This window comes from Mustela putorius, unplaced genomic scaffold (assembly GCF_011764305.1).
Source record: "Mustela putorius furo isolate JIRA1106 unplaced genomic scaffold, ASM1176430v1.1 tig00000095_pilon_pilon_pilon, whole genome shotgun sequence".
NCBI classification, from domain to species: Eukaryota; Metazoa; Chordata; class Mammalia; order Carnivora; family Mustelidae; genus Mustela; species Mustela putorius.
The window spans coordinates 24,660,120-24,768,965 of NW_025421280.1; the positions used below are offsets into that span (position 1 = coordinate 24,660,120).

The following is a 108,846-nucleotide window of genomic DNA, read 5'->3' on the forward strand; positions in this document are numbered from 1 at the left end:
CAACATCCCAATCTCGCTATGAAAAGAGGGGAGAAGGTGTAATATGGACAGAAAATTCCAATGAGAGAAGTTGGGGCTGTGAAGGTGATGAGTTTGAGAGAAGCACAGCAAGGAAAAAAGCAAGCAACCTAAGAAGCCAGGCAGGAAGCAGGAAGGAAAAAAGCCTTGAGAAGTGGCCAGAAAACATTGTCAGGTTCAGGACGTGGGGGAGAGGGCAGAGAAAGGGGATGGCATCTGCTCAGTGGTCCTAGGCTACGAGTGGGAGTTTTTCTTGCACATAGTTCCAACACACTTTGAGAAGCAGGAGAAGTCAGGGTCACCAAGGTTTTGGAGCTGGACCATCAACCAGTCTTGATTCATTGGTAAGTAAATGACTAGTCACTGATGTGCCCCAGGCCTCATGGTCAGGGAGGGACAGAGGGGACATGGACCCTTCTTCTGACTTCTCTGGGTTTCCTTCCACTTCTGTTTTCCTTGCCGGTGGGAGGCTCATCCCTGGGCATTATGGAGCCAGCTGTCTCTGCAGTGCACTGTCCTCCATCCTGACTCCGAATGCTGCATCTGGTTCCTCCTCTTACCTGTGCAATACGCCTCGTTCTTTATTGGTGAGCTCACAAATTTTACTCATGGTCTTTGCCTCTTAAAGACTGGTTTTCTAGGTGCCCGGATGGCTCAGTTGGTTAAATGACTGCCTTCTGCTCAGGTCATGATCCTAGAGTCCTGGGATGGAGGCCTGCATGGGGCTCCCTGCTCAGCAGGGAGTCTGCTTCTCCCTCTGACCCTCCCCCTTCTTGTGCTCTCTCTCTCTCTCTCAAATAAATAAAAAATAAATAAAATCTTTAAAAAAAACTAAAAAAAAAAAAAGACTGGTTTTCTGTGCAGGGTAGATAAAGGGAGGCCCACGGATTTACCAAGGACCCCGGCTCTGACAGGCACATTCCACCTGTTTCTTCTCATTCTCATGCATGTCCTGCCAGGCTGTGTCCTTTCAGCGTCCCTTTGCAATTGAAAGTGTTACAAGACTTTTGTTCCCTAAGTGCCCGTGGCTCTTGGTCACACCACCTCAAAGAATGAAGAGGTAGACCAGATGAAGAGTGGTGAGCAGCAAAGCAAAGTTTATTGAGCATTAGTATAAAGCTCCTGAAGAAGAAGAGGACCCGAGAGGGTTGCTGTTTTGGTGTTCAAATCTAGCGGGTTTCATAGACTTTTTCGAGGAACTATCTTGAGCATATCTTGAGTGTGGGTCCCTGTGGATTGGCTGCTAAACTGTGCCCATCAGGGATTTGCTCATGTACCTAACTATGGGGTCATTGTTGCGGGTCTTTGGGGCTGACATCTGGAGACGAACTGCCTCACCTTGAGATAGTGACCAATGTTTTATGGCTAATTGTTTTGTTTCAGGAAGTTTAGCAAAAGTCATACCCATAGAGGCTGCTGGACAGGATGTTAGCATGGTTTCATTTTTGCTGTAAAACAGAATTCTAGCGTGGTTTTTGTCTGAGCTGTCCTGGCCTTTTTTTTTTTTTTTTAATATTTTATTTATTTATTTGACAGAGTAGGCAGAGAGGCAGGCAGAGAGAGAGAGAAGGAAGCAGGCTGTTCACTGAGCAGAAAGCACGATGTGGGGCTCGATCCCAAGACTCTGGGATCATGACCTGAGCCAAAGGCATAGGCTTTAATCCACTGAGCCACCCAGGTACCCCTGTCCTGGCTTTTTTGCTTTCTTGTTGGGGACCTTGGTCCTGACTCCCTAAGTGTCCAGTTAACTCCTAACAAAAGCAGCAACACAGGAAGGCCCCTGAGTTGCTCAGTTCAGAAGCAGGGACAGAACTAAGTCCTCGAGGCCAGGCTCACCCTCCTCTCCAGACAGGGGACTTCCTGACTCCTTAACCTATGCCTTGGTCTGGGTCTTTCCTGGGTCTGGCGGGACTTGGCGGATGCTCTGTCCTTGCTGTGTTGGTGTAATGACAGCAGCTGCCAGAATGTAATGTGGGGACTCTGTGTGTGACCTTGGGCCACCTGCCTCCCCGCTTCCGCATGCTTAGGGCTCCGGGAGGGGGAGGGTAGGCAGTCTAACACGGTTTTATCATGTAGTGGAATAAACAATTGGAAGCCTGATTGAAAAAGTAAAGCTCTGTAAACATGGAATCTTGAAATAACAACAATCTAAGGCGGGGCTCATCCACTTACTCTTTTAACAAAGGTTTGCCCATCCCCTACTAGGTGCTAGGCATATTTCTAGAAATAGCACACAAGATATAAGACCTCAGCTCTCATGAAAAGCTGGTGGAGGGACACAGACAACCAGAATGTGATGATTTCCTATAGTTGACCCACACTAGAGAGAAGGTGAGACCCTGGGCTGGAAGGTGTCTCTGGGGAGGGTCCTTAGTGCAGTGGGGGGGGGGGTTCTGAGAAGAAAACAGCTCATTGGGCCTCCAAATGGTGAGGAAGGATCCTTGCTGAGGGGGACCCCCACCCCCACATCTGAGTGGGAAGCCTACAGCCAGGGTGCTGAGTTCAGGGGAGGAACGTCTGGAGTCAGGGAGTGCAATCCCAGACAGCAGGGGCTCCCCCTGCCTCCAGCTGCAAGGAGAAGCCCACTGCGTGTCCCTAGGACCAGCCTGGTTGACAGGAGCCAGGAGTCAGGCTCGGTGTCCACCCTCATCTTGGGGAAGAACAAACCCCCATCCCTGCCCGGGCTGCAGGCTTGGGCAGGGGCAAACATTGCTTTTCAGCAAAAGCCACAAAAAGTGAGATATCCCCCAAACTGGGAAATCATCTATCCTTTTTTAGTCCACATATCTACTGAGGTGGAAACCGGATACAGAAAAGCCCCCCGGGTCGGCCACAGCCTGGGTCAGACGGGCCACCTCCCGCCATGCCAGGTGTGGGGCTGAAGGGCACAGGACACTGGATGAGCTGCCGGGAGAGGCTGAACTCAAGTTCCTTAACGCTACTGTGTGTGAGTCCAACTCTGAAAGACTTTGACAAAACAACTGCAATAGAATAAATAAATAAAGGTGAGAAAAAAAAGAAAAGATAAGCTCTCTTAATAACTTAATCTTTATGAAACCTCAATCTCTTTCCCAAAGCCGTTGCTTTAGAACCAGGGCACGCGGTCAACACTGCCCAGTGATTGGGCTACAGGCATTCGGCGCAGGCGCGGTGGCAAGGCAGCGGGAAGATGGTTGGAAGAGGCTTACCGGAAGAGACTTAGCGGAAGAAGCTTAGCGGAAGAGGCTTACCGGAAGAGGCTTACCGGAAGAAGCTTGGGGGTTGCTGGGAAGCACAGTGGTTGGACCTTCCTTTCACTCCCTTTCCAAGCATTGACTGAGCACGGCTTTCATATCCACCCATGCCCTTGTTCCCCGTTTGAGCAACAAGCACAGGCCATTAACCGGCTTTGCTAGTACAGGGCGGGGCTGAGATTTGCTTTTAGGCAGGGAGTCCAAACCCATGGTGCTGGGAAAAAGACCAACATTTGGGCGGGCCAGTTCTTGGCAGCCTGAGAAGGTGTGCCTGCGGTTCCCTGCTCTTCCCATCTCTTTAAAGACTCTTTCTTTCTACTCCTCTTCCCAGAAGAGGCTGGACCCAAGGAGGGTTGTCTCCCAGTGTGCCAGGGAAGGGCTCCCTTGCTTTCCTTCAGGTCCAAAGGGGAAACGAACCCTTCAGCAAAAATTGCGCGAGCTGATACGGGATCTCCAAGACCACGTATGAATGAGCATATGTGTGTCTATGCACGTGTGTATATACTGACCTATTTCTAAGTGAATGGCCTATTTCTGGCCATTTCTAAGTGGGTGGTTAGGACAACTAGTAAGAAGAGTACCCACCCCAGTGATTGGTGGAAGTCAGGGGAAAAACACATCCAATTCAACGAATATCAATCAACTCTGCCCACCAGGCAGTTTCAAGGAAGGAGGCTGGGGACTGGGAACGTGGCCATTTGTGGGAGGAGGGTCACGGGTTCAAATCTGCCCACTAGGTATGGTTGAGGGCTCTGGAGACCTCGAGCAGGAGACAGCTGTAATTCCCCTCCCCAGAAGCCATTTAATGCACAGCAGAATTCAGAACTGGCTCCTAAAAGAGATGCTTCGAGTGACTTTGGCCCAGAAGAGGAGGAGCTTCCACATCTCCTAGGCTGGAGGGAAAGACAGGGGTCAGGCAGGAAGATATCACCCGGTTGCTATCACCCAGTGCTTCCTATGTGGGGCTTTTAGGGGCTCATGGAGTTGCAAAGCTATTGGTCATTATTCCCCTTTGTGGCCTTCCCTCCTCCTTCCCCAGGCCATAGAGGGAGGTGCCTTAGACTTGGGGCAATAGGGGATCTTAGGGAGGCTGTGCCTGAGCAGATGGAGTTGGCTTCTGGTCTGGGGCTAGGTACTGTTAGCTGTCAGCAATGGTGAGTGGGAAGAGAAGGAAAGGGTCTCAGGCAAACGACCTAACTGAGGCTGTCTTGTGTCCTTTGAGGCTGTTCCCACTTCTAACTGATGAATTTGTACAACTTGTGGTCCCTGGACACCCTTTGGAGGAGCAAACAGCTTTTATCCAAATACCTCCAACTACTACAGAGAAATCGACATCTTTCTTTCTGCAATACCAAAGGAGATTTGGGCTTTTTTTTTTTTTTTTTTCATAGCATTGGTTTTGTTTTGCTGGACTTGGCTCGTAAATCCAGAAAGTCGGTCTGAAAAATTCTACAATTATGATTGTCAAGTTTTCTGGTTGGCGTTGATTACATGTTGATTTTTGTAGTTTGTAGTCCTTGCCTTTTTTTCTTCCTCAATTAAAAAAGAAACGTGAATGATTTGGGATTAGGTAATCTCTCACTTTCAATTGCTAGTGTTGGTCTCTGCTATGGAGGTCTCCCTGCATGCAACAGGGGATCATTTGTACAGAGAATTTACATCATACACTCAGTGCAAGAAATAACTGTGTCACTTAGAAGTGCTATATCATTTAAGAGAAGAATGTGAGCTCCCTCTTCTGCTCTCATTTTTCTCTCTTTCCTTTTTTTTTCCCCTTCTGTCTTCAGATAGGGGTTGACCTAGAAGGCAAAGCTAGGCAAGTCTGCAAGGAAGTTCGCAGACTCCCAGAGGCAGCCAGAATTGGAAAGGGCTCTCTCCTCTGACAAAGTGCCAGGTCATACTGAGGATGCTTTTGGCCAAATGTCATTCTGCCCCTTGTTCTTTTCTTTCTTTCTTTTAAATGTCAAGAGTTTTACAGAAGGCCTGGCACATTGCTTTATTTATTTATTTGACAAGTAGGCATAGAGGCAGGCAGAGAGAGGGGGAAGCAAGCTCCCTGTTGAGCAGAGAGCCCGATGTGGGGCTCCATCCCAGGACCCTGGGATCATGACCTGAGCTGAAAGCAGAGGCTTTAACCCACTGAGCCACCCAGGTGCCCACCCCCTTGTTCTTTTCTTTATCATCTTCCCTCCAAGAGGGGATGTAGGAGATGGTCTTAAGAAGTGCTAATTGTCTTACAAAGTGTAGCTGTTAATGAGAAAGAAAAAGATAAGGAAGGGCTCCCTGCTTTCCTTCCTCCCCCCTTCTTCCCTCCCTCCCTTACTTCTGTCTTTTCTTCCTCCATGCAGAGTTCTAGGGTGCAGCTCTGGGTCCCCAGCCATTGGCACACAGGTGCTGAGGAGGCTTGTGGACCAGTGATGGGTCAGACATGAAAACAAATCAGCATGGTAGAGTGTTATGGGATTTCTGAGAGAGGCCTTTTGGGGTGAAGGTTCAGCTCATAGAGTAGTCCATCCCATGGTGGTGGGGAGGGGGTGGGAGAGATAGGAAAATGGGGGAGGGGTGGGGAAACCCCAGATCATATTTCACCTCCCAGAGGTAAGATGCTTGAATTATACAGAGCCAGCCCCTCTGCCAAGGTGGGGGGAGGGGGTGTTACATTTTTAAAGTTCAGGACCACTTCTTAAGGCCTATCAAAATCTATGCCAGCTTTTAGAATGTGGAATTTGTCCATACCATGCACCTTGACTGGTCCTGAAGTTGTCAGTCCTGGGGTGGTCAGTGGGATCTGGGATGCTTTGCTATTGTGTGTCCTGGGCTGCCTCTACTGATTAAGTCAGGGTTCACAGCAGTTCCCTCCTGACTTCTCTGTCATGCTTAGTATGCCTGGTGTCCTTCTGGAAGCTTCCTTCACCTTTAAGTCTTCTCAGGGGTTGTTCCTTCTTCCAACTGGTCCTTGGATACTCATCAGGGCTGCCCTTGGCCCTTTCCTCAGCAAAGAGTTGGTGGTGTGCCTCACCTTGTCCTTGACCTGCCCTGCTCTGACTTGGCTCTATTGGTGCTCTCCCCAGGGTCTTCCCTTTCTCTTCTGTTGGCTTCTTTAACATTCTTTAAGGGTTAGTCTTTCATGCCTTTATTAAAAAAAAGATTCACTTATTTATTTGAGAGAGAGAGAGAGAAGAGAGAGAGCATGTGCTTGGGTGGGGGCAAAGGGAGAGGGCAGGAGAAACTTAAGCAGATTCTGCATTGAGCTCAGAGCCCAACAAGGGGCTCGATCTCATGAGCCTGACATCACAACCTGAGCTGAAACCAAGAGTCTTTCACTTAACCAACTGTACCACCCAGGTGCCTCTCCTCTCTTTTTAATCTAAGGAATATGTGTCTAGTTTAAGAAATTAGTGCAGCCAAATACTCTTCTGATGGTGGCACAGGCAATGTAGCACCAAATGACTTTGTTAGTTTTGGAAATTTTTTCAAGTGAAGCTTTAAAAAAAAAGTAGCTCCAAGCCCACACAGTGAGGTCTTCCTGTACCTGTGTTCTTCCTGCCTGAAGGCACCTGGAGAGTCCCTGCTGGCCCGGAGTGGCTCTTTTCCTGCTGTTCCTTTTACCTCCCACAGAGAGGGGATGAGGACTGGCACCCTTGCTGTGGGGGGCCCTCAGGATGGGAGGTCTTCTTGCAGAACAAGTGTGGGTAGTCTGATTTCCCTTCCCGTTTTTTCTTGTTTTTGGTTGTTTAAGGAACTTGTTAGAGGGATCCAACTTGTTAGGGATCCTTGGAGGACAATGTTGGCTAATAACTGGGACTAGTTCTTGGTCCCCAATGAATGTCTAAGCTGTGAAAAGAAAGAAGCAATTAACCATCAGTTGTTGCATGATGATTTGCTGAACATTGTCAGCTAAGTTCCGAGGTGAAATGATAACCTGCAAAGTTCCCGAAAATAACGTAAGGTAGAAGGGTAAGGAATTATGGACCACAGGAATTGTAAGTAGGTTAGAACCAATTATTTACTGTTACTTAAGCAGCTAGACCCATGCAGCCTGTGTGTGTGAGCGCACATGTGCACACATGCGAGAAGGCAGTGGAGAGCAGGCACCCACCTGTGAGGCAGGACTTCCTGGGGGATAAATCAGAAAGGAATGTTGGCTCAAAGCTGCATCTTGTTGGGACTTGCCCTCAAAGGGAACCATCTAGAACAAGGAGATGCTTCCTCTCTAGAACACCTAACAGTTGGCTGTTGTGGAGGATCCAAAGCCCAGGCGATTCCTTGGGGGATATCTTGGTCCTCCCTGCCCAACTTGATGGTCAATGGGCAGATACTGCAGACGCAGCTGAGAAGGTCATGGTGGTCAGGGCATGGATCTCAAGGGTCTTGTCGCTCCACCAGGTGTGAGCCCTGTAAAGCAGCATTGGTGCCAAGCTCAGGGTGAGGGAATATAAGAATGGGCAGAGGAGGAAGAATGTGTTATCAGCTATGCCTTAAGGTCATTTGCAGTGTTGGAGACAGCAGCCTGTTCCATTACTCCTTTTCTTAAAGTTTCCCCCAGGACTGATGAGAATCCTGGAGGAAGTGGAATCCACAGCAGGAAGTGGGGCTGACTGCGATGGACACCTGGATCCCCTCCTCCAGACCCTGATATTTATTCCCCGTTGCTGGAATGGTCCTCATCACATGGGCACTTTGCTTTGAGGAGCCCATAAGCCTTTTGAAGGTAGGATCAACATCTTTGGCTTCCCCTAGAGCACCATTTCCCAAAATGTACTTGTGGTTCATGATTTTTAGATGGCACCCAGGTGACCATTATCACTATTCATTTTTTTTTTTAAGATTTTATTTATTTATTTGACAGAGATCACAAGTAGGCAGAGAGGCAGGCAGAGAGAAAGGGAAGCAGGCTCCCTGCTGAACAGAGAGCTTGACGAGGGACTCAATCCCAGGACCCTGGAATCATGACCTGAGCCAAAGGCAGAGACTCCCATCCACTGAGCCACCCAGGCACCCCATCACTATTCATTATTAATTGCTTTTAAATTTCAGGTCTTGTGTCAATTACCCAGGACTTCACAATTTGTTTTGGACAGGTTAAAAAGCATTTTAGAAAATGAGTTGATCGCTGACCAGAACATGAAAAGATGCTCAACATCGCTCATCACTAGGTCAATGAAAATCAAACTCAGTGAGACGCTACTCCACACACCCCATGAAAAATGGCTATTCTTAAAAAAGCAAAACAAAATGAAACCCAGGCTGCAACAAGGGTTGGTGAGGAGGTGGAGAAACAAAGCATTGTGCACCATGGGTGGGAATGCAGAAAGGTGAAGTTGCTGTGAAAACCAGGTTGGTGGGTCTTCACAGAATCAAAGGAGAGGGTTGTCCAATGCTCCTGCAATTCCACCTGTGAGGAGATGCATCAAAGAACTGAAAGCAGGGACTGGACACCATTGTTCACAGCACATTATTCACAGTCGCTTAAAGGGGGAAAACAACCCAGATGTCCATGGATGGACGAATGGACAACGTATTACCATGGAATATTGTTTCACCTTAAAATGGAATGAAGTTCTGACCCATGCCCTAATATGGATGAGCCTGGAAGACATGCTAAGCCAAATATGGCAGACCCAAAAGGCTGTCTGTTAGATGGCTCTACTTACAGGAGGTATCTGGAGGAGTCAAATTCAAGTCAAATTCAAATTTGACAAGTCAAGTCAAATTCATCTACACAAAAAGTAGATCCAAGCCCCAGAGGCTGGGGTTGGGGAGAGGAATAGGGAGTTACTCTTTAATGGGTAAACTTTCAATTTGGGAAGATGAGAAAGTTCTGGAGAGGGATGGTGGGGATGGTTGCCCAGCCATATGGACGTAGTGAAAGCCACAGAACTTCATAATTAAAAATGATGGCAAGGCTAACTTTTATGTGTATTTTACCACCATAAAAGAGTTGATATAAAATAAAATAAAGATGTGGCCAAATTGAGGTGGCATGTGAATGCCCGCCTCACCTGCAATGTCGTTACAGGTTATTTGCCTGCAAACGAGAAGGCTTTTTCAGTATTCTGAGTTGCTTTATCCTTTTATTCATTTCCATTTCTGGGCAAAAACCAGTCTGGTAAAACAGGTAGAAAGAGGAGAATTGTGACATTTGTGGAGAATTTTTGTATTAGTGCTCTATTTTAGGTTATGTTAGTCTAATAACACTGTGGTGTAGGGATTCACCCCAGTTTGCAGCCTGGGAAACTGCCCCCCCCCCACTGCCCTGGGGCAAGTAAGTGGCTAGACCAGCCTTCCACACTCTCTGAGCTCCTAGGGTGCACCTTTGGAACTTTTGCATCTGCAGGGCATTAATTTGGAGAAACAAGAACTGGGGACCAAGTGGTGCCTAAATGATGGAAGCAAATATCCTTCACAGCACAGACACACACCAAAGCCAGAAACACTAGGTCTGAGCCCTTGGCTCTTCCGGTTACTTCAGTTTCAAGCCTGATGTAGTCGTGGCTTTCCCCATGAAAACAGATGCAACCCACCCTCACCGTGGGAAACACAGAGCACAGAGGGGAAAACCCACCACCGTAACCTGCTTGTCACAGCACAGCCCAGAAATAACCACAGTTCACACTTTGGTCACAAGATTTTTCCCATTTTTACTGGGCATATTCACGTACGCAAGGTAGCGTTAAAATACATAGTTTTATCACCTCGTTTACAATGAAATATATAGTGAACATTTTCTCTTTTTCAAGTTAAAATACTTGAAATGTACAGAGAAAACACAATTTATTAAGCTCTCTTGTTGGAGAAATTTAGATAGAATTTTTTTCCATGGAAGACTTTATTCCTTTTACAATGCATTGAGAAAAAAGGTGGTGTTCTTGTCTTCTAGAGGATAGAAACTTGCCTTTTGGGAACCCTTCTACACTATTTAAAAAAAAAGATTTTATTTATCTATCTGACAGAGATCACAAGTAGGGGGAGAGATTGGCAGAGAGAAGGGGGAAGCAGGCTCCCCACTGAGCAGAAAGCCCGATGTGGGACTTGATCCCAGGACCCTGAGACCATGACCTCAGCCAAAGGCAGAGGCTTAACCCACTGAGCCACCCACGTGCCCCCCTCCTACACTATTGATGGAAATGCAAACGAGTGCAGCCACTCTGGAAAACAGTAGTTTCCTCAAAAAAGTCAAAAATGGAGCTACCCTATGACCCAGCAATTGTACTATTGGGTATTTACCCCAAAGATACAAATGTAGTGATCTGAAGGACCACATGCACCCCAATATTTATAGCAATAATGTCCACAATAGTCAAACTATGGAAAGATCCCAGATGTACATCAACAGATGAATAGATAAAGATGTGGAGAGTGTGTGTATGTACATACATACACACAATGGAATATTATGCAGCCATCAAAAATGAAATTGTGTCATTTACAACAATGTGGCTGGAACTAGAGGATATTATGCTAAGTGAAATAAATCAATCAGAGAAAGACAATCATCATATAGTCTGAAGAGAGGAAAAAATGAAACAAGATGAAACTAGAGAGGGAGAGAAACCATAAGACTCTTAATCATAGGAAACAAACTGAGGGTTGCTAGAGGGGAGGGGATTGGAGGGTTGGGGTAACTGGGTGATGATGGCCATTGGGGAGAGCATGTGTTGTAATGAGCACTGCATATTGTAGAAGACTGATGACTCATAGACCTGTATTCCTAACACAAATAATATATTATGTGTTAATTAATTGAATTTAAATAAAAAAAAAAGAAAATTGCCTTTCAACTTGGGTTTTTAACTTACTTCTTGGGTCTATCTCATCATTAACCAAGTAATTCATTTTATTTTTCTCAATCTCTCTTCCATTTGCTTCCTCTTTTCTACCAGTCTCCCTGGTGTGTGTACACACACACACACACACACACACACACACTTATAATACTCCGCATCCAGTCCCTCACCTCCAGAGGGACATCTGCCTTCTTGTCTGCTGTCTTTACAGATGGTCCCTTTCCTTTTACGGACAAGGTCTTAATTGATTTTGATCAACTCTAGTAAAATATTTAGCCTCAGTTCCGCATTAGGAGTAGCCTTTAATAATCTGAAGATAGAATCCAATTGTTTAAGGAAAATACTAAGAAACCCTTGGTAGAGTTAGCTGAATCAAGGAATGTAGACCTTGCTCACAGTGTAGATATGGCTTTTTTTTTTTTTTTTAAGATTTTATTTATTTGAGAGAGAGAGAGCAAGAGAGAGCACAAGGGGTGGGGAGAAGGAGATGGAGGGAGAAGCAGACTCCCCACTGTGCAGGGAGCCTGACACGGGGCTCGATTCCAGGCCTCGGTTATCATGACCTGAGCCAAAGGCAGATGCTTAACTGACTGAGCTACCCAGGCGCCCCTATGGCTGACTTTATTTTAAGAGAAATTTTTTGGAGACAGCAGGGCAGAGGAAAGTAGTTAGTACTTGAAGAAAATGTTAGGGACCTTGATGAAAATCTATTCACTATTTCAAGGCAACTAACCAATGATCATCTCTGGGGACATGGGAGTGACAGTCTTTACAGGTTATGAAACTCGCATGACAAAATACTGCTTATGCAAGTGTCGATTAACAGTAACTTTGTAGAGTGAGGCAGATGCCAGCCAGTGAGAAAGTGGTGCCCAAAGACAGTGTTAATTCTGGAGTCCTGGAGACCAGGACGTGCTCCTCCATCACATGGCCATCTGAAAGGGAGGACACTTGGTCAGTAAAGGAAATCCCTCCAGCAAACCAGCCAAAAATCAGTTGGGATTCAATATTTGATGAATAAGAGTATGTTTACAGGATCAAGAGTACTGATCACTCGAAATTCAGACTCCCCTGAAAAAAATCTCTTTCAGCAGAAGTCACCATGGGCCTACTGTTCCCTTGGGTTTCCCCTGGACACGTGCTCTCACACCTGGAAACTTACCCCAGCTGGTGACACCTTTGATGACAGGGGAGCCACAGGACTTGCTCAGTTGTCAACGAGGAGACAGCACATTTTTGGGCCCCAAGTTCCAGGAAGAAATTATGGCCTCCACCTCTGCAGTCATCCCGCTCATACTTACCAAACGCCAATCCTGGGCCTGACAGCCAGGAGGCAAGTGGAAAAGCCACAGTCCCCGTGTGGGTCAGGGCTCCCATCTTGCACTCAAGAGAATCATCTGCTTTCATTTAGTATCTGGACTCGACCCTGGGCAGTGGCTAACATCCCCAGGGTCAGAACTCCGAGAGGCCTCTGCACTTGGGGAGGACCTAGAAATCTGGCTCAGGGTGGGGGGGATCCCTGCCCTTCTTGCTACTGTTTTCCTCAAACCAGTAAGAACTCACAAGGTGACAAGGCCGAGATCCCTTGAGGATCCATGAGGAAGCTCCTGAGGAATGAGAGGGGGCGGTCGAGCCTCTGGTGGAATTTAAGGGCAGGAGTTGGGAGTTGTTCACAGGGAGCTTATCTGGGTCACCCTGCCCAAAGGAAAGGAGAGCCCAAGAACACCTCTTGGTGTTTAAGAGGCCAGCCTTTTTCTTGTTTGTTTTCCTTAGAAGTTCACACACTGTAACGTGTCAAATAGCCTTGACATAACTCTCCACCTGGAAGGTGACATTTCTGAGGCAGTAAATCGGAGGGACACCAGCGTGACCCGTGCCCCCCCACCACCAATCTGGAGCTCTCTGATGCTTTTACAAGCAGCCCTTCAGGGGCCAGGACCTAGCAAGCTGTGGGGTAAGAGGACAGAGCCCCTTCACCAAGGGGCCCCAGGCAACTAACTAACTTGAAAGGACAGAAGAGAGGACTATGGCTTACCACAGCCCGGTAGGAATGTCTGCCGGAAGCAGTGAAGCCGGCCACGCCAGCATTTACACATGGAGCATCTCCTGGGCAGCCAGGTGTCATGGGGCACTGACTCACAGTTCCTGGGAAGGAACAGAGAAGGCGATGCATTTGGGTTTTTAACTCCCTTCTCTTTTCCTCCCTGTACCCCCTTCCACCCCCGCCACCACCCCCCCCCCCCCCCTCCAGTGGCTTACTCTTTCCGGGAATCATGCTCACAGTTGCGGCCATAGAAGGACGGTGGGCAGGCACAGAAGGACCCCAGCATGCAGGTGCCCCCATTCAGACAGCAAGTTCTGTTTAACTCCTTACCTGAAATGTAATTAGAGGTGGCTGAGGGGCGGTGGGGGACTGAAAAGCTAAAGCCCCTGGGAGCAAAGGTTAATACAGGGCTAAGGGCTTGGTCTCCCCAGTGATCGGAGATGTCTGCAGTCTTGTGAACTGCACAGAAAGGCACTCTTGCTTTTTAGTGGAGCCTCTGAGCAGAGAAACTTTTTCACGCTCAGGCCAGGGGTGGTTCCCAGAACCCAGGGAATCAGGAGGGAAACTGCGTGCGTCCCAGGGAGGTCAAATACACTCTGCCAGTCTAGGCTCCAGGGCCAAGCCCCAGTCCAACCATCTGCCCAGCTCCCGAATCAGCTTGCCAACCAGGAGAAAGAGCGTCAGAGAGAGAGGAAACAGGAAGGACCAGGATGGTCACAGCACGAGGTAGACCTAAGGGAGTTGGGGCTTACTATCCTGGATGCCTAAGGTCGGCACAAACGGGGAAGACCGGTGACGAACCGCAGGCTCCTCCCGGGACCGATCGCTGGCATCTCTTAAGGGCGGCTCTCTCCTCGCAAGTTCACGGTGGCCCAACCCTTAACGACAAAAATCAACGGATGGATTCAGGATTTCAGGCCGGGTGAAAATTGCTGCTGATCAAAATAACAAAAAGTCTCTCACCAGCAACTAATTCCAGTTCAAACGCTTTGGAAATGGCCATGATCAGAATCACACTGGGAAGATGAAATCAGACACCCGTTAGCCAAACAAGGCAAAGAAAATCCTTTGCCTTAACAGAATTAACACCTTGGTCTTCCCAGCACAAGGACAAGACCGCAGACCATTAGGGAGAAATTGTAGAGCCTACTTTTCTTTCTCCTTCCTTTCTTTTCAAATGGCTAACTCAGGAAACAACATCAAGAGCAATGTTGAGACTAAAAATCATCTAAAAGCTAATTTTTTTCAATGTTTCATGACTTCTTGGGCTCTGTCCTTCTAGAGCCATACTTTTAAGTCGGCGTAAATCTTTTAGCTTCGATCTCACAGAACACGTATTCTCCTGCACTTAGATTTCCTATAAGAATTTTGAAATGACCACAGGACTGTCTCTGTAATCAGTGAATCACATTTTACAAACCATTTCAAATACACCAGTCGTTTAAAAGATTTTTCAGGTTAAAACAAATCCTCCCATGACTCTTCACACTTTTGCAAATACTGAATCTATGCCTTCAGACTTCTCAGAAGCAGATTTTTAAATCTGGTGGTTGATATCGACCTTTTCTTACCCAAGAGAGGAAAACGCTAATCAGCTGCCCGGGCAGTGCATTAACCCGACTGAAAATGTTAAAAGCCAACGGCGAAGCTGGATGGAACTCTTTTAAGTGTGAAGTTCCGGTTCTTTGGGGGAGAAAATAGCATCCCTGTTGCCAGCCCTTTTTAAGTTTGGGCAAGATGAAGCCAAACGACAGAGAGGGGGTAGAACATTATTTCTGCAGGTGGCAAGTTCTAGTCATCAGAAGCTCACGTTCAAGATGGGTTCATACCTGCAGGAGAAGCGCTCCATCTTTCCGCCGTCCATAGCTCCTAACAAGTTAGGGGGAAAAGAAGGTCAGCATGGCTTTCATTCATGGTCGTTGCTAGAACACCCAAAGAAAAACATTAATTTCCTGAAGTGAAAATGGGAATTTAGAAAGAAGAGTATCCCCGATGAGAGATATGCTTTCCCCAAAAGGTCTTAGGAGGAGCGGGAGCCAGGATGTCTGGGAGACTGGGGGCTCATCACCGAGCTGGTCCTAAGGAATGCTTTGAGCTTAGCTGGGGAGCCAGCCCGGCTGGGGCCTCTCCTTCTTCACCAACCAGGCCGGCAGCGGGGAGGGCCCGCAGGTGGGCGGGGAGGGCCCGCAGGTGGGCGCGGAGGCGGAGACCCCCGCCCATCACGGTGCAGAGCCTCTCCTGGGCTGAGGGGAGGGCGGTGAAGCCTTCCCACCAAGTGGGATGGAAAAGGCGGGGTCTTGTTAAACTGGTTAACTAGCCGTAATGTCTCCATCATTAGTTGCCTCCTTAAAACAAAACAAAACAAAACAAAATCGGATTTACTCTTTAAAAAAAAAAAAAAAAAGCTTGGGGTGCCTAGGTGGCTCAGTCATTAAGCGTCCGGTGTTCCCAGGTCCTGGGATTGAACCCCGCATCAGGCTCCCTGCTCAGTGGGAGGCCTGCTTCTCCCTCTCCCACTAAATAAAATCTTAAATTGAAAAAAGAAAAAAAAAAAAGCAAATCAATTGTTCTGTGCAGTTGGTAATTCCAGACTGGAGGAGTGATGGAAAATGATTGCTTTTCTTTTTCTCTTTTTTTTCTTAAAGGATTTTATTTATTTATTTGTGAGAGGGAGAGAGAGAGCGAGTGAGCAGGAGCCGGGAAGGGGCAGAGGGAGAGGGAGAAGCAGGCTCCCCACCAAACAGAGAGCCCTACACGGGCTCCATCCCAGGACGCTGGGATGAGGACTGAAGCCAAAGGCAGATGCTTTACCCACTGAGCCACCTAGGCACCCCGAAAGTGATTGCTTTAATCAGGAAATCCTCAACACCACTGATGGGTCTCATCTCAAGGAGTTTGGTATTGTATTGCCAAGTTTTATTTGAAATTTCCTTTCATCTTTGTTTTTCCCCGAAAAAGTTGTGTTGAGCCTAGCGCTTGACCCTGGGTGTCCTCAGGTGGCTGAGTTGGGTGTGTCTCCACCAGCGGGAGGAGAAAGACTAGGAAGCCCCCTGGGGGTAAGTTCAGGGTCGTTAGGGGGCTCTAGGGGTTCCTGAACCCCTGTGAGTGAGTGTAAATTCCGGGCGGGGCGAATTCCAAGTGGTGTCTCCGCCTGACTCCCCAAGACACCGGAATTAACCCCCGATTCTGGGTCCTGTGTTATCCCACAAGTGTTATTTGGTGGTTTGTGGGAGGCCCCCCCACCCCCACCCCGCCCAGGCTTCCACTGGAGAGGCGCGCCCGTGAGCTGGAGTCCCCACCGAGCGTCTCGCAGACGACCTAATTTGCCCCAAGTCATGAGTAGTTCGAGGTATCACTTAATTCTAATTTCTAAAGGAAAAGCCTGGTTGGTGTTTACCCAATGCTGCTGGGCACACGGGGGTGAGGCTTTTCCGTGCTGCTTTCACCCATCTCTGTCCATTGAGGTCACACCGTGGCAGAAAGGAACGGGCAGCATCTGGCCATCCCATTGTCAGTGTCCCCCGTGTGCAGACCACGGGCCACAGGTGCTGAGAGGAGCCCTCGATGGCTTCCACATTGGCTTCTTGGGGGAGTTAAATTAAGAATAATTTTTACGGGGAGTAGGGCTCCATCAGAGCAAAGGTGGGGTGCATCCCACTTACTTGACTCTAGCAGCAGCCGGCTGCTGGGTTCAGGTTGAGCTTCAGCTCCTACTGTGGCCTTTTGACTTGTTAAAGTCTTCAGGTAGCGTGCTGATTTGCATCGGGAATCGGGAGCTTAGCTGGAAGTTCTGGAAGCTGGATGTGGGGGAGGGCAGTGCGTAAGAGAAGGCTAACCACCCAGCCCCAGCAACTGCAAAGAACCAGAGTGTGAAGAAAGTATAGTATAAACTTGCGTCCTGTTACCATGCTCTGCTGCATTGCCCTCTCCAGATACTGCCTTTTTTTTTTTTTTTTTTTTTTTTTTTGGGTGCAGATTGAAGGTCTGGGGCAATCCTGTGTTGGCCAGTGGTTTTCCCCTGTCTTTCTCCCTCTCCTCGAGCCTCCCTGTTCCCCAAGATTCAACAATATTGGGGCGCCTGGGTGGCTCAGTGGGTTAAGCCTCTGCCTTCGGCTCGGGTCATGAATCCCGGGGTCCTCGGATCAAGCCCCGCATTGGGCTCTCTGCTCAGCGGGGAGCCTGCTTCCTCCTCTCTCTCTGCCTGTCTCTCCGCATACTTGTGATTTCTGTCAAATGGATAAAATAAAAAATATTAAAAAAAAAAGATTCAACAATATTGAAATTAAGTCAATTAATAACCCTATGTCAGCCTCTAAGTGTCTGAGGGAAAGGAAGAGTAGTCGCATGTCTTTCCCTTTAAATCAAAAGCTAGAAATGACGAAGCTTAAAGAGGAAGGCACATCCAAAGCCTAGACAGGCTGTGAGTGAAGCCTTCTGTGTCAGTTAGCCAAGCTGTGAATGCAAAGGCAAAGTTCTTGAAGGAAATGAAAAGTGGGACACCAGGGGACACTCAATGATAAGTAAGTCAAAAAGCCTTACTGCGGAGAGGCAGAAAGTTTCTCCAGCCAGCAAATTCCTAGCACTGGAATTGCGCGGTTGAAGGGTGGACACGTCCGAATCATTTTCCAAGAAGGGTGCATCGGTATCTACACACCACCCCGCTCCACTTCTCTCCCCCACCCCACATCCCTCTCCTAACCAGCTGGTTGCCAAAAGCATCTTAATTTTTACTAATTCTGTACATAGAAATAGTATGTCCTTATTTGGATTTACACTGTGGCCTGGGCTTTATTGGATGTTGTATTTCTCTCTCTATGAGCTGGCATGAAAGAGTGCTTGGGGGAACTTGCAGTGGCTTCTTTTTTGTCATTTGCTCTGGGAAAGCCCTTCCCCAGCTTCCGGTTAGCCGAGAGCCCGGTCCTGGCGCCCGCTGCTGGAGTTCACCTTATCTTATCAACACTGTATTGCAAACTGCTTGTTTTCCGGAATTTTGCCAACCCTTCCCCCTATGCCTTCTCCCCCAGACTAGGAGGTCCAGAAACCTGGTGTGCCAGATTTTGAGTTTCCCCATCCTTCCGTGCTGTGTCTGCTGGTGTGCTAATAGGACTCCGGCTGCCCCATCCCTGGCTGAAGGAAATGTCGTCTTAGCCTCCATTTCGCAAAGAGGGGGGTTGGGGGGGGCAGGACGAAGGCAAGGGCTTTGAGAGGCACCACAGGAAAACAACTTGCTTCCCCTATCCAGAGCCAGGAAATACAACAAAGAATGCCCCTCCCCCCAAACAATAAAGGAGAAAAAAAAGAAATCCCAAGTGCTCCAAAGCTCCCTGATTCTGGGCATCTACTTCAGAAGAACTCACCCTAGAGAAGACAAGGTAATCTTGCGCACTTACTGGAAAAGTCTCATTGAGACTTTTAGACATGGCTACGGTTTAGAATTCTCTCCCACCAGAACTTTTCCTCTAATCGTATTCAACAAATATTTACTGACTGGCTACTCCGGGCTGAGCACAGTGGGGGAGACAGGGATCTGGGACACCACTCCCTCCTGCCCTAAGACGAGCCCAGAAATCTACGCCAAGTGCCATTTTATTTTATCAAAACTCTCTGCTGATGAGGAGGGAGCGGTCACTTCCGGAGGGCCCACTGACCAAGTCCTGACTCCAGCAGAGAGATGGTTTTCACAAGACCTGGAGAACCTCATTTAAAAGTGCTTCTTAAGTGGATTTTGTATGGGATTGCATCCGGGCATTCTTCACAGCTCTTGATGGTTTTGAAATGGATTCAGAGCAAGTGGAAGTCCAAGGCTGAAATGCAAATCCCGAGTGGTATCAGAAATCAATTACAGTGAGGCTTCCTGTATGCAGAAGGCCCCGGGGAAACTTTGAAGCTGTGCCCCACCCTGGAGAGCCCTGAGCCAGGCTGCCCTTCCGAGTTATGCCACCATGATAATCCAAGGATGTTGCGTTGAGCCACTTACCTCTGTGAGAATTTGTTACCCAGCAACGGAGAACGAATGCAAACACTTTGGAACTTTTTTTTTTTTTAATTGGAGTATGTCATGCACTCATAAAAATGTACAAATAACAAGGGTTGTAGCTTAAAAACTATTCCAAAGTACCACATAACCACCACCCAGGTCAAGAATAAGAATATTGGGGCGCCTGGGTGGCTTGGTCGTTAAGCCTTTGGCTCAGGTTATGATCCCAGGGTCCTGGGATTGAGCCCCACATTGGGCTCCCTGCTCAGCAGGAAGCCTGCTTCTCCCTCTCCCACTCCCCCTACTTGTATTCCCTCTCTCGCTGTGTCTTCTATCAAATAAATAAAATTTTTTTTAAAAATCCTCTTAAAAAAAAAAGAATAAGAATATTGCTAGAACCCCAGAAGTCCACCTCTCACTTCTCCAAGCTAACTACTTTTCTTATTTCTAATGCTATAGTCTGGTTTCTCCATGGGTTTGGACCTTTATCTAATCCCAAGTGTGTGTGTGTGTGTGTGTGTGTGTGTGTGTGTCTGCTTCTCTCTGCTCAACGTTACGCAGGGGGAAGCCATCCATGTCGTTGGTAGAAATTTGCTCCTCTTCACGGCTCTGTGGTGCCCATTGCATTGAATCTACCCAAGGACTCAGCACTACTTTATCGGAAAGATCATTCTTACATCACTGCTCTACAATGCCCTTTTTCATCAAGAATCATTTGCTCAGAGGTTGTGAGTTTTTTTTTTTAAATATCTCATTCAGTTGCCTTATTCTGTTTGATTATCCCCTTTGTCTCTTCTTGTAGAACACACACACACATTACTCACCAACAACATGATTCTACATGTAGGCAATCCAAAGGACTCTAAAGATGAACTATGGGACTTGAGGAGTGTTCTGAGCATAACTGGTATTGTCCTGAAATTTATAAGTCCTAATCCCTAGAATCTCAGAAATGACTGTTGGAGATAGGGCCTTCGATGAGGTAGTTAAGGTAAGATGAGCTCATGTGGGTGGACACATGTTGGATGTCCTCGTTAAGGAGAGGAGATGAGGACTAAGCCTTGTGCTTGCACAGGGAAGACCATGTGATGACCCAGGGAGAAGATGCCCACTGTAAGCCAAGAAGAGAGGACGCAGAAGAAACCAAACCTTCTGACACCTTGCTCTTGAACCTCTGGCCTCCCGAACTGTAAGAAAAGAAATGTCTGTTGTTGAAGCCCCTAGGTCTGTGGTATTTGCTATGCAGCACTAGCCAAATTACATAGCAAGTAAATTTCACAAGGGGACTGGAAGCAAGGTCAACAATGAGAGAAGTCTGCCACCTGGAAGAGGGCGCCCCACTCAACTGTGCCAGCAACTTGATCTTGGACTTCCAGCTTCCAGAGCCATGAGACTATAACCCACCCGGTGTACAGTACCTTATTATAGCACCCCGAATGGATGGAGAGAGTATGTGAACAGGCACACTGCTGGTGAATCTGACTGTGAAAGGCCACAGGGGAATTAATCAGAAAGACTGCATGGGACTCTGAGCAGACTAGCTAGTCCAGAACTGGATCCCTCTAGCTAGAGCAAGCCTACAGTGAATCCAATATTTTAATAATGGGGGAAAAAAAGTGCCATTTATTTTCCATCTCAATTTCTGGGTATGTATTTCTCCTTATCCGCTCATGAAAATCACCAGGTCGGAGATCCACTGTCTTATTTCATCTTTAGATAAGCCATTCAGGGTTTCCTGAGTGCGTTTTCCCCAGAGCTCTAGACAGGCGCACTGATTTGACAAAGATTTATCACTGATGTGGACTTCGTTTATGAAGCATTTTTTGGGGGGTGCTCCTTGTGTCCATGTTCCAGGTCACACTGTGCCAGACTGATGCCAACACCCAAGGCCATGCTTCTTGGAGTTTCTCAACAAATATGTTGAAGGCAGGTGGAAGGAGGAAGGTGAGTGCATATCCCTGGGCACATTTAACCTGCTTTAAAGAAGTTACTAAGCCTCAGCTTCATTTTCCTGCATTATCTTCCCACAATGGGAATATGAACACCTGCCCCACAAGAGATGCTCTACTACAGACTTCTTTTTTTTTTTAAGTGGCGAATTTTATGTTGTGTGTGTGTGTGTCTGTGTGTGTATGTGTTTAAAGATTTTATTTATTTATTTGACAGAGACAGAGAGAGAAGGAATACAAGCAGGGGGAGTGGGAATGGGAGAGGGAGAAGCAGGCTTCCGGCTGAGCAAAGAGCCCGATGTGGGGCTCGATCCCAGGACCCTGGGATCATGACCTTAGCCAAAGGCAGATGCTGAACGACTGAGCCATCCAGGTGCCCCAAGATACTCTACTACATATTTCTTATATTTGATAAGATATCTTATATCTTATTATTACATAAATATTAGATAAACATGTACTATAGTTCTAGCACATTTAGGCATTTGACAAATGACACTGCCTTTTTATACATCTCTTTCCCTCCTGATGCAGGTCAAGCAATGCTCATTCATTCATTCGTTACTCTTACCATGTGCCAGGCAACAGACTTGGGATGACCACCAAGATTTAAAGGAACTACACTGCCTATCCTCAGACCGTTACAGTCAAGAGGAAATATACATGTCATTAAGGGCGTTTCATCAGTGTTAGCGGGTCTGTCTAGATGATGACGCAGCAGCAAAAGAAGGAAGGGGTAACTTTCCCAGAGGAGAGGAGTCAGAGTGGGGAACAGGTACAAAAGCTGGACTGGGGCTGGCTGAAGGAGGGCACAGAAGTGTGATGGAGCAGGCTGGTGGCCTGTGAGCCCTGGTGACCAGCAGGGGGCGGGCTCTGGGGTAAGGGCCGGGGGCCCTGGAGACCCAGCACACCAAGAATTTTGCCTTGTAACGTAGCACTATGAAGAATCCAGCAGGAGAGTGACCTGAGCAGGTCTGCGTGTTTGGAAAGATCTCTCTGGCATCAGAAGGACATAATGCGGGTACAGAAGCTGGAGGCAACTGTTGAAACAGGGCAGGAGGGGAGCGGCTAGAGCAGTGGGTACAGGGGCTGGACAGGTGGAATCTGGAGGCTCTACAGAGATTGAGTAGGAGGAGGGAGTAGTGACTTGCTCTGAGGGCAATGTGCATTTTCTAGTTTCCTAAGGGCTTAGAAAAAAAGAGAACCATGTATTTAAAAAAAAAGCACAAACAGGCTTCTGGATGCAGCATGGTATCTCAGGGAGGTCACTGGTGTTCCCAGGTTCACCTGAGAACAGGGAATCCTCAGGCCTCATAGCCTGTTCTGTGTAACAGATGGAGCAACGCCTCTCTGTCGGTGTGGTGGCCAGCGTATGTGATGAGGTAACAGAAAATGCTGAATGTCATTTCCGCGATGTTAGGGACAGTGGTACCTTTTATCTCCTGTTTTGTTTCTGGTATTTTTCAAGGTTAGATATGTCATAAAGCACCCAGAACTGTGCCTAGGATTTAAGAGGCACACAAAAAGTGTGAGTAATGATTCATGGTGTGTGTGTGTGTGTGTGTGTGTGTGTTTTGTGTTTTTTTGTTTGTTTTGTTTTGACTTTGTGTGTATTTCATTTTAATCTTACAAGGATAGTACCAAAATTAAAAAAAAAAAAAAGAAACGAAGAAAATTAAACAAAAGTAGCTCCATCTCCATTTGCACCAGCCCACACGAAGAGCTTCCAGTGGGAATTTTAAGATTGGCATTCTTGATGATTTCAGTTTGGCTGAGTGAGAATGACCAGTGCATCCCTGGTTTCCCAGTAGAGGCAGGTCACCGGCAAAATTGTCCTCCAGGGGGCGCCAGTGAGCATCACGGCCAGACTGCCTGGAGACCACAGGGATGTGGGGTTCGCGTGCTGGATACAGATGCCGCTACTCCCGGCGGCGGTCCTGGCGCCGACGGGCGTTCTGTCCTCCTGCAGTTGAATAACTGTATTTGCGAAGAGGTTTGGCCTCCTCCCAGGGAAAAACTCCTGGCACTTGGTCTCAGAGTAAGTGCCACATTCTGATTCTGGGTTCTTAGCCCTCTCCGTGGCCCATCTTGATGGTGAGGGGAACAGCCACCAGGATGGCCCACTGAGGTCACCCACGTCTAGGGTCCGTGACTCGGGGAGTGCTGCCCAATGGAAATGACATACCAGCCCCCCTGTGTGAGTTTAAAGGTTCTGGCTAGTCACGGTAGCAAAGTAGAGAATTGGGTAAAATTAACTTTTCATAATATATTTCGACAGTACCCAATGTATGTCCCAAATAGTATCATTTGGCCATGTAGTTAGTGTAAGTGACTGTAAGATGGGGGCAGGGCAGCCTTCCCTGGCCTGCCAAGCGGTAAGGCAGGGCCCTCCCCCAGCGCTCCTTCTTCAGCGGGAAGCATTTGGGAACGGTCACAGCAGTAGGGTGAATCAGTCTATAACATTTTGGGTTTTTCATTCTTCTATCATTAGATCACAGTGACGACAGGCGTGTGACACCAGGGATTTACTTGGAAGAAGGCTTTGCAGTGCGTGTGACTCAGAGTTCCCACAGGCATCTGTGGCTCAGAATGGCTGTGAGGCGAGCACTCCGGCCTGCGGCTGTCTGGGCCTGTTTGTGTGTGGGGCCCCCTCAGATTGGAGGCAAACTTGGGGGCCCTCCCCGGAGAGGCCAAAGCTGTGGACAAAGCTGTTGAGAGGCTTCAAGGCCCGCTAGAGGGGACGTGAGTGAAAAAGCGCCCGGCTCTGAGGAAGCAGCGTGGTAATAAGACTGAGTAAGAGCTGGGGAGGTAAGGGGACCCTGGGGGGCGAAGACCACAGGGCAGAGTCCTACCTGCTGCCCCTGGGGAAGGCAGAAACTACAACGTCGTTCTTTCTTTTTTCTTTTTAAAGATTTTATTTACTTATTTGAGAGAGACAGAGAGAGCATGCATGGGGGGAGGGGAGAAGTATATCCCCGCTGAGCAGGGAGCCTGACGTAGGACTCGATCCCAGGAGGCTGGGATCGTGACCCAAGCTGAAGGCAGAGGCTTAACTGACTGAGACACTCGGGCACACGCCTACCTACATTCTTTCCTTCCTCTTCCTCTCTCTCCTCTTCTTCTCCGTCTCATCCTTCTCCTTCTTCAGAATTTATTTTATTTTTTTAAAAAATTTTATTTATTTGACAGACAGAGACCACAAATATGCAGAGAGGCAGGCAGAGAGAGAGGAGGAAGCAGGCTCCCTGCTGAGCACAGAGTCCGATGCGGGGCTCGATTCCACGACCTAAGCCAAAGGCAGAGGCCTTAACCCGCTGAGCCACCCAGGGCGCCCCTCTTCTTCAGATTTTAGTAAATAATCTCTACACCCAAGGAGGGGCTCGAGCTTACAACACCGAGGTCAAGAGTCACATGTTCTGCAGACGGAGCCAGCCGGGTGCCCCTGGAAGTTCTTTCTGGACACAGCCAAGAGATGCAGCATCTGCACACAGTAAGTTTAATACAATAATAACAATTCCTTGTATTAACATAAGTACATTGTGTATTTTAAAATACTTCCTGATTCACATCCCCGCCTGTGAATCGGAAAAGACTGTGGAGTATGCTGAACTAGGATCACTGGACTTCACCCCAGACTGACTGAGTCAGAACATCCTAGGGGGAGAGGGCTCCACTGGGGCCATGCCCATGAGGAGCCAGTGTTGGGTACCACTGCCCCAGGCTCTGCTAATTCCAGGTCCTTAAGGCCCCTTGTACTGAGGTTCCTGGACCAGCAGCCTTGGCATCACCTGGAGCTTGTTAGGGAGACAGACTCTGGGCCCCTCCCTGGCCTCCTGGGTCAGATTCTGCACTTACTAAGATCCTGGGGGTTGCCAGATAAAACACAGGACTCTTCCAGATAAACCACAAATAAATTTTAAGTATGACTCATGCATTATTGGGAACATACTTATATTGAAAAATCACTTGCGGTTTATCTGAAATTCAGATGTAACTGAAAGTATTTTTATTTGCTAAGTTTCTCAGTTTTATTTGGGAGCTCACTGCAGACTGAGGAGCCTGAGCTGAACAAGGACCTCCTTCTCTAACCCTGGCCTCATACAGGATGCCCATTGTATTTGAATGTATTGGTGGGGGGAAATATTTTTCCACTTAAATATGATGGAGCTTTTGAATAGTTAGCCCTCTCATAAATTGAAAATGTATTTAAGTCGTGTCTGACCTGAAACTGCCTTTTTAATTTATATTCTTTGGTTCAGAGCACCATAAACAAAACAAAACAAAGACCAAACGAAAACAATTACTAAATAGGAAACTCAGATTATGTAGGAAAAAAAAATACTACTCAAATTCTAAGTAATAAAAAGTACGTGCAATACTTTAGAGGTAGGACTTCATACTGTCCCAGAGATATATTTGATTCCCATCAACTTGGTGTACAATTTAAAATGATAATTTATCAAAAAAAATTTTGCCTATAAAACTAAAAAAACTTATTTAAAAAATTAGTGCGGGTATAGGTAACTTGTGGTGTTCTATTAGGTTCAGGTGTACGACACGGTGATTCGGTCCTTCCGTAGGTCACCCAGTGTTCATCCCGACAAGTGCGCCCTGTAAACCCCATCCCGTATTTCACCCACTCCCCAACCCCCCTCCCCCTGGTAACCAGCAGTTTATTCTCTGTAGTTCAGAGTCTATTTCTTGGTGTGTTTTTCCTCTCTTGTTTCCTTTGCTTGTTTGTCTTGTTTCTTAAATTCCACGTGAGAGACATCATATGGTATTTGATGGACTTATTTCGCTTAGCATTTTACTTTCTTGTTTCTTCCATGTCATTGCAAATGGCAAGGTTTTGTTTTGTTTTGTTTTGTTTTAATGGCTGGTTCCATATTTTGGCTATTGTAAATAATGCTGCTATGAACGTAGGGGTGCATGTATCCCTTTGAATTAGTGGTTTCGTCTTTTTTTTTTTTTTTTTTGTAAATACCCAGTAGTGTGATTACTGGATTGTAGGGATTGTAGGGTAGTTCTAGTTTTAATCTTTTTGCAGAAACTCCATACCGTTTTTCATAGGGGCCGCCCAACTTTGCATTCCCACCAACAGTGCACGAGGGTTCCTTTTCCTCCACATTCTCACCAACACTGGAGGTTTCCTGTGTTTTTTATTTTAGCCATTCTGACCGGTGTGAGAGCTCATTGTCGTTTTGATTTGCATTTGAGCGATGTTGAACATCTTTTCATGCGTCTGTTGGCCATCTGGATGTCTTCTTTGGAAAAATATCTGTTCTTGTCTTCTGCCCATTTTTAATTGGATTGTTTTTTTTGGGTGTTGCATTGTTTCAGTTCTTTATATATTTTGGGTACTAACCCTTTATCTGATATGTCATTTGCAGATATCTTCTCCCATTCTATAGGTTGCCTTTTAGTTCTTTGATAGTCTCCTTTGCTGTGTAGAAGCTTTTCATTTTGATTTAGCTCCCATAGTTTATTTTTGCTTTTGTTTTTCTAGCCTCGGGAGACCTATCTAGAAAAAAACATTGCTATGGCTGGTGTCAGAGACATTACTGCCTGTGTTCTCTTCTAGGATCTTTATGGTTTCAGGTCTCACATTTAGGTCTTTAATCCATTCTGAGTTTATTTTTATGTATGGTGTGAGAAAGGGGTCCAGTTTCATTCTTTCGCTCACTTATTCTTTGATCATATGTAGCGGATCCGTTCTCCCAGTACCATTTGTTGAAGAGACTTTTTGACATTGCATATTCTTTACTACTTTGCTGAAAATTGATTGACCATATAATTAAGGGTTATTGCTGGGTTTTCTGTTCTGTTCCATTGATCTATGTGTCTGGTTTTGTGCCAGTACCATACTGTTGTTGTTGTTGTTGTTTTTCTAGTACCATACTGTTTTGATCACTACAGCTTTGTAATATGACTTGAGGTCTGGGAATGCGATGCCTCCAGCATTGCTTTCCTTTTTTCACAGTTGCTTTGGCTATTTGTAGTCTTTTGTGGTTCCATATACATTTTAGGATTGCTTGTTCTAGTTCTGTGGAAAATGCTGTTGGTATTTTGATAGGGATTACATTAATAAAATGGTAATAATCACAAATGGCAACACATAGAGCATAGTACCTTCAAAATCCAACTATTTTGTAGCTAGAGTTATTATGTCTATGTCAGACAAAGGGTGTTTCTCTGTTTAGGGTGAAGGCATATGAAGAGTCTGTTGTCCATAAGCAGGGGTGGTTGTAAGGATCCTCTTGGAACAGACAGGGTTGGGGGTTGGGTGGAGGATGTGGATGGGGGGGATGCAGTGAGATGGGAGCAATTCCTGATTAACTGATTGTCAGATTGTCACAATGTTGGTTATCAGCAAAACATCTTTGCCTAATTAGTAAAAATCACTAAAAAGAACCTAAATTCACCTATGTTTTCAGAACTTTAAAAGAAGCAAGGTGAGGGCACCTGGGTGGCTCAGTTGGTTTAACAACTTCCTTTGGCTCTGGTCATGATCCTGGGGTCCTGGGATCATGAGTCATGTCAGGGTCCCTGCTCAGTGGGGAGTCTGCGTCTTCCTCTGCCCCTCCCCCCTCATGCACACTCTCTCTTTCTCTCATGCGCGCTCTCTCTCATTCTCTCTCTTTCAAATAAATACATAAAATCTTAAAAAAAAAGAAAAGAAAAGAAAAGAAAAGAAAAACAAGGTGAAATCCAGACCTGTGATAGCTGTAGCTTCCAACATTGAAAACAGTTTTGCATTCTGAAGCTGCTTTTCCCGTGGTTCTTAGCTCGGAGTGCAGAGAGCACGGGACCCTTTCCCCTCTCTGGCCTGTTTTATTCCGCATGCTTCAGGACGGCCTGCGTGAAAAGGGAGGTGCAGTCATCCCGGGTTGTTGGGCTCACGTTGGCCAGCTTGTTGTTTGCCCCGTGCCAAGCCCTCCCCTCCGAAATGTGTTTTGTCTCATGCCGGGCTGAGTCACATAGAATAGATAGATAGTTTATCAGCACATGTCCTACAGATCATATTATCAGCTGACAAATATAGCCCGTGAGCGCACAGGCCAGGAGGCTCCAGTGTGTGGCGGCCGTGTCTCCGCAACCCGGATTCCACCAGGCAGGCAGCGGTCAGGGGAGCTGGGGCTGCCGCGCAGTCACGGGTAGGTGGCCGTCGTGGGGGTTGGGACGTGGCAGGGGCAAGTGACCCTCGGCTCCTGAGACTGGGGGATATTGGGGGGTGCTGGGAGGGAGGGGGCTTGTGGCACCTGACGGGAGGATGGGAGGCAGCTCCTCCTTGTTTATCTCTTTCCCACCGTGCCATGGCAGGACAGGGGCAGACACCCCCAGCGGGACACTATTGGGGGAGGATCATGCGTTTATCTGCATTTTAGGGTAAGAACTAGAATTGAATGGAGAAGGAGAGAATGTGGCTAGGGCAGGTGATTCCCCCCCCCCCCGCAAGGCTATGCTGGGGGCAGGGGGTTCCCCGAGATTTCTGCTCCTGGTTAGTGGGCGCCCCCCGCTGCCAAGTACCCTGCCCCAGTGCCCAAAGCTGGGCTCAAGGCTTTCTGTTCCAAAGCGTTGTCTCTGGGAAATAAATCAACTTTGTTTGTGTCTTGGGTGCCCTGGAAGGGATGGTTGACATCTGCCGGGGGAGTCTTTTCCTTCTGGGACTGTCTCACCCCCTTGGGGAGAGAGTGAGGGTAGGAAAGTGCTCAGAGACCCAGGGGAGAATCATCTGGCTTTGTAAGCAGCACAGCCGTGCCCCTGTGACTGTTTTCCTCCAAATCCTCTCCGGGAACTCAGGGGCTGGTGCGATCTGGCAGAGAACCTGTGCTAACTGTGCCCGGGACAGAAGAAGCCTCAGGTACTCATATCTTCCCTTTCACTTGGTGATGATGTCTGTCTTCATTTCTTTTCTTTTCTTTCGATAAATGCTTTACTAGGTGCCGGAGACTATCTTAAGCACTTGACACAAATTATCACACGTGACCCTGTCCCCAGTCCTCTGAGTGGGGTGCTGCTGTCACACCCATGTTCAGATGAGTACATGGAGGCACAGGGAGGATAGGTGACCGTCTCAGGGACACGCAGCTGTAAGTGGAGGAGGCGGGACTCCAGCCCGGGCTGGCAGGCGGACTCTGAGAAGGTCCTCCTAATCCCTTCCCCAGCCTCTGCCTCCCAGCCAGGATTTTCTAGTTTAACAAATTACCATGAAAACAATGGGTGTTCCCAGGGAAACTCAGACCTGGCGACAGAAAATGTAATTTAATTTAGAATTTGGCTGCAATATCGTGACTATACTGACCTCCCTTGAGTATCGAGTCTTTAATAACCCTATTGTTTCTATCAGAAAACTCCCTCTGTGTTCTGGCTCTGGGGTCCAGGCAGCGGCCTTATGTGAGGGGTGAATGGGATTTGTGCATCGTGAAAGCCCCTTGTGGGCCGTGTCTTTGTTTCCTCTGTACACCGGTGTCACCAGGAATCCCCATGGTTATAGACGCTCCCTTAGTTCCAGCAAGGCTAGTGATGGGTGTCTTATTCACATGGGGGCTGTGCTGGGAAGAATGCTGTGGAAAGCCTGGAGCTGGTCTGCCCAGAGGAAAGAGAGGCCCTGGGGGTTCTGATGAGCAGGTGGGGACCGTAGGGTTAGGGCTCTCTCCCCATGGATGCTCAGATGACCAACTGCTCTGACCTCAGCTCTGTCCCTCAGACTGTGCATGCAGTGTGCCCTCTGCCTGGACACCACCCCCTTGCTGCTGTCCCTCTCCCAGCCTGGGCAAGGAGGCGCCCAGAATGACTGGGCACCTGTATTGTGGGGTTAGTTGGGTCTTCTCCCCCAGATCCTTTGTACCTTAGACTGTCAGAGATGTGAGCCCTGTACACAGCCTTCCACCCACCTCTGCCCAGTCTGCCATTTGACCAGAAAGGGGAGGATGAGGTGACCAGAAAGTGCCCCTCCCGCCTGGAACCCTGGCATTCGTCTTCTGAGTGGGGACGAGTGCTCTGGTGCCAGGGGACATGTTTTTCCAGTCATGCCCTCTGGCTCGGACAGTGGATGGCTCCATAAAAGGGATTCCAATGTACCTGGGTTGTGGAGGGGGTGTGAACAAGTATTCAAGCAAATTCTGCATGGACAGTCCCTTTCCCTTTCTCCAGGGTCCCTGTGGGACCTCGCAGAACCCTCCTCTCCACACGCACTTGAGGGCATCCCTCCTCTTCTGACCCGACAGCCTGTTCCGCCTCCATGATCAAATCCACGCGCAGTACTGAAATGTATCTCTGTGCGCGTCTGTTCTCTCCCGATGGAGAGCTCAGGGGCAGGGACATTCATCCTTCCCCATTTGATGAGTGCCCATAATGTCAGTTATTTGGGTTCCCAGGAATCAAAGAACAGAAATGCACACCAAGTAAACTGGCTTCACACACAGAGTTTCTCTGTTGAGGTCCAGAAGCAGGAGCCTGTCTACATTCCCTCCAGGGCTGCCGTCTGTCACCATCTGTCCCCTGGTGACCGCTCAGGGTGAGTGGCTGACTCTCCTCCCACGTCTGGGGCTTCTCAGGTGGCTGCCTCTGTCGGTGAACCATGGCCCTTCTCTTCACAGTCCACGGTCAAAGTATAATTAAACCAATGAGCAAATAGTTCAACTCCTATTATGTGCTGTGAAGTGAATTCGCAATAGTCTGAGAGATAAATAATGTGAGAGATAAAATAACGGGGGGATCTACCTTAGGTGAAGAGGCTGTGAAGGCTGTGCTGAGGAGAGAAGACTGAAGCTGAGTCCGGGGACATGGGGTGCAGGGATGCTAGGCAGATGGAGGAAGAGGGTCTAGGCAGAGGGCATAGTGTGTGCAGAGTCTGAGGTACGAAAAAGTGCGGGGTGGGTGAGGCACTGAGGAGGAGAGTGCTCAAGGGCGGGTCATGCCAGAGTCTGACCCGGGCCCTGGGATCTCCCCCTCACCTGGGAGAGAAGTCTTTGGAGCGCTTGATCCACGCAGTGGCAGGATCTCATTCTCGGCAGAAAATGACTCTCACTGTTGTGTGGCAAATGGATTGGACGAGGGTGAGTGGGAAGTCAGGACACCAGCTGTGAGGCTTCTTCATGCCTGAGGCCAGCTGGGGCACTAACTGGTGGTGAGAAAGGCGTGCCCTCTAAGACTTGGGTGATACATTGGGCTTGCAAACCAGCGAGCATGTTTGTGTACATGGTCTCGCTCCCATGGTGGGCAGGGTAAAGAATTGGAAGGCATAAAGGAGTGACCTCCAGGTAAGGACAGAGTCAAGGTGAAGAATTGAGGCAGCCAGGAATGGTTAGATTCTAAGGGAGGAACTCTGGAAGGAATTGTGTTTCTCTGAGATATGCGTGAGACTTCCAGGTGGGCATGTCAAGTAGATGGATAGACGTGGACACCAGAGGTTGCTACACATTGAGACTGAGTCTTATTTTACTATCCACTGTGTTAATGATTTATTGCTACATAACAAATCACCCCTGACCCTTACAGCTTAATACAACAAACATATTTTGTCACAGTCTCTGAGCATTGGGAATAGCTTAGCTGAATGGTCCTGCCTCAGGGTCTGCTGAGATGACTTTTGGGGCTGCTACCATCTGAAGGCTCAACCGGGGCTGGAAGATCTGCTTTTAGACAGCTTCCGCTCATGTGGCTGCTGGCAGGAGGTCTCTGTTCCTCTCCGTAAGAAGCTTCTTGCACAGGGCTGCTTGAACCTCCACATGACACAGTGGCCGGCCCAAAAGAGAGAGGAGTGCCTGGTGGGACTTGGTTGCAGAAGCTGCACACCATCACTTTTACCACACTTTATTCGTTAGAAGTGAGTCACTGAATTCAACCCATGCTCAAGGGGGAAGGAATTAAGTTCTATACTCTTAAAGGAAAGAATATAAAGGAACGTGTGGGTACAATTTTAAAGCCATCGTATCCATAAAGCAAAATCTAGTTTATTGTTCACAAAAGCTGGGATGTGCACACAGGACTGGCCAGTATATTTGTATGGCAGGGGCACCGCTGAAGGGGCTAGCATTGTGAGCCTTGGAGACCAAGTTGGAGACCCTACCTCCCCCACCCCCACCTTCTCCTCCACTCTCAGTGTCTGTCTACTGGGCCAGCTGTATCTTGCTATTGCCCAAGGCCCACGCTGGTTGCTCTGTACATGTTGGACACTCTGCTGTGGGGAATGGCTGGGCACCAAGCAATGGAATCTTTGCTCGGGAGTTGGTGACTTAGCAAACCCACTTAGCCTTGAGCCAGCTACCCATCTGGAGCTGGCAGGAGATGAGAACACACACACCGGTATCTGAGTGTCACCGGGACAGAGAGTGAAACTGATTACAGCAGCTCCCCATTCCCAGTCCCTCTCTGTGCTGACCTGCCGGGCCTTTCCCTCTTGGGCCAGTCACTTTTGTCCTGAGAATGTCTCTAGCAGGTGACAACCCAGCACAAAGCGGAGAAGCAGGCTCGGGGCTCTTGCAGGCCGAGGGCAAGTCAGCAGGGAGGGGCAGGCCAGGAGTTTTCTCTGTTGTGATCTAAGTGCCTACAGAACTGCTTGCATTGTGCCAACTGACCCGTGAAGCCTACAATATTTACTCTCTTGCCCTTTACTGAAATAATACAGTAAAGCAGTAAAGCAAAATGTTTTTCCAGGAGGAATTTTCCTTTCTACTGTGAATCAAACTTCTGAGACTCTGATTGTTGACGTGTCCACTCAGGACCCAGAACTCCAAGCCCTGGAGAAAAATGAGCCTCAGGGCACTCTGCCCCAGAGTCCTTTCTGCTGCCATGAGTGATGTCACTATCGTCCTCTCTTCTCTTCTAGTCTCAGGTGTTTTCTTCTCTTCCGTGGCTGCGGACCCTGCAGCCCCAAATCTAGGGATCCGTGTTCTCGTGCTTCAGCTGTAATACAAAGCCAGATAGATCTCCAGCAGGGAACTGGAATCAGATGTTCCCTTGGGTCCATGAATCTTAGCTGTCAAATCCATTAGGGCTCAGGCTAATGCTCTGCATTTCTTATGGTGCCTCAGGAGAGTCTGCTTAGATGTAGTGTTTCCTCTAGGAGGATATTGCTGCTTTATTTGAATTGAGGTTGTCTCACACGACATCCTGTAGAGGTGAATTTCTCTTTACTGCTTTGGAATAGGGTATCATGGTGCTCTTTCTATAGTTCTGGAGAAACCTAATGCTTAGGAAATTGCATTTCAGGGATTTGCTGAAAGGCTGTGTTGACTGGAGCTCATGCTACAAAAAAGAGATGAGCTTTGTAAATTCGCCAGGGGACCGTCTCTCTTTCCGGAACCTGCTGAGGGACTGGCCCCTGTGTCCCGTCCTTGGTATCTCCCTCCTCTCTGCTCCCCAGTGTGGCTTTGTTCCCAGAGGGAGGGTCTCCTTTCTGTCCTGGAATGACTCATTGGCTCCTATTATAAAACCACTTTTCTGATCTGACACCCACCCATAAGAGCTACTATCTCCAGGGTTGATCTTGAACCTGCCCTGTTATCTAGGGAGGCCTAGATTGAGCCCTGTCCTGCACAGGACACCAAGGGCGGGGCTGGACCTGGCATTTGCGGTTGGTTATTTCTTAGCCTCCCAGGCTTTCTGGGCAGTACGTGCAAACCTGTGGCAAACGTGGTCATCTCTCACTGTTCTTAGACCCTCTATGTTTTGTCACACACATTTGCAAACAGAACATCTCACAGGTGACCCTGATTTAAATTCCGGCACATTCGAAACCTTCTTAATTGAAGAACAGAAACTCCTTCTCTGTTTCGCAAGATACGGGGGAAATGGGGAACATGGTTAGATGACAAATAGGATATGCTCTTTCCCATCAAAATACTGACACTAATATTGATTTACAAGTATTTAAAAAACAGAACCCAAAGGCATCAAGAAGAGACCATTCCTCTAGCATGCAAACTTGAATTACATTTCTCCAAATGAATGCATGGGAACTAATGAGCAATGGTGTGTGTGTGTGTTTAAGGCACAGGCAGTTAATGGACAGATCCGGTAACTCCCCAAGGGCTTGCTGGTCTAGGAAAATGACAGTCACTCAACAGCAGAGGCTGAGTCAAGCTCGTTGGTCTAGAACTCACACCCTGAACAGGGAGCAGTCTTCCAGCTTTAAGTACCCTGGGCTGCCTGGGCTGTCCACATTGCTCGGAAAGCTCACTTTACTCTGGCTTTTTTCTTTGCTTTTATGTGTAGACTTGGATTATGTACAGCGATTGCCTCAAAGCCTTTGAGTCTGCCTGGTTCTTTCTCTCTTTCTAATTTTTCTCCATTTCAGGCTGGGGACTGTGCTCTCTTGTGTTCAGACTGGTGCTTGGCATACTTCTATGGAAGCTTTTTTTTTGGTTAAAAGCCAACTTTGGGGGGCGCCTGGGTGGCTCAGTGGGTTAAAGCCTCTGCTTTCGGCTCAGGTCATGATCCCAGGGTCCTGGGATCGAGCCCCGCATCGGGCTCTCTGCTCAGCAGGGAGCCTGCTTCCACTTCTCTCTCTCTGCCTGCCTCTCTGCCTACTTGTGATCTCTGTCTGTCAAATAAATAAATAAAATATTAAAAAAAAAAAAAAGCCAACTTTGGTTAAGATGTTTGCAGCTGAGGTGCTCCTGAGCTGAAAATGACAGAGTAAGGAACGTGGTAAAAGACAAATGACATGCAGTGGTTTTTGGTTCTGGGGGACACGGAGTCAGGCATCCTCCACTATGTCTCTCCCGTTGGATGTGGTTCTAAAACCCGGAAGGAGCACACGAAACAGGAGTATGAAGACTGTGAAAACCAGCTGGTGGCAACAGAGTAAGGGAAAGACCCCAGAATTCCAAGTACAGAGAGCCTGTGGTATGTTTCCCTCCCCCCCTCCCCTCCAGTGTTGTACTGCCTGGACTCAAGGCAGCCTGGAACCCACAACTGGGCACAAGGGTACTGAATGTCACTCCAGGAGAGGAAAAGGGGACCCCTCATGCTCAGAGAGAGAGGTCAAATCCCTGTTTTTCTTTTCTCCATCCTGTCATGCCTCGGGCCCTAAAGGATTCAGTGATAGCAGGAGGTGCAGGGGCATGGGGGCAGGGGTTTGATAGTGGAGGGCCTCAGTCACTCAAAACTTTGAGAAAAGGGGTCTTTCCGTTTGGATCTGAGGAGTTGCAGGCCCCAGAGAGTGGAGGAAACTCTCATTGCTTTTTCTATCCCCAGGGCCTCCTGCTACTTGGCCCCCAAAAGTGGGTGCACAACAAAGCAGGGGGCCTAAAGCCCCAGCTCTCTGGCCAAAGGACTGTAAAAGGGAGCCTCAGCAATCTAGAAGAACTGGGGGAACAGAGGAGAGGGAAGAGCTCTGAGAACAACCATAACGTTGTTTATTTATTTTTTTTTTCACATAAGCAGAATATCTTTAATCTATCATACACTTATTTTAAAACAAAAAGCCAATAAAAACAAAATTTGTATCTGAGCTAGCAGCATATATAATACTTTAAGAAACTGTACAATACATTTTAGGCTTTTAGTTATATTTTCTACTTCAACACAATCTGACTATAGCATGTAATAATTCAGCTTATTTATTCATTTAACCAGTTTACTACTAAACAATCTAAGCACTTAATTATTTTCCTTATTCATTCATATATATGTATATAGGTACAAATATATATATATATATATATATAGGTATGAAAAACCCATCTGGCCTTGATTTGAGCCTGCGGTGAAGTTGCCACATTGAGAAAATGGCCTGATATGGAAAGATAATTTTGGTAAATCTCATGTGTTTTCAGAAAAACATGTATTATAGACATATAAAAATCCTGAGACACTACAAACTAGAAATCTGAAACCAAGAGACAAATTCAACAATTCACATAAAACATAAAGTGTCTCACTCCTTACATTCTTCAATCACATCACACAAAATATGATCTCTTTTGTTAAAATTCAAATTAGAGAATGACGCTTAGATTTTATGAAGCCCAGGGACAGGTTTTTAAACTACCTGGGAGGGGACGCCTGGGTGGCTCAGTGGGTTAAGCAGCTGCCTTCGGCTCAGGTCATGATCCCGGCGTCCTGGGAAAGAGTCCCACATCGGGCTCCTTGCTCCGCAGGGAGCCTGCTTCTCCCTCTGACTCTGCCTGTGCTCACTTTCGCTCGCTTTCTCTCTGACAATTAAATAAATAAAATCTAAAAAAAAAAAAACAAAAAAAAAAACTACCTGGGAATTCCTAATCAAATTCACATTTCTGGGGCGCCTTCCCTTTACCTATCTATGACTGTAGAATCTGCCCTTCTTCTCTAATTAGTTTCCTATCCAGCTTGATTTCATATATTTGATTAGACTTCAAATAAAAGATATATTTGTGATATTTGTACCTCACCTTTAAAAATCTAGGATCCCAACTCTGCAAGCATAAAGATTTTTCTGCCTGCTCTTTAAGTATCTTCTTTAGATGGTCCGTAGATTAGTTTTAGGGAACACTTTTTGTTGTCACTATAAGGTACCAATCCTATGATGACAAATTCGCCATTATCTATAGTTTGATGGAATGGTGGCATGTAATATTTTCAAAGCCAACATTTATTTATTTGTTTGTTTTTATTTCATTTCCAATTAACATAGATCATAATACTAGTTTCAGGTATAGAATTTAGTGATCCAGCACTTAAAAGTGCTGGGCTCACCACAAGTGCCCTCCTTAATCCCCATCACCCGTTTAAACCAACTTTTATTTTTATTTATTTTATTTATTTATTTATTATTATTTTTTTAAAGATTTTATTTATTTATCAGAGAGAGAGAGGGGGAGAGAGCGAGCACAGGCAGACAGAATGGCAGGCAGAGGCAGAGGGAGAAACAAGCTCCCTGCTGAGCAAGGAGCCCGATGTGAGACTCGATCTCAGGACGCTGGGATCATGACCTGAGCCGAAGGCAGCTGCTTAACCCACTGAGCCACCCAGGCGTCCCTAAACCAACTTTTAGAAAAGACTTACTTCCTGAGAGAAATGTGATTTTTTTTTAAAAGATTTTATTTATTTATTTGACATAAACGTTGTTTAGAGCTCCTGGGCTCATCCTTGAGCCTTCCCTGGGAGTCTGATCCTTATCAGCATGCCTTCTGCTGTTTGAGCCTAAGGGCAGGGTAGACCATGGCCTCCATCCCAGACGGCCGCTGGGGGGCGCACATGGGCAGTCCACCCGTACAATCTGAGGACAGTCCCCACCCTGGGAATTCTAGTCCTAGAAGGCCGGAGGAGGGAATGTGACGTCTGAACTGAACCACCTACTGTGTCAGTCATCAACGTAGTGCCTCTTGGCTTTGAACATAGCCTTCAACGTCTGTGCTGTATGACACACTGTGTTGTTCCTTGAAGTACTTGTCCTTTCAAGTGAACAACCCGTTCAGCCTTCTCAGGGGACAGCACTAAAGGGACAGTACCGTGGAAGGAGTTCTCCTTCCTGTTCCGGTGTGGGCAGGAGGGGGCCAGCAGGGGTCTGGGTACACGAGCTGGCCCCAGCCCCAGGCCCAGAACCTGGTCCTTTGCAAATGGACAGCCCTGGCTAGCAAGAAGCTTTCTGCAGTGCTCTCCACCTAGAAAACAGAGCCCTCGTGAAGCCCCTGTGCTCAGAAGGCTTCCTACGACCCAGGACCCACACTGCATATGTCCGCACCCTTGGTGACTGGTCAGGTGGCCTTCCACCCTGGGGTGGGGGGCGTGGCCTGTCAGTTGCCCAGTGAGCCAGACCAGCCTGACCAAACCAGGGGACTACCCTGCTCTCCACTGCGCTGAGCTGCAACTTCTAAAACGAGGTTGGAAGCCCTTCCAAGTTTGTCCTTTCTGGAGTCCTCTCCCTCTGCCCTTGGGTGTGAATGGAAAGAGAAAGGACCAACAAGAAGTCGGAGATAAAAAGAACTAAATGGCAACTTTAGAAATAAAATAGACAATCCCTGAAATAAAATACTCCCTGGATAGACTCATAAACATAATGGAGATGATATGGGAAGGTGTGGGACATTTGAAGATGGATTGCTGGATATTATAAATCTGAAAAAAGAAAGGAAAAGAGATGTCTAAAAAAGCCAACAGCCTCAAGAATCTACAAAATGATATTGAAACGGCTAATATTTGTTTTGTCCGAGTCCCAGAAGAGGGGAGGAAGAGGGCATTGCAGAAAAAAAAAAAAATAGCTGGAGAAAAAACGATGGCCGAAAAATCCCCCAATTTGGCAAAATTTAGAACCTCCCGACCAGAGGAGCTAGGGAAATCCCACACGGCATAAACCCAAAGAAACCTATGCCCAGATTTGTCATAATTAAACAGGAAACCCAGAGACAAGGAATAATTCTCAACACGTCGTGGGAGAAACGTGACGCGTCACCTTGATGAGACTTATAGTTCCAACTACTGTACCTTTCTCGTGGGAAACCATGGAGGCCAGAAGACACAGGCAGTGTCTATAAAATGTTGAAAAGAATTACCTCAGGATTCGCTATCCGGCAAAAACCATCTTCAGGAGTGAAGGTAGAAAAAAAAAAAAAGGAACAGAGGAAAAAGGAAAAAAAAAGGAGTGAAAGTGAAAAGAAGATATTCAGGTGAAGGGGAACAGAGGTTTTGTCAGCTGAGGTCTCTGTCTGAGGGGACTGTTTAGGGGAGTTGTTTAGGCAGAAGGGAAATGCTACCAGAGGGGACATGGGACAATAGGAATGAGGGAGGAGCCACAGATACGGTCCGTATCAGGGTAGATGTGATGGGCTAGCGTCCTCCTCGTGAGTTCTTTAAAAACATTTCAGGACTGGAAGCCCAAAATAGAACACTGACAGATTCAGTGCAAGGGACAATGGCAGCACCGAGGCGAGAGCCTAAGGGACCTCAGTGGTAGTGAGGTTTCCACGACTCCCTCCATGGGGTAAAATATTGTTTCTGATGGGCTATGAGAAGTGAAGCCGGGAGCTTATCCTCCCTAGGGCAGCCATGAAAAAGGAAAGACTACGCTGAGAAACAGAGTCCAAAGCACAATACAGAAAATAAATTGAATACTAAAAAGATGTTCAGATAAACACAAAAGGAGGCTAGAAAGTGTAAAAAGAAAACAAAAGAGGAATCCAGCAGAAAATGGGTAATAAGTGAATTTAGACCTAAATGCAAAGTATCAGTAATTATGGTTAATGTAAATTGCTCAAATACACCAATTAAAAGACGTTGTTGGAATGTGTGAAATAAATGATCCAACAAGATTCTGTCAACAGCGGCTCCAGGCTGGATACGACTATTGATCTCAGGGTTGTGAGTTCAAGCCCCAAACTGAGTATGGAGCCTACTTAAAAAAAAAAAAAAAAAAAAAAGTAAAAGGTTCTGTCTACAAAATCTCATACCAAATATAACTGTATAATTAGGTTAAAAATAAAAGGTTGGAATCGAAGAACATTTGTGAATCATGTATCAGACAAAAGACCCGTGCTTAGGACATAGAAAGAGCTATTACAAGTCAACAATTAAAAAGACAAATGGCCCCATTTAAAATTTGGCAAAGGATATGAATAGACATTTCTCCCAAGAAGGTATAAAAATGGTCCATAAGTACATAAAAAGATGTTCAGTCAACCTCATTAGCTGTCAGGGAAACGCAAATCAAAACCACTAGAGACCACTGCCCCCACCTACTGGGACGGCCATGGTGGGAGAGAGTGGAAGAACGAGTGTAGAGAGGATGTGGAGACACCAGAACCCTCATGCTCGGCTGTCAGGGCAGGAACATGAGGCTGCTGCTTTGGGGAAACAGTCCAACAGTTCCTGAAAAGGTTAAATAGAGTTCCAGGACCTTCCAATGCCTCGCTCATGTTATTGACCCCAGAGAATTGAGAACATCGGTCCGCACAAAAAGGTGCGTCTCTTGTACCTTTGCCAGAAATCTCCTTGAGGTAAAAATATTTAAAGGCAGACAAAAGACAGTCGCAGATGTCAGAAATAAAGGGAAAGATGGAAGTAAGCCGGGGCCAGCATTTTCAGCTCGTTAAGACGAAAATGATGGCTCTCCAGCCTTCCACTGCGCAGACAGAAGCCGGCTTTCCCGCTCAGCCTGGCAAGCCCTTCGTGGCGAGTACACAGCTGAGTCTGAAGATCAAATATTTGCTTTTGTGTCCCCAAGGACTGCCATTTAGAAGCATCTGGAACTGGAGCAGAGAATATTCAACAGCCCTACGATTGGCTGACTGACACGCTGTGTGTGTGCGCGCGCGCGCGCGTGTGTGTGTGTGTGCGTGTGTGCATGAATCAGGAAGTGGATGGAGCCAGATTTCAATGCTACTAAGTAGGGGAAATGTAAAACGATAACTAGGAAGTTATTTTTAGATAAGGCAGATCAGTGCAGGTTAGAGGAATGAACATTAAGAAGTACTTTTACATCCTGACAGTTTTTTTTTTTTCGGTGAACAAATAATCACTTAAGGCAATGAATAAAATAAAAACAAGATGGGGCACCTGGGTGACTCAGTGGGTTAAAGCCTCTGCCGGTCGTGATCCTTGGGTCCTAGGATGGAGCCCCCAAGAGCCCTGCATCGCATTGGGCTCTCTGCTCAGCAGGGAGCCTGCTTCCTCCTCTCTCTGCCTGCCTCTCTGCCTCCTTGTGATCTCTGTCTGTCAAATAAATAAATAAAATCTTAAAGAAAAAAAAGATGGGAACATAAAAAGGAGAGAGGAAGCTCACTGAGTGGCCTGAGAGGGGAGCAATCTGGATGCAAACCTCTTATTCAGTTTTCGTTTATGGACTTCACAAATATTTACAGAGGGTCTGCTGTGTGCCAGGCACTGTGCTGGGTCTCACTTCGATGAAAGGCCAAGATGCACCTGCCCTTGAGTTTCCTTACATACACAGAGACCAGCAGCCTGTGAAGTTTCATGTTGCAGGGGACCCTCGCAGGACCCGTCCCCATGCTCTGTGTCGTGATCAGTCCCTATTGGGAAAGTGCTCATGGTTCTTGGTGCAAGGATTGGTTTTGTTGTTTAACGGTGACTGCTGGTGTAGCCTCAGGTCACCAGGAGTGTGTGTGTGTGTGTGTGTGTTTTCTGATTAACTCACAAATGTACCCTTGAGTCTGGTACAGCCCTAGTGGAAAGATGAGCTGCTAGAAAATTCAATAGAACATGGAACCAAGAGGCTTATGGAGGGCCCAGGGGGCTTTGGGAACCCCCAAATCTGGCTGAGAGGTAGAGCTACAAGTGTGACCTTCTAGAGGAGCCACAGGCTGGGTGTTGGACTTGACTTAACCCAGAGTACCATCAGGCTTTAAGTACATTAGCAAACTGCCATTCTGGAATTCACAGGGCATTTCATCATTACTTATGAGGATGGATTCATTCTTGTTTCATTTCAAAGTTCATGCTAAAACTGGGGTGCCTGGATGGCTCAGTCGTTGGGCATCTGACTCTTGGTTTCAGTTCTGCTCGTGATCTCAGGTTGGGATCTTGGAGTCCTGGGATCCAACTTCAGTGTGTTATGGTCTCTGTGCGGAGCCAGCAGCCAGGAGTCTGCTTGTCCTTTTCCTTCCGCCACCACCTCCCCACCTCCCCCACCCTGCTCTCTGAGCCCTTTCCCCATCGCTGGCCGGCATGCGCACTCTATCTCAAATAAATTAAAAAAAAATCTTAAAAAAAAACCAAGGTTGTAAGAAAACTATTTTCTCTTGTGTGTGTGTGTGTGAAGCTGACATATTGTGTTTTTTAAATAGGTAATTTCATGCTCCCAAAATGGGACACAAAGTGGTCGTGTTCGACATTTCTGTCATCAGAGCCTTGTGGGAGACGCGCGTCAAGAAGCACAAAGCTTGGCAGAAGAAGGAGACAGAAAGGCTCGAGAAAAGCGCATTGGAAAAGTATGTGTTTTCTCTACTTGCCTGTAGCTTCTTTAGTGAGTGGGGGCTAGGCAAGCTGTGGTCATGTTGTAGAGAGGAAGGCCCTTCTGGGATTTCTCTGTGACACTTACTCATTGGACTTTGAAGCCATCCCACTGTTGCCCACAGCGAATGTCTGATTCCCATAATCGCAAGCCCATGGTGTACAGTCCCACATGCATTCCAGGCACTGTACCAGGCACGGGGTGCACAGCGATGACACAGTAAACTCTCTCCCATGCCCTGGAGCAGCTCAAAGGTACTCCCTGTCATGTATTTCCATCCTTACCAGTTGAGCTGAATGCGGACTAAGACTTGCTCTACTGATACCATTTTTTACTTGGCTGCAGAGGAGATAATTTGTCTATGCTCGTGTAAGCTCATGATACAGGAGGAAAAGAGAGTGATAGGTATATGAAATGAAGCTGATCGCTTTGGAAAAACTCCATTTGGGATAACCAAGGGCCACACAATTGACTCAGCACTGCACAAATCCAAGGCAGTAGGACCAGTTGGAGAGGTTGCACATGCCGGTGGCTTTGCATCTCTGACTTTTTAATTCCCTATGAAGGATCCAAAACTGGAGCTCTTGCATGATGTGCGGAGGGTGTGGTTTATATAAGAAAGGCAGAATGGGATTCTGATCAGCAGACCCAGTTTCCGAGGAGGTCCATAACTTTATCTCAAGTTGGCAAGGGTTGATATTTTTCTGTGCTTTAAGTTTTATTTTTATTTTTATTTTTTTTAAAGATTTACTTATTTATTTGACAGAGAGACCCACACAGCAGTAGAGAGAACACAAGCATGGGGATTGGGAGAGGGAGAAGCAGGCTTCCTGCAGAACAGGAAGCTCTACGTGGGGCTAGATCCCAGGACCCGGGGATCATGTCGTGAGCTGAAGGCAGATACTTAACGACCGAGCCACCCAGGTGCCCCTGTACTTTAAGTTAAAAACAAAATGTGTGGGCTTCCTGGGTGGCTCAGTGGGTTAAACCTCTGCCTTCAGCTCAGGTCATGATCTCAGGGTCCTGGGATCGAGTCCTTTATCGGGCTCTCTGCTAGGCAGGGAGCCTGCTTCCTCCTCCCTCTCTCTCTCTCTCTGCCTGCCTCTCCGTCTACTTGTGATCTCTCTCTGTCAAATAAATAAAAAATCTTTAACAAAACAAAACAAAATGTGTAAGGTGTGAATGTTTCTCTGTTCTTGGCTCTCCATTCTTATGAACTATCTGGATCAAACCAGTACCTTTTCTGATCATGTTTGATAATTAATTAAGCTGTTACTGTAAGCACCACAGCCATTCCAGGTGGTTACCCTTATCCCCAACTTGAAGACGAGGAAGTTGGGACCCAAATGTCTTACCCAAGTTGACATAGCTGGTAAGCGGAGGATTTGGCCAAGATCTTTTCCCTGCACAATGCTGCAGTCACACATAGTTGGGACGTTCTTTTCACTTGCACTAATCGGAGGTTATCCAATATGAGATGAATCTTGAATTTAAGAATTGGAACCTCAGACTGGGCAACACCTATGGCAATGGGTCTGAGCGATCTACACTAGCACGAATTACACAGGTCCCTGGACCCTGTGAGCCCAAAGTGTCTCTCAGCTCTGCTCCGACCTTCTCCTTACTCCTAGCATCTGGGTTACTCTAGGGTAGGACAACTTGCTAAAGGGGGACCCAAGCCCTGGGGGTTTTGCGGGAAAGTGTCTGTAGCTGATGTAACCCCCTGAGGGTTCTGGAAGCAGGAGGCATCTGCAGAGAGCTAGGGTCCATCTGCTTTGGAGTGGTTTTTGCCTCTTGGCTTCTTTCATCCTGCTGTGAAATGACTTTGTAGACAGCTTCCCATGGTTCCTATGTACCGGGTTGGCCCTGAATGGGGCTGGTGCCCTGTCTTATCTTGCTTGCCCTAAGACAGAAAACTTCTTAGGGAAGTTAGGTTTTTCTAGCTCAGGATAAGAAAAACAGCCATCAAATTGGCTGGGCAGGTGAGGGTGAAGTAGGGATAGTGGAGGGAGGAATGTGGGGGTTCAAGGAGCAAGCTGATAGGCTTCCCAGGACCTGCAAAAAAATGAACGTATGAATGAATGAATTTCCCTTTTTTGGCAGGTGTCTCTGAGTTTCTGTACTGCGATTCATGCTGCGATTCTTAACACTATTTGTAGGGTAACTTTAGTTTCTCAAGATCTGTTTCCTGCGGGGAAATTAACATATTGAAAACCCGACGAATGTCTTATCAGAAAAAGCAATTATCTGGTTAATTTAATTTTATGAAAACAGGCTCTAGCTTGCTCTGTGACCTCACTTCATGGTGCTCCATTTTGTAAGACTGTCTTTATTTCATGAAGCATGTATCAAAACTTAAAAATGATAAACAGAGGAGCTCCTGGGTGGCTCAGTTGGTTAAGCATCTGTTGCTCAGTTGGTTAAGCATCTCAGGGTCTGGGGATCAAGTCCCACATTGGGCTCCCTGCTCAGTGGGGATCCTGCTTCCCCCTCTGCCTGCTGCTCCCCCTGATTGTGCGTGCTCTCTCTCTTTGACAAATAAATAAATAATATATATATTTTTAAAAAGCATTTTAAGTAAAGATACAATACAGAATAGCATCCTGCCTGGATGAAACTGAGTCACTGAGTGGGAGAAATAGAAGAGCAGCTGGAAGGTTCTGAGTGAGGACTTTTTCACCCAGGAAGGCTCTCTGCCATCTAGGCTAGGATTGTGGGTTCGTTCCTTAAGGGAAGAGCACTTTATTTGCACATTTACTGATTTAATTAGTGAAACTGTAATGGCATTGTTTTACATGTCTTGTATTTGAGGTTCTGCTAAAATTGATTCAAGGGGATGATTATTCAGTTATACGGGTGATAACGTATAAAGACAAAGACAGTTTATTCATGTATTTATTTATCTCTTTTGATCTTTTTCCCCCATTTTTTTTAAATTGAAGGGCAGCCGACACACTATGTTATACCAGTCTCATGTGTACAAGGGAGCGATTCAACAACTCTATTATCTTATGCTAGACTGTTTACTGATTTTAATCACTCTGGAGGAAGAGAATGGAATTGAAAAAAAGAGTTGACTCTCACCAAAGTCTTGACTCTCACCAAAAAATAGTTTATATTCTCATGGGGTTTCAGAGGGAATGGGATAGAAAACATTTAAAAAGAAATCCCCAAAAGATTTGGTATATGCTTCTTTTTAATGAGATGTGTCTCATATCTTTTCTTTTCTCCATTATATGTTAGCTGCCCCCAAATATGTGAGCCATTTATGTTGGTTTGTTCTTCGCAATAAAGGAAAGATGTATTCTGTAAAGCTTAATGGGCATCGTTTCATTACATTGGCAGGGTAGCCCTTTGGACTCAGTCTAAGAAATGAGGGTAAAAGAGATGTTAACCTGAAAAGTGCTTGGTGAGCACAAGGCTTGGTGAACAGTGTCTGTGCTGTTGGCTGCTGCCATTTTGGGGGGATTTCCTCTTTCCTTCAATCTGCATGTCTTAGACCCAGGGTCTGCCTCACAGCCCTGACTGCTACAGTCTGATCTAGATCCATAGGCAGGCATTTACATTTATTTATTTTAAAAGATTTATTTATTTATTTATTTATGGTGGGGGGAGAGAGAGACAGAGACAGACAGACAGACAGCATGCAGGAGTAGAAGGAAGGGCAGAGGGAGAGAAAGGAGAGAGAGAGTCTTAAACAGGCTCAATGCCCAGGGCAGAACTGGACACAGGGCTCAACCCCAGGACCCTGAGATCATGACCGGAGCTGAAATCAAGTCTCCGATGCTTAACCAACCGAGTTGTCCAGGTGGCCCTAGGTATTTACATTTTTAAAAATCACATGGTATTAAAATATACTTAAACTATACAGAAGAGCTAATAAGGAAAAGTAACGATCCCAAGCCCATCCCGCCACTTTCTCCCAGTATGAAATTCATCTCCCTCCATGTGCTGGCCTTTTTTTAAACTTATACTTTTATGACATTACATGGAGATGTCATAGGTAGATCCTGAAGCCCTGCCTCCTTGCTAGCCGAGTGCTTACCCCGGCTCAGCTCGCTGTGACTAGGACCTTGGTAGGGTGGTAGCCAGGCTAGCCAGGGCCATCGGCAAAATATTTTTTTTAAATGCTCCTCTTTCTCCCAGCTTAATGGCAAGCTTGAAACTCCAATGATACCCAAAGTCATTTTGGAAGAGCAAAAAGTGTACACGTAGACCTGGGGAGCCAACCCTGCCGAAATTCAGGAACGAATGTCCCAGGCAGACAAAAGAGCAATGCAAATATTGAGGCATGGGTTGTCCTGGGTGTTCAAGGAGGAGCAAGGGAGCCAGTCAGCAGACCAGGAAAGCAAGCGACTGCACCACTGGATGTGGCCAGACAGACAGGTGAGGGCACAGCCTTGTAGGGCTTTGGAGACGCAATGGGACATTGCTTTGCTGGGTGAAACAAAGAGCCAAGGACAGAGTGTGACTGTCATTGTGATGGGCTTACTTGAAATGCTGGGCAAGTTTAGACCCTAGGGAGGCAAGAGTGGGGCAGAGGATGGTGCCTTGGGCAAGAATGGAAGCAGGGAAGGTGGTGGGGAGTGGCGTGATTCTTGGAGAACTGACCGTTATCTCTTGATGGATTTGATATGAGGCATGAAGAAAGTATGGAGCCAACGATGGGCCTGAGGTTTTTAGCCAGAGCATCTGGAAGCCTTTTACGGAATGGGTAAGAGGCAAGTTTTGGGGTGAAGATCAGGAATTTGGGTTGGAACATGTTAATTTAATTTAATTTTTTAAAAAATTTTAATTATAAAAAGATTTTATTTATTTATTTGACAGAGATCACAAGTAGGCAGAGAGGCAGGCAGAGAGAGAGGAGGAAGGAGGCTCCCTGCTGAGCAGAGAACCCGATGCGGGGCTCGATCCCAGGACCCTGAGATCATGACTTGAGCCAATGGCAGAGGCGTTAACCCACTGAGCCACCCAGGCGCCCCTGGAACATGTTAATTTTAGACATTCAGGTGGAGCTACGGGAGAAGCAAGGAGTCAGTGAGGCAGTCTTGGCTAGATAACTGTAACTGGGCATCATCAGCATACAGATCCATTTAAAGCCATGCACTGCGAGATAGCCAACGAATGAGTGTAGATAGAGAAGGGCAGAGGCCCAAGGACTGGGTGTTGGGACCTTGGAGATTTGGAGGTTGGGAAGTTGAGGGGGAGGCAGCCCAGTGACTAGAGAGGTAGGAGTGGAATCGGCAGAGAGAGGGAGCCAAGGGGCAATCAGGCTTGATGGGGGAAGAAAAGCTGTGCCGAATGTTCCAGATGGGTCAGAGGAGATGAGGACTGGATTTGGCTACTGGGTCTAGCGAAGTGGAGGTCGTGATGACCTTGAGAACAATTTCCAAAGAAGGGGGACGCCGAGCGAAGGGCGTTCAACAGGGGGATGGGAACGGAGAATTGTGGATGTGAGCCAGCACAGCTCTTTCGTGGGGTTGGCTGTAAGGTGGAGCAGAGAAGCAGGCTTGATGGAAGACATGCCATTGCAGGAAGGTGGGGGTGGGGTGGGGAAGATGATGGTGGCAGCGTTGCCCTTTGAGTTGGGAGAAAAAACTGAGTGCATGTGCTAATGGGAGTGATCCTCAGGAGGGAAATACTCAAGAGACAAGCAGGAAGTCCTTGAGCCAGTGAGAGGCTGGGTGCTCGGGAGGGGGGTAACCAGGAGGATCTGGGAGAGTTCTTCCAGACCAGCCGAAGCACAGGCAGAGCTGACAGGAACAGACAGGAGCAGGTGGTGTGGATGTGGTGCTGGGACTTCCAGGTGTTCTGTTCTCTTTCATTTCTTCCCTCCCTGGACTAGAAGCTCTGGGGTAGAGGATGGGGTAGGCGGTGATGGAGGTTTGCTTGAAAGGGAGAAAATGTGTTAAGAGTCACCTAGGGCCTACAGCAAAGAGATGAGCTTGGGAGTGTGGTAGGGCTTCTGGGAAGCAGCGAGGGGCCTGGGTCAGGGGCTACCATCCAAAATGAGGCCAGTTTGCAAGGTGGTGAACTTTCCTTCATGTTTGTGTCCTGGATGGGTGCATGTGCACAACCGGGGGGCAGGGGGTGGCAGGCAGAGGAGGGGGAGTGGATACCAGCTAGAGTGACGTTTGCTAGGTGCATGGGAAACAGCAAGAGAGGTGCAAAGGGGCTGAGGAGGGACTCGGAGGTGATGAAAGTGGGACCATGAAATGTTATTTATAAAAGCCTTACTGAGGAGCATAACTTACACACAGGAAACTACATGTATTTAAAGGATACAATTTGAAATGTTTGATGTATGTATACGTCCCTAAAACCATCTCCACAATCAAGATAGGGTCACGTTTGTCACCTTACAAGCCTCTCCTCACTCTTGGTGGTTCTTTCCTCTCATCCCTGTCCTTGACAGGGCAGTCACGCCTTCCTGTCTTTGTAGATGACTTTGCACTTATTAGAGTCTTTTTTTTTTTTTAAAGATTTTATTTATTTATTTGACAGACAGAGATCACAAGTAGGCAGAGAGGCAGGCAGAGAGAGAGAGGAGGAAGCAGGCTCCGCGCTGAGCAGAGAGCCCGATGCGGGACTCGATCCCAGGACCCTGAGATCATGACCCGAGCTGAAGGCAGAGGCTTTAACCCACTGAGCCACGCAGGCGCCCTGCATTTATTAGAGTCTTACAAATCATTTTATATAAATGGAATACTTTTTTGGGTCTGGATTCTTTTATTGATTGATTGGTTGATTGATTGATTACCTGGATTCTTTCGTTCAGCCTGATGACCTTGAGATTCACTCATGCGGTAGTGTGTATCAAGCTTTCATTTCTTTTTATTGCTGAGTAGTGTGAATAAGCTACAGTGTGTCCATCCATTCACCTGTGAAGGTGTGTTTGGGTTGTTTCCAGGTTTGGGCTATAAAGCTGATATGAACATATGCCCCTGTCTTTGTATGGATATATGCTTTCCCCTGTCTTCTAGGAATACCCAGGAGTGGAATGTTTGGATCATACAGTATACATAGGATCTTTACAAAATCCGTTGGGATCTAAAGGGTTGGTGACTGGCAGGGTCTGGCTGTGTCACCAGCCACCCACCCCTGCATTGCAGCTCTCCTGAGGAATTACTGACATTGATCACATTCTAGTGTTGCTACCAAGCTTTGCTAACACGCTTAACTTTCGACTGGTGGAAAGACTGTCTATAAACACTTACTAGAATCTTTCAGCGCCTGTGATTGCTTTAGCAGTGTGGGCTTGGCTCTGAATCAGAGGTCTCTAGCTAGCTCCACACCCTCTGCACGCTGTCCCAGCAGCTTTGCCCCTCTGGTTTCCCTGCTTACTCATTCTCTAAGAATTGAACATTACAGGGGGTTGGGGGTGATGGGGCATGGATGGGGGGGATTTGGGGGTGTGAAACAAAAACCAGGCAGGACTGAAAGCAGTTGAAGCTACATAAAGGAGAAGGTGATCACAGCTCTCTGAGCCCTGCGGGTCCCAACCCAACAAGGGATGGGGGAAAGAGGTCTGGGCTTTCTCCCACCTCAACGGCACCACTGCCTGACTTCTCACAGGGTGCCCAACCTGTGTTAAAGGTTAACCCTCAGAAAACGTGCAGATACAAAGGGAATGCGAGTTAAAAATTCATGTTTTCTCATTATGAACACGAGGACAAGGAGGGAGGTGTTACAGCCAGTTTAGAGGAGAATCCAAAGGACAGACACGTTTGGGTATCAGGAAAATTGAAATGAACTTGCAAATGGAACAATCTGTCCTCAGAGGTGGGGGAGGGTTGTCCCTCCACCGGACAGAATTGATTTGTGTGTCTGTAGTCAAGAATGATTTGTGTTGCTATCAGTTTTCTGCAAGTTCACTTTAGTCTCTGCAGAGTGGTAAAGATCGTTTTTAGGGTATGATATAAACTGGGGCTGCCTGTATATTTCAAATCAGACACCCTTGAAATATTAGCATACTCCTGTGGCCAGGCATTTAAAAAACAAAAGAGGGGCGCCTGGGTGGCTCAGTCCTTAAGTATCTGTCTTCGGCTCAGGTCATGATCTCAGGGTCCTGGGATCCCAGCATCGGACTCCCTGCTCCACGGGAAGCCTGATTCTCCCTCTTCCACTCCCCCTGCCTCGCTGTGTTTCTGTCAAATAAATAAATAAAATCTTAAAACAAAACAACTTGGGCTAGCACCACATAATATCAAAGGAAATTGTAATTAATCAAATACATAGGTAACTTTGGTAGAAATTTTAGGAATTCCGTCCCACTCACCTTCTCTACTTTTTTAGTCCAAGTTGCTGATAATTCACAACTCTGAGGGTTTAAGATGCCACTTACATTCCCACAGCAGAGGGACCCAGGAAAGAGTGCAGGGGGCAGAGCTGAGATTTGGTTCCGTGGCGGGGTCCCTGAGTCTCCAGCCGCTGCGGGGGGTGTGGCGGGGTGGGGGCAGAAATCGCAGGCCTGGGGAGGGACTGCGTCTGCGCGCAGGTGGTCTGCTGGCCACTCCAGGCAGGTGGGGCGGTTCCCCCGGAGTGTGACTTCGGCCTTTGCTGTCCGTTTAGGATAAAGGAGGAGTGGAACTTCGTGGCCGAGTGCAGGAGGAAAGGCATCCCCCAGGCTGCATACTGCAAGAATGGCTTCGTAGACACCAGCGCGAGGCTTCTGGAAAAGATCGAAAGGAACACTTACGCGAGGCAGAGTTCACTTTCCAAGGAGAGAGACAAACGGAGGAGTCCGTTTGTGTTGGAGCTTTCAGGGGAGCAGTGGACGGTGAGTGCAGCGAGGGGGTGCCCGATGCACTGCTGGATTCTGCTGGAGGCATTGACTGGCCTTGGCCTTGGCCAAGAGAGCGTTCCCATGGATGGGGAGGAGCCAGTTGCCTGCTCTAAACCAGGTTCTCAGGTCTCTTCCTCCGTGCAAGACCCTGAAGTCCTGGGAAGGGCAGCAGGGTCCCTCCGAGGGCGGCAGGCTCTGGGATCCTGGCGGCCCTCCGCAGGATGGCACAGCCTTTAAAATGATTACTCCTGCAGTCTCTCTCCCAAGACCTTTAAAATCACTCTTTGCCTTTTTTTTTTTTTTTTTTTAAATGAACCGAGCCTTCAGGTAACATCCCCTGGTAGGTGGTGACAGATTTAGCTGTCTTTCTTTCTGAGAGTCTGAGGCCAGGACAAAGAGGTAGCCGCCCCCACCCCCTTTCTTTCCTCTGGGCTTTACAGGTGGCTTCCTGCTCCCCGTGTCCTGACCTGCTGCTTTGCTTGGGGCAGTATTGATGAAGTTCTAGAACCTAGGTGAGGTTTGGTGGGCTGAGGTCCGGAGCCGATGACCAAGAAAGAATTCTTGAGACAGCTCTGGTGCAAAATGGTGGTTTATTAAAGCACAGGGACAGGACCCGTGGGCAGGAAGAGCTGCTGCCCCGGGTTGTGAGGGATGGCAGGTTATGTACCCTGCTGTTGGGGGAAGGTGAGGGGAAGGGAGGTGTCAGTGGAGTTTTCATATGCTAAAGAGGGCCTACAAGGTGCCAGGATGTTCCAGGCCTGCCGGAGGCCTTGCCCTCGCTGCTGGATCAATGTTGTCTTCAGACCAGCCATTAACATTAAGATAGTTGGGAGACTTTTTGGTGGGGTGTCACAATCCTGCTATCTATCGTCTTTGTTAGTGAGATTTAGGACATTTGTAAGCCAAGGGAGACTCCTGTGTAGCAGGATTGTGAGCTCTGCAAGTTAACTATTTGCTTATTGTTCATGGCAGTCAGGGCTGCCTGAGGGATGCTACACTTATGGAGGGGAAAGGGTGAAGAGGGGGTGCAAGGCGCCAGCTTTTGCTTTGTCCTCAGCCAGCCTCCTGCTCCCTCATCAGTATCTCCTGGGCTTGCAGGTGATCTGACGTTTTCTGGTGGAAGCAGCACCTGAGTGTTGTGCTATGGGCAAGCAAACTGGTATGATGATCTCTTTCTGGGGGACAGGGTTCTCTGGAACCTGCCCGTCATCTCTTTTTATGCCCCTGACTTACGGATGAAAGGACCCTGGGCCGGGAGACTGAATTTGGGGAGGGGATCGTGGTGGGTGTCCTTTACTGGTCATGTGATCTGGAGGCACTTTACTCCACTTTCATATATTTTTTTCTCCTCCTCAGTAAAATGGGGCTAAGGCCTGCCTTAGCTCCCTCTGAGGACCATTGTGGGTCCTGAATGAGCCAGTATTCTAGGTCACTGACTTGTAGGCTGCACTGCCTTCGGAAACTGGGGGAGTTTATTGCTCTACAACCTCTAGTCTTTTTCTTCTGCATCCCCATCACTGAAATCAGTGGGTGCCCTTCTGCAGTTCTAATTACATACCGCTGGTAAATCATCCTCCTGTGTCATTGCCAAACATGGCCTTTGTCTAAGCACATACCCCCACAAGGGTTACCCAGCCTGCCTGGAGAACCTACATCCATAAGCACTTCTCAGCACCTTTGCAATCATATCCCAGAACCCTTGAACCCAGGGCAGCCTTGGATTCTGCTGAGTTCCTCTGTCACTTCACAAATGACCAGGGAGGTGGTGCGCCTGAAAAAAGGCAGAACCTGGCCCAGCATTCATGTCTCCCCGCTCTCTTTCTGGTGTTCTTTCCTATGAGAGACTCAGAAAAACAGTGAGAAACTTGGCACAGCAACGATTAGATCTTTATCAAGCAACTAGGGAGGGAAACATAGCACACGTTTTAAAATCCAATGCATGGACAGATTTTGTTTTCAGAAGATGTTAAATCAGTGTGTTGTAAACCAACAGTACATGTCGTGGCTATAGCTGTGAGCCTGGTTATCTGTGTTCACTGGGCATTTGATTTTCATATCAGGAATTCATTGGCCAGTCCTCTGTTGTGAGATTCATGACAACCCCAGAGTCTTAAAGTGGTTTCATGGAGGGGCTGTGCAGCGGGCTAAGGTTAGGTCTGATGCTCTCACCCATGCTGTCTAGCTTCTTGCCTTTCTCGCAAATGCCCGGTTATACTTGACTTTGCACACGCCACCACTCGGCTCCGACACCATGAGGAACTAGTTGTGACTGATGTCATTCATTCTGTCTCAGGAGCTGCCGGATTCACTGAAGGAGCAGACGCACTTGCAAGAATGGCACATCACTAATACCCTGATTCAAATCATTCCTACCTACATTGAGCTGTTTCAAGCGATGAGAATTCTAGATCTGCCAAAAAACCAAATCTCCTGTCTTCCGGCTGAAATTGGTATGTTCACCAGCAGGAGCCTCCGTGCTCTCGTCTGGCAGGCAGGCAGCTGGTGGGCAGGCTGCGTGGAGCTTCCTTTCCCTCGTGGCCCAGGACACTGCTGGGCAGGGCTGTTTCCTTGGTTCCCAGAGCTGCTAGTTCCTTTGCAAGGTCCCCTTGGGGTGGTGATACCACCATCCTGAAAGACCCGCGGATCCCCTTACCCAAGAATCCAACACTGCCACTGGATGCAAACAGCAAGAGGTTTATTGTCACGCAGGTACCGGCGGGTGGTCGGCAGCTCCAGCTAACCGAGCACACCAGGCTGGGGTAGTGCAGGATTTTTATAGACAGGTACAAACAAGTTTCGGGTGGGGCTGAGCTGATTGGTTGACAGTTTGAACAGGCATACTTGGCGTCAGTGAATTGGGTCAGGGGACCGCGCGCGAAAGCAGACAAAGCAATCTTACAGAAGCAGAACTGGCCGGTTAGCCCACGCATGCGAATGAAAGCACTATCAGGATATTGAAGGCCTGGTTACTATCAAGCCAAGGCCACTTTCCCTCTAATGAGGCACTAACATAAAGACAATTGGGAGTCTCCTGGTGGAATGTTACATTCCTGCTATCAAATGTCCTTGTTAGTGAGATTTAGGTCTTAAAAGAAATTTAACTTTATTTACTTTTCCTTCTACCTCCATCTCCTTCGGTTTTTATGGAGGGGAGGGTGACGTTAGGGCTTGAGAAACTGAGTTATGTGTCTTTGGAAATTGAGCTATTGATAAGGCTACTTCTTTGTTGTAAATCTCAAGGACATTTGTAAACCAAGAGAGACTCCTGCCTTGCAGGACTGTGATCTCTGCAAGATAACCATTTGCTCTTATTGTAGGGCAGTCAGGGGTGCCTGTGAAATGTCACACATGTTACCAAGGGGAGTGGGTGGAGAGGGGGTGCAAGGCGCCAGCTTTCGCTTTGTCCTCAGCCAGCCTCCCGCTCCTTAGAGTTGAGGGTTTAAGCAATTTTTCATTTCTTAGCAAAGCATTAGAAGCATTATTATACAGAAGCCAGAAACAGCCGGGTTAAACACAGATTTTCGCTATTCGTTATCCTGTTATGCTGCTTGCTGACTCCCTTATCTATCGTCAGCTAGCTACAGTTTCTCAGTTAGCATAAGCTGGTCATAAAAAGAATGTTAAAACTTGTAGGCTATACTATAGTTCTGACCTGGGGTCCTTCAATCCCACCTGCAGGACTCGGCACAGGCAGACATTTGCCGATGGCTCAGAAACTAGAAGTCTCATGAGTGAACTCTTTGTTTATTTTCTTTAAGTTTTAGAAAGTTACACATGCAATACATGTTCATTGCAAACATAAATGACAACCAATTATTCCCATGTAAGTTTAGCGTAGCCTATTATGTCATTTTGATCAACATTTTATAATTCTCCATCACATTTCTGTTCAGCTGCAGTACCTTATAATGAAGACTACAGTGATCATTACTGCTTCTCTCTCTCTTGGGGTATGAGGGGCAAAAGATGGGGGCTGCCTATAGTTCCATGAAGGATTAACTAGAGAGTAAGCACAAAATGCTGTGATCCCAGACAGAGAAGCTGACATTTAATCAAGGGCTTACAAAACAATACAAAATTATGTTCCTTGTCTCCCCCATCGTCATTATACAAATGTTTTCTCTTTGTCTTGTGTTTGTTGTTAAAAAGACCTTAAAGGATCTTCCCGATGGATGTTCATTTGTTCTGATGACAGGTCGCTTGAAGAATCTGAAAGAACTCAATGTGAGCTTCAACCTTCTGAGAAGCATCCCTCCAGAATTGGGGGACTGTGAAAATCTAGAGAAACTGGATTGTTCTGGAAACCTAGAATTAACGGAGCTCCCCTTTGAAGTAAGAAAGCAGTCATTTTTGCACTATAATTTACTTGTATTTGGTTTAGGACGTGGGATGATCTGGGGAAGGCAGTTCACAAGGTCAGAGTCCATCTTTCTTATATCACGCTTTCTTGACATTTCAGTCACCTTATACCAGTGACTAGAAGGTCTTTCAAAATGTTCTTACACTAGGCCAGGAGCTGAATTTAAGTTCGGAAAAGCTGTCAAGAAACAAACAGGGCGCCTGGGTGGCTCAGTGGATTAAGCCTCTGGCTTCCGGCTCAGGTCATGATCTCAGGGTCCTTGGATGGAGCCCCACATCAGGCTCTCTGCACATTGGGGAGCCTGTCCCCCCCCCCCCCGCCCCCACCTGCTTCTCTGCCTACTTGTGATCTCTCTCTTTCTCTGTAAAAGAAAAAAAAATAAACAACAAAAAAAGAAACAAACAAAACTAGGCAAAACGTCCTGTTTTCATACGAGATATTTTTATTTAATGTCTATTTAATGTCTGATGCCTGTTGTCTGTGATGCAGATCTGGATTTATTTATTCACAGTGGTAAAATAAATTGGAAACAGTTGGAAATAAAGGGGGTAAAATTTTTAAAAGAAGTTAATATATTCACAAAAACTTGTAGGTAACCGAAACAGTCCTAACAGGATTTTAAAGGTCCATTCATTTAAACAACATTCGCTAGTGACTTTTGGTCTGTATTCACTGGAGAAATGATTTAGAATCCCATTCTGATGAAATGGAGCCACTGAGAGGGAAGAGTGTTGCCAAACAAAATTCAACAGACTTCTTATGCTAAAGGGAGATAGAGATCTCATAATCCTGCTGGTAAGGAACAGACTGGAAACAATGTTGCTGGTATGGTGCTGATAAGGCCCTGGTTGCTGATTAGAGTCCCAGATGGGGTGTTACTCTCCTTGCCTGGAAACTTCTTGGCGGGTGGAAGTGACTGCTTCCACGATCGCCCCAGGAAATGCCCAACAGTCCAGGTGAGGGCCACAGTCCAGGAGAGGGTGTCTGCCCAGGGGCGTGACTCTCCTTGAGACTGCTCATTCCCCAGGCCTCCCAAGTTTGTTTGTTTATTTATGTAATTATTTTTAAAATTTTTATTTATTTATTTGACACAGAGAGAGAGAGAGCGTGCCAAAGCAGGGGGAGCGGCAGGCTGAGGGAGAGGGAGAAGCAGGCTCTCCGCTGAGCAGGGAGCCTGAGGTGGGGCTCAATCCCAGGACACCAGGATCATGACCTGAGCCAAAGGCAGATGCTTAACCCACTGAACCACCCAGGTGCCCCCAGGCCTCCCCAGTTTAGAAATTGGCGCAGTCTTCTCTCAGTTGTCCAGGCTGGAAGCAAGACAAGTCGTCTTGACCTCTCTTGCTCCTATACCCTGATTCCACTCTGTAAGTAAGTCCTGTTGAATGTGTCCTTCAGAATAGGTTCTGTGTCTGACCACCACCCAGCACCTTGCCACTGACACCCTGATACAAGCCCGTGCTGTCCTCCATCTGAACTGGAACAGCAGCCTCCTAGGCTTGCCTCTCTGTCCCTTCTCTTTTCCCTTCTCTTTATTGAGATATAATTTATAGATGCCCAGATTCAGTCATTAAGTGTACAATTTACCATAATTCACATTTAGGATATTTCTCTCATTCCCTCAAAATTCTGTCTCTCCTGTTTGCAGTTAATCTGCATGAGTTGGCGGATTAGGCAGCCCTAGGCAACCACAAGTGGGGTTTGTTTTTTTTCCTGGCAAACAGCAATGTCCTGTTGACTCCCCTATATTGACATAGGTGGGAGCAAATGTACCCGGGATAGAGATTTTTAGGCTCTTTGCTTTGAATGGGATTCTGTAAATGCACTGTACTTGTTATACTTCCCCAGTTGGCTCTGTTTTAATAGCTCACTGACTCTCTTTATATATAACTTCACTATTTTCAGACTGAATGGTTCTCACTGGACATAAAGTTCAGCCACCTGTCCAAACTAGGGTTTATTCAAGATAAATAGAAACTCTGTAGCTGAAGACAGGTTGTCTCAGCCTTATGTGTCCAACTTGTATGTATCCAAAGGAAACACACAGCACCCAAGGTTCTGGTCTCTACAGACGCAGGAAAGCACCATTTGCCTGGATGCCATATCCAAATGCTGGCATTAAAACTTTTTTTTTGGTTAAAAACATAATGTTACATTTACCACTGTGACCATTTTTAAGTGTATTGTTCAGTAGGGTTCTATGTATTTGCATGATTGTGCCTGTCTTCATGAGTTGCCTTTCACACAAATAATTGACACAATCCTGAATTCAAGTTCAAACAGACCCGCAAATAGAATGAATGACCCGTGGAGGGAACTAGCAGGAATTTTGAGGCAAAGGTAAAGGTAATGAAACTTCTGTGTAACTGAGTGTTGTATTTATTCTGACTGAATGTCAGATTTTTATCTGGACAGCACTGGAATTTTCAGACAAATTCCCATCCAAGTACTAACCAGGCCCGACCCTGCTTAGCTTCCAAGATCAGATGAGATCGGGCGCATTCAAGGTGGTATGGAGGTAGACTGTAACTACCTTTCCAAAGAATTTATGAGTGCTTTGTTTTGCCCTTGATGAAAGTAGCTAGTGGGGAATTACAAATGCCTGGGAAATCAGGCATTTGTCTTCTTGCTAGTTTGATGCCACTGTGATTTTCCTTATTCTAATTTTCACAGAAGTCTTAACTTATTGAGGATATTTAAAGGAAAGAACTTGGGGCACCTGGGTGGCTCAGTCGGTTAAGCATCTACCTCCGGCTCACATCATGATCCCTGAACCCTGGGATCGAGCCTCACTTTGGGCTCTCTGCTCAGCAAGGAGCCTGTTTCTCCCTCTCCCTTTGCCTGCTGCTCTGCCTGCTTGTGTGTTGTCTCTCTCTGTGTCAAATAAATAAATCTAAAAAAAAAAAAAAGGGAAAGAACTTACTTTTTTTTACAGTCTAAAAAAATGTACCTTCTACATTTATTGTAAAAAGGAGGAAGACAAGAGACTGATGTTAATTCAGTCTTGATTTTTCTGCTGATCTGAGAACACTGGCAACATGGTCAGAGACTTTAGACTGAATTATGGGCACCCCAGACATCTTTTCTGATGCTTATTTACTGTCCCATTACTGTCTTCACATTCATTTTTAGAAATTCAAAACAAGAGCAAAGCTAGAATGTGCCCATTCAAAGGGGTGGGTTTGACCTGTGAGTCACTAAAGCAAATGTAGCAATAGGGAATTAGGTATTCTATTAAGATAAAGAGAGGTATAAGCCTACTGCTTCTTCTTTTGTAGATTTCATTCATTCCTTCTGTTGGTTCAACTGGCTCCATATTGCATATTGCATAACAGTTTTGAAAATGTGTTCTGAAGGGCAGCCCGGGTGTTATCAGTGGACTCTGAAAATAAGTCAGTAAAAGGTAGCTCCTTCTATATAGGTCATGGCCATGACCCAACTTACAAAAACAAATCCAAACATGAGACCCATTTCCTACTTCATTCAATATTCATAGATTTGCATTTGAAATAAAAAAAATGTATGTCCCAATGTATCCAGTTACCATATTAAAACACAAATTATGGAGAAGAGACTTAAAAAAGAGTAGAGATTTCTGATTGCTTGCTCTATCCCTGCATGAGTTCAAATGTGAGTCTTTTTAAGATTTGCCAAAACTCTAGGGTGCCTGGGTGGCTCAGTCTGTTGGGCGTCTACCTTTGGCTTAGGTCCAGAGCCCAGGCTCCTAGGATTGAGCCCCACACGGGGCTCCCTGCTTAGCGGGAAGCCTGCTTCTCCCTCTCCCACTCCCCCTGCTTGGGTTCCCTCTCTCGCCGTATCGCTCTCTGTCAAATAAATAAATAAAATCTTAAAAAAAAAAAAATCTGCCAAAACTCCTTGTGGCCGTCTTGAAGTCATTCTATTTTTTAAGGCTTGTGCTTTTTGTTTTCTGTGACTTTGCACATGCTTGCTGCTCCCTACCTGGAGTTCCCTTCTCTATCTTTTCCCTTTTGGGGGAAACCTCAGGACCCGTGCAAAAACTCCATTCTCCGTGAGATCTTTCTTGACCTTTTCCCTTATCCTACTGTGACATTGGGTCATTAGCCCCTTCTGTCTGTGCCGCTGACCGCACCCAGTTGAAAACTTCTTCACGTTAGTTCTTGCTACATTAGATGGCATTGCTTATTTTTGAAGTGTGAACTCCTGGTAGGCAGCCCCGGTGTGCTGCCCGTCATGGAGCGCGTCGTCAGTGCTCCAAAATGTATATTCTCCTGATCTGTGTTGTGTATATTCTTAGAAGGGCCTTTGGGAAGAAATATCACCTGGAAATTATTAGTTGAACATACCTGCACTTACAAAAGTAATTAGAATGTGTTGTTATTCCTTTCTAGTTAAGTAACTTGAAGCAAGTTACGTTTGTAGATATCTCAGCAAACAAGTTTGCCAGTGTCCCGATCTGTGTCCTGAGGATGTGTAATTTGCAGTGGTTGGATATCAGCAACAATATCCTGAATGACCTGCCCCAAGATATAGACAGGTAGCTACTTGCATTCTGAAGGTGAGGTGTATGAATTAGTTACTAATGCCTTAACTGCCGTTTTAACGTTTTAAACAGGCATAACACACGAATGGTCTTTGAAATCAGTGTATTTTCCAAGAGTTTATTGTTTCTGGGAAATGAGTTTCGTTCTTTAGATAATGAGACAGTTTCTAGTTTCCAGCCTCGTAAGTGTGCGTGCATTTGAACACATCTCTGTTGTCTTGGTTGTCTCTGTTGTCTTTTAATTTCCTTGAGTCCTCAACAGAATGACATCATTAACTTTACCCCGTAGACATAGCAAAGTATCTTTATTATATATGGAATAGAAACGTATCACTCTATGTCTTTATATATATGTTACATACGGAAGAGGAACATTTCTAAACTCTGTTTAGAATGCCAGTGACGGTAATTTTTATTGGTTTCATTTATTGATTTATCACACATGATCTTTCAAGCAAATCGATATGATTGGTAAAGTTTTTCCAATCATATCCTTGTATTTTGTGCTTAAAAAATAATTGGACTGGGCTCTCTGGCTGGCTCAGTCAATAGGGCATGAGACTCCTGATTGTGGGGTGGTGAGTTCAAGCCCCACGATGAGCATAGAGCTTACTTAAAGAAAAAAAAATTACACTGAGCATGTAAGATCCATTCATTCACTCATTTCATTCATTCATTCATTCCACCAATGATACTAGGGTCCTGTATGGCAGGCCCAGAGTTTAAAATAGTGAATGAAACAAAATATCTGACCTTTTGGGATCCAGAATCTCCTTTATAAAGATAGTGCATAATAAGTAAGTTGTCATGACCCAGAAGCCAAACTGACTTAGTTCCCAAGGTCACTTACATGACCTTTTTCTTCTCCTGGTACGTGTGATGTATATCCGTGCTTTCCAGTTTTGGGAGACTAAGTGGGAATCGTTTTAGTCTGAAACACGAGTCAAACTCTGTGAAATATTTGTAGGCTCAGTCAAGATTTTGGAAATGCATGCAAGGAGAAAACTGGGTCGGGGCCGGGGGCAGGGGGGGAGTCGCCAAGTTAGAATAAAACGGAAAACAAATAAAACAAATCCAGAGCACATTTTGCTCATTTCCTTTTCACTTGACAGATTTCTTTCCATTTTAAATTGAGAAGATATGATAGGGGAGGAATATTGGCCTTTCAAGATAGATACCAGGAAATATGTGGCCCAGATCTGTTCATTCTTGGCCCCAGTTCCAGTATAGTTCCTTTCCCATCCTTTCCTGACCCCTTGGAGAGGGTCAGGTCAGACACTTGGAGAGATGTACTGAGGGTCAGGTCCTAATTCTAAAGTCCGCTTATCCTCGTAAGGGTCACATATATAAAATAAACTATGTAGGGATTTCGTACCAGAATTTATTTGCCATTTACTTTGGTTTTTTTTTCCACTATGAGGTTAATCGTTATCTAATTCCCTTATCCCCTTTACTTTTTCTTAGGCTAGAAGAACTGCAGACTTTTCTCTTGTATAAGAACAAGCTGACCTATCTTCCTTATGCCTTGCTTAACCTAAAGAAGCTCACCTTGCTAGTCGTCAGTGGGGACCATTTGGTGGAGTTCCCGACTGCCCTGTGTGACTCATCCACACCTTTAAAGTGAGTAGATTCCCCCATAGAGACTTTCACACACAAGGTAAGGAGGACCTGCAGCCTGGGCGCTCACCTGTCTCAGGAACCAGATAGGATGGTTCTTGCACTCAGATGACCTGAGCCTGGTTCACAGACGTTCCGAGGCCTTTGTACAGGATTTTGAAGTTGTTGGCCAATGGCATGAGGAAGTAAATCTCAGAGGATTTCTGGACAAATGCTACTGCTGTTTGAAGTGTGAAAAAACACACGCCCAGGGCTCCCTGGTTGTCTTACCCTTTTTGGATTTCCTTAAAGGAACCTGTAAACCGCCCCAAACTAAGAAAAACCATCCCAGCAAATGTGATACAGCTTCTCATCTGGCCTGAGACATTGAATAGTCTTTCTTACCTTGGAAGGGAACTTGAAAAGCCATAGCACCCTCCCTCCCCTGAAGCTGACTCCAGGCCACCTTGACATGCTGCTGCTCCAGTGAGAGCCCCCTCCGTCCTGTGTCCAGGGACTCGCCTGCCTTAAACATTAGGTGTTTGCTAAAACCATGACTCCAGGGGTGATTTCCCAGAAATGTCCCGTTCTTTCAGTGATAAGTGCTCACCTCATCATAACTCTTCCTCATCTTCTGATCCTGGCAGCAAGATGCATAGCAGACAAAAATAGAGAAGCGAACTATTGCAAAGAGAGAGACTAAATTCATTCCTGTGTAAGCACAAGATGAACAGGGATATGACATCTTCTCCCCACTGGCCCACCATATTCCTTCCACTGGAATGGGTCTCCCGCTGCTCTTGGCTGTCCTAGGAATGTCTTTGGGACGCAAGGAGGTCAAAGAGGTGTTGAGTATTTGGAAAGACATACTTTGTCTTTTCTGGATGAAAAGGCATTAAAAGATGTGATTTCTTCCAAAAATTATACATCAGTGTAATGTAATTCCAACCATAACTCCAGCGGGATTTCTTTTTTTGGAGCTTGAACAACTGATTGGAAAGTATATCTGAAAGGCAAAAAGTTAAGAACAGCCACGATAATTTTGGAAAACAAGAGTAACAGGACAGAATTTGCCTTACGGAGAATGACAATATGTTTAAATGTATAAGACTCAAAATGAGGTGGTGCTAGGCAGTGATTTGTAGATGAATTATTAGAACAAAGAGGGTCATACTGAAAGTGATCCTAATCTGTGATACAGGGATTTTCATAAACCAGTGGGGAAGGTCTGAGTGACTTAATACACCTTTAAGGAAGTTGGATAATTAGGGAAAGACAAAGCCCATTCTTCCCTTGACAACATCAGAAAGCTTATGGCCTATAGCCATATTTTTGCTGTGTGTCATATAGGGATACATCTAGAATAACCCAGAGATTAGATATAAAAAGAACAAGAAATGCCATGTTAATGATGGTAGATTGACCATGTGTCAATCTACACTTATCCCTCTTGAGATCCTATTGAGATGAGGAATAAAATAAAACCTATAAGTCCCCATGATGGAGAAAGCAAGGGAATGCCTTCACAAATTGAGAGATACCACACACTTTGGGAGACATACAGCAGACGGAACAGTGGTGACTGATAAAAATAGAATGGAGCAGGTTCAGAGACCAAATCAAGAAATTAAGCCCATTGGCCCTGGAGAACTCTGAAGAAGCGTGTGGTCAGAAATTCCAGGTCCAGGCTGGGGCAGATCGAGGCAGGATACTAAAAAACAAAAGGACAATTTCATGTACACAGATGATCCCCCGCCTTCTAATCTCCTCCTCAGTTCCACTGCACAGACCACTCAGCATCTGACCAAAAAGCCTGAGGTGTCCTCTAGGATGGCCCTGGGGGAAACCCCCAGAGTTTCGTGTTCGGAGACTTCCCAGGGGACTGGCAACTGCTTGTCCCCATGTTCACCCATGGTGGGCTGGCGCTGGGGCAAAAACAATTTGCATGTGTGGGTGCTCAGCCAACATGCTGGGGTCTCAGCCTCAAACGTGAAGGCATCACTGACTCTTTCCAGATAATTGTCACAAAGACACAAATTTTTCAATTTTGGAATCAACCTGCAGGCAAGATAGAAATGTTAAATATGGTTTCAGAACAGAGTGCAGATGGTGTTGGTGTTAACGGTATGAAAGTGAAGTACATGATGTTTGTGAGTGCTTTGAATGCATCAGAGAATAAGATGGCTTGATGAGTAGATCGAGAGGTGGATAAATGGATGGTTGTGTCCTAAAACAGCTGCAGTAAAATCTTAGTTGGTGGGGACAGGGGTGTTCACTGTAGCTTTTTTTTTTTTTTTTTACTTTCCTAAATGTTGGAAAATCTTCATAATGGGATGTTGAAAAAGTGAAAATATAGATCATAAAAATTGGGAGGTGGTAAGGTTGGGGAACGGAAGAGAAGGAAAGGAATACCTCTGCTTGATTAAACAACAGTGAAGTATTAGTCCTGCATAAAAGAGAATTCCCCGTAGGATAAGTAAAAATAGTGATTGACCCATGAAAGAGATTGCTTCTGGGGGATCTGAGACAGAGGGTGAGTGAGAGACTGTGGTTTTAAATAAAACAGTATCCTTGCAAATTTTAAAATACTTAGAGTGATTATTCTGATAAAACATTAAAGAATGATAAAATATAGGCTTTTTTTTTTGGATAGGGACGGATGACAAAAATTAACTCAATGAAAGAACTTGTAAAGGGGGCACGTGGGTGGCTGAGTTGATTAAGCTGCCGCCTTCGGCTCAGGTCATAATCTCAAGGTCCTGAGATTCAGTCCTGCATGGGGCTCCCTCTCTCTCTCCCCTGCTCACTCATGCTCTTTCTCTGTCTCTCTCTTTCTCAAATAAATAAATAAAATCTTAAAAAAAAAAAAAAAAAGAGCTTGCAAAGGAAAAGTTGTATGGTTCGATCCACAAAGACATTAGAACTTTTTTGCTTTCTCTGCATTTAGTCATTAAATAAAATTACAAGGAAAATGAACTGGGAAATATATGTGCTAAAAATAGAACAGATGGGCTTTATCTTCCACATGTCTGGAGCTTCCGCAAACCAATGAGAACGATACCACCCAAGCCAGCAGGGCCCACACTTGCATCTGGAGACTGTTCAAGGGATTTCCAAGTTTGAATTGAAATAATTACACTGCCTTTCACAGCAAAACATCTTTCAAAACTGTGAGGACAGGTGATCAACTGTCATTTTAGTTTCTCTCCTTGGGCTTCTTTTTGGGTTGGAGTATCCATCTTTTCAGTTGAAAGGAAACTGACCATCCGAGTTCTTTATAATTTAACCCAACCCCTTCTTAGAGTCTGAATCCATTCACTGGGATTAACACCAACCATAGTAGGACACTATCTAGTGTGAACGTTCTGACAGAGAGCAAGTGTTAATGTCCATCTCAAGGCCTCTGACGGGGCCACTGTCCTCCGTCTGTGGCTAAGTAACTCTCAGTCCTCCAGCAGGCTTCTGAGCAGGACTGATTCCATAATCTTGTTGGATTATTCCATGGGGCAGTTCCACTGGTAGTGTCAACATTAAGTGGTCCTCTGTGACCTTCAAGGATAAGTAAGAGGTTGACTTTTTCTAAGAGGAATTCTGTGGTGAAACATGTACAGGTGAAAATGTGATATTGTCTGTATTTTCTTGAATAGATTTGTAAGCCTTATGGACAATCCTCTTGATAATACCCAGTGTCAAGATGGCGTTGAAGTGATGGAAAGTGAACGAGATCGTCAATGCTTTGATAAAGAATTTTTGAAAGCCTATCTTGAAGATGTTAAAGAAAGAGGTATGCTAATAATATTTAAAATTATTTTAGGGGTGTCTGGGTGGCTCAGTCGGTTAAGCATCCAACTTTTGATTTCTGTTCAGATCTTGGGGTCATGACCTTGGGGTTCTGATATCAAGCCCTGCAATTGGGCTCCGTGCTCAGTGCAGAGTCTGCTTCTCTCTCTCTCTCTGCCCCTCTCCCGGCTCACTCTCTCTCAAATACATACATACATACATACATACATACATACATAAGATCTTAAAAAAAATAAAATTCATTTAAATGAATATATGGAGTTCCATGTACTCAAGCAACATGAACCCATAATGCTAAAAAGCTAGTTGGCTAATTGGTTATTTTTCCACGTACCATATATATTTATAGAAATTATATATTTATATAATTTATAATATTTATATACATTTATGTAATTACATATTATATGTAAATTATATTATATATGTATATACACACACATAATTTTTTCTTTAAATATCAAATTTTTTCTAGTGTACTTGAATACTTGATACATCATCCACTATTTGACAGAGAGGCCTGGAAACATACGCTTGAGACGTTGCCTTACTGACTATACATGAGTTTTTAACAAAATGGCATTGACAAAAGAGTATCTCCGTTAATGGGAAAATAAGATTCCATTTCAAGATCCATTTAAATGCAACTTTAGAAAAAGGTGTTTCTTACATAAATCAAGGTCCAATTGTATGAAAAATCACCGAAGGAAAAAACAGGAAAAAACGGTGGCAGACTAAGTACCTAGATCCCTTTAGCTTTGGTTTTCCACAGGGTGGTGATAATACAGAGGAGCACAGGAGGTCACAGGACTCAGGAAAGGGTGGGAAGAGATTCCCCCAGGGGCTGTTTCCTAAGCGTTCTAGAAGGTAGAAGCCCTTCCTTCAGCTGCAAGTACACAAACACAGGAAGAAGGCATAAGTCACCCTTTGTTCTTCTAATCACCACCTCCTTCCTTGGTATGGCTGCCCATTCATAGACTAAGTATGATCGGTCACATTCAGATATTCAGGGGTTTCATGAGAGGAATGAAAAATACCATTTATTTGGCAAATTAAAAAATTTTTTTAAACTAAATTATTAAATCTCTCTGCAGTTACCTCTATTCCATTTGACTATCCCCAATCTTGAAAGCTGAAATAGTGTGAAATAAATGAGAAATTTATATGAAACATGAAACAAATAGCAGAAACATTGATTTTGTCAAAATTTATTTTTGGGTTGCAAAAGTTTCCTCTTGTGAAAACCTTTATTGTTGTATTTTATAGATTTATTCATAATTACATTTTGAGTTATTATTTAAAAAAATACATGAAAGAATTAGAGAAAATAGGTAGTTAGCTTTGGATCTGTTGGTCAGTGATAAAATAATTTGCTTTGTAAGGTTAACTTTAGTGATAATAGCTTTTGAATTCATTCACTTATTTCTAAATAATTGTAATTCTGTCTTCCATATATTCATATTGGTTCATATGATATTGCCAATACTCAGCTGGTTTTTAATTTTAATTTAATTTAATTTTATTTCTTTTCAATGTACTTAGCTGGTTTTAGCCAGAATCCATAGCTAAGTGGAAAAAAGTAGCTTTAGTGAGTTATGCTGACCTCCAAACCCATGTGATATAAGAATGATGAGCAAGTGAAACCCTTTGCTGGTCCTCAAGCATCAGCAACCCTAAGAATCACTTGCAGGCCCCACCCTCAGAGATTTTTGACTCAACACCTCTGGGGTAGGACCAAGAATGTGCATTTCTAACAAGGTCCTGGGTGATGTTGGTGCCTTGGGTCTGGGAGCCTCACTTTGAGAGGCACTGGTATAGACCATCCTTTGACAAAATTTGGCTATGAACGGAGAGTGGGCAGTAACCAGTGGGAAGAGCAAGACTGAGTAAAAGGGTACTTACTAAGATCATGCTCAGTTTAGGAATAGTGCAAGCTTTGCTTATAAACCTTTTGCCCTTCCACCTGGGGTCTTACCTGCTATCTCAGGTCCTTGGCCATCTATTTCTGTTTTAGTCAATTTTTATTATTTTTAGGGTTATACAGTTTCTCAGATTCTGATGTAGCTGTGTCAGTTTGTTGGAAAGATTGCAAAAGAATGAGGGTTAATAATTCTATCTAAATATTTCTTCTTCTTCTTTTTTTTTTTTTTTAAAGATTTTATTTATTTGACAGACAGAGATCACAAGTAGACAGAGAGGCAGGCAGAGAGAGAGAGGCGGGGAAGCAGGCTCCCTACCGAGCAGAGAGCCTGATGCTGGGCTCGATTCCCGGATCCCGGGATCATGACCTGAGCTGAAGACAGAGGCTTTAACCCACTGAGCCACCCAGCCACCACCACCCCCCCCCCCTTTTTAAAAGATTTTATTTATTTACTTGATTGAGAGAGTGGGATAGCACAAGCAGGGGGACCAGTAGAGCTAGAGGGAGAAGCAGGTTCCCCGCTGAGCAGTGAGCCGGATTCAGGGCTTGATCCCTGGACCCCGAGACCATGATCTGATGAACCCAGGTGCCCCAGATCTAAATATTTCTAAAGCATGACTAAACATTTGTGAAAGCTGACTTAATGTTGATAGATAAATCCATTCACCTCCATATTTTAACCTGGGAAGGATAGTAATTTGTTGGTTAGCATGAGCAATGGTTTGTAGCTACACTTTGTGGTAAAATGGGGAATGGTTGAGTATCTTTGTTTCTTTTGTTACAGAATCTGTTCCCAGCTATACCACCAAAGTATCTTTTAGCCTTCAGCTTTGATACCATCCATCAGAAGACTGCAGAATCTCCCTGTGCTGCTGAGCTATAAATCTTGGTGTCCTCGAATAATGGTTTGCGCTTAAGGACAAAGTCTAGAAACCACAGTCCTAGTTAGGAAAAATGATTTTCAGATTTCACATTTGTGAATACTTCTCTCAGTGGACTGGAGAATTGATAAATGGGTTTATATATAAAGGTTCATTTACATATACCTTTTTTTTCCCAAATAATGCACCTTTAATATTTTAGAAAATGTGTTATTTTTTTAAATTAAAACCTAGAGACCAAAATCTGAAGTTGATTGCACTGTTTTTAGGAATACAGGGATAAAGGGGTTGTAAAAAGAGCATTTATATGGGACTAGCCAAATAAGATTTTATTTTGAAAGAGTTTTAATGAATTATTTCTTTTATTGAGAAAAGCTTCCCTTGGGTTAATACAAATTGCTATTTTCATATGTTTTAATTGTATTTTCTAAGTGTAGGGTCTTAGGAAACACTTTAAGTATAATTTGGGCATTGAAGGTAGAAAGAAGGGCTGGATTGTCTGCTCTTGTATTGGGCACAGGACACTCAGATGGTGCGCTGGTGGTTTTCACAGAGGCGCTGTGGTCCTGGCTGGTCCTGGGAAGACTTACATGATCTACATGGATGGTCTTCTTATCCTGAGTGGGTACTTCATGGGTCTCAGGACACACCTTAGAACAGGGAGCAGAGACAGCACCCTCAGGGACCCCTCCTCCAAGGTGGCTGTGCAAGGTAGCAGGGATGACTAGTCTGTACCAGTGAGGACGCCCTAGCAAAACTTCCTGACAGGTGCCACAGGAGGCTCTGCCCAGGCCATCATGCTGCAGCCCACAGGGAGCTCATGAGACTGTTTTTTGTTGGCAAAGATGGGAGTCATGATAGGGCTTTGGACTCCTACATCATATCATCTGATTTGGAGAGAAATTGTACAAATATTTATTTTTATACCACTGTTTTAGGCTAGAGGAAACAGGATTGTAAGTAGAAGATAAGTCTTAACGAACAGCTTCTGTGATTAAGAAAGAAAAAGTGCATATATTCACGTTTATTCCTATATGAATTGACTCCCACATGGTCTAATTCAGTGCCATCCAGTAGAATTTTCTGCAGTGATGGAAATGTTCTGTATCTGCACTGTCCAGATGTAGTGACCACCAGACATACATGCTTTTTGACTAATTGGATAATGACTGATATAACTGAAGAACTTTTAATTAATTAAGGATTTTTTTTTAGATTTTATTTATTTATTTGACAGAGAGAGATCACAAGTAGGCAGAGAGGCAGGCAGAGAGAGAGAGGAGGAAGCAGGCTCCCTGCTGAGTGGAGAGCCCGATGCGGGGCTCGATCTCAGGACCCCAGGATCATGACCTGAGCCGAAGGCAGAGGCTTTAACCCTCTGAGCCACCCAGGTGCCCCTAATTAAGGATTTTTAATTAAATTTAAATTTGGATTGCCACAGGGGGGTGCCATACTGGACATATAAGTCCAGACAGTTGGGTTTTGGGGGAAGAAACGAAGGGTGTTTTTTTTCTTTTATCTGAACAACAATCTGCCCCAAAGGGGCCACTATTGACACCCTCCATATTCTGTCTTGGTAGATTTAATCATAATTCCCAGTGTTTTGTCCTCAGCAGATGCAAACCAAGCAGAGCATTCTAAAACCATATGGTAGTGCTTCAGCAGAGGATTGCCTCAAGTTATAAACAAACTCTGAGAAGTAGGTTAAGAGATGAAAAGAGTAGGAAGATGAGAAATCACTTTAGCTGAACCTCCAACAATTGTATTCTTTCAAGTCTTCAAAAATGGCATTGAAATTTATTAGTTGTATTACTTAAGTGATTTTGAAATTTCATTTCATGCCAATGTATACATTATATTTAGCCAAATGGAAAATGAATCTTAAAAAGGGACAAATAGGGGCTTTCACATAAGTTGTCCATGACCTATGTAAAACTTATTTTAATAAAACCAGTCTTTTGTGCAAAAACTCTGTATTGGTGCTACATTTCCTTCCTAAACAAAGGAAAAAGTATTGCACCGATACATCATTATTTCATGTCATATAATTTCCCATACCAATATATTATTGGAATATAATGTGTGTAGAGATACTATTTAATTTATTCACGTATGTGTAAAAATGCAGCAAGATTATAAGGCATCCTAGTGGCAATATCATAGATATTTGAAAATTTTACACGGTACATAGGGACTGATTCATAGTTTGGAAAAGGAATTTCCATAGTGGGATATATGTATGAGCATTACAGCAATATGAATAAAATGTCATTCCTAGGAGAAAAAGGTTCTGTTCCCAAAAGCTTATTATTACACCCATTTTTCAGACGTCTGACATTGAGGGGCAGAGACACTTAGGTGAAATCATCGACTAGTGCATTTTAATCACCAGTAAGAACCACACCACATTTCTTGACTGGAGGTTTCTAGAATGACCAAGAAGTGCGCTTGCCAAACACCAGTTTAGAGTAACTTTTTTTTTTTTTTTTAAGATTTTATTTATTTATTTGACACAGAGAGAGACCACAAGTAGGCAGAGAGGCAGGCAGAGAGAGGAAGAAGCAGGCTCCCCGCCGAGCAGAGAGCCTGATGCGGGGCTCGATCCCAGGATCCCGGGATCATGACCGGAGCTGAAGGCAGCGGCTTAACCCACTGAGCCACCCAGGTGCCCCAAGTTTAGAGTAACTTAATGATAATGGCTAACAGTAAGCTGCAGAAATCAGTTCCTGTCTTTGCTTCTTTGCCTCCCTTCCTTCCTGCCTCAATGCATCTCTTGAATCTCTCACTACTCCTGAATGGGAAGGAAACATGCTCAGAGATGCTGTGTTGTGGCGGGTGTAGGTTTACATAATTCCCATTTCCCGAGTCCTGATTCCTAGGGACAGCACGTTGCCTAGCCTTTCCCACCCTCCTTGTCGGTAGCAGTATGCGTTACCAGAGTAACTTTTGATCATGTAATAACACTTCTTGGAATTTTAAAGAACTTTCCAATTCTTTCCTAAAATTAAAGTTCTTGGCGCTAGTCTTCAGTGAGTTCACAGATCGTTGAACACCTTCATATCCTCATGATCTAAATTTTGTTCTCTAGTTTGTTTTCCTTATTGATACACTCCAAATCATTCCACCGTCCCAGCCTATCTTTGAATACTACAGAGTCTTTCTGGGGATATTGGCAGATGTTTTGCATCTTCCTCTATCTGCCGCGTCTGTATTGTGTAAACATGCATACATGCACGCACATTCCAGTCTCTTCTTGAAGCTTATCAGCCCTGGGACTCAGGGAGCCAGGATAGCAAGGCCAGCTCTTTTACTAACGCACCACATAATCTTGGGAAAATCACTTCGCCTTTTACCCACCTGTAAAATATAGAGTAGCAGAAGACGATTTTTTTTTTTTTAAGATTTCATTTATTTACTTGACAGACATCACAAGTAGGTAGAGAGGCAGGCAGAGAGAGAGGAGGAAGCAGGCTCCCCGCTGAGCAGAGAGCCCGATGCGGGGCTGGATCCCCTTGGACTCTGAGATCATGACCTGAGTCCAAGGCAGAGGCTTTAAACCACTGAGCCACCCAGGTGCCCCCAGAAGACGATTTTTAAGGCTGATCCCATCTTTAACATTTGATGACTTGCCTTCCACTAAGAACCCCTTTTTATATTAACTACTCAGCATTTCCTCCCTACCTCACTGGTCACTCAGCTTCCAGCTCCGTATGGGTGCTGGACATGCTTGTTCCTTAGGCATGTGTTTGTAACTGTCTTGTCTACTATTGCATGTTAAGCTTCTGGAGTTTGCTAAATAGGTAGACTGTGCCCAAATATTTGAAAATGAATAGTGAGTTTGTGAAGAACTGACCCACACATTTCTGTTGTGTTCCTAATACTTCCATCTATGCTGAGATGCACAAATATTATTTTTGATATTGCCTCGAAAGAGGTATCGTGCATCATAGAAAATTGCATTTTCTAGAAATCTAAATCGAAGATACAGTGAGATATCACCTTACATCCTTAGGTGTAGCTATTATTAAAAACCAAAACCAAAACAAAAAAAAATAAATCCCAGAAAATAATTATTGGTGAGGATATGGAGAAATTGGAACACTTGTCCCTGTTGGTGGGAATGTAAGATGATGCAATTGCTATGGAAAATAGCATGGCAGTTCCTCTGAAAATTTAAAGTAGAATCAACAATTCCAGGTCTGAGTATTTTGAAAGCAGGGTCTTAAAGAGCTTTTGACATCCATGTTCCTAGCACTGCTAGTCACAATGGCCAAGAGCTAGAAGCCTCCCAGATGTCTACAGGTGGGTAGACAAAATGTGATATATATATATATCATGGAATGTTATTCAGCCTTCAAAAGGAAGGAAATCCCGTCACATGCTAAAACATGAATGAAACTTGAGGACATTATGCTAAGTGATATAAACTAGTGACAAGAAGACAAATATTGTATGAGTCCACCTCTATGAGGTCCTCAGGGTAGACCTATTCATAGAGAAAGAAAAGTGGGCATTAGTAGGGACAAGGGGGAGGGAGAAAATGTAAGCAGTTTAATGAGGATAAAGTTTCAATTCTGAAAATGAAAAAGTCAGTGAAAAGTCAGTTGGATGACTTTCCAGATGGTGTATGTTTATTTAGTTACACATTGTGTCACAATACCATTCTACTAGTACAATAATGCTTGTTATAAACCATACAACAAAGAATAGTAAAGTCCAAAGAAACGAACCAGAGTTTGAAGGCTGTCTCCCCCATGTGGGTCCTGCCCCAGCCCTGAACTGCGTGGACCCTGCTGTGGAGAACACTGTTTTGAGACCTAGGCTTTCAGCCCAGTGAAAACACTGCAAGTGCCTCCACCTGCTGACCTCCCCGGGTCTGTGCAAGCTTCTCTGGGGAGAGAGGATCCACAGGTCTTATGAGATTTCCAAATGGTTCTATGAGCCATAAAGGCTTCGGTCTCAGTTCTCCAGAGAATGAGCAGAATTTCAGCATCCCTTAGGCAAGATAGAATTGAATTGAAATTAACATTAACCCTTAAAAAAAAAAATCACACGAAATCAACCATTTAAAATGAACAATTCAATGGTGTTTACTGCATTCACTGTATTGTACAACGACCCCCTCTGTCTCATGCCAAACATTTTCATCACCACACACCTTCTGTCCCCCAAAAGCCCTATAACAGATTAATCCCTTTCCGCACAGCCCCTGGCAGTCACCACGCTACTTTCTGTCTCTGGATTTACCTTTTCTGGATATTTCCTATCCGTGAGATCATACTACATGACTTTGAACTTGGCATCATTTGGAGGTCCACTGAATGCTCTCTACGACAATCACCACGACAATAATCAGAATGAAAAAACAGCAGCAAACATTCAAGTTCTTGCGCCTGGGATTCGGGGCTGTGTGGGGATGGAACACCTCGCTATGGGTACTGACTTGGATTCTTGTCTCCACATGGTGTTGGGTGTTTGCTCTTGGGCTCCAGTGGGTGGGGAGGATTGCAGCCTCCCTGGACCCAGGGTGCCAGGGTTGGGGTAAAGCCTTCCCTTTGTTTGCTATGGCGTTCCACTTCTCTATGTCCACTGTGGAGTTCCCCCTCTCTGTGTCGGTGGTGATGTTCCCTCTCACTGTGTCCGTGGTGATGTTCCTCTTCACTGCATCTGCAGTGATATTCCCCCTCACTGCGTCTGTGGTGATGTTCCTCTTCACTGTGTCCACCGTGAGGTTCCCCCTCACCGTGTCCGCAGTGATGTTCCTCTTCACTGTGTCCGCGGTGATGTTCCTCTTCACTGCATCTGCAGTGATATTCCCCCTCACTGCGTCCGTGGTGATGTTCTTCTTCGCTGTATCCACCGTGAGGTTCCCCCTCACTGTGTCCGCGGTGATGTTCCTTTTCACTGTGTCCGCGGTGATGTTCCTCTTCACTGCATCTGCAGTGATATTCCCCCTCACTGCGTCTGTGGTGATGTTCCTCTTCACTGTGTCCGCAGTGATATTCCCCCTCACTGCATCTGTGGTGATGTTCCTCTTCATTGTGTCCACCGTGATGTTCCCCCTCACTGTGTCGGCGGTGATGTTCCCCTTCACTCTGTCCACGGTGATGTTCCCCTTCACTGTGTCCACTGTGGTGCCACTTCTACTGGGAAAGGGCATGGGAATGGTGGTCCCAAGAGCAGGTGAGCTTATGGCAGGAAGTGATGGGGACACTGGTGACTGCACGGCCTCACTGAAGCCACTCTGGGCACAGAAGCCCTGCAGACATGCCTCACAGTTGTTACTGTCATGCGGCCCTTCAAGAGTGATTTCCCTAATGGTAGGGATCTCCTCCATCGACTTAAATCCTTCTCTGTAGCATTTCTTCAGAATTCGGAATACCAGGTTGTTCAGGATCCTGGAGATGTTCTCTTTTGTGAACTCGGGAACCTCAAATGGAGACTGATGGCACTTCTGACATCTCTGGGCAAAGACCCTCATCTTCACGTTGCCCCTGGGTTTCCCCCTAGTCTTGTGCATGTGGAAAACAACCTGAACTTGAGAAGAGGCCCAGCTGCGAGAGCACAAGGAGCACTGGAACCTGTAAGGACAGGAGACAAGACCCTCAGCTTGGCCCAGGATGGCCGAGCTGTGGGCTGGGCCAGAGGGAGAAAGGGGCACCCAACAACAGAGACATGACTCAACTGGGGTCGAGGTTGGTGGGGAAGACGTTAGCGAGCCCCTCATTCCTATCTCCACTGTGCCACCAACATGCCCTGGGATCCACAGGTGTCTGTCATGAAAATAGCAGACCACAAGCTCTTGGTGCTGGAAGGGACCTTCTAAATCTGACATGATGGGGCTAGAGATGAGGTGCATGCTGGAACCCATCATGTGCAGAGACTTGGTGGGTGTAAGAAGCAGGACCAGACCTCTGGGCTCCTGAACCCAAACCAAGGCTTCTTCAAATGTGGACTGAAGTGGGTCAGAGGCTATGGGTGCAACAGTAGCTATTAAACTAGCCCCCACTAGCTCTGAACTGAAATCCACAGATGGCACAAGTGGGTGCTGGTAGGTGCTACTGTCTGAAAGTTGGTGTCTCCCCACAAATTCACAGGTCAGAACCCGAAGCCCCAAAGGTAATGATGTTAGAAGGCCTTTGGGAGGTGATTAGGTCATGAGGGTAGAGCCCATGTGGATGTGATTAGTGCCCGTATCACACAGATCCCATAGAGCTCCCCAGTTCCTGCCAGCATGTGAGGATACAGAAGTCCGTCCACAAACCGGAAGAGGACCCTCACCAGACCAGATGGCACCCTGATCTCGGACTTCCAGCCTCTAGAACAGTGAGCAATACATTTCTGTTGTGTCTGTTGTGTTTAGTCTGGTGTTTATATTATTTTAATTTACTTTACTTTATGTTTTATTACGTGCCCCCCTCCCTCCCCAAACAGACTAAGACAGTAAGTCATAGACCCACAGATCAAGGAGGGTCTACTGTCTGGAGGAAAAGCATTGCTTTGCCCTATTGTCCAGGGGTGCCCAATCCGTCAGAATGATGGGGAGATCACAGTGTCCAGCTCTCTCTCTTCTTGCTCCCCCTCCTACCCAGTTCATTGCTCAAGGTAGCCTGGGAAACCTCATATTCTGTGTGCACCTGGCCTCACACCTTCCCTTCTATGCAGGGAAGAGGGCGATTTCCTGAGCTCAGATATTTGGACAAATACAGGATAGATGGAGAGAGGGGGGAAGAAGGCCCACAAGGACATGGCTGCACCGAGGACAGGAATCACGGGAGAGGCAGAAATTGCAGAATGGCAGGGACAATTCCTGCTCACTAAATTATCCACGCACTCCCGTTCGCTTCCCAATCCCCTCACAGTGAGGGTGGTCAATATGACTGGTTGCCTGATGGGATGCGGGCCATGACATATGCTACTTCCAAATCTGGCACGGAAGCTCTTGGAAAACCCTCCAACTCCTCTTCCTCTGCCTCAACAACCTGGGGACAGTGTGTTGGGTCAAAAACACTGATATTTCAAGGTCTCTCTGCTCTAGCAGCCAAGCCTCACCTATCATGGGAGAGTGAATTGGAGGGAGCTGGGAAGAATGAGCCAGTCAAGATTTCCTTCTTGTGGCTTGATTCCAGCCACACCTCACAGGGTGAGCATGGCCATGAAATGAAGGGAAGAGGACGAGAGGCTCTGACCACCATGAGAGAGATGACATTGCTGGGGTTATTCAGAGTTGGTTGTGCACAGGGGGCCTCTGCTCTCCTGAGCTGCTGTCCCCAACCCTCTGTCTCTGGGTCGTACTACCCTGTTCATGTGCCAGCTCAGAGTTCAAGGTTCTCCCAAAAAAGCAGGGTGGGGGGTGGGGGCGGGGCTGAGATTTTGCTTGGATGTTCCTGGTGCCAGCTCCTGGCCTGGGAAAGCCGTGGGCCACAAGGAGAGGAGAGCTCTGCTTCCTCTGCCCAGACCCTTCCCCAGAGAGGAGGGCAATGGGCAGACACCAAGTCTCAGGCTCCTACCCTCTTTGCATGGGCAGCCCCATCCCTGACCCTTGGAACTCTGCTTCCTCACCTGGGCAAAACAGGGTAAGGCTTTGAATGAGTTCCAAGCATCTTGGATTATTTTTTTATTTGTTTGTTTGTTTTAGGATTTTATTTATTCATTTCAGAGAGACAGAGAGAGAGAGAGTGCACAAGCCAAGGGAGAAGCAGGTTCCCACTGAGCAGGGAGCCTGATGCAGGGCTGGATCCCAGGACTCTGGGATCAGGACCTGAGGCGAAGGCAGACGCCTAACTAATGGCTGAGCCACCCAGGCGCCCCCAAGAGTCTTGGTTTAAAAGGATCCATCAGCCCAGAGAAGAGGGGGCAAGGTTTCTGCATATTGCTCAGCTACGCTAACCTCTGCCTTCTCCTGGAAGGGCCTCCTCAGCCTGCAGGGCCTCTCCCTCCTGCGCTCCATAGCCCCAGGTCCCCAGGAGACAGGGAGCACAGGTAGGGAACTTTGCCCACCCAGCTGTCCTGCAGCTCCTCCCTGCCCCCCGATGCAGCCAACACTGGTGCCCAGTCCTGCTGCTGTTTGGGATTCGCTGAAATAAAGCTAAAACTTCTGGATGATCGGCACCGTATTTCCTGTAGTCTTCAATGTGCAAGCACGGGATAGAACAAGAAAAGGAGCAAGGATACACGGTAATGAAAAAATAAGAATTTTCTGGAATATGTACCATCCCATTCCCCACTCACCTGGCAAAGGCCCACTGCTGGTACTGTGACCACCCCGGCTCCAGGCTGTTGGGAAGAAGGTCTTTGTCTTCTGTCAGGGTCCATTTGTGCCTTGGCTTCACTTCCTGGATTAATTCCTGGAACACTTGCTTCCATAGCTCCGTGTCCTGATTCATGGTACGCTGTGTGGACAGCTGCGTACCTCAGGATCTCGGGGAGGCTCTGACACGTCTGCAGCAGGACACGTGGTTTCCTACTTTAAAGGGCTGGGACCCGCCTTTGTGTACATGACCTGGGCCAGTGGACCAGGTCTTTGCCTCAAAGACGAAGGTCAGTTGAATCTGGCTTTCAGTTCAGCAGACTAGCGAGCGCTAGCCTCCTCCACCGGGAATTTCCAAAGACACGGAATGCATGGTTTCATCCAATAAAATATGACCAAGGGAAAGCTCCGGACTCTGGATTGGATCAGCAGATAACTTGCCTGTAACCCGGAATACATTCTTTACCTCAGAAGCCTCTGGAAATGATGGAGATGCAACTGCCCCTCAGAACAATGTATTACTTCAACTATAACCCCCGGAGGATTTTACTAGTTACCAAGCACATTTAGATACGGCCTTAAGAAAAACACATACTGGCAACAGGTATTTGGGGGAAAGGACGATCTAGGACCATGAAGTTGGGCAGCTGGGGATGCCCAGCTCGCGCAGGGCAGAATGCCGCCTGCTGCCTGGAAGCCGAGCAGCTGCGAACCGCCCGGCCCGCTCAGGGCAGAACGGAACCCCGCCTGCTTCCCTTTATTGTTGTCGCTTCTTCCTCCTCCCCAAAGCGCCTGTTGTTAGTTAGATGAGTCCTTTGAATGTGCTTGGTTAACTATAAACTTTACCCGCCTTCTTGTTTGTCCACAAGACAGGTGACTGATGTTTGACCTTCCTCGGCTCTTCTGTGGGTTATTGTTTCTATCTAATAAAAGTGAGACTGAGGAGTTGCTTGGGGCTTCGGTCTTGTCAACGGTTGTGGCCTGCTCTCTCTCTTGCAGCTGACTTGGTTGTGCCTAATTCTTCTTCCGTTCGCCAACTGGAAGCGTCAGAGAGAGGTTGCAGGAGCTCTTTCTGTTTTAACACTTGGAAGTCCTTAGCCACTGGGCTCCCAGTGCCTGAGCCTGGGAAGGAGAGATGCAGAGAAGGGCGTGGCCACGGTGGGCCCGCACTGCTCCCCAAGTCCCTGTTCTGGGCTCTCTGCTTCCTGTTTCTGCTGGTCTCTGTACAACTGGATCGCATAGCTCCCAGAGGCCTCTAACCCAGAGGCCATTCTCCTCCCAGCAGGGTTAGGGACACTTGCTATCGCTCTTTCTGAACACTGGCTGGGCCCTGGCTCTGCCGCTGGGAAGGGGCCGCGTCGGAAAACTTGGGACAGGCGCAGAGGAGCTTGGACAAGACAAACAAGCCTTCTCGTTTCAGTTCCTGTGCGGAAAACAAGTGTCTTCTTCATGACCTATTTGTGCCACGTTTGTCAGATTTTCGTGGTTTTTGTTGGTGATCTCTTTGTTTCAAGTGGCCCCAAAGCCTAGTGTTCGGTCTAGTGTGCCTAATGGTGAGGAGAGTGGGATGTACCTTCTGGAGAGAGCGTGCGCTCGGTAAGCTTTATTCAGGCATGAGTTCTAGTGTTGCTCCCTGCAAGTTCATACACGAACATTCCTTACTACATAAGGTGTCTTTAAACAGAAACGATGCAAGGTCATGGATTGCTCAGCGGCCCAAAATGTTGTTGCTAGAGGCTGGCAGGAACTAAGTCTGCATTTCCCTGGGGAGTCACGGTTCAGTGTTTGTTATTTTAGTGTTCTTGGCAATTTTATGGGATTTACCACCCCCCCCCCAAAAAAAAAGAGCTGGGGGGCTGCGTTTTTCTTTGTCTACTCAGTGGTTTGTCTTTCTTCCCCATTCTTCCATGGGGAGAGCTGGCTTGGTGAAACTAAACCACTTTTGAGCCCTGCCCTCACCCATTATCCAGTTTTTGTCCAGAAAGTTGCTAATGACTAGTGCCGTTAACTCTAGTCTAAGACCCTTCCAAATCTGCAGGCCATCTGTTAGCCCTGTCTTGTCTGTGGCCCAGAGATCGGAGTGTCATTCTCTTCCCAGCCAGGCTTCTGCACTGGTGGTTACAACTGATCGAATGCACCGGGAACTGTAAATCCAGCCATTTCAGAGTGTAATTTCTTTTTTCTCTAATGTACCCCGTTACCTGGACCCTGGGGAGTGGTGGATAGATTCTAGGAAAGCAAGTCCGCTCCATCTTCAGCTCAGGGCTTTCCGAGTCCTGTGCCAAAAGCAGTCTGGCTCCTTCTGGAAATCCCTTATCATCCCTTTCCCCTGAGGTGCTCGTGGGTCTCTCCCAGCAGCAAGACCTAGTCTAGAGAATGAAGCTGATCTAGAGAACGAAGAGGTCCCGGGGCTCAGTCCTGTGATGCTCCATCCTGTAGAGATTGGGAAGAGGAGGGTGATCCAAGAAATGAGATGTCAAGTTTCTGCAGTTTCTTCATCAGTCCCACAGGAAATCATCTGTGTGACATCACAAGGTGCTGACAGACCCCCTATTAGTCTCCGTTTTTGTGTTCCAGACACTAGGGTTATGGTGGCCAATAAAACAAAGGCTACCCTCACAGAGCTTGTGTTTTATTCCAATGGGGAGAAAGACAATGACCCAGTAAACAAGCAAATGTTCAATGTCATGTCAGGTAGCCATGAGCGCTATGGAGGAAAACAGCATGGCGAGGGTCTGGAAGGAGGAATGGCATGGGTGCACCGGCAGGGTGGCAGTAGGGACAGCGGCTCTAAGTGGGCGGTTATAGAAGGCTGCCCTGTGAGATGACATGTGAACCAAGACCTGTCTGAAGTGAAGGACTGGGCCAAGCATGTACATGGGGGGGAGGAATCGTCAGATCAGAGAGGACAACCTGTGTGAAAGCCCAGAGGTGGAAGTGGGCCTGGTGTGTCCGTGGAGGAAGAGGGAAACCAGGGTGGCCAGAATTTAGTAAGCAGAAAAGGAGTACATGAGGTTGGAGATGCAGCTGAGGGCTGCAGGGCCTTGTAGGATTTTATTCCAAGTGTGAAGGGAAACCAGTGAAGAGTTTGGGTACGAGAGTGAGAGGTCTGATTTTACATTGTGATCTCGGCTGTCTGATCTGTCCACTCAAGCTCTCTGTTGTCTCGGCCTTGAGGTAGGAAAGGAATGGTTGTGCTGAGTGAGTCAAGGATGATGCAGGGAAATCACCTAGAGTCCTAGCTTTAAGAGCATTTAGGTCAAAATAAGACTCTTCTCTTTCAAATCTGACTACACTCGAACCTCTGAGATCTTATTCCCCAAGGAAATTGCTAAGTCAAGTTTAATTAAAATGACTTCCACTATTTTTCTTTGATTTTGCACTGTCCTTGTGGGGACTGCAAGAGCAAAAACCAAAGCAGACCAGACCAAAACTCCATAAACCCATTTAGTTCCTTCAGAGACTGATAAAACCCCCATCAATCTCCTCATCACCAACTCCTAAGGACAGCCTATACCACCCTTGGGACTTGGGCAAATTCTGTTTGAACCATTGGTTTTATTATTCAACAGAGAATTCTTTATTTCAACCCAGCAGGCGACTTGCCCTCTATATGACACGTTTCCATTACTGGCTATCTGTTCACTGACGGAACTTCACCCCGGAGTTCACGTTCATTGCCTGGCCCAGGGCTTATGTAATGAACAGTCCAGAATCAGCGTGAGACCTTGTGACTTTAGAAGCCTGCGCCGGCCTCTAAAGATTTAGAAGTCTCTTCCGGGGCGCAGCACGTGGGGCAGCTCAGGTGGAGGCCCTTAACTTCTGGATGGGAAGGTGTACAAGCTGGCTCGGTGCCCAGAGGTGCTTGAGGCCACGAGGATGGAGACCCCCCCACCCCCAGGGTGGGCAGTGATCCTCACTGCGCAGACTCTGTCCTCTCGTGCCGCATCTTTTGAGTTCCAAATTTTTTTTTTTTAAAGATTTTATTTATTTATCAGAGAGAGAGGGGGAGAGAGCAAGCACAGGCAGACAGAATGGCAGGCAGAGGCAGAGGGAGAAGCAGGCTCCCCACCGAGCAAGGAGCCCGATGTGGGATTCGATCCCATGACGCTGGGATCATGACCTGAGCCGAAGGCAGCTGCTTAACCAACTGAGCCACCCAGGCGTCCCCCAAATTTGTTTTTAAAAACAAATTTGTTGCTAATGATGAAAAAAGGGTTAAATATAGTTATTTTTTAAAAAAATATACATTGCTAGTAAACCGTCTTACATTGGTGCCCTGCCGCACCTCCCCCCAGGCATCCACAAAGGGGTGTTATAGGAAGGCTGGTGCACAGAGGGCGCCCTAAGTGGAGTACGGAGCCGCAAGGTATCCGGGTAGCTGGCTTCTGGCCTCGGCAATCCCAAGTGGGGTTGCCCCACGATATAGTTTCACTTGGATTTGCATTAAAATCCGATTCCAGTTAAATTCCAATTTCAGTAACAACGAATAATAAATATAATTAGAGCATTTTACAGTACAATTAGTATCTTATACTAGGAGTCGATTCATGCTCATCTGAAACTCGAATTTAAATCGGGGTTCCTGGTGCTGGCTCTGGGCTGCTAAATGGGACTGCTTTCGTGGGGGACGGCAGGTGCGGTTCGCGTCCCTCACTGTCACTTGGAAGAGAGCTCCGCCAGCTCTCGGAGGTGGGGGAGGCCACAAGTCTCGCGATAACCAGAGCCGGTTAGGGGCGGGCCGGAAGTGTGTTTGGGCGCGGCTGGGCGGGGCCGGAAGTGTGCTAGGGCGTGGGCTGGGCGGGGCCGAGGGGCAGAGAGGCGGAAGTGGTAGCTGCTCGGGGGAGTGTTGCTCGGCTGCCAGGCCAAGATCCCTCATTTCGGACCAAGTTAGACGAGTAAGAGTAGCAGGACCCTTCCATTGTTTTGAAGTACACGCTGTTGAGATTAGATCCAGCTATGTAAAGGAACAAAACCCTCCCGCGTAATAGTTCAACTTATTCAAGTTTGGGCTTGTGTCCTCTCTCCCCCCAGTATATAGTTCTAGCTTCATGGCGAAGGGAAAAAGAGAAGGCAGCGATGGGTGACCGGCAGTCCCACTTGTTACAGGCTGAAGTGAGTGACGCCCAGAATTTAGATCCCTCCTTGATAGTAATTCCAGTCTCACTCCAAAAGGAGCATCTCCAGTTCCAGTAAATTGTCTTAAAGTAAAACAAACAAACCAAAAATTTTTTCACAATTTTTAAAAATGAAAATGAGAACTATTAAGGCTAAATAAAGGGGATTTTAACCATGTTCTTGACTGATTGGGAAAGGAATAAAACACTGCAGAGAGAGCGAAAGGCATTTTACAGTGTTTGGTTAGGTAGGGAACCAGCGAAGTGGGAGAGGAGCCAACAGGTCACCGCCACACTCCCCAGTCCACTGTTACTGGTCCCGGGAAGTCAGTCCACTTTAATCTCGGATATATTTCGTTTATCCTATTCTAAATCTTTTTTGAAATTGCAGTCACTGTTGTTGTCCTAAATACTGCTAAAAGGTACCCCTTGTTCAGACCATATTTTAAGAAAATAGGTATGAGGGCCTTCCTTATGCCATTCATATCTATCCTGGCTTCTAAGATTTTTTTGGGAAAAAAATCTGTTGTGCAATATACAGACAGAAGAATAAGACATATATACCAGGGTAGTGAGTAATTATAAAGCAAATATTTGTGTAAATACCTCCAAGTTCAAAAAATAGAATATTGCTATTGTGAAAATGAATAAAGGAAATCTTACTCAAAATTGAGTTAGTAGTGGGGGTGGGGAGGGGCACCTGGCTCAGTTTGGTAGATGGGGGACTCTTGATCTTAGGGTCATGAGCTCGAGACCCATATTTACTTAAAAAAAAAAAAAAATTGAGCCCAGAAGCCATGAAGGGAAAGCGCTCATGCACGACCACTCTCACAGCCTACATAGTCCTGCACGAAGAAAGAATAGAAGAAGGTATATTTCCTGATCCCTCAGAAAGAGCGAGCTGTGCTTGCCTGCAGCCAATGAGAGGCTACCACCTCTTCCAACTCTCCTTTTCCTCCAATGACCTTCTGTTCAAACCAATCCCTCCCCAAATCCTTCTTTCTTCCTATAAATGGATATTCTCCTCCCTTGTTCTCTGGACTTGTCTATTGGTCACCATAGTTTGCACGTCCTGAGTTGCGATTCTTTGCTATTCCTGAATAAACTCATCAGGTAACCTTCATTGTTAAATTTTGAAGGTCGACACCATCATTCTAAGAGCCACCTGGGGCTCTCTAGAAGTGACCACTCTCCTTTAACTTTGGTGTAATAATTACCACGTGTGTGTGCAGCTCTATTTTAAAAAATTTTGTCTTTTAAAAATGTCACATAAACAGAATCAAACTAGATGTATTTTTTGTTTTGCTTTTTTTTAGTTAAAGGAGGCCATTAGATGGAGATGGCTCTAAAGCTTTGGTAGCTTATGTAACCAAACTGAAACCTAGGTCAGAATCCATGCATCAGAACCCGAGAAAATGAAACTTAAGGACAGCCAATCATAGCCAACCAGACTTTCCCAATAAGGCTATTGTGTAAGCTATAGCCAATGAAATAATTTCCTTGCTTGGCTTGTGAGTCTTCTCTAGGAAAAAATGTTCCCTAACTCCTGTGGGTGGAGCACACCTAGCTGCTACTTTTGGTCTGGAGCTGCCTGATTTCAACTGGTGTATGCTGAAGTTAATTCTTGAAAAATGTTACTGTGTCTCAGTTTATGTTTTAATGCTTCTTTTACCCAATAGTATATAAGTTTCACCCATGCTATTTCACACTGCAGTAATTTATTGATTCTTAATCCCCTATATTCCAGTGAATGAAAACTACAATGTTTTTTTATCCACACTGCTGTTGTTGCCTGTGTGAGTTGTTTCCAGTTTTTGCTTATAATAATGAAACTATCCATATATTTAGCCACATTTTTTTTTGTGCCTTTGTATGCCTTTTTGTTGGGTGTATAACTAAGAATGGAAATATGTGGTCAGTATGCATATGTTAACCCTCAGTAGATTCCCCAGTTTGGGAAAGTTTATGAGTTTTTCAGTTACTCCATTACTCATCAATACTTGATATTGTCATAATTTTAAAATTTAAATTTTCTAGTGACCATGTAAAAATATTTCCCAATGACTTAAATTCATGTTTTCCTGATTATTGTTGAAATAAGAGTATTTCTTCAAAATGTTGATCGACAATTTGATATTCTCATTTCTGAAGTACTTGGTCACGTCTTTTCCTCATTTTAAAATCTGAGTTGTTTATCTTTTTATATTGGTTTGTTGGAATTTTAAAAATATATTTTCTGTATTGATTCTTTTTCAGTTACATGTGGGACAATTCTATGTTTCATCTCTACTTTGGAGAACTTTACAATGATAAATTTAAATAAAATAAATACATATTACCTAAAATAAAATAATAGAAATAGAGGAAATGAATAGCTTGTTAAAATTATGAAACATTATAATTAACATCTTAAAATATCTGTAATTATTAAAGAAAACTACAAAAACTGGATCTAAGTTGTGACCTAGTTTTGTTTTCTAGGTGAGTGCTATAAAACATTCAAGGAAAAGATAATTTTAACCTTACACAATATTTTTACATGTATAGAAAAAGAATTCATACTTGATAACTCATTTTATTAGCACATTATAACCTTGATTTAAAAAAACAATCAAGAAGACAAATTATAAGCCAATGCCATCTAAGAACTTAATATATATATATTTTAAAAAACCACACAAAATAACAAAAAGCCCAGCAAAGGCAATCTAGCAATGTATTTTAAAATGTATCTCGATCAAGTTGAATTTATGGTAGGAACGCAAGAATGCCTTAATAGAAAGTTTTTATTGTAGCTCACTATATTAACATATAAGCTTCAAAATATACTAAAAAAACAAACAAACAAACAAACAAACACAAATGGGGCATCTGGGTGACTTATTTGGTTAAGCACCTGCCTTCAGGGATGCCTGAGTGGCTCAGTGGGTTAAAGCCTCTGCCTTCAGCTCAGGTCATGATTCCAGGGTCCTGGGATTGCAGGTCATAATTCCAGGGTTCTGTGATCGAGCCCCACATCAGGCTCTCTGCTCAGCAGGGAGCCTGCTTCCCCCCCCTCTCTTTCTTGGCCTGTATCTCTGCCTACTTGTGATCTCAGTCTGTCAAATAAATAAATACTATCTTAAAAAAAAAAAGCATCTGCCTTCAGCTCAGGTCATGATCCTGGATTTCTGGGATAGAGCCCCAGGTTAGCCTCTCTGCTCAACCGGGAGCCTGCTTCTCCTATCCCTCCGCTGCCCGCTGTCCCCACTTGTACTCTCTTACTCTCTCTCTCAAATAAATAAACAAAATCTTTGTTTAAATCTTTTTTTAAAGATTTTGTTTATTTATTTGAGAGAGAGAGAGAGATCACAAATAGGCAGAGAGGCAGGCAGTGCGGGGGTGTGGGGTGTGGGAAGGGGGAAGCAGGCTCCCCACTGAGCAAAGCACCCGTTACAGGGGCTGGATCCCAGGACCCTGAGATCATGACCTGAGCCAAAGGTAGAGGCTTAACCCACTGAGCCACCCAGGTGCCCCAAATAAATAAAATCCTTAAAAAATTAAAACAAATCTAAAAACCCAGTAAAAAACAGTGTTTGGCAAAATCCAACATCCATGTAAGACAAAAAGAAAAAAAATCTTAGCAAACTAGGACTAGAAGGGAATTACTTTGTTTGATGGAGTATCTAATAAAACCCTACAGCAAAATCATTCCATAAGGTGAAACAATAGACGTTTACCCTTAAAAATTCAGAAATGAGACAAGTACACCACCATCATTTAACATGGGGACCTCTAATCAGTGTTGTATTACAACATTGTAATGCAGCCCAATAAGTTGTTAACAAAATGGTTACAGGGATTGGGAAGGGGGAGAGAAAAACTGCAATTATTCATAGACAGTATGACTGTTTACATAGGTAGGGAAAAAAATCCCTAAGGAATCTATAGATAAATGATGAGAATTATTCAGAGTTCAACAGGTTTCTACATATAGGATGCATAGACCAAAATCACATGCATTTCTATGCACTAACAACAAACCATTAGAAAACAACAAAACAAATTTGTAAGTGACATTTTAAAAAGCAATAACAATAAAAATTAGGGAACTAGGAATAAATCTAACAAAAGATGTTAAAACGTTTATGAAAAAATCCTATAATTTTATAAAAGACTTTTTAAAAAGACCCAAATACCCCTCACCCTAAAGGAGAACTATATCATGTGCATAGGTCAGATGAATCTGTATAAAAATGTGTATTTTTCAAATTAATCTAAAAGCTCAGTGCAGTTTCAATAAAAACTCCTACAGGACTTTTCATAGAACTCTACAAGTTCTGTGAACCTACCTAGAGATATAAGAGAAAGATACCCCTAAAGATTATTAGGAAAAGGTAGAGCCATTAATCCATTTTTCCAATAAATTCAAATCCCTGCCTTACTTTCCTGTAAATTAAGAACCTAATATGAAGAGCAAAATTTCCAAAACCTTTTCAAGTATATACTTAAACAAGACACACAATTTATACATATAACAAAATGTACTATACATCTAACAAAACTTTATTCCTTAGAAGACACTCTTAAAAATAGGAAAAAGCCACAAAATGGAAGAAGGCATTTTCAACACACCTGAACAAAAAAGGAGTTAATCGCTATATGAAGAACTTTCACAAATCAATGAGAAAAATATAAACAACTCATTAAAAAAGCAAGCAAAAGGTATGAATAGGCAATTTACAGAAGAGAAAGCATGAAAGATCAATGAACATTTGAAAAAATATTCAACCTCACCTGTAATCCAGAAATGAAAATGAAAGTCAAAGCATCACACGCCAACCAGATTTGCAAAACTGGAAACATTGATATACCAAGTGTTTATAAACACGTAACCCATCAGGTATACATATACACTGCCAGTCTTTGTAGAAATTAGAACGCCCACCTTGGAAAGCAGTTCAGTATTAACAATCTACATGCCCTTTTCAACTACTGGCAACTCTACTTCTATGTATACTACTCTGAAAAACACTTACACATGTAGTGCACAGATATAAACCAGATTATTTATAGAAGCATCATTTTAATATCAAAACAATTGGAACTCCTTTTTCCCCTGTGAATAAAGAAATGAATTTTTAGAGTCATCCAATGGAATTTTTATGTATGTATGTATGTATTTTATTCTTCTTCTTTTTTTTTTTAACATTTTTATTTGTTTATTTGACAGACAGAGATCACAAGTAGGCAGAGAGGCAGGCAGAGAGAGAGGAGGAAGCAGGCTCCCTGCCTGAGCAGAGAGCCCAATGCGGGGCTCGATCCCAGGACCCTGAGATCATGACCTGAGCTGAAGGCAGAGGCTTTAACCCACTGAGCCACCCAGGTGCCCCTGTATTTTATTCTTTCTCGAAGACTTTATCCACTTATTTGAGAGAGAAAGAGAGAGGACAAGTGGGGGTGGAGGGAGAGGCAGAAGGAGAGGGAGAAGCAGACTCCATGCTGTGCAGGGAGCCCTACTCCGTCCTCAATTCCAGGACTCTAAGATCATGACCGGAGTCGAAGGCAGAGGCTTAACTGACTGAGCCATCCAGGTGCCTCATATTTATTTATTTTAAAAGATTGTATTTATCTATTTGAGAGAGAGCATGCACAAGGGAAAGAGGAGAGGAAGAGGGAGAAGTAGACTCCCCACTGAGCAGCGGTCCTGATAGGGCCCGATGCCGGGACCCTGAGATCATGATCTGAGCTGAAGGCAGAGGCTTAACCAACTGAGCCCCCTAGGCACCCCCATCCGGTGGAATTTTATAGAGCAGTACAAATGAATGAACTTGAGTTGAGGTCAGCAAGCTAACACCTGCAGCCAACTCTGGACCAACACCTGTTTTGGTACAACCGAAGAACCAAGAATAGTTTATTAAGATGAACAGTTGCAATAGGAAACATTAACTTTGATGTTAATCAAAAAGAATTTCAGTCTTCTTGTTATTAGACCTATACTACAATTTCCATTCTATTATTATTATTATTATAGTTTGAATTTCATCAATAAAAGTTTTGTGGCAATTTGGCTTCCTTCTTGTTATGTAAGTACATAATACCCTCATTTTTGCTTCTTGCTTCATAAAGCCTATAATACATATTACCTGGCTTTTTACAGGAAAAGCCTTGCTGCCTTTGACCTAGCACTACCTATATCAACAGGGACCTATCTTCCAATCATAGCGTTGAGCAAAGAATTCAAGTTGTTGGAGAATAATATAGTGTGATACCACTTATATAAAGAACAGAACCGTAGAACGGTACTCTATGTCACATAGACAATCACTCACTTGCTGTTAGGCATAAGAAGATTCACAAATATAAGGGAGGGTTGAGACAGTCAAGGAGGGGCATGTAGGGGCATTGTCTGTATTGATGATATTCCATTTCTTAAGCTACAAGTCGTCTGATTATTCAATCTTTCCGTATTCATATATGTCTAAAGTATTTTATAATAGATTAAAAGCACAAAGACATCAGATGAGGGAGGCATTACAGAGTCTCTTTAAGGACTCCAAGTTGTGCTTTTTGGCGTGTCCCTGGTCCCCATGCTCTGACTCAGACCTTTCTTCAGGGTCTTTGGAGAGCCGATGGCTGTGTTGGGGTCATGAGCTGCCCCTGCTATGGTCCCGGACAGTGTTTCCATCTCGGGCTGGGGAGGGAGCATGCATGCTTCTAAATGCTGCTGGAGCATCTCTGAGCGAAGGGTGCCACGGCAGCACAGGGAACAGAAAATGCATTGGACTCAAGTGAGAGAAAGTTAAGTGTGACCCTGGGGTCTCTCTGAGCCTGGTTTCCTTTTGGGTCCTGCCTCGTATTACTAGAAGCTGTGCTTAGCCTGTCCCTGAGACCAGCCTGACACAGAGGAACCCACCTGATCCAGGAACATCAGACACACTCTCACCAGCATATATAAAGCCAGGGAGAGGCACCTAGGAGGGAGCCCTGCTCTGTGCCCCCACGGCTGAGCTCCTAGTGAATGCTTAAGGCTGGGATTGGGGAGTGGGAGGCTACCCAGACCAGCGGCTCCTGCCTTCAGCCCAGAGGCAGACCACCAGCCCGAGTCTGCACTTACCATTCCACTGGCTTTGGTCCCAAGGTGCCATCATTTGACTGCTTTATTAAATTAGGTCTCCTTCCTTTGGACTGAGGCCAACCTTCTCTTCCAACGGGAGTGTTCCTAGGGTAGCAGAGAAGCTGATAAAGAAATGTGAACTAGACTACAAGACTACAGAGTGCTGCAGAGCCAAAGGAGAGCTCAAGGAAGGACACACTTGGAAAGGGCCATGTGTCCTTGGCACTGGCAGGGACAGGAGGCCTTCCAAGTGCCTGGGCCACATGGAGGCTTGTACATTGGGCTGCAGGTGAGCGTATGACCCTGGGGCCACAGGTCACTGTGCGCAGACCACGCGGAGGTTTGGAGAGGGAGTCTGGGCACCAGCACACAGCAGGCGCATGGGTCAGGCAGGCTGTGCAGGGCTCCGGGTTGCGAGCTAGAGGGCTGCAGAAAAGATTAGCACCAGACCCAGGCTATCACGGTGTAGCCTGGATGCCGGTCCTCACATCCACCCTGCCCTTCCCCAGCCCTACACTGCAAACAGCCGCACGGCACCTTCCTCCCGCCACGTCCCTCTGGCGCCCTCTACCGAGAAAACTTACTCTAAAATAACCTTGCTCGCTGTAAAGAATGCTGAAGGGTGCATCCAGGGCCGGGAAGTTCTGCTTTATGAGGGACACACATTTTGCACAAATGCGTGACATAACCACACTGACGTGGCTAGGGGGACAAGGCGCCCATCCCACTAACTTTGGAAAATAGCGTTTGGCCTGGACACGGTTGGGCTATAGATGAAAGGATCTGCAAATATCATACTCTAATTAGTAGATTCATTTCCCAGAGGGGTTGCCAGTTTTTTTTTTTTTTTTTTTTTTTTTTTTTTTAAGATTTTATTTATTTGAGAGAGAGAGAGAGAACGAGCAGTGAGAGTGAGAGAGGTAGACTTCCTGAGCAGGAAGCCTGGTGCTGGGTTTGATTCCAGGACCCAGAGATCAAGACCTGAGCCGAGGTCAGACAGCCGATGGTCAGACAGTTAACCGACTGAGCCCCCAGGTGCTCCCAAAGGAGTGCCATCCTCACATTGTTTCACAGGTGTGCCGGGCTTGAACAAGTAAATACAAGGATGACAAGGGTGGGCCAGGTTGTCTGCGCCATAGCAGAGGGAAGCAGCAGGTGCACGGGAAGGAAGGCTAGGATGGATCCTGAGGGCCGGATTAGAACTGGAGACTGCCGCAGGGAGCTCGTGTCTGCACAGATGGGTAGATAAAGAGACAGCGTCAGTCTGTGGACAGACTTAGGTATGTTCCCCATACACACACCCACCCAGCCCTGTCTGCCAAGAGGTTCTGATAGCAACAAGCACACTCAGTCCTTACAACTTAGTTTCTAAATATCATTCTCTAGGAAAGGAGTGAGGGCACCTTGGGACACAGCAGGACGAAATACGAGATGAGCCGGGAGCATCTTGTAGTGCCAGAAAGGTAAGGAAGGGCTCAAAAATCAGAAAGATGGGGGCAGGGGCACCTCGGTGGCTCAGCGGGTTAAAGCCTCTGCCTTTGGCTCAGGTCATGATCTCAGGGTCCTGGGATCAAGCCCCCGCATCGGGCTCTCTGCTCAGCAGGAAGCCTGCTTCCCTTCCTCTCTCTCTGCCTGCCTCTCTGCCTACTTGCATTCGCTGTGAAATAAATAAATAAAATCTTTAAATTAAAAAAAAAAAAAAAAAGAAAGATGGGGGCATGTCAAAGGGACTCCTGGACCAACCTGCCCGAGCTCCTGGATGGCCCAAGTTGGAGCAGTCTGAGCCACAAAGTAACATGGTATGGGATTATAATCCAAAGTAGAACATGAGCATACATGAATTCATAATGGCCGAGTAAATGAAAAGTAAGAAGGGAAGATAAATCTTTCCAGAAGAATTCCAAGTAATACATGTAGAGACTTCCCACTCAGGGAAGTGAGCCTTGGTTCGGTCCCACCAATCTTCTTCTGGGTAGGCTAGATTTGTTTCCAGGGAATAGACCCTCAGCTCTTCTTAGGGGCAGAGCACAAAGTTGTGACTGAGAAGACCAGCGTTCTAGCCTATTGTCACCCCATTTGCTGTGAGCCCCAGGATCTGTCATACCCCTCCTGGCAGAAGGAGATGCTGAGTGAGCATGGGGGGGGGACACGCTGTGGGAACCCTGGTGGCAGCATTGTTAGAGACAAGGAGGCCGCTAGTCCGAGGTAGCTCCTGTGTTGGGGGGCCCCTACCTACACTATCCAAAATCTAAGCCCATAAATGCCTCAAGGTTTCAAAATGAAAATGATAAGGACGACCATTCACAAATAGCCAGTGGGCCTTTAAACTACAGCCACTCAACAATTCCTGACTTGGCTTCTCGTGCCGGTCTCCGGAGGACTCCTGGGCACTGTTGGCTTGGCGCAGCCCGATTCGGGTGCATTTGTGCTCAGATGAAACTGTGAGCCTGTTTCATATGCCTGAGATTATCTTGTGAGGGTTCCAGTCACGTGCCTGCTCTCGGATGTTGATATTAGCTGCCTCTTCCCACCTCGCTGTCCACTGAGTATCCCCACGAGGAAAGGGATGCTGGTGTGTTGCCAGCCCAGCCAAGGGCTGGAGAAATGCCCCTGGAGTGAAGGGATGGCAGGAGTCCCTCGGCCGCGTCTGAGCCCCAGGGAAGGAGAGCAGGTGGCCAGCTGCCGGGGTCCTCCTCTCCACTGTCAGGGAACTGGCTGAGCTGGAGCCAGTTCCTCCAACTCCTCTGCTGCCACATTGGGAACAGGACCTCTGCTTGTCCTTCTAGAGATACGTTGTGGCTGCCCTTCCCAGGGGGCCCGGGGCTTCCAGGGTCTACAGCTCTCTGCTTTGGGGGAAGGGTGTCTGATCAATTAGAGAGAGTGGGGAGAGAGGCAGAGGAGGGAAAGGAAAAGGAAGGGGGGAGGGGGAGAGGAAGAAAGGGAGACACAGCGCACAGTTGTAGAAAACTTCCACAAAGCAGACCAGACGGCCTCCTGGACCTCGTCACTCAGGCCCTCGTCCCCTGGGGCCAGTGATGGAGGGGAAGAAGCAGGTGTCCCCCTGGAAAGTTCGGCAAAGTTTTCAGGCCTTTGATAGGCCCTCGGGGTGCAGTGGGGTGGAGGGTAGGTACGGGGGATCCCTGGTCTTGGGGATTCTGGCTCAGCCTGGAACCTCCCAGGAAATGCCCTCTGCGGAATTTGGGAGGGTCCGTATTGGTTGGCATTCCTACTATCTACTGTCCCCTTTTCCCTGCATGGCCCCCTTCCCCTCCCCCCCCCCCGCCTCCTTTCTCTCCTTCATTCATTCCATCACACATACCCAGTGATCATTCATTCCATCACACATACCCAGTGATCGTAGTGCACTAGCAGCTTTGGTGGGTGGCAGGCAGGACAGAAAGGAAGACTGGAACCCACCTTGCCTTACTGGGCCAGACACCACGTTCAGCTTTTTAAAAAGATAAATGATCGAATCCCCACCGCCACCTTGGAGATCATTGCTCCCCTTTTAAAGATGAGAAAACTGAGGTTCAAACTGGGTAACTGGAAATGCTGCTCCTGTAGGCCCACGCAGGGCTGGAAGCTGAAGGCGGTCGTTCATCTTGTGGCCGGTTTGCGTCACTCTCAAGCTCTGGGTGACCGCCCTGAGATCGCCCCCCCAACTTGATATCATTTGTCTCTGGGGCCTTCCTCCCATTCAGCGCACGAGGGCCCCGCCGTGGGTCAGGAGGCAGGAGAGCTTCCTTGTCCCTGCCCCAGGGGCAGGGGTCTGAAGTGTGGCGGGCAGGAGAGGGGGGTTTCTGGGCACAGACGCGCTCTTGCTCCTTTCACAGTGCTCTCTCCTGTCACTACTAGAGGACAGGCTGCTGCCCTCTCCTCTCGCCTCCCTGTCCTTCCTCTCCCAGGGCTGCACCAGACCTTCAAGCTTCCAAGGACAGTTCTCCAGGACACCTTGTCTCCTGAGTTCCTTACTTAGCCTTTGTGTGGGCAGTGGTGGTCCTCGTGTGCCTTATACGCAAGGTCTCCCAGTTTCTACTCGGCCCATGGTCTCAGCTCCCTCCTCCGCGAAGTGAGCCCCCAGTGTGCACCTGAGCCCATCTCCCATGGGCAGCCACAGCACACACCGTGACCCTGGTCCTGGCAAGGACGGGGGGACAGCGACCTGACTGGGCCTTTGTGTCCACTCCTAGCCAATAATAGCCACAATTAATGTGCCACAAATTATCAGCATGACCACAATGCGCCCTGACCTTTTGAGGAAGAAGTTGTCATTTTCCAAGTGTGACTGCCAACACCCACGGGGAGCAAGGGAGCTCGCCAGCAGGGGTGCGTTCTGTAAAATCTGGGGGAGGGGCTGGGCACGGGGAAGGCTGTGGCCGGAGGGCCTTCTGGGCGGTGGGCACCTTCTGCGACCTCTTTTCTCTGAGAAGGACCCATAACTCTCTCTAGGAGCTGTGTTGGGTCCTTGGAACCTTGACCTCCACCCCCACTGGCCTTGCCTGTGACCTCAGCATCTCTGTGATTGACACTAAGCAAGCAACGGTCCTCCGTGGAGACCGAAATGTGAGTGGACATCCTGTACTTTCCCACCAAGCCTCCTTCCTCACCCCACCACCCCCACTCCTGCTCATTCCCGCTCCCTAGCAGGGAGCCCCAGGGACACGGCGGGGGTAGGCTGCTCTGGACCCAGAGCACAGCTGCAACCTGGGACCTGGCAGAACAAAGCCTGTAGCTCAGTGAGCAGAATCCTTCTGAATCCACCTTCTGGACCACCTTCCTCTGGCTCAACCAGTCTGTGCCCTTGAGCTTTCTGCTACCACCGTCTCTGCTCCCTGCAACTCCAGCTGGGTCCTGGACGGAGGTCAGACTTGACTCAGAGTTTGATCAACAAAGAATGGTAGAAGGTGTGTTCCTCCTGGAGCTGGCAGGGGCTTGGGAGAGCAGGAGGCTGGCCAAGGAGGAAGGAGGGCCCCAGAGGCCAGTCCCAGAGGTCATGGTGACTCGTTCCGGTCTGGAGCCCACTCAGCAGCCCTCAAGGGTGTGGAAGGCTTGTCCTCTCTGCCCCAGGTGCGGGCTCTTGCCCTGCCCCATGAGGTGGCCGGGGGTGGGCGTGGGTAAGGAGACTATGCCTTCTGATCTCAGCTTTGCCTGGGAACAGGTGGCAGGACCGGCTGGGAACCTTTGATTTGATTTTTCATTTATTTCCTTATTCCTCCTGTGGGCCCCTTTGAAGTCCCTGCTCCATCAACCACAGTTAATCTTGATAAACAGCAGTATGCTGGGGGCCCCAGATCCTAAGAGCTCAGGGCCAGCGTGGGAGGAGCGCAGACGTTGGCAGAGTGTTCTGGGGCAGGGCATTTTGGGCCCTTCTTGGCATTGCCTTCCCCGTGGGGACACGCTGTTTTCTAGGGGAGTAGGGGTAGGGTATGGGGCCTGCAGTTGCCTGGAGGGGCATTTTAGCTTCACCTCACCCCTAAGCCTTGACCTCCTCATCTGTGAGATGGGCAGATTGAGGACAAGGTCCACTGCACGGGGGTGGCCAAGGACCCAGAGAGGAGTGCACGCACCGTATGAAGAACAGGGTCTGACATTGTGCTCAGGAGCTTGCCAGGGTCTGCCAAACATCTTTGCTCCTTCTCTCTCTCTCTCTCTCTGTCTGTCTCTTCTTTCCTTCCTTCCTTTTCCAGGGCCCATGCTCTAGCTCAAACACCTCCCCCACGGTGATGTGGGTAACCGTGACTCTTGTCCATTAACAAAGATTCATCCCCATCCTTTCTCTCTTTAGCCCCCGACAAGGGTTGACACTTCAGGGAGAGGGTCACTTTTCAGGAAAAGCTTTGTTCTGTGGTTTCCAGAGGGCCCCCGGAGGAGCATTTCTGACACCCCCCCAAGAAGGGTGGTACCTCTGGGGGTGCCCAGGAGGCCCTTCCCAGGACCACAGCCATTCATTACATGGATGTAATAAATGTATGCCTTCATGCTGGTGGCTTTTAAAAATAAGCTTGTTATGCACAAATAACAAACCTCCAGAAAATTGCATCGTTAATATTTTGCAGAGCTAGATGACTTACCCCGAAATGAACCCCCTCATGGGATCACCGCCAATAGCCCACGTTACCAGTACCCCAAAGCCCCACCCCCGTCCCCCGACAATCACTTTCCTGCCTTCCTACTCCCCAAAGTTACCATTTTCCCATCCTGTGGCCTCAGAGGCTAATCTGACCTGTTCTTGAGTTTTGTACACATGCAGGAAAGGCAGCAGGGCTCCTCTGGGTCCCCCCCCTCTTCTGCTCAGCTTTATAGTTGTGGGATTCAGCCATGCTATAGTGGCTCATGGGGACAGGCTCATTCTCCTGGCTTGGTTTATAATATTATTTCTTATTGTGTTTATTTCTTTATCATTTATTCGTTTATCATTTAGGTATTGTGAGTTTACCTCTCAGACATCTGGGATGTCTAGGGAAGCACTCATTTTTTTTTTTTTTGAGATTACTTATTTATTGAGAGAGAGAGTAGGAGGAGGGGCAGAGGGAGGGAAAGGAAGAGAATGTCCAGCAGATTCTCCGCTGAGCGCGGTCTTACCACCCTGAGATCACGACCTGAGCCAAAATGGGGAGTCGGACGCTTAACTGACGGAGCCACCCAGGCGCCCCTAGGGAAACGCTCATATGCACATTCCTGTTTATGTTCTTGGTGCTTGTTTCAGTTGGATGTAGTTCTGGGAGACTGTCAAGAATTTGCAAAGTTTTGGGGCGCCTGGGTGGCTCAGTGGTTTGGGCTTCTGCCTTCGGCTCGGGTCATGATCTCAGGGTCCTGGGATCGAGCCCCGCATCGGGCTCCCTGCTCCGCAGGAAGCCTGCTTCCCTCTCTCTCTCTCTCTCTCTGCCTGCTTCTCTGCCTACTTGTGATCTCTGTCTGTCAAATAAATAAATAAAATCTTTAAAAAAAAAAAAAGAAAGAAAATCATAAAAAAAAAAAAAAGAATTTGCAAAGTTTTGCCCCATTCTGCCCTTCCTTCTCTTGCATTCCCGGGGCTGCCAAGGTTATATCTGTAATGGTGGAAATTTGGCACAATGTGAGTTACCTTCTCCCTTCCCAGCTCCAAGTTCAGTGACAACTGTCCATGTTGGTAGTGTGAAATCAGTCATGGGGGAGTTTTTACAGCATGCAAATGTTTTACAGATCGAGGCTTGATAGATTTGTTTGGCTGTTGGGCTAGGATGAGCCTGAAGGAAGTGATGGAGAATGTGCTGGCAATGCACGATGGGCTCAGAAGCGTTCCCCTCTAAACAGAGCAAAGGAACTTAGGATATATTACTCCAGTTACAGAAAACTATGGACTGATTAAGGGAAGAAGCACGTTGTTCACACCACTGACGAATGAGTGACATTCGATGCTGTTTCTCTTCCGTGTTACTCTTTATCATCAACAAAAGTATCATCAACCCAAAGATAATTTTGGTGGAGCTGCACTCCCAGAGCCAGTTAGGAAGCGCTGATCAGCCGGCCGGGCACCGGCCAAGGGCGTGTCGTCCCCAGTTGGTCCCCTCAGACCGTTCTCCAAAGTGGTCTTGCCGATTTATACATCTGCTGGTGGGGTTTTAAACAAAATTCAGTTGTACTTTGTACTCCTCTCCCAGGACCAGCACTTTCCTAGAAACTAAGGTTATGGCTGAGCAAACAAGCTGATGTAGGCTTGTTGATAATTATTGGCAAGAGATTCCATAAGCAAATATTACTTCCATAGGGCCGCTATCTGAAGTGTGAGCCAGTCCGTTAGGGCGGTGGGTTGAAGCTGCAACTACTTGGCTTCCTGGGGGGGGCTGTACTCTGAAGGCCCCACCGCTTCAAGTTCGAGTGGGCACGGGGGGCAGCAGGCACCTGGCAGGGTCGGCCTGTGAGTGCTACGGTGTAGGCAGTAGAGCGGGGGCATAGCGAGCTGTGGGCATTTCCATGGGCAGATGTGTCCCTCCTGGGCAGGTGTCCTGTCCTCTGTGCCTCAGCCCCGCTGCCCAACTGGAAGGAAGCCTGAATTGGGCTGTCACTGGGACAGAAGTTTCACTCGAGGAAGCTCTGTTCCCCTCTCAAGGGAACCCCTCTCTTACGGGTTCAATTCTCACGTCTTGTATATCACTGCTCAGATCTAATCTCAATAAATTCTTTTGTGCACTGACATCTGTGAGCAAGACTGAGTGGCCCATAATATGATGAATAAACATTGTCCAGAAATGCACACAAGCCCTTCCGAGGCTTGTGAATGTGTCCGTTGTTCTTGCGGCCGGGGTAGACATTTCCTGCTCTTTCTCTAATGCAGAGGTCAACAATCAATCACAAAGGACTTCTCGCTGTGCAACTCCAAGAGGCAGGCTTTGCATTAGATGTGGACTGTACAAAGAAAAACTTCAGCCTCCTTCTGAGTTCATGTGCAAAGAAAGAACCAACATCCACGAAACAGGGAGATGAGGCAATGGTTGAATGGGAGATTGTCGGCACTCCACAGTCACAGACACAGGAAGGGCGGAGGGTACAAAAAGTCAGAGTGGGGCTTGAAGGAGGGGTTGGGAAAGCTGTGGAATCCCAGACACCCAACATGTGAGAATGATCCACGGACATGTACAGGGTGTTTCATGAGCTCCTAGAGTTGGACACGGGATTTTGCATAACTAGGCATCAACATTACCCTGGGGAGAACAGGGATCCATGGTCCAAAATAAATTTTAGATAAAGTGGCAGACTTCTACCTTTGACTTGTAGCACCAATGCCACACTGGGTGGCAGTGGGTTGGGGAACCTCCTCTATCACCATCCACCTGGAGGTCCAAGGGTCTCTTCTACTGACAGTGTGCAGAACGGAACTTCTGATCTATTCCTCCCAGTCTGCTTCCTCTAGTCTTCCCATCTAGCAACACAAGTCCTTTCTTCTTAACTTCTCAGACCAAGCACCCTAGCAGCGTCCCCGTCTCCTGATGCTACATTCCCTGGTGATGTAAGCAAACCCCATGGTGACCTCCTTTAAAACACATCTAGAATCCAACCTATGCTGCCACTTCCCCACTGTTGCATCCCAAACCAAGCTGTCACATCTCTCTTGCAGATTACTGCTGAGTCCCCACAATTGTCTCTCTGCTCCCCTCCTGTCCCTCCTTCTTAGTCTATTTTTAGGCCCCTCCAATGACTCATCCCTCCCTCAGAATGAAAGCAAAAGTTCTCCCAGCTTTCTGCAAGGTCCCATAATCTCCGATCCCTATAACCTCTCCCTTAATCACTTTGTTCTAGCCAGGCCCACCTTGTGGAGGTTGCTGGAAGATGCCAGGGTGGGGCTGTGTGGGGGCTTTCCCAGCCTCTCCTGGAGCTGCCCCATATGGTGACCCCTCCCCCATTTACAGGGCACTGGGCACAAGCACTGTCTTTCGTGCCTTTTCCCACACATTCTTATCTCCCCTGTGGTAGTAACTCCCTGCTCTCTTGTCTGTTGTCCTTGGGGGGGGGGGGCAGGGACCAAGTCTGATGCAGGTTGGTGACCCACAGTACTTGACAAGGGCTTGGCCCAGAGCAAAGGCTCTGTTGAGATTCTTCAACTGAAGGGAGCTCTGCCTCCCCTCACTCGCCTCCCTCCATCTAGTGCAAGTCAGGAAGCCAGAGTCTGCCTAGCACCGACCAGGGCAGGTCTGAGCAGGCCAAATGTCCCCTCTGTGCTTAGAGAGCCCACTTTTAAAGTAGTATCCAGGGAAACATTCAGCTCTGAAGGTGTCTGATTTTTTGGTTAACTTATTTCATGGGAGCAGTCTCAAAACAAAATATTTCCTAATATCCAAATTGCTCACTTCCGATTCTCTACCATTTCCAAATAACCATCAGGTTCTGGTTCATCTACCAGGTCCCCATCTACTTTGCCCGCCACTTCCTCATTCTACAAGTCATGTTCTGCCTTTGTGTCCTTACAGTGGCCTCTGGCATTCGTGTTGCATCCTGTGGCCACTTTCTCGTCAAAGTGCAACTTCCCTGGTGACCAAGGAATGGTGGTTAAGAAACACCTGGGCCTGGACTCACCTGGGTTCACCTGGGCTCAGTCCTTGGAGCCCTCCAGGGTCCCTGTTGTTGCATACTGATGGGCAGAGCACATCACTTGTCCTTAGTCACCAACACTGTGAACTTCAGCTCCTGGGGAAGAGACCATGTAGCCACTTGGGTTCTGGGAAAGCTTCTCCTGTAGCCCAGGGAAGCTTGGAAGAGGGAGGGAGAAAGCATTGTAGAACAGAGATAAAACCTGAGAGCTGAGAGGCAGCTGGCTTAGAGATAGATCAGAAAGTGCCGAGGACAATGAAGAGTCTGCGGTGAGAGGTCACTAGAGGACTTGGAGGCTGTGGAGCTGAGGGAGAGGACAGGAGTGATGAGGGACAGAGAGAAATAGAGGGTGAGGCAGAGAGAGACCTGGAGATGGAGAAAGAGCCAGAAGTCCTAACAGAGAGGAGGAGGGAGCAACTGAGTTACAGACAAATAACAGGACAGAACAAAGTATCAGAAAGACAGATGTCCTGGGTCAAACATGAGTGGCATGCTGCCTGGTTCAGCTTCAAGAGGGAGACTGGGAGGAAGGGGTTTCAACTCTGTCCCCTGTCCTACCTGCTCCTCCTGTGTCTCAAAACCCCACTCTCCCATTGAATAATGGGATGCTTAGTTTCTTTCTTAAAAAAAAAAAAAAAAAGATTTATTTATTTGTTTTGGAGAGAGAGAGCAGTGGGGACATACAGAGAGAGAGGGAGAGAGAATCTGAAGCAGACTCCATGCTGAACATGGAGCCCAACATGGGGCTCGATCTCCCAACCCTGAGATCATGACCTGAGCCAAAAACAAGAGTCAGAGGCTCAACCATCTGAGCTTCCCAGAGGCCCCTGGATGTTTAGTTCTTAAGAGTTCGGAGATTTTTCCTCTTTTTGTTATTGATTTTTAGTTAGATTTAATTCAGATCAGAGAACATGTTTTGTGTGATTTCAGTTTCTTTGTTTGTCGAAGTTTGTTTTATGTTCTAAGATATGGTCAATCTTGGCAAATGTTTTGTGGGAACTAGAGTTATATTCTGCTACTGTTGGGCAGAGTGCTCCACAAATTTTGCTTATCTCTTGTTGGTTGATGGTGTTGTTGGGTTCTTCTGCACCCTTGCTGACTTGCTGTCTCCTTGTTCTTTCAGTTGTTGAGAGAGGGGTTTGATGTCTCCAATTATAATTGTGGATTTGTCTATTTCTTCTTTCAAGTCTATCAGGTTTTTTAGGATTTTATTTATTTATTTGAGAGAGAGAGAGCAAGTGTGAGCAGGAGGGAGAGGCAGAGGGGAGAAAGAGGCAGTCTCCCTAATGAGCAGAGAGCCCTGAGGCAAGGCTTGATCCCAGGACCCCTGGATCATGACCTGAGCTGAAGGCAGATGCTCAGCTGACTGAGCCACACAGGGGTCTTTAATTCTATCAGTTTTTTCTTCGTGTATTTTGCAGCTCTGTTTTTTGGTGTGTAGACATTTAGGATTGTTACCCTTTTATGATTGCATAATGTCCTTCTGTACCCCAAACCATTTTCTTTGCTCTGAATTTGACTTTTTCTGATACTAATACAGCCACTCCTACTTTATTTTTATTAATATTTACATGATGTATATTTTTCTGTCCTTCTACCTAGTTATGTTGTTATATTTTTTGGTGAGTTTCTTGCAGACAGCCAATAGCTGGATTATGTTTTTTTAAAAAATTTATTTGATTGTCAGAGAGAGATCACAAGTAGGTGGAGAGGCAGGCAGAGAGAAGGGCAAAGCAGGCTCTGCTGAGCAGAGAGCCCGATGTGGGACTTGATCCCAGGACCCTGAGATCATGACCTGAGCCAAAGGCAGAGGCCCAACCCACTGAGCCACGCAGGTGCCCCCTGGATTATGTTTTTTAAAATCACTTTGCCAATCCCTGTCTTTTAATTGGAGTATTTAGCCTATTTATATCTGATACAATTATTAATATACTCTAGGGTTGCATCTGCCATTTCATTTTTTATCTGTTTTCTCTGTTTCTACATTTTTCATCATTTTCTTTTTCCTACTGTCCTGTGGGTTACTTAAACATATTTTTACAATTCCATTTTGACTTATCTACAGTGTTTTTGAGTGTATCTCTTCATACAGTTTACTTAGCAGTCATTCCTGTGGCCAGTTTGCATCCATGATGCAACTGGCCTGTTGGGATGAGTAATGGATTACTGGCCTGTTGGGATGAGTAACCCCAAAGATGTCCATGTCCTAATTCCTGGGACCTATAAATATGCTGCCTTAGGTGGCAAAAGAGACTTTGCAGATACGATTAAAGTAAAGGTCTTGTGATGGGAAGAGTATCCTGGATTAACCAAGTGGGCCCAATGTAATCACAAAGGCTTTCATAAGAAGGAAGCAGGGAATCAGAGTGAAAGACAGAGTTGGGAAAGTGGAAACAGAAGTGGGAGTGATGTTGGACCAAGACCTAAGGATCTCAATCAGCCTCTAGAAGCTGGAAAAGGCCAGGAAGTGGTGTTGCCCCAGAGTCTCCAGAAGGAACGCAGCTGTATGTTCTTTAGCTCACTGAGGATGACCTGAACCTCAACATTTAGAACTTGAGGCTGTTAAATCTGTGTTGTGTTAAGCCATGATAGCTGTCATTCCCAGAGTTTTAAGCTGTACTTTGGAGGAGTGGGGAGAGATGTGTCTGTTCCATCTTGACCTAGCACTGGCAGTTGGACGTGCAATTTTGAGGTGCTGGTGAGACTTGCATGTTGAGCTGTCCTGCTCATGGTTGAGCACAACTCCATCAGACTATACAGGAAATCTGGGTGGGCATTATGTTTCCAGGAGTTTTCAACATAGAGAGTAGTTTAATCTAAAGGACGAAGTCCTTCAGGGGCAGAGTATAGGGAGAAGAGAGGAGGGGCAAGGAAAGAAGCCATGGAAGCACTGTGGGCTCTGTGATTTTGAGAGTCCCTTGGGAACAGATGACAATGCGGCAGCAAGAGGTGGAAGGGTGGTCAGGAGCTGAGGCAGGAGCCCAGGGCCATCTCATGACCATGGAATGGAAAGGGGCGCATGGGCATGAAAGGCAGGACGAAGGAAGGTTGAGTGCATTTGGGCACCAGATGGCATCCAGGGAGTGAAGAAGAAGGAGGCATCTGAAAACACACACAAGTGTTGACCTGGAGAGATTGGGAGCAGAGCCCAGCCTTGCCAGACTGAAATGAAGAGAAGACCATAAGGGAGCTAGGATTCCAGAGAGGAAGGAAGACATGAGGAAGAGACAGGAAGGATGAGCAGAGAGAAGCTCTTTGATTGCCGAGTTTCCTTTACAAATGGGGCAACATTGGGCAACATCTCTGTTGGTCAAAGCCTTGCCCTCCTGTATCCACAGCCCCCACCCCTCAGCTTCTTCCAGTCTTCCCTCGAACACCATCCACACCAAGCCAGTGATTGAACGTTAATCTTTTCCCAAATGGATTTCTCTGGTAGTTAAGAGTTAAGACTTTGCTCAAGATCAAGACCTGCTCAGTGGATCAGGAAAAGGGGGCATCTTGGGGCACCTGGGTGGCTCAGTCAGTTAAGTGTCCAACTCTAGGTTTTGGCTCAGGTCATGATCTTAGGTCTTAGCATGGAGTTTGCTTGAGATTCTCTCTCCCCCTCTTCCTCTGTTCCCCCACCCACACAATCACCCTCTCTTAAAAAACATGTCAAATTGCACTTGTTTAAAAAAGAAAAGAAAATGGGGCATCTCACTTGCCATCTCTGCCCCTCCTCTCACTCAGCGTGCGCACACAGGAGGTTAGGTATGAGCAGACAGAGTGCCCAGGAGAGAACCCCAGGCTAGTGTTCTCTGTAGCCTCGGGAGAGCGCAAGTTCAGTGATAATATACACTCATGGGGTTAAATGCCACGGCTCACGTGCCAGCACCTCCTACAGGGAACTGGGTTTGTGCTAGTTTTACCTCTGTTTTCAGCTGAACAAGAGTAGGGGAGTAGGGGTAGGGAAGAGGAGGATTGACTCTAGAGCTGGGAAGGAGAGGGAAGGTTGGGTATCCCTGGAGCAGAGAGCCCCTAGAAGAAGGAGCTAGAGAAAGCGGTCCTAGGCTGCCAAGGCCCCTCTAGACACTCCAGTGGGCCTTTGGCTGCAAACTAATTCACTAAGATGAGAAAATCTCTGGCCTGAAAAGGGGGGGGGGTGCATTAGGATTTGGGAAGCATTGCCCTCCCCTTCCACAATCTTCCCAGCTCATCACTTTTATTTCCCTGCTGCTCTCCTGGTGTCCCTTCTCCTTGTCTTTGGAAGCTGATGTGGGCTGTAGGGGAGGGAAGAGAACTTTCAGTAGAAGGGGGGGGCAGTCCTAGCTTCCCTGTAGGGGAGTTCTGGGTATTGGAAGTCATGGAGGAGTCTCTTCTCCAGCCTTTCCTATCAATCCCCTAGCTGCAGTCCTCATACAGATGCTCCTTAGCACTCTCAGGCCCTCATATGCTAGATGCTGCCCAAGGCAGGACAGGGGCAGGACAGGCATGTCCCACCGGCTGGGAGGTCTCTGCAGGGCACGGGGTTGCAGGGAAGGGGAGATAGAGCAGGCAGGTGTCCCCCCCCCCACTGGGGCTCAGTGCCCCACTCACTCTCAGGGTCCAGCTTCCTCCTACCTCCACGGGGATGAGAAGGGTGACAATTAGACTTACAACCAAAAGATTTTGGGGAGGGAAATTTAGACCTCTCCTCCTGTTTCTCTTCACACTCAACCCAGTGAACAATCCCTCAGTGAGGGTCTCCCCTGGGCTGGACTTGAGGATCCAGAGATGGGTCAGAGGCAGCCCCTTCCTCCCAGAGCCCAGTGTCAGGGGAGGGGTGCAGGGAGATGGGTCAATGGGATGCACAGCCAGGGTCAGTGGGTTCCCTTTGGCGGGGCACCCTAAAAGAATGTGGACCCGTGAGCTTAGGAGCGAGGGAGGCCAGAGCTGGAGATGGAGAAGGAAGCTAAGGAGAGAGAGAGAGAGGCAGAATGAGAGATGAGGGAAGAGGCAGAGACCAGGGACAGAGACATGGAGAAGGAGCTGGAGAGCAGGCCAGGGTAAGACTGACGCTCTAGAGCACATGGGCTGTTGAGGGCAGCCGCATGCTCTGTTAGAAGGAGGGGCATGTAGGAAAGTAACTCTGCCATTGTTTTGGTTCTAGGGAGCTGTCCCTCCCATGGTGAGAGCTCCCAGCAGCACCTTCCTAGATACCTACACATGGGATAGAGACTCTCAGCACACATAGCCCCTCCTGATGGGCCAAGTGTCCCTAGAGGGCACTGCCTGCTCCCCTGGAGCCCCATGCCTAGTCGGGGCCCACGAAGCTCATGACCGTCCTTCATGTCTGCAAATATGACCAACAGCTCACCCGTACCGAGCACAAGCATTTTAGACATCAGATTTTTAAATTTTTTAAAAGATTTTATTTATTTATTTGACAGACAGAGATCACAAGTAGGCAGAGAGGCAGGCAGAGAGAGAGAGAGAGGAGGAAGCAGGCTCCCTGCCGAGCAGAGAGCCTGATGCGGGACTCGATCCCAGGACCCCGAGATCATGACCTGAGCCGAAGGCAGGGCCTGGAGCCACCCAGGCGCCCCTAGACATCAGATTTTAACTCTACCCACTTCATACGGTGGGTATTACTTGTATCCTATTTTTACACATGGGGAAACTGAGTTTCAGAGAGGTTAAGAGACTAGCCCAGGCCAAGGTAGCTATTTAGAGTGGAGCAGGTTCCAACCAGGTGTCCAATCCAAACTCCTACACCTGTAGCCATATTTCCCCTCGCCCTCCTGTCCACCAGGCTGTACAGTGCAGAAGTGAATGAGGGGTGTGTGGGGCAGACGTCCTCCTGGAGCAGGTCAGGGGCCGGCCACTCTTGGCCTGGGGGAGCTGGGGAGGAGCAGTTCCAGCCTTGCTGGGGAGGATGGAAGAAAACAGTGGCTCCTTGCTCCCCTGGGCACCCACCCAACTCCTTCTCAGAGATGGCGTGGAAGGTTTGGGGGAGCAGCCAGCGGAGCTGCCAGAATGCAGCCCCATGGGAGGGACAGCCGCAGGGGCCCCTGGCTCAGGTGCTTCCTGCCTGGGGGTTTCTCTGGCAGGAACCTCATTCCTTCTGGGAAGAAATTTGCATGGCTGGCCCTGGGCCAGCAACTGTCACCCTCCAGGCTCCCTTGGCTGGCACCTTCCAGGAAGACTCTCCCTGGGCCTGGCCTGCTGCATTCTCATCTAGACGTGGTGATCAGGTGCTCATGGAGTTTGGATTTCTGCCAGGGAAATGGGGTTGCTGACCTGGCTGGGAGAATTAAAATCTTGCACCTGGAAAACCTAGGATGTCTCCACTGGCCCTTGGACTACTGGGCAGAATGATGCCATGTCCTTGGGGAGGTCTGCGGGGTGCTGGCCCGAGAGGGGAGGGTCCAGAAGGGCAGAGGGTGCTGATTATGAGGAGAGGGAGGTGGGGGAGAAGGAGGAGGAGGAAGAGCGCTGTCCAAGGACATAGAAGCTCTTTGTCTCTGTGGGTTCTTTGTAAATGGGGCAACATTTGGCAACAAGACGTATTAGTTAATAAAGCCACCATTTTCCTGCCCGCCACCCTTCAGCTCGGCCCCCACCACTCACAGACACTCCTGAAGTCTCACCAGGGCTTTTGACCATATGCAAGGGGCCCACTTGGGGCCCAGTATTCTGGGGACCGTGCTCTGGAGGACCTTGCTCTGGAAATTTTGACCATCACCCTAGCCAAGAAGCGGAGAGCTCTGAACTACCTCACCCTCAGTTTTGTTCACGTTCTGCTCTCTCTTCCAGGTGGTCAGCAAAGGAAGGATGGACAGCCATCAGGGAAAGCCATCAGGGATGGCCGACGGACAGCCATCACTGGCCATCAGGGGTCAGTGGCGGATTTCTAGATCTGACCAGTGGCGTGGCCACGGACGAGTTGCTTTGCCTGGTTCTCCCCATTTGGAAAGCAGGCTTGTGGAGGCACGTCACGGTCCTTCCACAGGGATCAAGAGCCACGGCTGACATGTGGAAGGGGCTGGATGGTACCTGGAGCCACAAGGGGGTCATTCCCTGTGGGCTTTCCTTATTGCTGAGATCAAGAGCTAGGGCTGTCCCTGGACCTCAGCCTTTGCATGCTGAGCTCTGGGAGAGTTCTGGGCCTTCTTGGGGAGCATAGCCTGGCTGTGGGCTCAGGGGGAGACTCAGGACTGGCAGTTCCATCTCTGCATCTTACTCACTGTGACTGCAGGCAACCCTCAGTTTACCTGATTTTAGAGCAATAACCATGACTTCCAGAGCTCTCTGAGCCATGAGAGACAAGGTCACTGGCAGCTCCATTTGAAGTTCAAAGTGCCAACCAAATGCTTCAGGTTATTACCTGGTCTTTCTCCTAGGAGGGCACCCCTGCCCTATATAGCCACACTGACCTGGGCACACTGCCCATGCACAGTGACAAGCCCGGGGCATGATGTTCTATAAACTGTCTCTCCAGGAGAGAAACATGCCCCGATTCACAGCGTTTGCTCATTTCCATGGTGTAAATACTCCCACCATGAATGAGTTCAAGCTACCAATGGTTTAACAACCCGCCACAAAATTCCTGAACATTTAACAAGTGGCTGTCTAGCAAGCCAGTAACCTCCCACCATTGGCAGGGGCGGGCAACCCGGCTGGTGGTCTCCAGTGGGCCAAAGACGCCCCGCTGAGCAGATGTCTGAAGAACTCCTTTCCTTCTTTATTCCTTCTAGAGCTGGCTCTGCCCAGATCCACAGCTCCTTCCCAAAGCCCCCCTTGGGGTTTGAAGCTGGAGGGCACTATAGAGGGCAGGGAGTGGGGCTAATTGTGCACCTGTTGGGAGGGGGCTTTGCTTGGGCCAGTCCTTGAGCTGGCAGAGGGTCCCTGTGTGAATTTCGGGGATGGAGAAGGAGTGAGGATGTGGGAGAAGTTTGTTGGCTTCCCTCACCTGCCTGCCACACACCAGTCCCCGACATTACACGCTGGTTTGTCCCATCAGCATCCTTCTTTGCCATGCCACGGCCTTGGCATTGCGAAACCTACAGCCTACTTCCCTGCAGGCTCTGTGAGATCTGGCTCAGCTCCTGGTCCCTCAGAAAGCCATGTAGATTGATGCTGAGCCCAAAGGGAAAAGTGGGATCCATGCACACAGACTCTGGGGAGGCCTGGCTTCGCCAGCCCTGGGTCTCCCCCTCTTTCAGATTTGACGATGGCAAGCAGGATGCTTCGTGCTCTGTCCCACCTCCTTGCTCCTTCACTCATTAACCAATATTGATCATCGGGTGTCCATCACACGGACAGGGCTAGCTGGCCAGAGGATTTGAGGACCCCTCGGAGGCTGTTTATTTGGAGGGTTTGGTGGAAGGTGGTAGGAAATCTGAGAGAAGGTGCAGGGCTGGAGTGGGGGATGAGTGCATTTCAGATGCACTGAATTCCAGTGCCCACAGGACCTGCAGGGGGAACTGTCCAGAGGCAGATAGACACCTGGTGTGGAGCTCAGGCCAGAGGAGGTGACTTGGTCAATCCTTCTTCCAAGGAAAGGCCCCAGCCAGAAAGCCCAGATTGACATTTTGTGGTTCTTCATGCTCAGGTAATTGGTCACTTGAGTGCTCACGCTCCCAGGTCCTTTCTTGTCTGTTTCCTCTACCTGAATATTTTTCCTGTAGAAATGCAGCCCTTCCCCCTGCTACCCAGGTCAAATATTATTCCTTGAACCTTTCTGGAACCTTCATGATGGGAACTGGTCAGTCATTCCTCCTCCTACCCTGATTTTGTATATGTTCCTGTGTCTGTGCGGTTGAAGGGTATGCCCCGTGCATGCCCCCAACCATTTGAGAGTTCACTATGCTGTGAACTCTCAAGGGCAAGGACAGACCCCTCTTCTCCATGTCCCTCCTGGAAGTCACCAGGTCTGGCACGAATAAATGAAGAATGAATGTTGATGATAGTTCTGTAGAACTTCATTGTCTCCTGGGTAGACTCCCACTTTCTGTCCACCTCCTCTGCAGATGGCCCTGGAGTAGCCATGCTCTGCAGGTGTCCAGCTAAGCACATCCCTGGCCTGGGGCCGGGCCATGCCCTACAGACACAGCATACAAGCTGTCTGTCCTGTGACCCGACCTATCCCAGTCCTGCCTCCAGGGCCTATCCCTGGAGCTCAGCCTCCTGATTGTGGCCCCAGGTTCTCCATGTTCCTGCCAACGCTGTAACAGACATAAGAGGCTCCAGAGGCCCCTGACTTTATAAGCCACCCTTTGTAAAATTTGCATTGAGAGACAGATACATGGGTGGTGACATTTCTTAATTCTTTAATAATTGTGGAAGGGCAGAGCTGAGTGGCTAATTTAGGTACCAAGATGCTTCAGCACTCCTGAGAATTAGTCAATTTTGTATTTCTTCACTATTTTTGAAATCGCTTATTGCAATTATCGATGAAAGCAACTTTCAACATTGTGACACTATGTTTCCAAATAATAGGAGGGGCTGGATCTGTCATTCCAAAACCCAGCTGGTGATTCTATTGCTGACCTCCAGGCAAGCAGGATACCTGATCAGACGCTACTCTGTGCCTT

General features: G+C 46.8%; 3 protein-coding genes across 4 annotated transcripts; 1 reads left to right on the forward strand and 2 right to left on the reverse strand.

The window, feature by feature from the left end:
• Window positions 1-11,696: 11,696 nt before the first annotated feature.
• On the reverse strand, window positions 11,697-14,946 carry TDGF1 (teratocarcinoma-derived growth factor 1). The gene is made up of 6 exons (XM_004761168.2): window positions 14,912-14,946; window positions 14,046-14,098; window positions 13,835-13,960; window positions 13,298-13,412; window positions 13,074-13,183; window positions 11,697-11,973 (listed from the first exon to the last, which is right to left on the reverse strand). Exons 1-6 carry the CDS (start codon window positions 14,944-14,946, stop codon window positions 11,858-11,860), a joined length of 555 nt encoding a protein of 184 aa, XP_004761225.1. The 3' UTR covers window positions 11,697-11,857.
• Window positions 14,947-24,281: 9,335 nt separating this feature from the next.
• Window positions 24,282-69,033, forward strand: LRRC2 (leucine rich repeat containing 2). 2 transcript variants are annotated; one of them, XM_045080740.1, is made up of 9 exons: window positions 24,282-24,498; window positions 41,732-41,875; window positions 50,470-50,677; window positions 52,977-53,133; window positions 54,879-55,015; window positions 59,414-59,559; window positions 61,030-61,185; window positions 64,809-64,945; window positions 67,668-69,033. In XM_045080740.1, the coding sequence occupies exons 2-9, from the start codon at window positions 41,751-41,753 to the stop codon at window positions 67,715-67,717; spliced, it is 1,116 nt and encodes a 371-aa protein (XP_044936675.1). In that variant the 5' UTR covers window positions 24,282-24,498; window positions 41,732-41,750; the 3' UTR covers window positions 67,718-69,033. The 2 variants fall into 2 exon arrangements, with proteins under 2 accessions (XP_044936675.1, XP_044936668.1); XM_045080733.1 differs by lacking the exon at window positions 24,282-24,498 and adding an exon at window positions 28,048-28,162.
• Window positions 69,034-72,371: 3,338 nt separating this feature from the next.
• RTP3 (receptor transporter protein 3) lies at window positions 72,372-77,752 on the reverse strand. The gene is made up of 2 exons (XM_004760803.3): window positions 76,996-77,752; window positions 72,372-74,345 (listed from the first exon to the last, which is right to left on the reverse strand). The coding sequence occupies exons 1-2, from the start codon at window positions 77,148-77,150 to the stop codon at window positions 73,067-73,069; spliced, it is 1,434 nt and encodes a 477-aa protein (XP_004760860.2). The 5' UTR covers window positions 77,151-77,752; the 3' UTR covers window positions 72,372-73,066.
• Window positions 77,753-108,846: the final 31,094 nt, after the last annotated feature.

Coding starts and splice junctions, on each gene's coding strand:
- TDGF1 (XM_004761168.2), bottom strand. CDS start 14,946: ATGGACGGCGGAAAGATGGAGCGCTTCTCCTGCAG. Junction 13,184..13,297: donor GAGCATGATTCCCGGAAAGA/GTAAGCCACTGG, acceptor GTTCCTTCCCAG/GAACTGTGAGTCAGTGCCCC. Junction 11,974..13,073: donor GACATTCCTACCGGGCTGTG/GTAAGCCATAGT, acceptor CCTCCCTTTCAG/ATGGCCATGTGATGGAGGAG.
- LRRC2 (XM_045080740.1), top strand. CDS start 41,751: ATGGGACACAAAGTGGTCGTGTTCGACATTTCTGTCATCAGAGCCTTG. Junction 50,678..52,976: donor TTTCAGGGGAGCAGTGGACG/GTGAGTGCAGCG, acceptor ATTCTGTCTCAG/GAGCTGCCGGATTCACTGAA. Junction 64,946..67,667: donor TGAAGATGTTAAAGAAAGAG/GTATGCTAATAA, acceptor CTTTTGTTACAG/AATCTGTTCCCAGCTATACC.
- RTP3 (XM_004760803.3), bottom strand. CDS start 77,150: ATGAATCAGGACACGGAGCTATGGAAGCAAGTGTTCCAGGAATTAATC. Junction 74,346..76,995: donor CAGCAGTGGGCCTTTGCCAG/GTGAGTGGGGAA, acceptor CTGTCCTTACAG/GTTCCAGTGCTCCTTGTGCT.